Source organism: Nelumbo lutea, chromosome 6, assembly GCF_056320005.1.
Source record: "Nelumbo lutea isolate HS-2025 chromosome 6, American lotus-T2T, whole genome shotgun sequence".
Classification (NCBI taxonomy): domain Eukaryota; kingdom Viridiplantae; phylum Streptophyta; class Magnoliopsida; order Proteales; family Nelumbonaceae; genus Nelumbo; species Nelumbo lutea.
This window is the reverse complement of record NC_142689.1, coordinates 71,444,673-71,588,851: the sequence shown is the minus strand read 5'-3', so window position 1 is coordinate 71,588,851 and position 144,179 is coordinate 71,444,673. Positions and strand designations below refer to the sequence as shown.

General features: G+C 37.1%; 3 protein-coding genes and 2 pseudogenes across 5 annotated transcripts; 3 read left to right on the top strand and 2 right to left on the bottom strand.

Moving 5' to 3' along the window:
- Positions 1-6,381: 6,381 nt before the first annotated feature.
- LOC148849589 (3-hydroxy-3-methylglutaryl-coenzyme A reductase 1-like) lies at positions 6,382-10,449 on the bottom strand. Its single transcript, XM_088949835.1, has 4 exons — positions 9,149-10,449; positions 8,378-8,559; positions 7,903-8,249; positions 6,382-7,269 (listed from the first exon to the last, which is right to left on the bottom strand). The coding sequence occupies exons 1-4, from the start codon at positions 10,192-10,194 to the stop codon at positions 7,027-7,029; spliced, it is 1,818 nt and encodes a 605-aa protein (XP_088805961.1). The 5' UTR covers positions 10,195-10,449; the 3' UTR covers positions 6,382-7,026.
- Positions 10,450-64,785: 54,336 nt separating this feature from the next.
- Positions 64,786-78,415, top strand: LOC148849588 (ABC transporter A family member 7-like; annotated as a pseudogene). Its single transcript, XR_016101409.1, has 16 exons — positions 64,786-64,974; positions 65,300-65,581; positions 65,706-65,825; positions 65,944-66,068; positions 71,710-71,868; positions 72,657-72,819; positions 72,912-73,037; positions 73,126-73,209; positions 73,608-73,975; positions 74,440-74,643; positions 75,253-75,362; positions 75,470-75,554; positions 76,128-76,256; positions 76,540-76,645; positions 77,390-77,478; positions 78,116-78,415. The product of XR_016101409.1 is annotated as an ABC transporter A family member 7-like (transcript).
- A 15,471-nt stretch (positions 78,416-93,886) lies between these two features.
- On the top strand, positions 93,887-94,500 carry LOC148849587 (OVARIAN TUMOR DOMAIN-containing deubiquitinating enzyme 3 pseudogene; annotated as a pseudogene). The gene has a single exon (XR_016100631.1). The product of XR_016100631.1 is annotated as an OVARIAN TUMOR DOMAIN-containing deubiquitinating enzyme 3 pseudogene (transcript).
- A 259-nt stretch (positions 94,501-94,759) lies between these two features.
- LOC148849586 (uncharacterized) lies at positions 94,760-103,768 on the top strand. The gene is made up of 8 exons (XM_088949199.1): positions 94,760-96,089; positions 96,283-96,406; positions 100,121-100,250; positions 101,353-101,389; positions 101,522-101,756; positions 102,420-102,547; positions 102,629-102,727; positions 103,307-103,768. The coding sequence occupies exons 1-6, from the start codon at positions 95,853-95,855 to the stop codon at positions 102,515-102,517; spliced, it is 861 nt and encodes a 286-aa protein (XP_088805325.1). The 5' UTR covers positions 94,760-95,852; the 3' UTR covers positions 102,518-102,547; positions 102,629-102,727; positions 103,307-103,768.
- A 2,055-nt stretch (positions 103,769-105,823) lies between these two features.
- On the bottom strand, positions 105,824-141,621 carry ERS (glutamate tRNA synthetase). Its single transcript, XM_088949198.1, has 13 exons — positions 141,249-141,621; positions 140,712-140,830; positions 140,047-140,168; positions 139,699-139,881; positions 139,302-139,420; positions 139,155-139,203; positions 138,951-139,052; positions 138,740-138,842; positions 138,558-138,621; positions 116,597-116,711; positions 115,120-115,220; positions 106,347-106,503; positions 105,824-106,233 (listed from the first exon to the last, which is right to left on the bottom strand). The coding sequence occupies exons 1-13, from the start codon at positions 141,515-141,517 to the stop codon at positions 106,006-106,008; spliced, it is 1,731 nt and encodes a 576-aa protein (XP_088805324.1). The 5' UTR covers positions 141,518-141,621; the 3' UTR covers positions 105,824-106,005.
- Positions 141,622-144,179: the final 2,558 nt, after the last annotated feature.

Genomic DNA, 144,179 nt, shown 5'->3' with positions numbered 1-144,179 from the left:
AAATGCATCATAAAAATATTTAAAAAAATCTCTTATACAAACTGTCATTTCTCAGTCTTCCTCAAATATAATATCATTAGGCATTTTTGCATTATAAAAATCAGTAGGAATTTGTTTATGAGAAATAAAACTTTCTAACATAGCATAGGTAGAATTCCACCTATGTTTTACATCTAATATAAAATGTTTATATTTTAAACCATAATTTTGACATAAATATTTAAAATTTTGTTTTCTTGCCTCTAAACTTTTAATATATATATATATATATATAAATACAATTTCTAATTTTAGAAATATGAGTAAAAATAATATTCAAGGCATCTTGAATATATAAATTTAAGATGAGACATGTACATATGGTATGAATCAATTTACCATTTAAACATGGTTTTAATTGAGATTTTAAAATATTTATTGCAAAATCATTATTGCTGGCATTATCAAAATGAATAGAAAATAATAATAATAATTTATTTTCTTTTCCATAAGCATGCAAAGCATTTAAAATGCTTGCAGCAATAGTTGGGCAAGTATGAGGCCATTCAACCTAGTAAAACTTAAAATTCTTTTGTTTAAAAGCCAATTTTGACCAATAAAATGGCCGGTAACACAAATATAACTTATTTTAAATTTAGATGTCTAAACATCAGAAGTATTTGCAACTTAAGAATTAAGATTTGATAACAAATAAATTAAATTTTGTTTATATGAATAAAAAAAAATTAAAGCATCCGATCTAATAGTATTCCTAGAAATTTTTTTATATTGTGGATTTACAGAATTACGCAACCATATTTCAAGCTTAGTCAACTAACATAAATGGTTGTTCTGCATGTACAATGTATTTCGCTAATTCTTGTCTCATTTTTTCTTGTGAATATTTAAATGTACCAAAACTCCCCCTCCCAATTTGTGTTTGTGCTGTTTTTCTCCCTTCTTCTTCCTTCTCATGTGTGAGCAAATGTCTACTCAAATGGCTAGTACCACCCTTGCTATAATAGCTAAAGTCTTTCTACATTTTTGGCAAATTGCTCTTTTTCCCTTTCCCTCAATATCCTCTACTTTAAATAGTTTCCAAACCAAGCTACTCAACTTAGTGGACCTCTATTTTTTTACCTTAGTATCAATACCAGGGGCGAAAGTTATAGTTCTATCAATATCAATAGCATCAATGTTAACACTATCATGATGCGATTAAATATCGTCAACAGTGAACATGTTAGGGAATCGGTTTTGGGAAGAGCCAGACATTTTCTTTTTAAATTCTAAAAAGATAAATATTAATTTAATTGGACTTACCTGGATTGCTAGTTTAGAATCCCAACTTGATTTCAACGATTAAATCCTTTCAATGTCCAAGCCTCCTAAATTGCTAACTTGATATACTTGAGCTGGTTGAGCAAACCTTCTTCTTGTTGAAACTTCAATAAAGTTAAGACTTGAGAATTGGAGAATCTGACAATCAACCAATTGTTGAATTAGTGTTCTAAGATTGGTAGAGGATAGGGCTATTTATAGGAATTAAACATAATTCAATTACCCAAAATACCCTAAAACTAGTTATTTTTTTATTGTTGAGAGGGGTATTTTGGTCATTATAAAGTTATTTATAACTTTACCCAAAAAACCCTCCTAAACTAATTGTTATATAGCTGATGGGGGCATTTTTGTCATTTTTCTCTCCTTCATAAGCAAAATACATAAATACCCCCTATATAGTTGTTAGGGGGTATTTATGTAAACCCCCCCCCCCAAGTTGAAACTAGCCATTAGGTGGGGGGGGGGGGGGGGAGGGGGGGAGATGGCTAGTTTCAGACTGGCCGAGCGTGGTTTGCTATAGGCCTTGTGGGTCGTGCCATGTCATGCCAGCCCATGGACTACAAACCCCCCAACCTAGCATGGCACGGACCATCGTGCCGAGCCTGGCATGGCCCGCGGGCTGTTGTGCCATGCTGGTCCAATTTTGTGCTAGGCTGTAGGCGGAACAACCTGATTTACACCTCTACTCAAGGTCATAGGTTTGTATTCTTTACATCTTTATCGGGAACTATGCTTGTTCTACATACTCCATACATTTACAAAATGCCCTATCATTTTTTTTCCTATAAATTACATGCAATTGTCTGCACTGAATAAGATTAGCAGTACTTTTGTTTTTTCGTTGTTCTTAGAGGCAAGGAAGGAGCCTGGAGCTGTTAAACAGTGTTTTCCCTCAACTCCAATCAGATTGATGTACATTAAACATTTATTGTAAATGAATAAAAGTACATAATTGATTCATGGTATACTTGGTGTGTTTCTGTGTAATTACCCTTAAACTAGACACTTATGAGACTTGTGTTAGTTTAGAATGCTCTTAGTTGATGGATAGACCTGGGGAGATTTATCCTACCAATGTTGATACTAATGTGTTGCCAAGTCAGTTGGGGTAGATTGTCTCAGCTGCCAGGGTTAGATCCGAAGCACATGTAGTGTGTTTGTTTGAAACACTGAACCTGGACCATTTTCCAGTTATACCCTAAACCTGAAACTAGTGGGCAAAACTGGAAAGTTACACCTAACCCCCAGACTCGACTATGATACTGCATTAAGTGTTGGATATGCCAATCAGTGAGATTCTTTAGGGGTCAAAACCTAGGTATGTTGGGGCAATCTGAGAATTCACTTGAGTGTGTGATCACAGTAGCAAGATCAGTCCTTTTGCTAGACAAAGTGAATGATTGGGGACTGCACTCTCTTTGATGGAAACCAAAACTGGCGAAAGTCGATTTCAAACTTGTTTGACTATATATATTATGTGTTATGAAAAATGTTTGCAAAATGTTTTAATTCCCGGGATCCATTCGAGCAGAGAGTGCAACACTATACATTGTAGCTGAGGGAGATGCCTTTTCTTATCGGGCAGTGTTCGATCATTAAGGGCTGAGATGTTAAGTATAAGACCATTTAGGGTTGTTACACCTGATGGGCTAATCTCACTAAAGACCATTGTCCTTGGGCCTTCATAGGATTGCTGGAATCAAGGACCATCTAGTGTAAATGTTGGGCCCATTGAGAGCCCATACTGATGAACTCAGGGATTCACTATGCTTAATAGTGAATTCGACCAGGCTTTGTTACAGAAGCTAGGCTGAACCCATATGGGCTTATGTGAGGTCATTGTTAGGGTCCCACGCCATGCAAAGAGAGCCAAATTGGCCAGCAACTAAAAGGGGACGGGAGCCACTTGTTAAATGGGCTAAGGCCCATGATTAATTGCATTAATCATGCTGTCACATGACAGCTTAAAGCAATCATGTGACATGGACGGATATGCGTATGGATATGGACTTGGATCAACAATAGAATAAGAGGATAACACTTATCCAATTACAGAGTCCAGATCCAAATAAAGATTTGGATTAGGAAGCTCCTAATTGGATTAGGAGAGCTGATCTTTAAGGCTTATAAATAGAGGATGGCGAACTACTCTAGCCTTCACCTTTTTTGCTCTCAGTTTTCTCACTTTGCTCTTGCTACCCAAACCCAGTTCGTTCTCCACTTCTTAGACTGATAGAGATTAGTTCCCACTTCTAAATTTGCAAGAAAAATCAGATTAATTTCGTACTCATCTCCATTGCTCAATCCAAGCTGTTGAATTGCAGTTCTTGTTGAAGAACTGCGTTGCTGAATCAATTTCAATTCAAGCTACACCATTTCCAGTGGAAGTTGGTTTTGGTATCCCCTTTGGGTGTGAATATCCACTTTGGGAACTGCACGTGTGGAATCCGTATCAAGTATTCTTTTCATTTTCTTTTGGTTTCATATCTGATCAAGTTCAGTGCAAAAATGATCATTGAAAAATGTAGTTTTTCTAAAATTGGGAATGCGATTCCTGAAAGGGTAAAAACAAATTTAAATTTGCCCTACCATTCAGTATGGTTCGACCATTCATATGATGGATTACCCCTTCCTTCAGGAGCTCTATTGCTTGCATCAAGCATAGTTGCATACACAACAACAAAGCGGGTGTTTGGTTCCATTTACGTTTATTGGGTAAACGTTTTGTACTTGTGTGGTTTCAAAACTGAAAAAAGTAATTAACGAGGGCGTTTATGACACATAGGCACCATTAAGCACCACATTAGCAAAGTGCCAATAAACACATATTCGTTCCAGGAAACTCCAAAATGTAGCATCTTGAAATGGAAGAGGCGCATAGAAATCGATGTTTGCAAAAGCAAAACAAACATCGATTACGTATGGATGCAATTAATGAGGCCTTTATTGACGTGGCACATGTGGCAGCGTTTACTCAATAAATATAAACGGAACCAAACACATACAAAGTAACATATGGCAAAGATGATGAGAGTGAAATTCATTCCTAGAGGAGATAATGAAGAGTATGAGTAATTTGATACGGGTTTTGATTGATTTTTATTTTTTATTTCTTGCAATGCTAAAACGTAATGACTATCTACAAGAACCTACCCGTGTCTCACCACAATTGTATACCGGGAATATTTCTCATATTTATATGTTGTCATTCATGAGGAAATATTTTCAATGTAATGTCATATGGGTAGAATATCTGATTTTTATTTCTTATTTATTGTAATGTTAAAACCTACGACTATCCAAAAAAACACCTACCCATCTCTATAGGGGGAATATTTCTCATATTTGCATATTATTATTCATGAGGAGATATTTTCAATGTAATTAATGTCGGTGGTAGAAGAAAACGCATCACGGCATCTTCGGTCTTATCTTCCCACTCCAACTCGAACCAATGCATCTTATTAACCTCGGATACGGTCAAATAGCGATGATCAGGCAGAAGGTTCCATGTGGGTCATACTGGAGAAAAATGGGAAATTCATTGTGTCGATCAGAACGATGGCAACTCATTAATGGACACGTGATAAATCAGGTGTATAATTTTGTAGGTCCTAGGGAACACACATTTGTGTTTCAATAATGACACTATTTATGGTAAAAACAGCAGCCATTGTAAAATTTTACTTGAAAACGAACCGATGCGTACACTTACAATAAGGGCAAGTGTTTTTTTTTGAGAATAAAAAGCATTTACCCAAAATCCAAATAGTTGCATTTACATAGATATATAATTTATAATTATAATAACAGTGCTCAAGTTTCTAAATATTGATACATCCGATATGCTGCAGTATTGATATATATTTTTTTTATTTTTTTTAATTTTGTTTTTTAAATTTGATTCAGGCGGCAGTTTAAGGTTCTTTTACGCTTCTGTAGGGGCATATTTGGGATACTTCTGACAAGGTTTAAAATATTGATATGTCCGGTAGATGCATATCGGTCATTTTGATACTCATTTTTTTACCATTTTTTATTTTTTTTTCAAAACTGGTTCAGGGGAGTCTGTCTAGGACCCCCCTCCATCCCTTAAACCAGTCAGACCCCAATACACTCACTGTAGGGGTGTATTGGAAGGATTCCGAATGATACATATCAATTGATACGTAACGATACTTTGAACATTCGCTCCCGATATAATACATATCGGCCTGTCCCAATACGCGTCGATTTTTTGAACCTTTGACAGCGCAAGTGACCAAGTAAATGGAGAATACGACCATCATTTCAGGTGAGGAACCCAGGCTGAGCAAGATACATTACTCCCATGAGCGAGGCTCCTTTATAAATTTGTGTCCATTAGATGACACATCTGAATGCACAAAAAAGACACCAAGTGGTTGTTGGTCATTCGTGACATACTGTTGTTGCGAGCTCAGGAGGCGCAAACCATTCCGGTTATCTCCGGTCTCCTGTGCAATCCAAACTTCGTGGTTAGAATGGTTGTTAACAGGGATCAAATCAGCTGTAAGTGCAGACCATTCTAAACACGAAGAAGTTTGGGTTGCATAGTGGAGGCAATGTCTTTCTTCCCTAGGATCATATTTGCTGTTGAGACTTTAATCCGATTAGTATTGAAGGCGATGCTTTACAAGTAACAAATCTTCTGTTAACTCCACTCCACCGTGGATTGCAAGTTGCAGGAGTCTTTTGACAAGCCTTCCGTTCAACTCGATCAAGTTACAGATCCGAACAGCCATGTAACCAACCCTACACCTCCTTAGGTTACATTATATTACACTGTACACAACACGATATCTGGATAAACGATGTAATCAAGGCCTCTAGTAGCTTTGTCACCTCTCACCACAATACACCCCAGCAGGAATGCATACAGAAATTAGATCACTTTCAAGTAAATGGAAATCTATATTGGGTCGAGGTTGTTGAATGATGTGTAGTCAAGATTGAAGTGAGTAGAGTAAAATTTTAACTAATGATTTTCGTAAAAGATCCAACGCAAACGGCAAAGAAAGAAAAAACGGAGAAGAAAAATACAAGCACATCTGATGAGAGGGTGCTATAAATAAACGAAAATAATACAAACTAACAAGTACTATGACTATGGCTTCACCAAACAATTATAGATCAAATTTGAGATGTTGATCTCCTTCTCCTACACTACATAAAAAAACAGGGGGCAAAAACTAAATTGCAGTAACAACACAAAGAAAGAACAGAGATGGGGGAAAAGGCCCACAACCGCGAGAAAAATATAACCATATCAAACTAAGCCAAACCAAACCTTTGCAGGCTCTTTAATACCGACAAATGGCGGAGTCTGAGAAAAACCGAACCAAATATGCATGTTAGGCCCCACCTCCCCTTCAAACAACCCTTTTCTACATAATTGCAGTCCTTCCAGCTATGAAACTCTGCAATTTCACAAGGCTTGAATTTTTTAAAGAAGAAAATTAATATGTATACTGAATACAACCAGGCTTGCTGTCTCTACTGGATTTTCTTTCTCAAGCTTCCTTTTTCTCCCTCCCCACCTTCCCCCAAACAACCTGTCATTCTTTTCACTCTCTCCCCACCTCACTAAAATTTTATTATTGAACTTTTTTTTTTTTTGTTTTGAGAAGTTTGTTGCTTTGTGCTTCTGTTCTTTCATGGTAGGCCCCTATCTTTTTGCCTGGCTTAAGAGGCAGCTTTAGAGACATCCTTGCTTGATCTATTGTATTTCATGTGACTCCTCACAAGCTGCCCGGCTGCAAGCGCGGACATGAGAGAAAGCTCCCCTGCCAATACAGAGCCAGCTACGATGGTGGCCAACAGCCTTGAATTTGCTCCTGGAGATTCTTTGCTAGCACCCTTCACGCCAAGCAGATTCAGACAAGCTGACTGAGATGCGAGTTGGGTTCCCCCACCAACTGTGCCCACCTGCAACAAACCCATCAAATTAGTTTTATAGATGAGAATATGAGTTCTGAATAATAATTAGGCCTGTATTCCGTAGATTAAAAAATAAACAATATGCTCCATGACAGGGTTGATTCATATTTTTTTTCTCGTTTAATTTTCTTACCCAAAATATTGTTTTTTAAGTCTGGATTATTTAAGGGGAAGCAATACAATACCTTGTTTAATTAACTAACTTATTATCTGGCAATGCAAAAGTTTAAATGGGAACTGATGCTGAAAGCCATTTCCCAGGAACCTCCCCCGCTCCCCCCTAGGGGATAGGATCTAGAAATAGTCTTAATTCAAACAAGCAGGAGCACTGACTCTTTCCCGGCCAAGTCGAAATTAAACAATTCTGATCGTGATGAGAACTTTGAAAAACTTCCTTTTTTTATTCTTCTTTTTCTTCCATGAGATGAGAGTGAAGGGTAGTCACAAATAAAAAGATGATGATGCACTTCTTATGGTTATGGAGGAGGCTGTAAAACCGTAAAGAGCTAGCTAACCGAATCCAACTTGATACAGTGAGAAGAAATAAAGAATATTAAAATAATGGAGAAGAATGGAGACAAGGGGTTAGTTTAGCCTTTTAGGGGAGGATAGGTCAGCTACCTCGATGGAGGGCATGGTCACAGAGATGTGCAGGTCCTTTCCATCATTAACAGCTTCCATCATGGTGATGCAGTGAGAGCTCTCCACATTCTGTGCGGGATCTTGGCCAGTCGCTATGAAAATTGCAGACACGATGTTGCTTGCATGAGCATTAAAACCGCCGAGTGCTCCAGCCATTGCCGACCCAACAAGGTTCTTGAGCATGTTGAGCTCCACCAGGGCGGAAACGCTGGTCTTCAGAACCTTCCTAACCACCTCTTCTTTAATGATGGCCTCACATACAACAGACTTCCCACGCCCTTCAATCCAATTTACAGCAGCTGGCTTCTTGTCTGAACAGAAATTACCTGGCCAATTCCCAAAATGAAACAAACGAGATCATCGAACCAGCAATTGGGAACTGGAAAATATTTTCTGAAAATCACCTCTCAATCATAAACTTCGTATCGAGAAGCAAAAGTTTCGGGGATCTAACCAGAGATGCCAATAATGTCCATATCGGGGAAATCGTTCTGAAGGAAATCCAAGACGTTCTGTACGCCTTTGGATACCATGTTCATCCCCATTGCATCGCCAGTGCTGCAGCTAAATCTCACGTAGAGATTCTTTCCCGCAATTGCGCATTGGATGCTTTGTAGCCTGGCAAATCGGCTAGATCTGCAACCAGTAGCAAACGGGATATCCATGGTAAGCATAATAATCTCTTTACGATAATACCCAATTCTCTAACATGGGGGAAGAAACTACAACTAAGAACTGATCATCAATCGAATTCTTTTTAATGGGATTAAAAGCATTAAAAAGAGGTGGTGGAAATCGCAGCCACATAAAGATCAAGCTAGGTAGCAGTGTTCCTCAGTCACGACAACACATCAACATCCAAATAATCTCAATTTTGACAATAAGTTAGGAGAAAAGAAACCATTTCTTCATTAAGCCAGGCAAATCAAAGTCTTCAAAAGGAAACAAACTAAGAAATTAAAAAAAAAAAAAACAGCAAAATTGACCAAATCTCCAAGACTCCAAGTATGAAATCTATGACTAAATTTCAGAAAAGAAGAATAAAGAACACGTTACAGGTCGATAAGTCCAGAAAGACAACGCACCAAGAAAAGTTAAAAGACAACCCGGAAAAAAATAAATATTAGTGTGTAAATAAAATCAAAACAACCCATGAAACCAGTAATCTATCAAATGAGAAAAAACATGGAAAGTAAGTGGTATTTACAGAAGGCATGGAACTTACTTGTTGAAGACAACTGTCAATGTCTCGAAATTGGCTGGATCCTCCATGAAAAACTTCAATTCCGCAGCTCTCTTGGCAGTGGAAAACCTCACGACAGGCGCCCTAGTCATCCCGTCTCTCATCAACACACTAGTGGCCCCGCCGGAGGCATAAATTGCCTTACAACCCCTGTTGGTGCTCGCCACCAAGCATCCCTCCGTGGTGGCCATTGGCACTGTGAACTCCCTTCCGTCAAGCAACAACGGACCAGCGATTCCCACCGGAATCTGGACATACCCGACTGGCATCTCGCAGCATTGCCCCAAAATGGACTCGTAGTCGAAACCCTCCAATGGCAACCCCGCAAGGGACCTTCCCGTCATTCTCTGCAGGGATTCACGGCGGATTGCCGCGGCACGCTTGCAATCTCCAAGCTTGGATTCGAGCGAGTAAGAGGGAATGGTACCGGCGACAACCGATTTGATGATTTCCTCATCTTCCTCTGATGAAGGGGTGATGAGGGGGGCAGGGTCCACAATCTTGGGAGGAAGAACAGCAGCAGGCGGAAGAGGAGGGAGGGATGCCTTGTGAGGAGGGATGGGGGGGCACTCAACCGCGGCGGCGCATGGACCGCGTCGACGGTCCTCCTCGAGGAGGAACTGTTCGTGTTCGTTCTCGTCGTCGACGTCCCAGGCATCGTGGGAGGCACGGGTAATGAAGGACTGCACAAAATCGATGCCAAAGAAGCCGAGGAGGTAAATGAAGGAGGCGATAAGAGAAACGATCGCGGCGATCTCGGAGAGGGTTACGACGTGGAGAGGGGTAGATGTACGGATCTTGTCACGCCAGCGGTGGAGAAGGTAGTAGGCGACGGAGAAGAAGAGGGTGAAGAAGATGCCGTTGGTGAGGTAGAGAGGGAGAGGGAGGGCATCAGAGGCTTGTGGAGTCGGGGGACCGGTATGATCAACAGCCTTGGATGATTTGTGAAGCTGATGCTGTTGATGAGGTCCGCCGGGTGCAGCCATGGCCGGACGTGGAGGTTTGGTGGGTCTCCGGCGGACGTCCATTTGAGGAGGAAAAAGAGGGAGGGGCAAAACTTATGACGAGAGAGAGAGAGAGGTGAGGGGAGGAGTCCTCTACCTCCTGTCTCCTGACTCCTGTAGTGCCTTTGCTTTGCTTTGCTCTGCCTCGCAGTTGTGCTGCTCTATAAAATGACGATTGGCAACTATGGCGAGGAGGCATTTCTCATTTTATAGAAGAGAGGCCACACGTACGGTGTGCAGAAACACTTCTATGGACTATGGAATTCACGTTCTCACCGCGTTCTTCTCACGTGCGAAACCCAACGCAAATATGCAATTGACTACTCTCTCATTTTCGGGCATTTCCTAGCGGGAACTGTGCGATGTACGAGATTTTTATCAATGAAAAAAAAAAAAAAGAAACGTAATATTGACATATTGTTTAAAATCTTTATTTGAATAATTTGTTATAAAAATAATTTATTAATTTAATAATTTGGATTATTTATATTAATTTTTTTAAAAAATAATAAATTATTACTATTACTTAATAAAATAGTTATTTTTTCCATATTATTTGTTAGTGTTTTATTTTATTAATGATTAAATGTTATATTTTTTTATAAATATCACTTAAATATTTAAAATACTTAAATATTAGTAAATATATAAAATTAAGTATAGTCATAATTAAATTAATTTAAGCTCGGACAATGTTTAAAACTTTGGATTAGGCTTGGATTGATCATCATCCTAACATAGTCCACGCAAGTTGCACACACTATGGCAGTCATAATTGGACTAAACCAATCTAAGGGTTTTTTCATTTAGTGCAATAATTATATCTAGAGGTATATTGGTATTAATGATTTTTTCTTTCTTTTGAGTTTTGAATGCTGAGAATGTTGTTTTAAATTCTGTGGCTTAAGAGTTGTAAGATTCCTCTTAAGAGAAAAGAGTTAAGAGAAAATGAACAAGACCTGAGTGCAACCTATGCATGCATTCCTTTTTTGGGGGTTTCTTTTTTAACTATTTCTAGATAATATTGAAGTTGAAAGATCTATGGGGGATGTGATACCCCATTGTGTAGCCCAATGAACCAAAAAAATAAAAAAATCTCGGGCTAAATTTTGATAGTGTATTAACAACTTTTAAGATTTCTTATCTGGCCTGATCCACACCTCAAGTAATAATATTTGTTTAGGCCTAGGACACGGACATGCTTCCTCGTGCTAATCATAAAACTATAATTTTTTTTACAAATTAAAATTTTTATTTAATTTTAGTTTATTTAAAAGAATATATATATATATATATATATATATATATATATATATATATATATATATATATATATATATATATAAAACATTTATCAATATAAAATTTGTTTTTTTAAATATTATAGAATAATATTTATTATATGTCCATATAACTTCCAGGTTGAGCTCGGGGGTTGCTTAGCTTGGGCCCTATCCGCTGGGAATGTTATTGGACTCCAAAAGATCAATACCGATTAGACTTCAAGTTCAACTATCTCAGAGTTGGACGTTAGAACTTGCATTTGATTAATAATTCAATTGGATGTGGATTTAACCCCATCAAATTTGATTAAAATCATCATCTAATAAAAATATTATTTTATATGTATGTAATGTAATTATGTATACATACAAATATTATAATATTATGTGTAAGTATTATACAATGTGAATCAAGAAATTTCATAATCAGATGCTAATGTGGATGTAGCTGGATGTGATTCGAGTCTTATCAATTTACAATCTTGTTGCCCACATTATGTGTGCCTTGGTGCAGACTTGAACTAGACCTAACTCACAAGAAAATAGTTACTTAAGTCTGAAAATTTATAGGTCTAGACAAGTTGGGCTAACTTATAAATGACTTGTTACTTTTTACTATTAATTTTAATTATCCCTACTACTCACATGATATGAGATAGACCTAACTTAAAAGAAAATATTTGCTTGAGCTTAGAAATTTGTAGGCTTAAGTGTGTTGGGCTAAGTTTTAAAGAATCATCCCTAAGAAGAAGTCTTGTGACATTTATAATTTGCTCATTATTAGTTTTATTATTTTAATTAATTTCTATAATTTTTAGATGGAACACAAATGGTTTATTTTACCATTTTCAGATTTTTTACTTTTTATTATCAATTTTAATTATCCTATTAACATTAATTATCTCTAAATAGAACTAAATTGTATTTTAGTTTTTTAACTTATGAACTACTATTTTTTATTAATTTCTTAACTTTTAATAGTTGCTAGAAAAAGATCACTATTAATTATAATTATTATTAGGGAAAATTCCCGATTAGTACCTTGTACTTTGGGCCTAGTGCCTCTTTAGTCTTCGAACTTTAAATCACAACAATTTAATACCCGAACTTTCAAAATGTGCCAAAGTGACATTTGAAAGATACAAAATCACAAATACCCTTCGAGTGTCATCTAATAGTTTTTATTAACTATCCAAATGTTGACAAAAAATGAATAGTCCCAAATCCTTTTCTCTTCTATTCAAGAAAGTTGGGGTTACGTCTCAATGGCCATTTGGTGAACCTAACTTTCTTGAATAGAAGAAACAAAGATTTGAGACTGTTTACTTTTTGTTAATGTTTAGATAGCTGATAAAGAAAATTAGATGACACTTGAAGGGCATTTGTGTCTTTCCAAATGCCACTTAATGGCTAGTTAGTGGTTGGTTAATAGTAGGTACTAAGTTGGCACATTTTGAAAGTTCGAGTACTGAATTTCTGCAATTTAAAGTCTATGCATTTGTTGTTGTATGTGTTAAAATATATTGTATCATGTATCACATGTTTTAGGTTTCAGCCATGACTCAAACGCCACTTCCCCAATTCTGAAGTCAAGGCATAAAGTGTTCGGCCAAGGTGTAGCATGGTAGGATGCTTTAATCTTCGGTTGAGAAACTCCAAGTTGAAGTCTGGTTGAGCATCCGATTCACTTGATGTTCCTCAGTGTTTGCCAAAATATGAGGTTCGCGCAATGTGGGTTGTGGTTGGGTAGTCCTTTAATTGTCGGCTACAAAACTCGAAGAATTCTAACTTTGGAATCCAAACACCACTCCCCCAATTCTGGAGCCAAGGAGGGGGGATGCTTGACCGAAGTGTTGCATAGACGTGTAGCTCACCGAGGTGTCGAGCTGAGCTTCGGTGTTCATCTCCCTGGTGGACCGAGGAAGGGCTCTTCGTTTCTTGGCTGAAACATTGTGTGGTTGCTTAGCTCGGCCAGCTATCGAGGAGGGGCTTTTCCAATTCCTGGTGGAGGCCAAGCTTCGGTGTTGAGGCCATTGTGATGCTCAACCATGGTGTGCCGATAAGCGATTCAGTTTATTGGTCTTTTAAAATGCATTTAGGGGCTATTTTTTCACACTGAAAGACCATAAAGCTTCATTTGAAGCTTTTTAAAATTCAGCATTTTTGTTCTTTTTGAGTAGTTCACACACATCTTTTGGTATTTCCAGCTATTGGTTATCAAACAGAAAAAAATATCATTTTTGGTCTTTTGAACTAGCTGAAGCCCAAAAGGCCATTCATAAAAACTTGCCAAACACGCCATAATTTTGAACATCCATGAATATTTACAGTTTTGTCAAATTCTTTTAGTGAAGAATCCTTAATAGTGTTTTTTTACTCATGCTACAGTATTCCTCGGAAGTCATGCGAAAATAGGTTCATGTAACTAATCTCATATAATTGGGATAAGAATGATGATGGATATTTGAGTAGTTGTAATAATAATAATAATAATAATAATAATAATAATAATAATAATAATAATAATAATGTAGGCCATGGTGAACCATCTTTAGCAGTCAGCAAAAAGAATAGGATGACCTAGAAGAGAGTAAAGAAGGGGTCATATGTTATGTTTCTGTTTGGAAGGAACACATGTATGCATAAGGGTCTGTTGTACAGTTTTTTCAGAAAATGGCTCTTTTTTTTTTTTTTTGTTTAACATCGATGCTATCACATAGGCTGTTTTTTAGAAAAATAATGCTGATTTTTTTTGTATCAATGTTGTATAACTGTTTTCAACATTGATCTATATTATTCAATGCCCAAGATGATGTTACATTGATATCATGTCATTGCACCTTTGGCAGTAACGGATTGTTTTCTAAGAAAACATTAAATTTGGCATTTCTTCGGACTACGCTTTTCCTATTTCTAAAACGTGGTTAGAGTAACATTTTTTCTAAAAATCTATGTCAAATAAAAGATCATTTTCTGAAACACCGCTTTTTCTGACATGATGCTGTTTTCTTAGAAAAATAAGAAACACCGCCCAAGTCAACAAAAAAGAGTAGCTAATTCGAAATGTGCTGTGGGGTGGAGATGTGAATTCAAAATATAATACAATTTTTTTTAGGGAAATAGTAGCTTTCGTTCATTCAGAAAGAGATTCAGCATTTAAAGTGGCTGATAAGAATTCTGCACAAATCGACGTGGCCTTTAAAGATTTACAAGTAGACCTGTTTATAGGCCGCGCTTCGGTCCCAATTTTACACTATCTCTAGCTCGGGCTTCAGGCCGGATTCATTAGAATTTTGATAAAAACCAAGTCCGAGCCTGACCCATAAACAGATCTACTCACAAGTGAAAGCAATTTCATGTGCACACTGTTTGCTTGCATATAAAGTTGCCTTGATTTGTGGCGTTTTGGTTCACATTATTAATTATCAATTTATGATGTGGTATTTAAAATGTATACATTAATTAGCAATATACACCATTCAATAGTGGTTTGCGCAATAAATGGCAAATTGTTATGTCCATGCATATTCAATCCATCGAAGGTCGGTTCTCTGGTATCATCCGGCTTGATTAACTGTATTTTTTGGTTCAGTTATATATATATATATATATATATATATATATATATATATATATATATATATATATATATATATATATATATATTATATATATATTTGTGTGTGTGTATGCATGTATGTATCTATTTAAAATAATAGGATCATGTGTATTTTGAATACAAATTTAAGATTCAGTTGGTTCATATATAGTTAACTTCGTAGTTAATTAAGCTGTAAAATTTTTTATTATAAATTTATTTGTAAGATTTATGTGGGTTTTCCTATCCGATCCATGCGTATTCTGATTACTTAATTGTTCTCAATTATTTAAACTCTTTTATGATAATACTTTAAACATGTTTGCATCTTGAGCTAGACATTATATCACAAATCAGCTTAATCCAAGGATTAAAATATCAATATATCCGATACCCTCAAGTGGCAAAAGAGACTTAAGTGATAAACAAGATGATTCAATGCATGCATTGAAAAAAAAATTAAAGAAGTTATAATGGTATAGCCCATCAGAAAAAAAAAAAAAGAAAAACACTGTAATAGAGTATTTTGACATATGACATAGTAGCCATAAGGATACGAAACCTTTTAATTATACAGAGGAACCATCTCCAACCACCCCTTATGAAAATGATAACCGACATATCGTAGTGGTACAAGCAAGGATTTTTCGACCTGTCCAAGTTCATAACAGTTTGAGAAGATCCTCACAAATCTTCTACTTCCATTAAAACAATCTCTTAACAAGTTGGGATGCACAAAGAATTTGAGATGTCAATATGTCATAATATATTATATTAATCATCAATGATTTAAAAAAAGGAAAATATTAATTAATTATTTTGATAACTTAATAAGTGTATTTACTAATAACAAAAAAAATTGGCTCCAAAAATACTGTATTTCACCATTATTTGCATCATCAAGACTTAGCTTCTAAACTACTGTTCAAACCTTGTGTTCCCTTCAACACAATTAATGGGAATGAATGATTAACAATGGTGGTGTCATTGGAAACATGATTCAAAATCCAACTATAAAAAATATCATCACCATCATCATCTTCTAAGCCTCTTGACCTATCTATATACAATTATAAAAATACATACTTCTCTTTTTCAAATTTTGAAAAAAAAAAAAACCCAGTAGGAAGCTGATCGAATTATTACTTTTAAATTAATTTTTTCAATTGTAGATTAATTATTTTTTTAACCCATAAAACAAAACTAGGAGGTGAGGCTCCATACAAAAGAAGAAAACAAACAAAAGAACAAGAGTAATTTACGAATAAAGTGGGGAGAGGGGGGGGGCAATTGTAACTTAATTCAAGATGATGTCTTTTGGGAGTTTTTATTCAAGGAAGCAACTATATATCAAAATTGGCAACTAAGATTCTGTTTGACTGTTTGACCAATTCATCATCAAGATACAGCTAGTCCAAGAGACCATTTCTATGAGAATACTGTAATATAATTGGTACTAAGTTTGGAGGAGATTGGCACAGCCACAAACCCAGTAGGCAACCTTACTTTTCTTTTCCCTTTCCAATAATAATGAGTGGAGTAGTTGGTGATCAGAGACTTCAAAGAAAGACTGTAACCAAAATCAAAGTATGAATGAATAGCCTGATTCTAAAGCGTTACCATTATATACTAATATACCATCTTCTTCTTTTATCTCCTTAATTATTTATACACATTTGTATTGACAATGGAAGTCTATATTACACCCTAACTAATGGACAAAGTTGAAAATGCATCTCAACTTGTAAAGCAAAGAATTCAAGGTTGTTTACTAGCGCTCTCTCTCTCTCTCTGAACTTTGAAAGAAGAAAATACAATGAAGCTTACTCTTTGAAATAAAAAAGGATTTGAGTGTTGAAACTTTTGTTCCTGCGCTTGTTGCTTATTTAATTTGATGTCTACTTATCCTTATAAGGTATTTTCTTTTTTGTTTTTGTTTTTCGTTTCTTTTGTTCAGGCACGCAAGCCCGGTTGAAATTTAATTGTATGTATTCAATTTTTCAAGGTTATTATATTTATATTGAGTAAACATGGAAGAAGCAGTCCTTGCCCGTCCGCCGGCCGGCCAGCACTCTGCACTCCCCATCACCATCGTTCTCCCTTTTCTTCACCATGACAATGACTTAATTCAAATTCAGTTCTGTTTCGTCAGCCGGAATAGGGGTCTAGAATCGGAATTGGAATGTTCAGTTGTTTGATTGGTGGAATAGGAATTCTATTTCTGTGCTGAAATGGCATTCTTTCTTGGAAATGAAATCTCACTCCTGCTAATTTTAATTCTCATTCTCATTTTTATCTAAACCAAACAGACTATGAAAATAGACCATTCCGATTCCAGCTGGCAGCTGCAGACCAAATGGGACCCTCAATTAATTATCAACATGATATATAATCTTTCAATCTTAATTGGCCTACTTCAAGGGTTGGACCAATTATCAGATCTGGTTATAGAAATCAGATTTGGTTCTCAAAGAACTGTCCTCATAGCCCTTTTTCAGTCGTGCATTGGGAATATCTTCTGATTATACTATGAAAATGGTTGCAAAAAACTATAAAAACAGTTCCATGAAGAACAAATCTGCTCTCCTGGTTATATTATTTTCCAGTGACATACTAATGGTCATCAGACCCCGCCAGTTCTCATTACAAGAAACCCTCATGTTTTTTCTTTAAACTAATTGTCTCCCAAACAAGGAATCCATTAACAATTACAATGCTAATTGATTTAGTTTGATAGCATTGAATCAAATGATAGTTCATATATGCTTCCTAATAAACGTGAGATAGGATTAATTGAAAGCAATAACTGCTTGGTAGGCTGTGGGATCAATTATAACATTCTACATCAGTCATAAAATACATGGGGGCCTCTAACTATTCAACCTCTTGCTGTGGGTCTCATGTATTTTGTCACTGAGTAGCATATTATCATTGGTTCCACAGCCTATTTCTTAATATTGTCTAATCAAACTATCAAAGTATTTAATAAAAGGGAAAATCTATAATGCAGAAAAGATATGGTATGGAAAGAGTTTTGACTAATCAAAACCCACCCATGAATTTTGATAACTACCATGTTTATGATTCCAATTGATTGACCACAAGATTTTCAGTCAATACTGATCAAGTATGTCAAGTCAATGGCAAGTCAAGTTGAGTCAATACTGATCAAGTATGTCAAATATCTTTTTAGTCACCTTTTAGTGGGAAAAACAAAATTCAATCTAGTTCAAATCGAATTTTAAGCAAAATTAAGATTAAATAGTATAGTGTATCAACTTGGCTCGCTCAATTGCACCCCTAACAGCAATACAACTCTTTTGATGGGAGAGATTCGTGCTCCAAATCATCACGCTGAGCTAGATTTGGTTTTGGGAAACTATGACCATATTTGGAACCAATAACATTCCCCGAGAGGTGTTTTTGAGAGTCCGGATGCAGTAGGCACGTTAGATAAGCACACTAAGTAAGCACCTAATAGCTGTGTGACAACTGTCCCAGCTATTTTGTTTTTCATCTTAACATTTTTATTCGGTTAGGAGTTCTCTATTGTTTTATTATTTGTGTCAAAATAATTAAAAAAAAAATTATGAAAAAGGAAAACCTGTCCCATTTAATGCACCTTTCTCTCCACCCTTCTGTCGTTAGGGTTCTCCCACCTTTGGACCTTCAGCCGCTGCAACTGTTTGGTTGGGGCAGGCACTCAACTTGGTTAGGTGGAGTGGATTCAATTATTTGCATCGTGTTTTTTTAAGGACCCTAAAAATTAATATCGCATTTAATTCTATTAATTACAGTCTTTTTTCATCCTCTTCAGAAATTCCAAAACTAATTTTTACTCTACTGTTATTTTGTTTATAATAGATAGCTTTGGTTTAGTGTATAAATTATAAAATTAAAAAAAAATAATAAAGAATATTCCTGCACATGGAGAGCTTTAGTAGTAATACATATAAACTAGCGGAGGGGCCTTGCTTCGTAGGGGCTGGAATGGAACCATTGACCCGTTGACCCAATCTTTGGCCAAAAACCATTGAATCGATCAACGACTCATTGACCACGAGTGGTCAAACTGTTGACCCATTAACCCGTTCAATGGTTTTTGGTCATTTTTTATTTTTTTAACCGGGAATTGTCTGGGCAACTGGTTCCATTTTATCCTAATCTCGGTCCCTAGCCAAAAACTGTTGAATCGGTCAATGGCTTATTGACCCGAGCGGTTGAACCATTGACTCGTTCAATGGTTTTTGGTTCTTTTTTTATTTTTTTAATTTTTGTTGTCAGAACCGGCCATCCGTTCGAACCGTCAACCCGAAAATTGGTGGCCAGAACAGTTCCATTTTTAGGTCATATGTGTTACACGCTCGAATGACATAACACGTATGATACTGCTTAATGGAACTCACACACACAATGTTTTGCCTATAATTTTTGTTGTTAAAACAGGTCATCTGCTTTTTTTATTTTTTAATTGGGAACCGTCTGGGCAACCAGTTCCATTTTACCCCAATCTCGGTCTCTGGCCAAAAACCTTTGAATCGGTCAATGACCCATTGACCCGAGTGGTTGAATCGTCGACCCATTCAATTGTTTTTGGCCGTTTTTTATATTTTTTTAATTTTTTTGTCAGAACGGGCCGTCCATTCGAACCAAATCGTTGAACCGTCGATCCGAAAATCGGTGGCAAGAACAGTTCCATTTCTAGGTCATATGAGTCACATGATCGAATGACATAACATCATGGTTTTTAAAACCAACTCGAAGACCGAACCGGTCAGGGGTCTGGTTATTGGGTCGAACGGGTCGACCCGTTTTGACAAAAAAATTAAAAAATTAAAAAAGGTCAAAATGGCACAATTTTTTTTTTAATTGAAACCCTCTTTATAATTGAAACTTAAACGGCAAAAGGTTGGAGATCGAGAATCCAATGAGTTCCAATTACTTCCAACTCCAAACACATTTAGGTTTTTCTTTTTCATGATTTTTTTTATTTTTCATTATTTTGACACAAATAATAAAACAATAGAGAACTCCTAACGGAACAAAAACGTTAAGATGAAAGGCGAATTAACTGGGACAGTTGTCACATAACTATTAGGTGCTTACTTAGTGTGCTTACCTAATGCGTCTACTACATCCGGTTGCGTTTTTTGAGTAGTTCAAATCAGGTAAGCACAACGCTATAAACATATGTTTAATGAGCAGTTAAAATTTTTTTGACACCTATCCCTTAAAATACCCTCATCCCACCATTGAAAAAGATTAAAACCCACTTTTTATAGTTGTCAAAAGTTCTCATTTAGCGTGATTAATTATGTCTTGCCTCCTTTTTTGAGAAAATAACATTGCATTGAGACCATTACTGCCACAGAGACATTTTTCCATGCCACATCAATATACTATTGCTAGGGTGTTTTAAAACGGATTTCATACGTGACACCCGATGGTTCCCAACTTTGGCTATTTATTTTGTTTTTTTTTTTTTATGAAATAAAATAAGAAATAGAACCCAATATGTATAGACTCAACTCTGCAATGTTTTTTTTCTGGCTAAACAAAATCAACTTACTAGTTATAAAAGGTGAATCAATTTGAAGACGACTGTACAAGATGTAGTTCGGTTCTCTAGCACTCAGCTTTAATTAGATTTTATAATGTGCATAATAACAGCCACAAGTCTTCCACTTAGAATATGGTGATGGGTCTTCTAATTAATATAAGAATATGGTAATAATCAAAGTCTTCTGAGACTTCAATCGAGTATCGCATTTTAAATACCAGTTAAGTCATTATTTGGAGTATCTTTTTGTGTGGTCTTTCGGTTCTTTATAAGTTCAGCATACTGTAATTCGGTCTTTTATTCGTTTGGTTTGTGGTAGATTTATTTGTCAAAATTCGATGCACAGAAAAGATGTGAAAAGTTTAAATTAGGTAATTTTTGGGAAGTTTCAAATAAATTTTTTGCATTTTTTTTATTCATCTTTGTATGGAAAGATATGCAGAAAAATATGCCTTAACCAAACAGATTTCAGGCTGCTTAGATCTTAATGCAAAAAACTTAATGCATCTTTTAATTGTCAGAGCTACCAAAACATCTTTCCAGAAAAAGATGCCAAATAATTTCTAAATGGATATATATATATATAGTACTTGACCAAATTATCCAAAAAGTAGATATTTCATTCTGTGGGCGTGGCGTATGAGATGGAATGGGATAACTAATATTCACCAGAAAGAAACAAAAATATTTTAAGAATCCGTAGGAGATATGACGCGTTACAAGTGGGCAAATGAACTAATTAAGAGCCTGACCTGATCGATTTATACCTGATAGAAGCCATTTCTATCATCTTCCAACTTATGATAGGCCCCAGATTTGAGAGGCTTCAATTCCAGTCACCTCGATCGCCCCTAGATTAGCCGGTGGGCATCGATCAATTACTTTCTATAAACAAACTGATTCTCTTGGCTGCCAATCCCTTCTTTTTCTATACATTAAGTGATAATAATTAAAATTTATGCTTTAACATATAATTTTATATCAAATTAATCGGGACCCATGCGATTCATGGACCTTATTACACAAAATTGAAGTACAAAGAGCCTTATGACATTTTTAATTGAGCCAAATCAATTCAAGCTAATTCAAGTATTATATTTTTGAGTAATGCATGTTTAATTGTTTTGATCATAATCCAAATTGAAACTCTACTGAGAGTAGCTAATCTCGTATAATGATGTCAATAAATCAAATTAAATGGTAAATTTAAGATTATTAAGGAATAAGATTAGATTAGATTTTTGATTATTTAACCCAAATCAAATGAAGATATTCTTATTTCAAATCAAATATATATGAATCATTTCTCGACTATAAAATTAATCAAATTGAGGCCCATCTATTGATAACTCAACAACTGGAGTTAACTTGACTCAGGCTGAGGTCAACTCTAGCTCAACAACCCAATATGCTGAAACCTTATTCATGAACCAAAATTAAAAGACACGTGCATAAATATAGGCTATCATTATTATATGTGCAACTGATATAACATCATACAGACATCATATCATGCTATAGTAATATATTTTGCAATAGAACATTAACATCATATTATTGTCTCTCCTTCTCTCCTTCCCTTCTCATAAATCAACATAAATTATGCCCTACATAATTTTAAATAATTTTAAAGAATATACAGTTGCAAGCATTGTTTTCAACCCGTTCTTAACTAGAACTGTCGAATCATTTGAATAGTACATCAGTTCCCCACCATTTTTGGTTCGATTTTTTTTAAAACCTGCTATTTAGCCCAAACCGTTGATTTGGTTCAATTTTTTAATGCTGCTTTTTTTTAACACTGTAAGAATTTTGAGTTATAAAATACAAATTCTAGGAAAACTTTTTAAGCCATAACTTCGCATTCAGCTGTTGAATTGGGCTGGTTTTTTTCTTTTTTTATTTCGAATAACTTTTTGTAGTTTATATGTTCCAATGGTCCATTATTGTTGCCAAGGATGGGGCCGAGGGCAATAGGGTAATTTTGCTGTTGTTCGAAGCTGACGAGTCTAACCTATGAGTAGGAGAAGGGCACACATTAGAGGCCTTGGGGGTTATTCCATGGGCGGAGATTCCGATAGTTAAGTTAGTCAAGTGCTTAAAGAGGGGTCGGGTTAGGCTTGAGACGAGGGCTCAGAGCTTAGTCCTTAAGACCTCAGACGAGGTCTCTCAAGTGTAAGAATTCAAGAGAGCAATAGTGAGCAAGATGGATTTACCTTGAGCTGGGCACTCCCTTTTATAGCTGACCTTGCCATGGAGTGGTTAGAGGTAGTTAGAGATGGACGGCCAGAATCCCATCCAGTCGATGCCACATGGCGCATTCCAGGGCCTGCCACATGAGCCTACATTACTTGCCCCCAAATTACTTCGCGGAGGCGTTGGATTGGTGTGCTAGGCAGAGTCCTCAGCTTCGGTCGAAGAAAGTGTCATATAGTGGCATGGAGGCATCGACCTCAGCTGCTGAGAGCTCTTCTTGGTGACCGTGTGGCGGTTGCTTCCATTGTTACTTCTCGCCTCTTTGGAGGACCATGGTGGGCTGAGAATGCGGGACCATGCCTGGAACAGGTGTGAGGTGTTCATGTTCATTAGTCGTGCTCTGTAGAGTTGTCATCATGAATTTGTGCACGGGATGGGTGTCAGTGTTGACCAGCTGTGGCTATGCATGAGACGGTACAACGGGAGCTCCAATGATATCCAAATGTATGATTGATTATGTAAAAGGGTATAGTGGAATTTTTGTGAATAAAGTGTGCAACCTCCTCTCACCTTGGTTGGTCCCCCCTGACTAATCTAATACCATGCTCGGTGGGGAACTTCATGACGAGGTGATATGATGAGATGGCCGCTTTGAGTGCATGAAGGGTCAGCCTCCTTATGGTTGCATTGTATGGGGAGCCTTTCTTCACGGTCAGGAGCTTGATCATCCTGGTGCCAATATCTTATAGGGGTAAGTTGGTCAATCAGGTAATTCACCATGAACCTAACATTCATATAATACTATACTAGGTTCCATGATAAGCAATATTTCCATAGAGCAACAGCTACTTCGGTAATCGATACCCTCTTGGAGTGTGGGTAAATTGTTTTCCCCTATACCGATAACACTCTCTCCCCACCTCTCTCTTCTCAGATAAACTCACTACAAACCAGTAAGTGAGAATGAATGAGACCTTAAGGATAAAAAAAGATATAACCATGGAAAGTGTAAACAATAAGCCAAGACCCATGGGGACAATGTAGGTATGGGAAATGGAAGTGGGTTTATAATATTCATCAGAACTTGTTTAATAATAATGTTACTTTATCAACTTACATTAATTGGTAATAAATGGTCAATTAAGTACTATTAATATTCCAAACCACGACATATTACACAGATAAAACGTCAAATTAAACACCCTAATCATGCCTGACTTTAAGAAGCCAAATGGATTTTGGAATGAAGCAATAACTTTTGGCAATATCCAGACTTTTGAGGCTGATGATTTTATCTGAGCTTACCTACTTTAACAAGGAAACAACAATGGTTAGTCGGTATTATATTCCTAACAGAAGCAATTGCTTGAGAAAAGAAAATTAAAAGATATGTTTGGGAAGATGGAGAAAGGATGAGACAAGCCTGCCGGTGTCACTCTGTTACAATAATCCATCGTTCATCATCTTTTCCTGCCCTACAAGCTAAGTCGAACGACTGGGGATGGGTTCGCTGTTTTTGGCTGTTCCTTAGCTTGTTAGTGGTCCGGTCCTAAAATAATTCTGATCGGACCAGTCCGATCACATCGGAAGTTCTTTTATTTCACAGATTTGGCCATGAAAATGTTGACCATGGCAGAAATAGACAATTGGATCGTAGTAGTTATAGAAACTCGATCAGCTAGCTAGTTTGATAGCTTTGGACCACACTCATCAATCCATGGATTATCCGTTGGTTGAGAGGTCTGTATCAATGACTATATACCACACGTGTAATTAATTCTACATGCAAACTCCCACAATAAACGATGTATATTTCCTTTTCTAAAGCCCCATGATGAATTATTCGTTGCATCATATCTTTCAAACATTACAGGCCATAAAAAGATGGGGGTGGAAGATTTTAACCTTTTCAATAGGTGGATAAGCAATTTATCTATCCTCTTGTAGAGTATTAGTTACATGAGGAACCAATATTTTTTGAAAAATGATCATCCATTATATGGATGGGCGCTCGAACGTAGGAAAATGATCAATTATCTATGGTCAATTACCCGATTAACCAATTTACTCCTATGAGATTCTATTAAGGAGAGAGTTTTTTTTTCAAATTTTAATGGGATTTTATTTTCCATTGACCAAGAACCTCATATTCTTTTTTCAGATTTATGTGGGGATCATGAAAAGTTTATTTTCCTAGGTATCACTTACCTATGTAAGTGATGCCCATCTCCTAGGTGGGTAAATAACTTTCCCACCTAGGGAGAAAGTTGTTAAATGGGATAAAAAATACCCCTTTTAATAATGGATTTTTATGGCTAAAATAATCATTGCTTTATTTACACGAAAAGTAAAAAAACATTAGTAAATAAAATTACCCGGATAAATATTTCATAAGAAAAACTTATCTAGATAACTGCATTTACCTGGATGAATAACTTACCAAAAAGTAAACGGATCTCCTTCTCTCTTTCCTTTTCTTTGAAAAACCCTAATAATATTATAAGATTATTGGATGAAAATCTAAAAGGAGAACATTTTAATTAGAGTCATGCATGGTCTAATGTTAATTTGGTAGTGATGGAGGAGGGTGATATCCATGAATACATGAAAACAAAGTAAAATTGTATTTGGTTGTCAACAATGTAAAAGGCCATACTTTGACATTAGGCATTGTCATCATCAATTAATGGAAAATTGGAGTCGTCTTCTTCTTTCTCTTCAACGAGATGAGTGTTGGGCCCAGCCCATTATGGGATATTGACCCATATTATAGCCCACTCTCCTTCAGCCAACTGTTTTTTTTTTCAAAAAAAAAAAGAAAAGAAAAACAAAAACTAGGGTTAGATTTTCTTTTGCGCGCGGCGTGTTGAAGAGAGAGAGGAAAAGAGAGAAATCGAAATACTGTGCAGATTTCTCAGTGCGCAGAGTTCATCAAACGGCCGAAACTTTCCAATCCACCGTCCGATCGAGCAGAAATTTGGAAAGTAAGTGGATAACTCATTTTTTTTCATTCTGAACGGTCGGATCTTTGATCGGAACTCTGAATCGCCAATTATTTGAAGTCGAACAGAAGCAACTCGTAGTTGTTCGGGAAAAGAAAACATTTCGCGGCAGTCTTCATCAATTATTCTGATCAAGGGTCATTTGTAGTTCGATTTGACTGAAATTTGGTGGGATTGTTCGAAACTCACTGATCTACGATCGGAACGGTGGAGATCTGATTTGGAGTAGTGAAGGTCTCCATGTTGTGGCCTGAACAGTAGGTGCGTTTGTTAGTTTTTCTGATTGTTATTTTCACCGCTTTTGGTATTCTCGTTTGTTTGTTTGAGAATCTGTATTTGCTCTATGTTTGTGAGCATATTGTGGTGTTTGAGTTGCTGTAATTGTTATCTCAAATTATTAGTGGAGATTTTTGTTCGGGTCTCATTGGCCACGTGGTTTTTACCCTTCACATTGGAAGAGTTTTCCACGTTATGTGTCTCTCTTTGCTTGGCTTATGATTGTTTTTGTTGATATCTTGTTTGGAATTGTGATAGCTGAATATCTACAAGTTTTTATTTTTGGGAGAGAAATAGTTTGTGGATAAACTTAGTTTCTTCCCAACAAAGTGGTATCAAAGCCAAGTTATTTGTTTGTGGATTTGTTTGATTGCATGATGGAGCCTAATTATAGTAGATTGATTAGTTTGAATGGCACCAATTACCACAAGTGGAGAGGAAAAATGAAGGATCTACTATTTGTGAAAAAGTTACATTTACCAGTTTTTTCTACTCAAAAACCTGAAAATAAATCTGATGAAGAATGGGCTTTTGAGCATGAGATGGTTTGTGGCTTTATTCGACAATGGGTAGATGATAATGTTTTGAATCATATTGCAAATGATTCGCATGCCAGAACCTTGTGGGATAAGCTTGAGACTTTGTATGCCTCTAAATCTGGGAACAATAAATTATTTCTGTTGAAACAGGCTATGAATTTGAGGTACAAGGAAGGTACTCCTATTTTTGATCACATTAGTGAATTTCAGGGGTGCTTTGGTCAATTGTTCGACATGGGTATAAAATTTAAAGGTGAAATTTTGGGACTTTGGTTGCTTAATACTCTACTTGACTCTTGGGAAAATTTGCGCGTGACTTTGTCTGGTTCTGCTCTTGGTGGTGTAGTGACCTTTGAATATGTAAAAGCTGTTGTTTTGAAGGAAGAAGTCAAACGACGAACTCAGTAAGCATCATCTTCTCAATCAGATGTTTTGATTATTGAAAACAGGGGGAGAAGTAATGATAGAGACCGAGGACAAGGTAACAGAGGAAAAAGTAAGGCTAGAAGCAAATCAAGGTCTAAGTACAAAAACCTTGAATGCAACTATTGTGGTAAAAAGGGACATATCAAAAGATTTTGTTTTCAGTTGAAGAAAGACAATAAAGGTAACAAAGGTAAGCAACAAAATAAAGATAATGGCAATGATGATCGTGTTGCCACCACCACTATATGTGATCTTGTGATTGTCTGTGATGAGAATTTGATTAATATTGCTTGTGATGAGACAAGTTGGGTTGTTGACAGTGGTGCCTGTTTTCATGTTACATCGAGAAAGGATTTTTTCAAATCTTATACTCTAGGTGATTATGGGGTTTTAAAGATGGGTAATAATAGTTTGTCAAAGGTGATTGGCATTGGCACTATTTGTCTAAAAACAAGTAATGGGACTGAATTGATTTTGAAAAATGTTAAACATGCACCAGACATTCATTTGCATCTGATTTCTACCAGTGTTCTTGATGATGATGGTTATGTTAGTACCTTTGGTAATGGACAATGGAAACTCTCGAAAGGTTCTTTGGTTGTGGCACGTGGAAAGAAGTGTTCTGGTCTGTATTGGACCAAGACTTCAGTTTCCATTGATGGTGTGAATGCAATTGAGTGTGATAACTCATCAGTGTTATGGCACAAAAGACTAAGCCACATCAGTGAGAAGGGACTTGATTGTTTGGCGAGGAAGAATCTACTTTCAGGTTTGAAAGGTGCAAGGTTAGAAAAGTGTGCTCATTGCTTGGCTGGGAAACAAAATAGAGTCTCTTTCAAGAGCCATCCTCCCTCTAGGAAATCAGAGTTGCTTGAGTTGGTGCATTCAGATCTCTGTGGTCCGATGAAGACAAAAACATTTGGTGGTGCATTTTATTTTGTTACTTTTATTGATGATCATTCAAGGAAACTTTGGGTTTATGTCTTGAAGAGTAAACACCATGTATTTGGTGTTTTTAAGTAGTTTCAGGTTTCTGTTAAGAGGAAACCAGGGAAGAAACTGAAATGTATTCGCACTGATAATGGTGGTGAATATTGTGGACCATTTGATGAGTACTGTAGGCAGCAGGGCATTAGACACCAGAAGATGCCCCCTAAGACTCATTAGCTTAATGGCCTGGTAGAGAGGATGAACAGGACGTTGATGGAGAGAGTTAGATGTTTGCTTTCAGAAGCAAAGTTGCTTGGATCTTTTTGGGGTGAGGCTTTATATACTGCTGCACATGTTATTAATTTATCTCCTGTTGTTGCTTTGCAAGCTGATGTTCCTGACAGGTCCAAGTTAGATGTATCGTATGACCACTTACGTGTCTTTGGCTGTAAAGCATTTGTGCATGTGCCAAAAGATGAAAGGTCCAAGTTAGATGTCAAGACAAGACAATGTATCTTCATTGGCTATGGTCACGATGAATTTGGCTATAGATTGTACAATCCAGTTGAAAAGAAGCTTGTAAGAAGTCGTGATGTTATTTTTATGGAGAATCAGACCATTGAGGATATTGATAAGGCGGAGAAATCAGAGTCTTCAAATACTGATGGATTGGTTGATCTTAATCCAGTTCTTGAGACACATACACCCAGTGTAGCTGAGTTTGGTAATCATGATGATGGCCAGAATCATATTCATGATGATTTGGTTGAAGATAATGATGATGATGTTGTTGATGATATTGATGCTTCTACCAGTGGTGCTATTGGTGAACCTGTTGCCCCACTTAGAAGGTCTTCTAGACAGCATATTCCCTCTACTCGCTATTCGTTTAATGAATATGTGCTTCTCACTGATGGGGGAGAACCTGATTGCTACAAAGAGGCTATGGAGTCTGAGCACAAGAAAGAATGGGTTGCCGCTATGAATGATGAGATGAAATCTTTGGTTGACAACCATACTTTTGAGCTAGTCAAGTTGCCTAAGGACAGGAAAGCTTTGCAAAATCGGTGGGTTTACAGGTTAAAGACTGAGGAGAATACTTCTAATCCACGATACAAAGCTAGATTAGTTGTCAAAGGCTATCGTCAGAAAAAGGGAATTGACTTTGAAGAGATTTTCTCGCCTGTTGCCAAAATGTCTTCTATCCGAGTTGTTCTTGGTTTGGCAGTCAGTCTTAATTTATAGGTTGAGCAGATGGATGTAAAAACCGCTTTCTTTCACGGTGATTTGGAGGAGAAAATTTACATGGAGCAAGTAGAAGGTTTTGTGGTGAAGGGTAAAGAAGACTATGTCTGCAGATTGAAGAAAAGTCTATATGGGTTGAAACAAGCCCCGAGACAATGGTACAAGAAGTTTGAGTTTGTTATGATCAAGCAGGGATTCAAGAAGACAACCTCAGACCATTGTGTTTTTGTGCAGAAGTTTTCTGATATTGACTTCATCATTTTATTGCTCTATGTCGATGACATGTTGATTGTTGGTCATAACTGTTTTAGAATTGACAGGTTGAAAAATGAGCTTAGTAAGTCTTTTGCAATGAAAGACTTGGGACCAGCAAGACATATACTTGGCATGCAGGTTACTCGTGACAGAGAGGCCAAGAAGTTGTGGTTATTTCAAGAGAAGTATATTGAGAAAATACTTCAGCGGTTTCATATGAATAAGGCTAAAGTGGTAAGTACACCTCTTGCTTTACACTTTAAGCTTAGTACTAGACAAGCTCCTTCTAGTGATAAAGAAAAAGGAGAAATGCAACGTATTCCTTATGCATCTGCAGTAGGAAGTTTAATGTATGCAATGGTTTGAACAAGGCCTGATATAGCTCATGCAGTTAGGGTTGTTAGTCGTTTTCTATCCAATCCAAGTAGAGAACATTGGATTGCTATGAAGTTGATATTGAGATATCTCCGGAGTATTTCTAGTTTAAAACTCTGTTTTGGAATTGGGAAACCTATTCTTTGTAGTTTTACAGATTCAGACATGGCTGGGGATGTTGATTCTAGAAAGTCTACTTCTAGTTATTTGATTACCTTTGCAGGGGGAGTTGTGGCCTGACAGTCTAGGTTGCAGAAGTGTGTTGCATTGTCTACAACTGAGGCTGAGTTCATCGCTATTACTAAAGCATGTAAGGAGTTGCTGTGGATGAAAAAGTTTGTGCATGAACTTGGTTTCACTCAAAAGAGGTATGTCTTATATTGTGATAGTCAGAGTGCTATTCATCTTGGTAAGAATCCAACATTTCATAATAGATCGAAGCATATTGATTTAAGATATCATTGGATTTGAAATGTTTTGAACTCCAAAAATGCTGACAAAAATGTTGCTGACATGATGACAAAAGTAGTGCCTCGAGAGAAGCTTGAACTGTGTGTCGGAGCAGCCGACCTTAAATTTGCATAGTTGCCTTTTTTGAAGTGTCTCCCTTCTTGCTGGAGGAGGAGAATTGTTGGGCCCAACCCATTATGGGATATTGACCCATATTATAGCCCACTCTCCTTCAGCCAACTGTTTTTTTTTCAAAAAAAAAAAAAAGAAAAGAAAAACAAAAACTAGGGTTAGATTTTCTTTTGTGTGCGACGTGTTGAAGAGAGAGAGGAAAAGAGAGAAATCGAAATACTGTGCAGATTTCTCAGTGCGCAGAGTTCATCAAACGGCCGGAACTTTCCGATCCACCGTCCGATCGAGTAGAAATTTGGAAAGTAAGTGGATAACTCATTTTTCTTCATTCTGAACGGTCGGATCTTTGATCAGAGCTCTGAATCGCAGGTTATTTGAGGTCAAACAGAAGCAATTCGTAGTTGTTCGGGAAAAGAAAACATTTCGCGGCAGTCTTCATCAATTATTCTGATCAATGGTGATTTGTTGTTCGATTTGGCTGAAATTTGGTGGGATTGTTCGAAACTCACTGATCTACGATCGGAACGGTGGAGATCTGATTTGGAGTAGTGAAGGTCTCCATGTTGTGGCCTGAACAGTAGTTGCGTTTGTGAGTTTTTCTGACTGTTATTTTCACCGCTTTTGGTATTCTCGTTTGTATGTTTGAGAATATGTATTTGCTCTAAGTTTGTGAGCATATTGTGGTGTTTGAGTTGCTGTAATTGTTATCTCAAGTTATTAGTGGAGATTTTTGGTTGGGTCTCCTTGGCCCCATGGTTTTTACCCTTCACATTGGAGGAGTTTTCCACGTTAAATATCGTGTGTGTCTCTCTTTGCTTGGCTTATGATTGTTTTTGTTGATATCTTATTTGGAATTGTGATAGCTTAATATCTACAAATTTTTACTTTTATGAGAGAAATAGTTGGTGGATAAACTTAATTTATTCCCAACAATGAAATGATGAACATTGAACAAAATACCATTAAAGATAGAAATTAGACCGGAGAACAGTCAAATTGTCTATGAAGGTAATGATGACGAGTCGTGTAAAAAGTTGACAAGGAGTTGAAGACTGTTCCTAATCAATCCTGTGATCATACATAAACGTGAATCACGGAGTTTTCTGGTTTGTGACGTAGAGTTAAGAATGGTTAATACCAGAAGGGCGAGAAAAGAGGGAGAGACGACGACGTTCAAAGTTTGAAAATTAATCACCTTTTAATAAAGGCTTGTATGGAGATGACATAGGGAATTTTTGTTGGAAAGAGCGCAGTTGGCGCTAGATGGATCATTGGATGCATGTTAACGTCTCATAGCTATTAAATTAAATTAAGTATTAACTAAAGGATTCGATTGTAATTGTAATATTGCTATTTGATAAATAAAAAAAAAAGATAATGGTTTGTTAATAACAAACTTATAATTATATGTACTCAAATTTTGAAACTCATATAAGGATTTAAAAGAAATCATCATATCCTCGTTTTTTAAATATTGCTTCAGTAAAGCATCTCATTTAAAAAAATATGATTATATAGCCGATTCCATTTTATTCCAAACCCAGTTCTTAGCCAAAAATTGTTGAATCAGTCAACGATCCATTGACTCGGGCAGTCGAACTGTCAACCCGTTCAACGGTTTTTGGCCATTTTTATTTTTAATTATTTTTTATTTTTTAATTTTTGTTGTCAGAACGGGCCATCCGTTTAAACTGCCGACTTGGTAACCGGTGGCCAGAATGGTTTCGTTTCCGGGTCATTTTTTCTAGATGTTAATAATTAGACAAAATAATTTTGTAGTCATAGTCATGGGAAATGAGGACATTGCAAGGGATTCCAAAACCTTGAAAAATAAATCCAAAATGACCTTAAACATAGAAAAAAAATGGCGGTAAATCCACCAAATTGGAAAAACCATGAAAAAAATTAGAAAATCGAGTCCAAAGTTTTGCTTTGAGATGGAGCTAAACATACATGCAATCAAAAAAAGAGACAAAGCAGATCGTCTTATAAGAAAATTAAAAAAAAAAACTTTGCACAAGAAAACCCAAAGAAAAAATTGAAGGGAAGAAATAAAATGGTGGTAAACCCTAAACCGATTTGGAGGATCTTGAAAAGAAAACCAAACACCAAAAAAAAAGCAAAAAATGAAAAGCACATGCTTGAATAAAGCCAATAGTAGAAGAAATCTTTGAATAGTGAAAATCCAAAAGAATAAAAAGCCATGGTTTTCGGACCGCGGTTGACCCGGATGTATAGACATTTCGGCCCGATAACCCTCTAGGCAACCAGTTCCGTTTTATCCCAATCCCAGTCCCTGGCCAAAAACCATTGAATCGGTCAAACGACCCATTGACCCAGGCAATCAAACTATCAACACATTTAATGGTTTTTGGCCATTTTTTAATTTTCTTAATTGGGAACCATCTAGACAGCCAATTCCGTTTTATCCCAATCTCGATCCTTGGCCAAAAACTATTGAATCGGTCGATGACCCATTGACCTGGGTAGTCGAATCGTTGGCCCGTTGACCCATTTAATGGTTTGGGCCTTTTTTATTTTTTTATTTTTGTTGTCAAAACGGGTCGTCTGTTTGAACTAGATGGTCGAACCGTCAACTCGAAAACCGGTGGCCAGAACGGTTCCGTTTTCAGTTTGTATGAGTCAAACACTTGAATGACATAACACGTATGATTTTGCTTAATGGACATCGCATACAATATTTTGCCTATAATTTTTGTTGTTAGAATGGGTTGTTTGTTTGAATCAGACAGTCAAACTGCCATTTTTTTTTTACTCTTTTAATTAGGAACCATTTGGGCAACTGGTTCCATTTTACCCCAATCCTAGTCCTTGGCCAAAAATTGTTGAATCGGTCAACGACCCATTGACCTGAGCGGTTGAACCGTCGGCCCGTTCAATGGTTTTTGGTTGTTTTTTATTTTTATTTTTATTTTTGTTGTTAGAATGGGCCATCCGTTGGAACTAGATGGTTGAACTATCAGCCCGAAAAATGGTGACCAAAACAGTTCCATAATTTTTTTCCTGTAATTTTTGTTGTCAGAATGAGCTATCCATTCGAACCAGACGGTCAAACCGTCGACCTGAAAACCAGTGGCAGATAAGATATATAAGATTCCTTATTTTTGGTTTTTGTAATTTGAGAATTTTCAATGAATAATCTTATATATATTAAAGGGAAATCTACTGCCATTTGGTGAAAGGGGAGACGCCTTTCCCTTTAATATATATACTAGCGAAGGGGCCCTGTGAATGGAATCATCGACCTGTTGACCTAGTCCTTGGCAAAAAATCGTTGAATCGGTCAATGACCCATTGACCTAATGGTTAAACTATTGACCCGTTGACTCGTTCAATGGTTTTTGGTCATTTTTTTTAATTGGATACCATCCAAGCAATCGGTTTTGTTTTATCCTAATCATGGTCCCTTCCCAAAAATCGTTGAATCGATCAATGACCCATTGACCCAGACAGTCGAACCGTTGACCCGTTCAATGATTTTTTGTCATTTTTTTTTATTTTTCAATTTTTGTTGTCAGAACAGGCCATCCATTCGAACCGTCAACCTGAAAACCGGTGGCCAGAACGGTTCCATTTTCGGATCGTATGAGTCACACGCTCGAATGACATAAGACGTATAATACTATAGACATAACACACTCAATTTTTTGCTTGTAATTTTTGTTGTCAGAATGGGTAGTTTGTTTGAATTACACGATCGAACCATTGACCCGAAAGTCGATGGCCAAAATGGTTCCATAATTTTTTTCTTGTAATTTTTTGTTGTCAAAATGGGCCGTCCATTCGAATTGAATGGTTGAACCTTCGACCAAAAAACTGGTGGCCATAATGGTTCCATTTTCGGATCATATGAGTCACACGCTTGAATGACATAACACGTATGATACTATGGACATCACACTCAATTTTTTGCCTGTAATTTTTGTTATCAAAATAGGTCATCAATTCGAATCAGACGATCGAACCATTGACCCGCAAACCGATGGCCATAACGGTTTTGTAATTTTTTGTTGTCAGAATGGGTTGCCCGTTCGAACCGAATGGTTGAACCTTCGACCCAAAAACTGGAGGCCAGAACGGTTCCGTTTTTGAGTCGTATGAGTCACATGCTCGAACGACATAACACGTACGATACTACTTAATCAACCTCACAAACTCAATTTTTTGCCTATAATTTTTATTGTCAGAATGGATCATCCGTTTAAACTGGATGATCGAACCATTGACCCAAAACCGGTGGCCAGAACGATTCTATAATTTTTTTCTTGTAATTTTTGTTGTCAAAACGGGCCATCCATTCGAACCAGACGGTCGAGCCGTTGGTTGTCAAAACGTTATTAACAACAATTATCAATAATAGTAAGTAATTATACTATTTAATTAAATAATCATTAATGATAGCATAATTATTGTTACCTTTACTAATATTATTTAGTTATTTTTAATATAACAGTAAATATTAAATTTGTGAATAGGATTTATTAATAATATTCATTAAATTAATAATTACCAAAATTAAATTAAATTAACAATATTTATCAGTAATAGTCAGTAATTATAATATTTTATTAAATAATCAATAACAATACTTTTAATAACATTTTTAATTAATTTTAAAATAATAATAATTACTAAATTTATTAACAGTATTTATTAATAACAATATTTATAATTTTAATTTAAAGTAAAATTAAAGTAAATATCTATTTATTAATAATATTTATAATAACAGTAATTATTAATTATAATATGTAATTGGGGTAAGGTTGAATCAAGTTATTTGAGCTTGACCAATAAAAAGTTTGTCTCAAAAGCTCACAAGCTTGGCTCGATTAACACATGCATACATACATATATACGCACGTATATATTATAGAATATAAAAATATATTTTATATTCTGTATAATATAAGAATACACTTTATATTAATGTTTTTGAACCGTCGTTGACCTTGACGATCAGGTTGTTCAGCTCGAGAACCATCCAGGCAACCAGTTCCATTTTACCCAAAACCTAGAATTTGGTAAAAAATCGTTAAAAAGTCAACCAATTGTTGACCTATGCGATCGAATCGTCGGCCCATTCAACGGTTTTTGGTCATTTTTTTATTTTTTAAATTATATTTTAATTTTTTTAATTTTTCTATCACCGGACGGTCGAACCGTTGACCCAAAAACCGGTGGCCATAATGGTTTCATTTCCAAGTCATTTTTTAAAACGTTGATGTATACTATAAAAATATCATATATACCAATATATATAATACAAATATATTTATTTTTGAGCTTTCAATTTGAACTTGATCTCGAACTTGAACCTAGTGGTATTTTAAAGTAATGATTTTAGGCCAAAGCCCCCTACAGTCAGACATGTGACTCATTTACATTGAAACGCCTACCATTCCAAAGATTTAAACAAAATGGACACATGTCAAATTTTGATTAATGGTACTTCAATAACAGAGCCCACTAGACATGTGTCAAATTCTGATTAATGGTAGTTCAAGAAAAAAGCCAACATGGAGAGTGGAGCCTACCACCATGTAGAGTTGTGAGAAGTGGGAAGCTCCCACTTCCAATCCTTTGCTAAGAAAAGGAAACTGTGTTATTAATTAATGTTAACTACTAAACTAATTAATTAATTCAAGTTATTGATTACTAATAATAATTATTGTTAACTTACTTCTAATTATTAATTACAACTATTAATCTATAATAATAATTATTGTTAATTATTAATTAATTACGGTTAACTATTTCTAATTAATTAATTCCAGCTATTAATTACATATAATAATTACTCACTGATAATAATTAATTACTGAAAATTATTTCTTATAATAATTATTGCTAATGCTTAATTAATGATAATTTATTACTCACAATTCGAAATGATGATTAATTAATGATAAGTAATAAATATTTTCATAATGGTAATTAATAATTTGGAAATAATAATTTCGTATTTATATTAACTCATATTAATTATTTTGAAATAAATATTTAATGTTAAATATTTATATTATAATTATTATCAGAAATTAAAATGTATACATTTATTTGAAATAATTAATTATATTATTATAATAAATTATAATTATTAATATTATATTAGTTAATATAATTATAATATTATTAGTAGTAGTATTATCAATTATTATAATTAATTATTACTAATACTAATGATGATAATTATTACTTCAGAATGTTAATTAATTAATGATAATTAATAAGTATTTTAACAATGTTAATTATCAATTGGGATATAATCATTTTATATTAATATTAATTCATATTAATTATTTTATAAATATATAATTAGTGTTACTAATTTACATTATTATTATTATTACAAATAATTCTAATTAATACTATTATTAATTATGTGTGTGTGTGTGTGTGTGTGTGTGGCTGAAGTGGCATGTTCTGACCCGTTCAACCTGGATAGCCAAATTGGTGACTCACAACCTGGAAGCAAAAACGGTTCAGCCTCTGGGCTGGTTTTTAAAACATTGGTTGGGACTAGATCTAGACTTGGTTAAACCACTAGCCCTGTTTAGTTTAGCTAGAGAAGCAATGAACCATTTTTTGTTTTATTAAACCACCATAGTTACTAAATGAATGGAATTTTCAAATGTTAGTGATAGACTTAATCCCTAACTTTTTTTCATTTATGTGTAACAATTTGTTACCATTAATCTCTCGGTGCCTTATTTGTGTTCGTTCATGCTTCTTTAATTTATATATTGCATTATTTTAAAGAAAATGAGTGTTGGAGTGGCTTGAACCCTAGTCATTTGTTTTAAAAATTAGTAATTAATTATCTATCCACAATCAAATGAGGTTGAACCACTATCCTTGGTCACCACATCATTATTCAACCCGTTTTGACCAAGGTTGAACCATTAACTCATGAACCTCTCCCTTTTCAGTTCTATTCCCCACCTAGTTCTGAGTATTGAGCATTATTCATCTCTTTTGCAGGATTTGATTGGTGTGAGACATTGTCATTATTGCTGATTTTTGTCTCCCATCCTCTATTACAAGTTGTTCTCACGCTCATATCCACATAACACCACTATTGTCTATTAGGATCCTCATCATAGAGAGGTATTCTCAATATACAGCTATAAAGCTTGTGGATAGCAGATCTGAAACCGCCCTTATCTATATTATATCTATTAAAATGAGCGGGTTTTTATAGTTCAGCCCACCCCTAGGATGGAAGTAAGATTTCTAGGGGGGTGGACTGAATCCTGCCCGTGGATTGACGTTAAATTCACAGGTAAGATACGGTTTTTATAGGGGGGTTTCTAATAGATTAGAAGGGGGTTATAATTCAGATTTCTGAGGTAGATTGCAGTCCATTTATCCCTAAAATGTGAAATAGCGTATGGTCATGAGCATGCAAGAAATGAAATCCATTGTAAAGATGGAAAAAGTGGGTTTGGACGCAGTTTGCATTCATGAACTTGCACGAGAAATATATGTATTGTTTTATCAAGTTCACATAAGTCAAACGAGTGGACAAAAGATTGGTTAAGATTCGTGGTGGATGATGATGATGATGATGCGGTTGTTGGCCATGACTTTTTTTTCCATTTTTAGAAGTCTTAAATCTTAATGGGCTGTTCTAAGCCAAAGCCAGGGGTATTCATTTCTGCATCTCTAATGGGAGTGCACCTTAAAGCATATAACTATAGTCTAATGCATGCATAAAAGGAATTAAGATCTGCTCCTCACAAAACATATCTCACACGAACCTTATTATTCACAGAAGTGCTGTATTATTATTCACACAAGTGCTTCTCACAGTGCATTTTGTGAGAAGCATATCTGGACTCGCATAAAAAATACAAGGATATATACTTGTGTGAATAGAAACAATATGATTAATCATATTCAAAAGCCACCCAACCATTTTCTCATTCCCACTGGAATAAAAAAAAAAAAATGTAGAATTGACCAACTTTTATGGTCAATGACAACAACTACGCAAACTTATTCCGGCCCTTATTTTTTCTAATCCGCATGTGTTTCAGTAAGGTTATAAGAATTCTGTATATATCACAGTATTTAATTTCAAGCATCAAAGTCAAGATAATGGAAAAAAGAAGAAAAATACAGATTTTAAACGACCTCTCTTCATTGTGACGTAAAATAACTTTGAATAAATCTAATCAGCGTACACCTTTAAAGTTGCATGGCAAGCGTAGAGTTTTATTTATTTATTTTGGAAGGATAAGAATAACGTTGAATTCTGTACCATTTATAAAAATGAGATGGTAACAACTTTTAGTCAAAAGGCCTGATTTTAATTTTCCTTTTTACCCTTTATAATTTTTGTTTTTCCAGTTTTTAATTTAATTATCATGATTAATGAGGCTGTCCATCAAACTTTTTTCAACTATAAAAAATGAGAATGCAATTCATTAAATACAGGTTGATTTACTTTCCAACTTTACCCTTAACTTTCTATATTTTTCCCATTGTATATATTGTCATTGCAAAATAATTATGGAAAACATAAAATGGAAAAAATAATATAAATTGCAAAAGAATAAAGAAATACATAGAAAATTTACAAAAAAAATATAGAGATTCATAGAAATTTCTATATACCATACTAAAAAATGAGAATGTTGCAATTGGTTTGCTCAAAACATGCTTATATTACTTTCTAACTTTACCCTAAACTTTCTATTTTTTTCTGATTGTATATATTGTCATTGCAAAATAATTGTGAAAAAACACACAAAAAATGAAGAAATTAATATAAATTACAGAAAAAAAAAAACAAAGAAACATATAGAAAGTTTACAAAAAATATATATAGAAAATCCTAAAAATTGAAGAAAAAACCATAAATTACAAAAAAAAAATAACAAAAATTATAGAATAAAATAATGCCATATATAAAAAATGAGATGATTCAGTTAGTGTAGTCAAAAGACCCTGATTTTTCACACCAATTCTACCCCTTAGTATTTTGGTTTTTCCAACATATCCCAATTCTATATGAGGGTGCATGGTAGTTGGTGGCAAAAAATAAAAACATTGTCTTTTCTAAAATGCCATTGGGGGCGCCTAACCCATCAACCTGCTTATGACCCATTTCGAGGGTTCAACCCAAACCCTCCATAACCTAAGCCACTAATTTTTAACATAATACATAAATTCTCAAAAAATATAACTATAAAAAATACATAATATACAAATAAAGATAGAAAGTGCAGAAAATAACATAAATTAAATAAAAAATAAAAATTGCAAAATAATTATGAAAAAATATAGAAAATGAAGAAAATAATATAAATTACAAAAAAAAACAAAGAAATACACAGAAAATTTACAAAAATTGATGGAAAATAACAAAAATTACAACAAACAAAAAAAACCATAAATTACAAAAAAAAAATGAACGGGAATTGTAGAATAAAACAAGAATTTATAGAAAAATATAGAAACATGAAAAAAATATAACAAAAATTGTACAAAAAAAATAGAAATTTCATTCCATGGGCCCTACACATGTTTGTTAGTTGGGCCCATGTCTTATAAGGGCATTTGGCCATTGGGACTGTATTTTATCATGTGTGCAGTTGTTAAGTAGGGCCTACAACTCATGTCTTTAGTCATATGCAACATTGTGGTACATTATGAATCGTTCGATTGTTTTATTCTTGTATAGATGTGCAGAGATGCTCAACATGCCTAGAAGGTATTTGTATACATGCTACTCTAGTGGTTGGTTGATAAATTTTGCTTCCAACTAATTTCTTTATCTCCTCTTGGTTAAAAAGTATGAAGAAAATGTTTTTAGGCTTAAATGTAAGTTTTTAATAGTCATCTTAGATAATGACTTCTGTTATTCAGTAGTTAATTGAGTAAATTAACATAATAGCTTATTTTGCTTGTAACTATTAATAGTAATTATTTTCATAAGTTTTAGGTTATCACAAAATAAGAGATCAATTAAGAGTAGCATCTCTAATTCTTCATAAATTTTGTGTTTCATTAGGATGAACTATATGTATATAATGTCATTGAATATAATTTTATCTTTGATTTGGTACACTAATTTTGTGAATTTTCATGTATTATATAATTTTGTGTTTTATTGATTTTGTAAGAATAGTCTTTTTTTATGGAACTTAAATGATATATAAACTTTCTCATCTATGCCTAACATATAAAATCATAATCAAACATCACTATCAATATCAAATACCCCATGTCGGCATGGGCATTCAAAAAAGTAAAAAGCCACAAACAGTGTGACGGTCTTACACCGCTGCCGAGGAGGGTTGTTTGGGTTCGACTTGACGAATCATTAGAGCTATTAATAGATCTAGAATGGAATTGATTGGTTTTGTGACTGACAATCGAGAATCTGACCGGATAAATCCTATTATAATAAACCTGCTGAAAATATGAATTATATATAGCTGAGGTCCGGTCATGTCTAAATTGATTTGGCACTGAATATAACTAGCTCTGAACCAATAATATATAATCTGGAAAATAGATCAGAAACTGAAATCGACACCTATCGATACCAGATCTTGAAACCTGCAGAACCGGCCTGCTTGATTCGGGTCCATCGTGTCCGTCTAATGGGACCCGACCCATTGACAGTCCTATCAATGGCCATTCAATTCAAATCAGTTATCAGTACTTTGTATTGGATAGGTGCATGGAATTAGGAAGTCATCAGTACACCGTAATAACAGTCTATGGGCGTCATAAGTATTACGGAGGCGTGTGAGATGCGACTCCCTAGACCCTAGTCCAAGTCATGACGCAAGTTAGGTTAAGATAACTGCTTTTGCTGACTGGCCAGTGTCTGATGTTTTTAATTTCTTTCTTTCCCAGAGCCTTTCATAATTAACATTTCCATTCTCATTCTCATGGTTCGGATGACTAAAAACAAACTCATTCTCATGGATCGAATGACTAAAAACAAAAAGAGAAGGTGTTCGGTGCTTACACTTAGGCAGAAAAAACCTGTACGAATTTGAAATTGATTTACATTGACAGTAAGCAGAAAAATATATTTGAAACTTGGGACGCAACGATCGACTTACGAGCTTATTGCATCTAGAATTCCAATTGAAAGAATTTAGAAAAAAGGAAAAAGTGCATTGAATTTAGAGGATCACAAGACCAATCGGGAATTCCCTTTCCCTTCCAACTCGTTCAAACATGGTCCTGTCTTTCTTCGCTCTTTCCCTTCTATTGTTTTGTGTTTTGGACCGTCAACAGCCACCACTGGGGGATTCTGGGATTCTGGGAATGGGATCGCCCCTCCTCTCTCTCTCTCTCTCACGAGGCCAGTTGCTCACACATTGCCCATATGCATGGACATTCTTTTTTATCATATTATTTGGGTTTTTCCATCAAATCGATGATGCCAATACAATTCAACCTACTAATTTCTAATAATTTCGATTGGATTCAGTTCAATCATTATGTTAATCCGAGAGGTCAGATTAATTTTTATTTGACCATTTTAAGAATCTTGATGAAGGAAAATTTGGCCTGACCTTACAGTTATGCAACACGTGGTAAAGGCAACTGCTCGGCATAAAAGCACGTCAAAGGCGCGAGCACCAAGGGGAGAAATCAGCGGTCCGAACTCCCTACTAGGGGCCCAAACTCACCCTTGGCCCCAAACCAGACAGTAATCCGAACTGGCCTGCATGTAACAGTTCGGGACAAACCTCGCCGAATTGGCCTGCCTTGTAACAGTTCGGGATACATCTCGCCGAACTGGCCTGCCTATAACAGTTCGGGATACACCTCGTCGAACTGGCCTGCCTATAACAGTTCGGGATACACCTTGCCGAACTGGCCTGCCTTGTAACAGTTCGGGATACACCTCGCCGAACTGGCCTGCCTTATAACAGTTCAGGATACACCTCGTCGAACTGACCTGCCCTATAGCAATATAGGACATACCTCCGAACTCAAGACTTCGCCTCACTCACCACTCCACCACATCGCCCTCAGGACACCAAAACCAAACAAACCGTACTATGCCTGACACCGAGGAAGTCCGTACCCAAGGGCAGCGCACCCGACTGACTTGGGGTCTGACGCTTGATGGCCGCACTCCAAACGGCCACCTGCCACCGCCTCCTAACACCGCCATCTCCAGTTAGAGAGACGGTTCCGACAAAAGGCATCGACGGTTCTGTCCTAGCAGAAAGGACGGCACCCGAACTGACAGATGCAAGGGTAATCATACCCGATCTGACAAGGGCTTCGGAGCGAGTGCGTGAAGTGATTATAAAAGGCCCCCTACCCCCAACAACAAGGTATGTGAACTTTGCGCCATCTGGTCTATACTTTGCCTTTGAGAGATTACTAACTTGAGCTTCGGAGTTATCTCACCGGGTTCCCCATGGAGTTCCCTCATCTTTCCCGTTTCAGGCTCCCCATCGCTCCAGCTCAAAGGCAAAATCGTTGATAGCTAAGACCGGCCGGATCGCGCTCCATCAATTGGCGTCGTCTGTGGAAACGCTTCTAAAAGCCTCCCTCTAAATCTTTCTTACCTACCCTTCTTTCAAAAACTCCAATACCCATGGCCTCCTCCAACAACGCCGGACGTGGAACAGAAACAACCACTACTGGAGAGCAACTCCATGTTCCAGCGGTGTGCATTGGGCAATTCACCATCCCCCTTTCAGTGGATGGGATCCCCAGTTTGAATGTGCCACAGGTAGTGGCGCCTCTGAACACTCCTTCGTTGAGCATCCCTCTTCCACTCCCCATTGAAACGAACTCCACGGAACCAACTGCTGTCCCACTAGCAACCCGCTAGAACCAGCTGGATGATCTAATGCAATGCAGGCCCAAATGCTGCAATTCCAGCAATACCAAATCCAGCAACACTAGGTATTGCACCACCTCTCTCAACACCATTATCAGCAACAGTTCCCTCAGCTACCCTTAAACCAGCCACTGCTCCCCCCCGGCACCTTGTTTCAAAGCCGGTCAAGGCCTCCCCTCAAGGTGGACAACCTCACCAAGGAGAAACTTCCCGACCACAGAACCCCCCTAATAGATAGGCCTCATCCCCGGGCGAAAAACAAAGAAAGGTCACACCTGCCTCGCAGCTCACGGGTGGGTCAAGAACCTCACCCACAAAGTCACCTCGACGCTCCAAGCCCGAGTTCCCACTCACGGAAAACCGGTTCAGCGCCCTAGCAGCAGGCCAGCATTCCGAGCCCATCAAGCTCGGAAACACGGAAGCCAGCAGCGCCAGCACCAGGCCCACTCGAAGAAGGCGCCGGCGAAGTCGCCGAACTGCTACCCGTGTGCTACTCGAGCTCAGAGGCAAGGAAGAAACGAGCACGGGCGAGGTAAAAACCGTTCCCATTCTCTCAGTTCCTTCCCCACTTTCAGTAGAACTTCTGGCAATTCCCTTGCCTAGAGATTTCAAACTCCCTTCTCTGGACAAGTATGATGGGTCCTTTGACCCCAACGACCACGTCGACGCGTTCTAGTCGCAAATGCACCTCGCTAGGCCAGCGAGTCATGCATGTGCGTGGCCTTCACCACCACCTTCAGAGGGGTGGTCTGCACCTGGTACCGGAACCTAGCTTCCAGGTCAATAAGAAGCTGGGCCCAGTTCGTGCAGATCTTCACCACACACTTTGTTACCAGCAAGAGGTGCCCCAGAACCGAGGAAAGTATCTTCGGGGTAATCCAAAGAGAGGGAGAACCCATCCGGAGCTACATTAAGCGGTTCAATGAAGCATGCTTGTAGATCCCTCGGTTAGACCCCGTAGTACAGCTCGCCACGGCCAAAAGAGGGGTGATGCACAAAGAATTCAAATGGCACATGGTGGCCAGCCAGCCAGCAACCGTAGCCGACTTCCTCAAGCTCGCGGACAAGTTTATGAGAACAGAGGAAGAGATCAACCAGAGAGCCGAAGGCGGGGTTGAAAAAAGAAAAAGAGAAGGTGATCCCTCCAAGCCTGGCAACAGAAGAAGCCAAAACCGAGAGGCAAAGCCAAGCCAGCCGTCCCAAGCTCCCTTAGCAGTTCGGATGGATTACACGCCGTTGAACAGAACCGAGATCTTGATGAAGATCAAGGGCGCCCCTACATAAAGTGGCCACCTCGCCTGAACAGCAACCCAAACGAAAGGAACAAAAATCTATACTGTAGTTTTCATAAAGATCACAGTCATAGCACCGAGCAATGTAATAATCTCCGCGACGAGCAGCAGACTGGCCGAAGCCTTGCAGCGACCACCCCCATAAGAGAGGCCAATCCGGGGAACCATCCACGTGATAGTGGGTGGTTCGGTGGTGGCAGGATGCACTTCGGCAGTAGCACGGACGTTAGTTCGCGAAGCAGCCAGAGAGGAGCACCCTCCCAAGAGGCCGAAGACAGAAGAACCGATCTTTTTTACAGAAGACGATGCACGAGGTGTTCACTACCCCTACGACGATGCGCTCATCATAAAGCTAAGGATCCGCGTCTTCGAAGTCCAGCGCGTACTGGTGGACTCAGGCAGTTCGGCGGACATCCTATTCAAATCGGCGTTCGACCAATTACAGTTGTAGAAAAGCGAGTTGAAACCCGTGCACACTCCTCTGGTGGGCTTCAGCGAAGAGGAAGTCAGGCCCCTGGGGAAGACTCAACCACGATTTTCTGGTGGTCGTGACCCCCTCCCCATACAACGCCATAATAGGGCGACCAATTACGCATATTCTGCGTGCAGTGGTCTCCACCTATTATCTGGCAATGAAGTTCCCAACGGACTTCGGTGTGGGGGTAGCGCGGGGCGACCAACTTGAGTCCCACAAATGCTATGTTGCCGCCCTAAAGGGAAAAACCAAGGCAGCCGACGACCTCGAACTGGAGCGGCATTGAAGAAACAGTCGCAGTCCCGACCTCGGCTACAGATCCGGCACGAACACTACAGATCGGTGCTTCCATCTAGGAGCCTTTGCGAACTGAACTGGTGAGTTTCTTACTCCAAAATTTAGATATTTTTGCATGGACCACGGCGGATATGCCCGGTATTGACCCTAGCCTTATAACTCACAAGCTTAACATTGACCCTGTAGTCAGACCCATTAGACAGAAGAAACGCAACTTAGCCCCGAAGCGCTGGAGGGCGGTCGACGAAGAAGTCGAAAAGCTTCTCGCAGCGGACTTCATAAGGGAAGTTCATTACCCGAGCTGGGTAGCCAACCTAGTGCTGGTGAAAAAAGCTAATGGCAAGTGGCGCATGTGCGTCGACTACACCAACATGAACCGAGCTTGCCCAAAAGACTGCTTCCCCCTACCCCGAATTGATCGCGTAGTGGACGCGACCTCGGGACATGAGCTGCTAAGCTTCCTGGACGCATACTTAGGCTACAACCAAATCAAGATGGACCAGTCCGACGAAGAAAAAACCAGCTTCATTACCGAGTTCGGGCTGTACTGTTACAAGGTCATGCCCTTCGGGCTAAAGAATGCTGGGGCGACCTTCCAAAGACTTGTAAATAAGCTTTTTCGGCCCTTAATCAGCATGAAAATAGAATCTTATGTAGACGACATGGTCGTCAAAACACAGTTCTCGCAAGAATTAATAAAAGACTTGGATTCCGTCTTCCAAATTCTGCGTCAGTATAAAATGAGACTAAACCCAAACAAGTGTGTCTTCGGTGTCACCTCGGGTAAGTTTATAGGGTACATTGTCAACTGGCACGGTATTGAGGCCAACCCGGACAAAATAAAAGCCATCCTTGATATGAGACCACCCCGAAAAGTAAAAGAAGTTCAAAGGCTAAACGGCCGCATAGCCGCTCTGAGCCACTTCATGTCAAAATCGGCAAACCGCTGCCTGCCTTTCTTTAAGGCAATCAAAGGCAAAGGGTTCGAATAGACCCGAGATTGCCAGCTCGTGTTCGATGAGCTAAAAACCTACCTCGCCACTATGCCAACCTTAGCCAGACCCGAGGAGGGCGAGGTCTTAGAACTGTACCTCTCTGCGAGCAACAAGGTGGTCAGTTCGGTACTAGTAAAGGAAGTAGATTAGGTCCAGCGGCCCGTCTATTACGTTAGTAAAATTCTGTAGGGAGCAGAGACAAGATACCCGTAGATAGAAAAAATAGCGTATGCATTGGTGATTTCAGCTCAAAAACTCCGCCCGTACTTCCAAGCTCACGCCGTCATCGTCTTAACCGACAAACCCCTAAGACAAGTCTTGCTGAAGCCCGAGGTCTCCGGTCGGCTGACGAAGTGGGCCATCAAACTCAACGAGTATGATCTCCAGTACAAACCACGGACCACAATTAAAGCCCAAGCATTGGCAGATTTTATCGCCGAGTGCACTTTCAGCCTCGAAGCCCCTCAACAGGTTTAGCCCAAGATCCCCAGTTCGGGCAAACCCGGATCTCCCAAGCCAATAGAGTCTGAACCCCGTGATGTAGAAGCCAGTGTGGCATCTCTCCTGGTCAGGCGAAACGCAAACTGGGATGAGGAGCCCTGGATCCTTCACGTAGATGGTTCCTCGAACCAGCAAAGCAACGGGGCTGGAATAGTGTTATGTGGCCCGGGCGACACAAAATTGGAATATGCACTACGCTTTGAGTTCGCGGCATCTAACGACAAGGCAGAATACAAAGCACTGATAGCCGGGCTGAACTTAGCGCAAAAGGTAAGAGCAAAGCACTTGGTCATCTGCAACGATTCCCAGCTTGTGGTCAACCAAGTTACGGGCGAGTACGAAGCACGCGAACTCTCCATGATCGCATACTTGGCGAAAGTAAAAGAGGCCCTACTCAACTTCCATTCACACTTCATCAGGCAAATCCGAGGTCAGAAAACACTGAGGCCGATGGCACCCGAACTGACAGATGCAAGGGTAATCATACCCGACCTGACATGGGCTTCGGAGCGAGTGTGCAAAGTGATTATAAAAGGCCCCCTACCCCCAACAACAAGGTATGTGAACTTTGCGTCATCTAGTCTATACTTTGTCTTTGAGAGATTACTAACTTGAGCTTCGAAGTTATCTCATCGGGTTCCCCCCGGAGTTCCCTCATCTTTCCCGTTTCAGGCTCCCCGTCGCTCTAGCTCAGAGGCGAAATCGTTGACAACTAAGACCTTTCGGATTGCGCTCCATCAACTTTGATTGAACTAAGCTCTAATCAAATAGTTGGGGCTTAAATTTGATTAGGCCTGATTCGAGTTCAAACTTTGGGGTAAGCTCGATTAATTATTCAAGTTCGAGTTCGACCAATATATATATATATATATTGTGTGTGTGTGTGTGTGTGTGTTGCATAAACATGTATTTTATCAATAAATAATATGTAATTATGATTATATGTAATATCTGTATTATTTTATATTTAATTTATATTTTTAATTCTATTTTCAATTTTTTATTTATAAAAAATAAAATTGCAATTTGAAGCCAAAAAATGAAATTTTTGGCAACAATAGAAAGGCAAGGTCGGGATGCATAGATCTTGAAAAATTACCCAAAATAAAAGAAAAATCATCTCAATTGAACATTGGAATACAAATTAATGGCATCCCAAAGTTTACATGACCCGATCACCACATTGAATGAGTCAATGGTCCAACCATCCATATCGGATGATTTTTGACCATCTTCCAGATTTTAAAACTGAACCAGAATCTTAACCAAATGACACTTAAATCAATTCAACCAGCTATATCAACAGCATATTGAAAACATTGGTCCCAACTAAATAATTCCAACAATGACAATCTCTCTCTTTCTCTTAGTTCAGTCCTATGTTTCCTTATCTCCCTCAGTCACCAAATGTTCTAGCTACTTCATTAATGACACCACCTAAATTAGAACAGAGGAGGCCATTCACCACCTAATAGTTGGATCATTGACCACTACACTTCCTCAAACCGAACCCAACGGCCTGGATATTGTCTCACTCATCTTTCCTGTAACTAACCACTACTCTCTCTCTCTCTCTCTCTCGTCGTCCAAAGATGACCTCTACCATTTACCAATATTTTTTCTCCACCATCTCTCTCAATCTTCTTACCTTTCACAACGCACCTTGCTAGTTGCTACTGCCATCAACCAAACCAGACCGATACTTCCTAAAGCCACTTACCTCACCGTACCACTTTCAAAACCACCTCCAGTACTCTTGTTTAAAATTCCTAGATAGATGTATAATGGTTCCGGCACAACCCACTTTTGTGGGTCGCCCACATTGTAGTGGCCCATGCCGGGTCAGCACACGGGCTTGGGCGGACCCTGCCTGCCTGGCCCAAAACCCCCTCAAAAGGAAAGTTTGGAACAAGCCCAAGCGAGTCTGTGCTGTATCGAGCCATGGGCCGCAAATTTTTTAAGAAAATTTGAAAAATAAATCATAAAAAATAAAAAAGTAAATTATATAAATACAAAATTTGTGTATAGACTCATATCTTATCAGTAAATAATATATGTATTATTTTATATTTTTAAATTTGGTTTTTATTTTTTTATTTATAAAAATGCTAGAAATTGCGATTTGCGGCAAAAAAAGTTTTATTTCAAAAATAGTGGGACAAAGTGCCTTTGGACACATAATTTCCAAAAATGTATACGAAATTAAAAATAAATAAATAATCCGACATTCAAGTAAAAAGTTAAGGCCTTTGAAGTTTTGCACATACATTGAGTGTGCAACCCATGACCCAGTAACCAGAACAAACAGATTAACAATCCAACTATCCAAGTCGAATGGTTTTTGACCAAAAAACGGTTTTTATGAGAACCAAACCTAGAAGCACGGTCTAGTGACAATTCGAATGATTCAATAATACGCACCGTTAATGGCACACTGAAAACACTAATTAATTAGCCTGTAGTCATAGCCCCAGTGCATAGTTATTATCTCTATATAGACATATTAAATGTTTTCTTCAATATATAAACATGGGTTTTATGAGAACGAAATCCGGAATCATGGTCTACTAACATTTCGAAGTATTCAATAACAGGTAGGGTTAATGGTAAGTTGAAAACACTGAGTAATTAGTCTGTAGCCATAGCCCCTATGCATAATTATTATATCTATATAGCCCCTATACATAGTTATTATATCTATATAGACATATTAAATGTTTTCTTTAATATATAAAGATGACTTTTATGAGAACCAAACTTGGAATCATGGTCCAATGACAATTTGAATGATTCAATAATAGGCAAGGTTAATGAGAAGTTGAAAACACTAAGTAATTAGCATGTAACCATAGCCCATATGCATAATTATTATCTCTATATATTAAACGTTCTCTTTAATATATAAAGACGGGTTTTATAAGAACCAAACTTGGAATCATGGTCCAATGACAATTTGAACGATTCAATAATAGGCAAGGTTAATGAGAAGTTGAAAACACTGTAATTAGCATGTAACCATAGCCCATATGCATAATTATTATCTCTATATATTAAATGTTCTCTTTAATATATAAAGACGGGTTTTATAAGACCCAAACTTGCAATCATGATCTAGTGACAATCCGATTTATTCAATAATAGCTGGTAATGTAACCATTTCTAGTCAAATACCAATTTTTTTGTGATGTACCAATTTTTGGTCTAAGTACCTCATCGTTTGACATGCTCCCAGGTGGCCTATGACTCAGAGGATGATGGAGCTCCCTAGTGGCGAACTGTCTGGTGACGAGCTCCCTGGTGGAGAGCTACCTGGTGACGAGCTCCCTGGTGGAGAGCTACCTAGCTTCCCTCTGCATGAGGTGATCTCCTCTCCTTTGTCAGCGGCGGGAGCTGAGGGACTGCGAGAATTGAATCAAAGGACCTGGAAGTATTTTCTCGACGGAGACTCTCCGATGCCTAAGTTAGCATTCTGATTGTAGGGAGCTTGGAGAGAAATGAGAGAGCTAGAGAGCAAGGATTACCTCCATTTCTTCATTCTCTCCCCCTTGTCTTTGGGGTCGGAGTCCTTATATAGTGGTGTCCTGTCAAATCAGGCATAACAGCCTCTGTCAAGTTAGGTGTAACCGTCTCTGTCTCTCTGCCGCAGCCGTTACTATCAGAGCTGAGGTGGCGGGTGTAGGCATCTGCAAGCGGCTACTGCAGAGTACGGCTCTTCCAATCAAGGGACAGCTCTCAAGACTAGTAGGCAAGGCGCCGCCTAGCGAGAGATGTGGGTGCAGGTCTCCGGATCTGTCAGGTACGGTTGTCAGGCAGGAGATCTTCCTGCGATACGCTGAGCTGCCCCTAAGTGCCGAGCTACCTGTGCCGAGCTGCCCCTAAGTGGCGGGCTCTTCGTAAGACGCCAGGCTGGCTGCTTGTGGCGAGCTGCCTATGCCAAGCTACCTGTAAGTGTCGAGCTGCCCCTAAGTGGCGAGCTCTTCGTAAGACGCCAGGCTGACTGCGAAGTGGCCAGCTGCCTATGCCGAGCTGCCCGAGCTGGCCAGTCGTCAAGAGGTTGCACTTGGTTTGCATGAGGTGCCAGGTGTCACAATTTCACTAGAGGGCCAAATCCGCCCTCATCATTTGCCCCCCACTCCCAAGCTGAGAGTAACTCAGCGATGGGAGTAGATTTCTTCTTTTGGCCCATAAGTTGACAAGCTAGTAAGTGCTGAAGCTGAGAGTAACTCAAGAGGCTGCCTGCCAATGGCGAGCTGCCTATAAGGTGAGGAGGTCTCCTCCAATTCAATAGTGTAGCCCTTAGACTCTTGGGGCAACTTATAGTTCACTTTTGCTGATTTTACTCATGCTGAGGAAGTGACTAGGTATTTAGCAATAGTGTGGCCCGTAGGCTTTGGGAGCGACTCATAGTCCACTCTTCTTGACTCTGCCCATGCCGAAGAGGCAACTGGGTCTTAAGAAGTAATGTGGCCCATAAGATTTGGGAGAGACTTGTAGTCCACTCTTCTTTGACTTTGCCCATGCCGAAGAGGCGACTAGGTCTTAAGTAGTAATGTGGCCCGTAGGCTTTGCCTGTGAGGTGCCGAGCTGACCAGGTGTCGAGCTGACCAGGTGTCGAGCTACCTGCGAGATGCTGAGCTGACTAGGTGCCAAGCTACCAGTGAGTTGTCGAGGTGACCAGGTGCCGAACCGACCAGGTGGGTGCCTTAGAGCTATGATTGTGCTGCATCGGCTTTGTAATGTCGACCACCCACTTCTATAAGAAGCTACTAGGAGCTCGACCTTCGGGGGCAGCACTACTAACTTTAGGTCGCTAGCTCACACGGGAGCCTTGGAAGGCTCGATCGGTAAGGGCACTTATGTAGTCCGTTGGCCGCCAACCACCGCGGAAGCCACGAAGAGCTCATCTTTGTAGGGGGGACCTTACGGGAGAGGACTGATGAGGCTTTATCCGGATTGAAAGTAAAGTTACTTAGTCTATTAGCTCCATGCATAGTCTTTGAGTTTATAAAAAATGTAAACTATAGAGCGAGAGCTTTAATTTCTAAAAAGTGAGGACTTATCATTCTAGGAGAAGAGGACTTAGCTTTTGTAAGATGAGAACTTAGCTTTTTTAGGATGAGAACTTTGCTTTTTGTAGTGTGTTCCCACAGACGGCGCCAATTGATGTAACCATTTCTGGTCACATACCAATTTTTTTTGTGATGTACCAATTTTTGGGCTAAGTACCTCGTTATTTGACCTACTCCCAAGTGGCTTGTGACTCAGAGGATGATGGAGCTCCCTGGTGGTGAACTGCCTAGTGACGAGCTCCCTGGTGAAGAGCTACTTGGTGACGAGCTCCTTGGTGGAATGCTACTTGGTGACGAGCTCCCTGGTGGAGTGCTACTTGGTGATGAGCTCCCTAGTAGAGAGCTACCTGGTGACGAGCTCCCTGGTGGAGAGCTACCTGGTGACGAGCTCCCTGGTGACGAGCTCCCTAGTGGAGAGCTACCTGGCTTCCCTCTACATGAAGTGATCTCCTCTCCTTTGCCGGTGGTGGAAGCTGAGGGACCTGCAATAACTGAATCAGAGGGCCCGGGGGTATTTTCCTAGCGGGGACTCTCCGATGCCTAAGTTAGCACTCTGCTGTAGGGAGCTTGGAGAGAAATGAGAGAGCTAGAGAGCAAGGATTACCTCCATTTTTTCATTCTCTCCCCGTTGTCTTTGGGGGTCGGAGTTCTTATATAAGGGTGTCATGTCAAATCAGGCATAACAACCTCTGTCAAGTCAGGCGTAACTGCCTCTGTATCTCTGCCACAACCATTACTGTCAGAGTTGAGGTGGCAGGTGCAGGCGTCTGCAGGTGGTTGCTACAAAGTACGGCTCTGCCAATCAAGGGATAGCTCTCAGGACTGGCAGGCACGGTGCCACCAAGCGAGAGACGTGGGCGCAGGTCTCCAGATCTATCAGGTACGGTTGTCAGGCGAGAGATCTTCCTACAATACGCCGCCTATGCCGAACTACCTGTAAGTGTCGAGCTGCCTTAAGTGGCAAGCTCTTCATAAGACCAGGCTGCCTGCGGAGTGGCCAACTGCCTATGGCGAGCTACCTATGCCGAACTACCTATAAGTGCCGAGCTGCCCCTAAGTGGCAAGCTCTTCGTAAGACGCCAAGCTAACTACGGAGTGGCCAGCTGCCTGTGGCAAGCTCCCCTAGCTATACCGAGCTGCCTATGCCGAGCTGCCTGAGCTGGCTTGTCATCAAGAGGCTACACTTGGTTTGCATGAGGTGCCAGGTGTCACAATTTCACTGGAGGGCCAAATCCGCCCTAATCAATTGGTTAATGGCAAGTTGAAAACATTAAGTAATTAGTCTGTAGCCATAGCCCCTACGCATAGTTATTATCTCTATATAGACATATTAAATGCTCTCTTTATATATAAATACAGGTTTTATAATAACCAAAATTGGAATCATTGTCTAGTGACAATTCGAATGAATCAATAACAGGCAGGGTTAATGGCAAGTTGAAAACATTGAGTAATTAGTTTGTAGCTATAGCCCCTATGTATAGTTATTATCTCTATATACACATATTAAATGTTCCCTTTAATATATAAAGATGAGTTTTATATGAACCAAATATGGAATCGTGGTCTAGTGACAATTCGAATGATTCAATAATAGGTTGGGGTAATGGCAAGTTGAAAACACTAACTAATTAGTCTATAGCCATAACCCCTATGCATAGTTATTATCTCTATATAGACATATTAAATGTTCTCTTTAATATATAAATACTGACTTTTTGAAAACCAAACTTTGAATCATGGTCTAGTGACAATTCGGATGATTCAATAATAGGCAGTGTTAATGGCAAGTTGAAAACACTGAATAATTAGTCTGTAGCCAAAGCCCCTATGCATAATTATTATCTCTATATTAACATATTAAAATGTTCTCTTTAATATATAAAGATGGGTTTTACGATAACCAAGCCTGGAATCATGGACCAATGACAATTTGAATGATTCAATAATAGGTAGGGTTAATGGAAAATTCAAAACACTAAGTAATTAGTCTGTAGCCATAGCCCCTATGCATAGTTATTATCTCTATATTGACATATTAAATGTTCTCTTTAATATATAAATACACGTTTTATGATAGCCAAACCTGGAATCATTGTCTATTAACAATTCGAATAATTCAATAATAGGCAGGGTTAATGGCAAGTTGAAAGCACCGAGTAATTAGTATGTATCCAAATCCCCTATACATAGTTATTATCTCTATATAGACATATTAAATGTTCCTTTTAATATATAAGGAAGGGCTTTAGGATTACCAAACCTGGAATCATTGTCCACTGATAGTTCAAATTATTCAATAATAGGTAGGGTTAATGGTAAATTGAAAACACAGAATAATTAGTCTGTAGCCAAAGCTCCTATGCATAGTTATTATCTCTATATAAACATATTAAATGTTCTCTTTAATATATAAATACAGATTTTATGAGAATTAAACTTAGAACTATGGTCCATTGACAATTTGAATGATTCAATAATGGGCAGGGTTAATGGCAAGTTGAAAATACTAAGCAATTAGTTTGTAGCTATAGCCCCTATGCATAGTTATTATCTTTATATAGGCATATTAAATGTTCTCTTTAATATATAAAGATGGGTTTTAGGATAACTAAACCGAAAATCATTGTCTATTGATAGTTCGAATGATTCAATAATAGGCAGGGTTATTGGTAAATTGAAAACACTGAGTAATTAGTCTATAGCCATAGCCCCTATGCATCGTTATTATATTTATATAGACATATTAAATGTTCTCTTTAATATATAAAGACGATTTTTATGAGAACCAAACTTGGAATCATGGTCAAGTGACAATACGAATGATTCAATAATAGACAGGGTTAATGGCAAGTTGAAAACATTAAGTAATTGGTCTGTAGCCATAGCCCCTATGCATTGTTATTATCTCTATATAAACATATTAAATGTTCTCTTTAATATATAAAAATGGATTTTATGAGAATCAAATATGCAATCATGGTACAATTACAATCCGAATGATTCAATAATAGACAAGGTTAATGGCAAGTTGAAAAAAACTAAGTAACTAGTCTATAGTCATAATCCATATATATATATATATATATATTATCTCTATTCAGACATTAAATGCTATATTTAATATATAAAAACAAGTTTTATGAAAACAAAACCTGGAATCATGGTGCAGTAAGAATTTGAATGATTTAATAATAGGAAGGGTTAATGGTAAGTTGAAAACACTAAGTAATTAGTTTGTAGTCATAGCCCTTATGCATAGTTATTATCTATATATAGACATATTAAATGGTCTCTTTAATATATCAAAATGGGTTTTATGATAACCAAACCTAGAATTATGGTCTAGTGACAATTCGGATGTTTCAATAATAGGCAGGGTTAATGACAAGTTGAAAACACTAAGTAATTATTCTGTAACCATGGCCCCTATGCATAGATATTATCTCTATATAGACATATTAAATGTTTTCTTTAATATATAAATTTATGAGAACCAAACCTGGAATCATGGTCCAGTGACAATTCAAATGATTCAGTAATAGGCGGTGTTAATGGCAAATTGAAAACACTGAGTAATTAATATGTAGTCATAGCCCCTATGAATAGCTATTACCTCTATATAGACATATTAAATGTTCTCTTTAATATATAAAAATGGGTTTTATGAGAACCAAACCTAGAATCATGGTCTAGTGACAATTCAAATGATTCAATAATAGGCAGAGTTAATGGCAAGTTGAAAACATTGAGTAATTAGTCTGTAGCCATAGCCCCTATCATAGTTATTATCTCTATATAGAAATGTTAAATGTTGTCTTTAATATATAAAGACAAGTTTTATGGGAACTAAATCTGAAATGTTTCAATAATAGGCAAGGTTAATGGAAAGTTGAGAACACTGAGTAATTAGTCTATAGGCATAGTTATTATTTCTATATAGACATTAAATGTTCTCTTTAATATATATTGTTCGTTTAATAATAATAATAATAATAATAATAATAATAATAATAATAACTAGCGGGAACCAGTACAATGCACGAGATTTGTTAAGCGAAAGCTAAACAATAGAAACACATAAGAGTATACAATTTTATGATATTTTTAAAATTTTTAAATAACTAAATATTATTTATATTTTATATGTACTATTTTTATTAATTTTTTACAATACAAAAATAACAATAACTAATTTTAGCTAGCTAGGGTTGTTCATAAAACTGATGATACAGACCAACCCAACCAACTCGACCCGAGTTAGTCAGTTTTCTAGTATTTCCAAGCAGCTTTGATTCAATAATTTCCCAACCCGACCAGGTTGGATTAAATTCGCTTTGCCCATTTCTAAATCGACAAAAATCGAATAGCCTAACCATAGATATAATAATATTTTATATTTTTAATATAAGTTATTTAATACAAAAAAGTGGGGAAAATCTCATATTTCTTAGTCTGAAATATTTTAATTAGAAACTTAATTATAAAATTTATTTTTTAATTATTCCATTATATATTTTTTAATTTAAATTTAATTTTTAAGTTTAAATCTTTTGAACCAACTGACCAAACCAAAAAATGACCCAAATCCAAAAATAACCCAAGTTGGTTGGTTTTCAATAATGGTCATTCAGTTTTAGGTGACCAACTCCCCAACCTGACAAGATTGATTTGGTTGGCCAAACATCCTACAACTGAGCTGAACTAACCCATGAACACTCCTATAATTTCAGCTAAATTAATAGTCTAATATATAATAAATAACAATAGCTTAATCTCCCATAATTATTGAGAATTTCTAGCAAAAGTACACAATTATTGAAAATATATTGATAATGAAAATACAACAAATACTAAAAAATATGTTAAATTAGTCAACAAATAGTTTATTCTCAAATAAAAGTTCAATCTCAAATAAATAGTAATCAGTAAATTATAACAAATTTACAATAAATTAAATTTAAAAAAATTAAATAGTAGTAGTTTAATCTTCAATAATTATTGAAAATGATCTATTAAACATAAAAGCAAAAATAAATTTGTACATATCTATTGAAAATATATTGATCAGAAAAAACAATAAATAATTATTGAAATTACAAAAAATATATTAATTTTAGTATAGATAAATATATAATAAATATATATTAATATTTTAAATTTATTATTAATAAATATTAATTTTTGAAAGTTTCTTTCTAGAATTATTAATTGATATCAGTGAAATGTGTTATTTATAACATCATTTATTTATTTAAATAATATCATTATTTATATTTAAAATATTAATTATTTATTGAATTTAATAATCTGTAAAATTGTAATTTATACTATTATTACATAAATTAGTTATTATTTTTTAAAATATTTAATTATTACTAATTTGAATATTATGTTATAGTTATTTTTCTAGTTTTAAAAAATTTTTTAAATTTATTACATAATTTCTTTATTTTTTACTATTGAAAATCTAGTTATCTTAAATATTTTATTAGTTAAAATATTTAGTTATTAAAATATTTAAATAATATATAAAATATTTAAAATTTTTTTGTTGTTTGAATTTTATTTATTTTAAAGTTATTACATAATATTAAATATTTTGTTATATAATATTTAGCTGTTTTTAATGTTATTTAAGATATTTATTTATTGAAATATTTAAATAATATTTTATTGTTAGATGGTAAATTTTTATTATTTAAATAACATTTGAATTGAATAATCCAGAAAACCATTAATTTATATTGTTAGTACATAATTTTATGATGAATTTTGTAAAAATATAAAATTATTAATGATATGAATATTATTAGACCAATTATAATTATTTTTTTGTATTTTTAATAAATATTTTAAAGTTGTTATATAATTTTATTAGAATATTTAAATTATTTTTTAATTTTTAATTCAAACTTTAAATAGATATGGATAAAAAGTGGTGGAGAGGATAAATAGGAAATAGAGATAATTTAGGAGAAAGTGGGATAGTTTAGGAGAAATTTTAAGAGATGATATTATTTAAGTTATTGGGAACATATGGAAGAGAGAGAGAGAGAGAGGTTTTAGGTTATTTTTTATGGAAAGGAGAAACATTTCATTTGTTGCTTAAAAAATTATATGGAATAAAAAAATCAAAAAATCTAAAAAAGGAAAAATAATATTGTTTTTACTTTTCAGAGAGAACTAATATTTGAACGGATCAATCTGGGAGCTTTGGCGTTTGTTCTGTTTCAATCAGTTTTGGTCGCCATAACATAGATTGAACGGATCAATCTATGGGGTTAACATTGGCTGTTGGGGCTGTTGAGACCGTTTCTGGGCTGGGCACGTTCTGGGCAGTTCACCCATTCACGCCCACACTTTGGTTTTTAGTAAAATGAATTAATATGTAATTACTAATTTACCCATTCTCATGGTATTGTGACATTCCCAGAAATTCTCTCAACAACATAGGCTGTTGGCCCCCAACAACTAAAGTTTTTCCCAATCTATGTGCAACCCTATATAGCTTGTCCAGCCTTGGGCCTTGCTGGCTTGGATACCACTGACACAAATAATTTACAATGTTGGATCCCGCTACCAAAGCGTCAATCAATCCTAAACAGACCTACTGAGTAACGAGGCCTGGTCTAAATTTAGAATCCGTATGGTTCACAGTCAAAGTCGGATTTGAAATCATAAGAAATTATCATTCCACCAGAAATGAAAAATAGGATTCTGATTCCGTCCAACTGAACAGTTAAAATTTTAGAATTGAAATGCCCTATTCTAATTCCGTTTCCAGACCCCTATTCCTACCAATCAAACGGGACCTTAAATCTAATCTTATAACAGTCAAGATCTGGAAAGTACAGGCTGAGTTCGGCCTTGGGCCAAGTTACATCATTGCCCAGATACATGTTCAGAAAGCATATATTTTCTCTGAGAAGGACTGATGCCTACGAAGACACAGGCCTTTTGGAGTGTACATGGATCGGGGGTTAAGCTGACTATCTGCTAAATTTTCTGGAGGTCTGTTGTGTTGGTGGTTCAGTCCCAAATTGTTTATTGGAGGCCCAACACACACATCCCCCTTGCTAATATAGGCCAATAGAACATCCAGGTATAATGTGCTCGGAAGCTTCATTCTTTGTAAATAGGAAAAATCTATGATGCTGAAAAGATATGATATTAGGAAAACTTTGACTAATCACAAGCTCCCATGAATTTTGATGAAAATCTACCTAATTGGTTACTATTTTTATGATCCTGGTTGATTGATTGATTTATTCATGTATTTTGTTAAATTTTATTTGACACCCATTTTTTATGTTATAAATTTAGGTTATTATTTTATTTGATATTTTTTGAGAGATTAAGTCAAGTTTTATTTGTAAGTGAGAAAATCTATGATCCTGAAAAGACGTGATACTAAAAAGACTTTGACCAATCACAACCTCTCATGAATTTTGATGAAAATCCACCTAATTGGTTACCACCTTTATGATCCCGGTTGATTGGTTGTAAGTTTGTTCAGCATCATAGTCAATACAAGTATATAGCCCACTTTATGGATCCTACATTATTTGAAATTAATTTTTGTTTTTTTTTTCTTTTTAACAATAGTAACTATTATTAATTTTTATCTAAATTCTTTGAATTTTTTTATTGGTATAGCTTCCATTTATTTGATAAATGGTGTCATGTCATTGTCAAATCAGCATTTATCCCATCATGTCGATTCGTATGCATAGGTATTAATAAAAGTTGGTCATGATTTATGTGCATGCCAACCGTTGAGGAATGTTTCATTTTAACACTTTCTCCAACGATTAAGCATTTATTCACTGTTCCACTGATGTGGTGCCTAATGACGCTTAGTGCCATATCGTTGCAAACAAATCCCAGGTAAATATTTACCAATCACTTTGTATCAGTTTTGAAGAAAAATCAAATACAACTAAGTATTACTTACAGATCATTATTTCCTGTGATGAGAAGAAAATGAAGACATTGTTTTAAATCTCATTATAGTGCTTGGAATTCTCTCTTCAGCTTGCATCTTGAACTTGTACATCCTCTCTCGTTACCATTGCCACTTCAATGTCTATTTTCTTCCTCATTCAATCTTTAAGTATTTCCTCCTTTGCTTTTCAACAAATTATTCGTAGAGATTTTAAGTTCTAATGGCATATTTCTGTATGATAACTAAATAGCAGTAGTCAGTTTTGGATTTTCAAGGGTGATTCATTTGCATCAATCTCAATTAACTACAGTAACATAAATAGCATTGGATATTTCTGGCCCAACCCACATAATCCACCATCTACTTGGTGGGCTGTATAAAGGTTGACATCCCATTTGGGGTTTGAGTTTAGGTGGGTAAGCTGAAGTAAGATGATAGATACCCCATTATTAGTAAATTTACGAATAGTATACATATTTATGCATGTATTAATTTTGGGTCATGCATTTTTTTTAAAAGACAGAAAATCATTGAGAAAAAACATATAATAAATGAATAATTTTGATTTTCAAAAGTAAAGGAATTGTACTTTAAAAAAATCAAAATGTATTTATGTTTTACATATGCATATACTTAAAATTATTATACACATATGTACAAATAAAATGTGCTTATTACTTTTAACTTTTTTTAGAACGAATTAAGCATAAATGCATCAGGCCAAACTTTATGATATTACTTTTATTTGATTTGAAGACTTTGGCATATTCTTTATTCTTAGATCAACTTTTCATGTATCATATTGATGTCATGTACAAGATAGATAGTTACCTACCATGGACATGGAGCACCTATTGGGTTACCCTCTCATCATTTGTCAAGGTGTAAATCAGGTGCCCTTAGAATTTATAGAACATATTTTTAAGAAATGAAAATCTTAACCCCAGTTCACCCATAATTCTCTCTCTCTCTCTCTCTCTCTCTCTCTCCCCGTCCAATTGCCACCCCTTGTACGACCTAGAAGTTTTTGCAAACAAGAACTACTTGATTTGAAGCCTTAGATTGAACCCCTTTCACTATTTTATGTTTCTATAGGCATTTATTGAAAAATCACTACACCAGCACCACAGGTGTTGGCGCTTATTGCATATGAAACTACTGTTTGACTTTATTATTTATCAAATAAACACTAAAAAACTGAAACGCTTTAATTTATGTGCATGGGACATTTGGGAAAATGTTAAATTCTTGTTTATTCTCATTTTGCCTAATGCTCCAACGTTTCTTGAAACGAAATACTTATACAACACACTTTTATGAGTGTTAATATGAGATGGAAAATAAAAAACATTTAAACTAATGCCCAACTAAACAACAAAAGAAAAAAAAAACACTTAAAGTAAAAAAAAAAAAAAAAACATTTAAAATAAGATTGTACAAATAAATGTTTAAAGCAATAAATGGGCCATCTATAACACCAAACATATACTTGATGTCTCAAATTGAAACAATAAACCAGTAGTTACCCCTTGTTAACAAAAAGAGAAAAAGCTAACACTAAATAATCAGGACTTAACAGTTAACGCTCTCTCTTTTACTTAGCAGTTGGGCCATGAATGGGCCTGTGTTCCTTAATCGGCTTGAAACTACTGGCATTTCTGAGCACACACAGTTATGCCCAAGCTTATTATGAAAGTCGTGCTTTTTCTTCTTCTTCACCAGAGTTTCTCCATATTGAAAACAAAATTTTCTCCAATTTTGACCTCTCGGACCGGGATTCTTGTCTTAAGGCTTTTAGGAGGCTGGCAGAGCTATTTTAATATCAAGAGATCAATCTCCGCCCCACAAGGGGCCTCCCCACAGAATATTCCCGCCGTGTATTGGGCATATCTCCTGATGATGATATCATCAATTCTGGTACTATCATCGGGAGATGTTCCCAATACACTGTGGGAATGTGCTATGGGGCATTGTGGAGCGGAGATGTGAACTCTAATTTCAAAGGCCCTATCGTCTGTAAATACTGAAATCAAGAAATATAGCTTAACTATATGGTGGTCTCCTACAAGTGTCAAAATCCGAATGTACAAGATTTATATTGGGTTTCAATTGGACTGGATTTGGTCCAATCCGGTCCAATCAAATATTAATCAGATGGATCAGATCCAATGCAATCTGATGAATGCTTTGGACCATTTTGAACCGGTTCAGTTCAATGTTTGGACCGTCCAATTTGTTCAAATTGTTTTTAACTCTTAATTTAGATTGGCTTCAACCAAACTTGATCCATTGATACCTGTATTTTTATCTTTTATTAATGGACTAGATATTGATTCAATCCGACCCAATCCCAATATAAATTCATTACAATTTAGAGATGAATGGGGTCCAATCCAATCTAACAAATATTTTGGATGGACTGATCTAAAACCTGTCCATTGACACCTCTATATACGGATGGGCTTTGAATTTGTGCGTGTATGGCTAAATTGCTTTGGTCAATGCAAAACTTCGAGGTTCGAGCCTTGAGGAGGGATGCTGATGCATGAAACTTTCATTAGGAGGATGTTTGAGCTCTCAAATGCTTCTTTAAATATAAACATTGCCCCCAGGTTTTGTACTTAGTGTCTGTGGGCTTGGATTACAACAGTTTCCTGACCGGCGACCATTGCCAGTTTAAATTACTTTAATTTTAAATTTTCTTGATTTGATAATTAGTTATTGTTATCCTTTCTTAAGACATAAGGAAGGATTATTTAATGTTGTAATTAAACAATGTTTTCCAGCTGCCGTTAATTCGGACAGTTTTACTGGTCAATTCAGGAACCGTTCAGGAAATAGATTCTGTTTTATCCTAAAATTAGTGTCTGACCAAAAACTATTGAATTGGTCAATAATTCGTCAATCGGTTTTAGTCAATTTTAATTTTTATCAGAATATGCTATTCATTCAAATCGAACAGTCGAACCATCAATCCAAAAACGGGTGCTTAGAACAGTTTCTGTTCTGAATAAATTTTTTAAACTTTGTGATTAAATATACAGGTCAATGTTGAAGGTTAACCAGTCGGACCCATTGGATTGATCCAATGACCCCTTTCCATAATATTCGGAGTTCGATGGTCATACATGACTGAGGTCCGTTTGATCCTTTCGAATCAAAGGTGCGTTGATTCAGCTATGGTGGTTTAGCACTGGTGTTGAGAGAAGCTCCCTGAAGTAGCTTCTTATTTCAATATATTTCTGATACGCTTGGAATACAGTAATTGATTTTTCAGATTTTTACTAAATACATCTTCTGGCATTCCTGTGGACTTCATGATCTTGAAACGCCATAAGCCGTGTCCCGAAAACCCTCCCAAACATACAGAGGATTAATTATCCTTGTATCGCTATCAAGAATTCAAAAGCAAAACTCAGAAAGGTGTGCACAACCGCCATTGTTCTTTTAAAATAAGTAAAAGAATAAAGTTAATTCGTCATGAAAGTAACATATATAGGCTAATTAATTAATCATTTTCTTTGGATCATTTTTCTATTTTAAACCTTGTTTTTAATTTAATTCCAGCCTGAAACATCTCTTATTTATTCTTTCACATTGCTAATTAATACGTGGTTTTGGATTATCTCTTTTAATTAAAAAAAAAAAAAACTCGTCATTGACGTTGATGTGTATTAATTCATAAACCGTTTGAATAAAACGTTCCGAATTATTAATTCCCAACTAGTTCTAATCAACTGGAAACTCCAATCTTCAAATTATATATACCCTTTGATTAGGCTGTGTTTGGTTTAAAGAAAAAAGTAAAAAAAGGAAAGAAATGGTAGAAAAACCTCTATATGGATTTTCCTACTTTTTCCTTCATTTCCCTATTTTTTACTTCAAACCAAACATAACCTAAAGATTAAGGAATACTAGAAGTAGAAAATATCGTACATAGTGTTTGATTTGAAAGTTGAATCATAGCTAAAGCTGTAATCAATCACTCTCAGCTTCTCCTTCAGGAGGGTATGCGGTATGCCTTGTGTATTAGGCTCTGCTCCTATGTATATGAAATATAAAGGCTCCTGCTCAAAATAGAAGCTCAATTTGTAGCTTCCCCTGACTTACCATAAGATTGTTGGGCCATCAAACGGGTAATTGATTGATTGCTCCATATTAAATGTTCTTATAATGGGTCTCATGGAAAGATTATTTTTTAAAGAGTATTGGTTTTTTCGGATGGAAAAATTGTAAGGTTTTTGAAATCAGACCAAATAGGGAACCGTTATAGGACCAATTTCTGAGTCAAATGGTTTGATCGTCCGGTTCGAATGGATAGTCTATTCTGATTAAAAAATTAAAAAGTGGCCAAAAATCATTGTCCGAATTACCAGTTTGATGGTTCAACTATCCAAATCAGTGGTTTATTGACTAAATCATTAGTTTTCGGCCACAAAGCATTTTTAGGGTGAAACGGATTATTAATTCCTGATTTTTTCAGTCTGGTCCAGTTTTAAAAACCATGATAAATTGTCTACCCGCCAAAAACATTAAAATCTCTCGCCAATGATAAATTGCACTGCAATTTGCTAAGATAAACTAGGGGTGAGCAAAAAAAACTTAAAACTGAACCGAAAATTCATCTAATCAAATCAGTCGATTCGGTTTCGGTTAACCAAAATAAAAAATCGACAGTCAATTGAATCAATCGATATATCACCCCAGGATTAGAATTCTTAGGCCCGAAGTATGTGCCGGCTCGGAATTAATGCCAATTCACGGGGGACAGTGGTGTATAGAATTGGGTTTTTTTGCATTTTTCCTCTTCCTCGATACCTCATCCACATTGCTCTCCAGCATGTAATGACTAAAATAGCCTTCTTTTCTTTAATTCAACGTATTCTTTTTCTCGTCGGGGAATATTGTTAATGTTAAGGGCTGTAAAGCAACAAATTGAACACGTACACTAAAACACTCGCAGAGGGAGAATTGCCAGCATTTTACTTCTCTCTCTCTCTCTCACTCACATACACAGAGGTTATCGATGGCGGATTCATCTCATGGACCTGCGAGTTTCACGGCGCAAGCTAATGCTTTACTTAGGAAGAACCTCACTTTCCAGGTCCACATTCAGTCTCCAGACTCTCCACTGGCCTCTTTGCTTCCTGATTTAGAAATAGAGTTTTGGTTTCTTGTTAGTTGTTACTTTGGACTCTATTTTTGCTTTTGTTTTCATTTGGTCTCTTGAATCTTTTGAGTGATATTAACGAGTTCTTGCATCCTGGTAGAAAATTGATGGGTCGATGTTCGCTGATTTGACTGGTTTCATTTGATTGTTTGATTTAGTAGAAAAATATTATTAATTGAGGATTAATACAGGATTAGTCCTCAGCTGCTCTCACATAAACAATTATATTATTATAATTTCTCTGCAAATGCTTTTGCAGAAAAGAAATCTGAGGACAAATATCATACTCATAGCATTCCCGCTTATCGTGTGTTTGATATTGGTTCTCATCAAAACCCTGGTGAATATTGAGCTGGATAAGCCTAAGTGGAAGTGCGGCTGCATCTCTGTTGACACTAATGGTGATGGTCAAAACGAGACAACCTGTGGGGTTGAGTACTCGACCGTGAATCAAGTGCCCAGTTGTCCCATACCTCATCCTATGGTTTGGCCACCTTTTCTGCAGATACCAGCTCCCTAGAATCTAAGACAAAGCAGCAAGGTACAGATATTTTCTTGAGCTCAGACCCCTTCTCTTTCTCTCTGGTTTTGGGTAATTTTTTATTCATGAATCTTCTTTCTTTTCTTGCATGAACCTTTTCTTTTTTTCTTTACTTTTGATTTAGAGGTGAGATGCGTGCAAGGGTTACATTTATGGAGAAACCGTTCCTCAGAGATAAATGATGAACTATTTAAGGGCTACCTACAAGGGAATTCAGAAAGAAAGATTAATGAGATTGTTGCAGGTTGGTCGGGTTGATATTGTTGTCTCTCTCTCTCTCTCACATGTTTCTTCATCAAAGTTGATTAAATTTTGTTTAGACTGGGTGATTAACATGTATATAAAACAAAACTTCTCTGCAGGTTATGATTTCTTAAACTCAAATGAGAAGAATTTCAATGTGAGCTTATGGTACAACTCAACCTACAAGAATGAAACAGAAATAAATCCTACAGGATTGGTGCGGGCTCCGCGCTTGGTCAATCTGGTATTTCTCCTTAATTTCCAAGTCTCACTGTTTGTCTGGTTAAGAATTACTTTTGGGTACTCATATGGGTATATCCCATTCTGATAGGGCTGCAAACAGTATCCAATTGTCCGAATTCGAATTCGATCTGATTAAACGTGATAAAAAATCGATCGGTTTATAATTGGATTGAACGTGGATCCACCCCTATTGGATCATATAAAATCCAATTTGATTCGATCTAAATATATATACTAGTGGAGGGGGGCCTACGTTGCAGGGGCTCGCTCATAAACTATTAGGCTCGAGCTCAATTCGAGTTAGAGACTTGAGCTTGAGCTCGAGTCAAAAGCTCGAAAGTTCGAGTTCAGCTATCTTTGATTGCAGGTCTCTCAAGCAGCCGAGGTCTCCCTCAATTGCCGAGGTGCCAAATCAATATCTCCCTCAGTTGCTGAAGTGTCGAGTTGAGGTTTTCTTAACAGACGAGGTGTCGAGTTAAGGTCTCCCTTAGTTGACAAGGTGCCGAGCTGAGGTCTCCCTCAATTGTCGAGGTGTTGAGCCGATATCTCCCTCAGTAACTGAGGTACCGGGTCGAGGTGTCATCTATCTTGACCTTGGTTTGAATTAGAGACTTGAGCTTGAGCTTAGAAGTTCGAGCTCAACTTGGCGCTGAGCTTGAACTCGACTACCTTTGATTGCAGGTCCCCTAGTAGTCGAGATGTCGAGCTAAACTCTCCCTCAGTTGGAGAGAGAGTGGTATTCTTGTAATTTATAAGGAGAGAGAGAGAGTTGGTAGGAGAGAGTGTGGCATTTTTGTAATTTAAAAGAAAAAAAAAAGCAAGAGAGAGAGAGTTGGTATGAGAGAGTGGCATTCTTGTAATTTGAAAGAAAAAGAAAAGCAAAAGAGAGAGAGTTGTTAGAGAATGGCATTCTTCTAATTTCTATGAAAAAAGGCAAAAAATATTGTTAGATTCCATTTCCTTCGTCCTTAGGCCTCCTTATGTACACATTTCAGTTTAATATATTTACTAGCGGAGGAGGCCCTGCGTTACAGGGGCTCGCTCATAAACTATTAAGCTCGAGTCAAAAGCTCAGGAGTTCGAGCTCGACTACCTTTGATTGCAGGTCTCTTAAGCAGCTGAGGTGTCGAGCCAAAGTTTTGAGCCGATGTGCCAAATTGATGTCTCCCCCAGTTGCTGAAGTGTCGAGCTGAGGTTTCCCTAGCAGGCGAGGTGTCGAGCTAAGGTCTCCCTTAGTTGACAAGGTGTCAATCTGATGTCTCCCTCAGTTGTCGAGCTGTCGAGCCGAGATCTCCCTCATTGACCGAGGTGTTGGGTTGATTTTGGTTCTTAATATATTGTTCTGATTATTATCGGTTTGAAACTAGTTATACCTGTCCATTGGGTCAAACCCACTTGTGTTGAAAACTAATCAGTTTGGTTTTGAGTCTAAATGACTCAGTGACCCAAGTGTCGAGCTGAGGTCTCCCTCAGTAGTCAAGGTGTTGTTTAGCTCGAGCTCATTCGAATTAGAGACTTGAGCTTGAGTTCAAAAGTTCGAACTCGGTTTGACTCTAACTTGACTACCTTTGATTGCAAGTCCCTTAGTAGTCGAGATGCCAAGCTGAGGTCTCCCTCAATTGGAGAGAAAGTGGCATTCTTATAATTTATAGGGAGAGAGAGAGAGAGAGAGAGAGAGAGATGGCATTCTTGTAATTTGAAAGAAAAAGAAAGAGAGAGAATGGCATTCTTGTAATTGAAAGAAAGAGAGAGAGAGAGAATGGCATTCTTGTAATTTAAAAAAAAAAAAAAGCAAAAGAGAGTTGGTAGAGAATGACGTTCGTATAATTTTTATGAAAAAAAGCAAAAAATACTGTTATATTCCATTTACCTCATCCTCAGGCCTTCTTAGGTACACATTTCAGCTTAATATATATATATATAACAGTATTAGAGACTTGAGCTTGAGTTCAAAAGTTCGAACTCGGTTTGACTCTAACTTGACTACCTCTGATTGCAAGTCCCTTAGTAGTCGAGATGCCAAGCTGAGGTCTCCCTCAATTGGAGAGAAAGTGGCATTCTTATAATTTATAAGGAGAGAGAGAGAGAGAGAGAAGAGATGGCATTCTTATAATTTGAAAGAAAAAAAAAAAATATATATATATATATATATATATATATAATTTATTTTCTTCATGAAATACAATATCTGAGTCAATATGAAATTTTAATCATTTTTTGTTTTATATATTTGTATTTTTAATATCTAATTACAATCGGAATTCAATTTGAGCCCAAACATAAATCCAATGAATAACTTTTTATTCAAATTCAAATATAAACAAATCAAATTTGGATTTACCTGTATCTCATAAACCAGAAACATCTCCAGAGTGTTTTTGTCTTTTAATGTTTTGTGTTTTGGCTAATAATTAGTGTGCCCCTTTATATAAAGAAAAATATAGAAAAACCCTTAAACCTCCCCCAAACAATTTCTCATATTAATAATAAAACATCCCCTCTCCTTCACTAACTTCTGTTGTTGGCTGACAAATTATCCACCCTTTATACAACCGTTTAGTTACTGTCAACACTTCTGATTTTATTTGACATCAAATTCTGTTAAATCAAAATGACTATTGTGAGTTACTTTTAATATATATAAATCTTGACTAGAAATTCTCAAGTCAGAAGAAAATCTGAAAATGAAAGTGTCTTGTAGGTATATCACTTTTTTTTTAGCTTGGAACAGTCACCAAATATCCCCTCCAAAAAAAAAAAAAAAAAAAGATTCATGTTACCCACATATCAACTAATTAAGTGTTTGTAAAAGAAGACATTAACTTTGGACATGAGCCAACCCCATATTGGGCCAAATTTCATAGTAGCATATTTAGAAGATCATCAGCTTTAATTTAATTAATATAAATGGTGTTGATCTATCATAAAACCATTAATTTGACTATATTTTGAGCATTTGACCCGCCCAGAAGTAGGGCATCCACCTTTGGTATTAGATTCAAATATTCAACACCCTACAAGAGTATTATTGATATTTCTCTCATTCAATAAGGGATATTTAAAGATTAGAATAAAACTGAGGGGAGGTATTAGCATTTGTTAAGAACCTCAGGAGAGATTTAAAGATTTTCCCAAGACAAAGAACGATGCCCTCAAATTACTCCCATTACTTGTTATACTTCTGTCTTTCATGCTCAAAATTTTATATTGATTTTTGTTGTATTTGGTTTTAATTTGTTAGTTTGTGATATCTAGATGTGTTTAAGAAGAAATTAAACTTAACTTGAATTTTGGCTTCCGATTTGTGTTGTCTCTAGAAGTTAATCACATAGGATTTAAGCTGCCATCACTCGATGTAGGCTTATATGCTCTATGATAAAATTCTTGTGTCATTGTGTAAAATGTTGGTAGAAACCGTTTCTGCAATAATGTTTCAGAGAAAAGACATCATACATGAACCGCATTCTCATGCTTTTACATTGTCTACAATCTCTGCTGCTTTATATAATGTATCTCTTTACATATTAACTTGACTGCAGGAAGGACTACTACTCCACTAACATCATGTTAATGGTCTATTTTTTATTTTTTATTTTTATTTCTTATAATGGGTTATACAATGGGGGTAGTCCATCCTTCAACCCGGGTGCAAGTGGGATTCAATCTCAAGTCTCCACTACAATTAGCAGAAAACCTTACCAATCAGCTGGTCGACAACTTAACCTTGACACCTTGCTAAGTTGCTAATGGGGGTTATTCAATCAATCGATAAATTGACTATAATACTTGCATTCATTTGCTAATTGCTATTATATTGGATCCCATGGTAATTCAAGATATCTGACGGTAACTGAAACCCTCCTGCAATATGGGGTAAACAGCTTATCTGCTCCTTGTTGAAGCTGATAAGCTCTCTCTCCCTCTCACCTTTCTCTTTACACGAATAACTGATAACTGGAAACACATGAGGATACTTACCAGATAAGTAAAAATGAACAGGACCCAGGTACCATAGCCCGGCCTTTAAAAGATTTGAAAGCACCTTTTATCTACCTTTTTCTGTAGTGGACGTTGGTGTTAATAACCTGGTCCCGAGGTTGAATCAGTTTCCCCTCGGAGTCAATGGGTTAGTAGTTCAATTGTTCACATCAACGGGCCAATCCATGATGTTATTATCATTATAAAAATTTCAAAATACAAAAAAGCTGATAGCCCGTTGAAGGGGTCTTACAGGTCAATGGATTATTGATTGAGTGAATGGTCTTTGCAATATAGCATATTAGAGAGGTTCACCTAAATCAAGATTGTAACCGTGTCATTGGTCCAACCAGCGAGGTCAATAATGGGTTTGAAAACACCAGTGACAATTGACCCTTCCATGGGGTGCTTACGGTTCGATTAACCGAACCGTGGGCCTTATTTTGTAATTGAATCGGTAATACCGGTTTTTGGAAAATTGGTAAATGAAATTGAACCAAAGCCAATTGATTAACCTGTTGACCAATTCGATTAATCGTCGTTTTAGTTCACCGGTTTTTTTGTTTTTCTTTATAATATATTGTAAAAATATATAATAAAAAATTATAAATATATATAATATCATATTTTAAATAATAAATAATATATCATATATTATAAATATATATTTATATATAATACATATTTATTAATTTATAATATATATATATACATAAATATATATAATATATAAAAATATATGTATACCGATAGATTTAGTTAACCACCCATTTTCTATATTAGTTAATGAAACTAAACCAGTACCTTCAGTTTTTTAAAACACCAAATCAGTTCAGTTTCAGCCGGTTTTTTCGACCGATTCAGTTTTTCAATTTTTTTTGCTCACCCCTGCTTCCATGGAGCATGGACACGCCATGGATATAAATATATTCAAAACATCATGTGAACCACTTTCTTATATATCATGAACAAGGCATAATGTAAATAAATTTTATAAAAATTTTAAGCCAACACACTATGTAGTAGGGGTGGATTCGAGCTGAGCCAAGTCAAACAGTATGAGGTTCGAGCTCAGCTCGCCAATGTATTACAAGGGTCAAGCTCGAGCTCGGTTTGAGCTAGAATCTTTAGGTCGAGCTCGGCTCGGCTCGACTCGAGTTCGATTTGAGAAAAAAGTTATATAAAAAAACTATTTAATTATTTTAAAAATAAGAATTATAATATTTTTATTATATATATTATTTTCTATAATTATATATATATTCGAGCTTTGCTCATGAGCCGAGCTCTATTAGGCTCAAGCTCGGCTCATTTATTAATTGATCCTCTGAATTGGGTCAAGCTCAGCTCAAGACTCAATTGAAATCAAGCCGAGCCGAGCTCGAATAGCTCGTGAAGAGTTCGGCTCATAGCCACCCCTATTCTTTAGTATAAGCATAATATTCAACCCAATTTTACTAATAAAGATTTTAAATATATATTAGAATTGAATCGAATGGAACCGATCGAATTTGGATCACCAACAAAATCAGGTGTCGATTCGGATAAACGGATTAGTGGATACCATTTGCAGCACTGCCAGCACTATTGTATCTTCTTTGCTATTTTAAATTAATGACAAAATATGAAGAACAAGATTATATGTTTATTCTACCTTCATACAGGTATCCAATGCCTACCTTCAGTTCTTGCGGGATGCTGGCACAAGGATTTTATTTGAATTTGTTAAAGAAATGCCCAAACCTAAAACAAAACTCAGACTGGATTTCTCTACTCTTCTTGGCCCACTCTTCTTTACATGGATCATTTTGCTACTTTTCCCTGTAAGTATATATGCATCATGATGGCTATCTACGTTGAGCAGATTGTTCTTTATGATTGGAAAACTGGTTTTCCAGACATTCTTTATATGCACATCAAATGCTTCTATTACTAGAGATTCTTATTTTGGAAAATAAAAAATAGAGAGAGCTGCTGCTTATTTTCATCCACCATTGATATCAGTGTTGCATGGAATCTTCCAAGAGAAGAAGTGTCCCTATTGGACACATGATTCTCGAAACATGGTTTTCAAAACTGGATCAGACTGGACTGTTGGATCGGAAAAACTAGGAACCGGTTACCTGACCCGGGTGGTTGAACCGTTTAAACCGTTCAGTGGTTTTTGTTCTTTTTTATTTTTTTGTTAGAATGGACCATCCATTTGATTCGAATGATTTGACCATTCAACCCAGAAACCGAACCCCTGAATAGTTCGTTGTCTGGTTTGATTTTAAAAACCTTGTCTCCAAATATCCATTGCTTTGGTGATCAGATTTTGCAATTGAACCACATTAGGCCAAATGCACCTAGTATTTACATACAAAGATTGTAATCCAAAAGCCTAAACTACTGGTTTATGGGCCAGCTTATATAAAATCTCTTTCACCTCTCATTCCTTTCTAATGTGGGATTCTCTTCATACACTACCCATATACCCATATGTGAATTCCAACACTTTAAAACTCTATGGTGTATTTCATTCTAAATTAGTTAGCATCATTTCAGTTTATTTTTAACCTCTTAGGTTTTTTTAAAGTTATTTTCTTCTCAAAAATTCATTTTGGTGTAGGTAATATTGACATCTCTTGTTTACGAGAAGGAACTGAATCTAAGAATCATGATGAAAATGCATGGACTTGGGGATGGTCCCTATTGGATGATTTCTTATGCTTATTTTCTTTTCATATCATCAGCTTACATGTTATGTTTGGTGATCTTTGGTTCATTGATAGGTAAAGTGCAACCAGATGGGGTTTTCCTTTTTCCTTCTTAATTTTTCAACTTGGGTTTCTTTTCAGGTTCTACTAATTTCTTTAATTCGCAGGGTTAAAGTTCTTTACGCTCAATGACTACAGCATACAGTTTGTCTTCTTCTTCATTTTCATAAATTTGCAAATATCCTTGGCTTTTCTAGTGTCAACGGCTTTTTCAAAAGTTAAGACTGCTGCAGGTCTGACTACGCTTGGCCCGTTTTATCTTACGGTAAAGAGTACTTAAAGCCTACTATCTCATATGAATTGACATGTTCATGATTGCAGTAATAGGGTATATATGCACATTCGGATCAGGGCTTTTGGGTGGCTTTCTTTTCCATTTTTTTGTTCAGGATCCATCCTTCCCAAGTGAGTGCAACTGCAATAATCTGCTTAACTGGTTCTGTTGTTGTTTGAAAATTTAGGACCTATCTGGTTTGCGGGAGTAAGGGTTTGGAATCAGAATCGGAATGAATCATTTCAATTCCAACTGTGAAACTGTTTGATTGGGTAGAATTGGAGTTTTATATTTATTTATAGTGGAATGGTATTCCCCTATTTGAGGGAATGGTCATTCTTTCCCTTTCCCTTAGCAATAAAATCACATTCCACTTGATTCTAATTCTTGTCTGAATTAAATAAACTATAAGAATAGACCACTCTGATTCCAATTTCAAAGAATTTTAATTCTAATTGCGAACAAAACGGACCCTTATAGTTCTCTTCACCACTAAATACAACGATGCTCTGCATTTCTATTTATGCAGGTGGTTGGATCGTAGTTATGGAGGTCTACCCCGGTTTTTCTCTATATCGTGGGTTATATGACTTCGGACAGTATGCCTTTGGGGCAAATTATATGGGAACTGATGGGATGCGGTGGAAAGATTTAAGTGATGATATAAACGGAATGAGAGAGGTTTTGCTTATCATGCTTGTAGAATGGTTGGTTGTTCTTGCTGTTGCATATTATTTAGATCAAGTTTTATCATTAGGAAGTGGTGTTGGAAAGCATCCTCTGTTTCTCTTGAAAAACTTGGCGGAGAAACGATCCCCACCTTTCCCAAGGCCTGGTTTGCAAAAACAGGAATCTTCTGTTCTTGTTCAAATGGACAAAGCCGATATTTCGCAGGAGGTAACTCTGCGTAGATTATTTTATTTATTTACCTTTCTCATATTTATATTTTCTCTTTTCCGTAGGAATTTAGGAATAGTTTCAATAGGTGATAAAATGAAGGAGAGTAGACCAAGATAATTAAGGTATGTTCATAGAAGATTACTAATTGTGCCAATTAAAATAAATGATTTGTTATACATTAAAGGGGCTATAAGAGCTCGGGGTAAACCAAAGTAAAAAATGATTTAAGCATAACAATATAACAATGGGTATTGGCTTTAAATTGAATAGACTGATGAAACAGGATTTATGTATCCAACCCCATGTAGTTGGGAAGAGGCATGGATGATGATCCTTATATTGCTCTTTTTGAATCAGAGCTTTGAGTTCCCTTTGCAATGCGGCTGTTATAAAGCTATTCCAGGCATTCTCTGTTTGGATGTTAATTCCACCATTAATATTCTTACTTGTCTTTGTTTCAGAGGGAGAAAGTTGAACAGTTACTACGTGATGAGCCACACACAAGTCATGCTATCATCTGCCATAACATCAAAAAGGTTTATCCGGGGAAGGATGGGAACCCGGAGAAGGTTGCAGTCAGAGATTTGTCTCTTGCTTTGCCTCGAGGGGAATGTTTTGGTATGCTCGGTCCTAATGGCGCTGGCAAAACTTCTTTTATTAATATGGTAATTGGACACAATGCACATTTAGTTTTTAAAACTTAGTTTGGAAGGAATACAAATACAAATATATAGAATGTAAAATCTTGTATTTTGCATTATTTTATATGTATTTATACTATACATATTTGTATTTGTATTCTTTCCAAACTAAACCTCAGTCATTTCTCAAATGCTAAATCTGTTCTTCATATTTAATGTCAGCAGGGTCAGTATAGCCAATAGGGAAAACCACTAATTAAATGATCCCACTAGCAAACTCACTCACTATATCACTATATATCTTAAAGAACTGCTCAACTAAAAGTCTAAGCCGTTAGGTGAAGTACCTGTATAGGTTTTTTTTTTTTATTCTCTAACACAGTTCTTCATGCGAAAGCCCATTGGACTTGGAAGATGGACAAGCACAAGAATACAGTAGAGACGACAAGAAACTGTTTAACCTAAAAGCTTAAACTGTTAGAATGCTTTTATTCACTACTAATCAAAGTTTATCCAGAAGTCCGTTTTCATGCTTTCTGATAAGTCTTCATGCTGTTATTCTCTTGCAGAATATAGAACATTAATAAGTCTTCTCTCTACTACATTTGAGAGTTTTTTTTGGTTGGTTTACAGATGATTGGACTTATCACTCCAACCTCTGGCACAGCTTTGGTTGAGGGCTTGGACATACGAACTAATATGGACAAAATATATACCAGCATGGGTGTATGCCCACAGCATAAGTAATAAAGCAATTAATTAATATTGTTTTTGAGTCCCATCTGGTTATGCAAGTTTCCATGTTCTTTGTATTATTTCTCTTTTTTTATGTTTTTGAACAATGTTATAGCCTGCTCTGGGAAACACTGACGGGAAGGGAACATTTACTATTTTATGGAAGACTGAAGAACCTCAAGGGTGCTGCCTTAACACAAGTGAGTCTAGTATTAATAATGCTTCACCTTTTATGTTGTTTCATTAATCCTAGTTTGTTCTTTAGATCAAGGTTCAAAGTATCAATATAGTTCAATACACTGAATTGAGGTTTTGGAATTTAAAAAAAACACACTTTTATTATTTCTTTTAGTTTTTTTTCTTTCGAACATGTTCAGGGGTCGGTAAAAAGCCTGGCTACCCCCTGAAACTCCCTCTATTTCAGGTATCGGTGATCCACCGATATGATATATATCAGCCCACATGATGAAATCTTAAACCTTGCTTTGAACTAATGACTTGTGCATTTGAAAATTTTTCTTATCCGAAAGATAAAACGCCTCATCTTTGCACTATTTCATATCAAGAAAATGAAGGAGATGGATTTGGAAATTTTAATTAAATCCATATTAGTTTTGATAACCTGATAAAATTATAAAAGAGTTGTTCTAGTGTAGTAGAAGCTAGTCTGCTGTATTTAGCGATTATAAAACCAATAGCAGGATTGTATGAACTGTATGATGAAATGACAGTTTTCATGGGAACAAGTCTGTGATTCTGGTCTGTTTCTGCAGGCAGTGGAAAAATCTCTTAAAAGCGTGAACCTGTTTCATGGTGGTGTCAGTAATCAACAAGCTGGGAAATACAGTGGGGGTATGAAGAGGAGGCTTAGTGTTGCCATTTCACTGATTGGAAATCCTAAAGTATGAAATGTCTCATTTTTGCATATTTAAGGGCCTGTTTGGTTTGGAGAATAAGGATTTAGCATAAGAATCGGAATGCCTCATTTCGATTCAACTGTTTGGTTGGATAAAATTAGAATTTCATTTTCATTTCTGATAGAATGACATTTTCTCATTTAAAGAATGACCATTACCTCCCCCTCCCTTGAGAATGAAACCCTAAGTTTGAATTAAATAGACCCTAAGTTTCCTCATTATGCTACCTAATAGCTACTTATGGTGTATCTCTTGGGAATCTTGCAAGGTTGTCTATATGGATGAGCCTGGTACTGGATTGGATCCAGCCTCGAGAAAGAATTTGTGGGATGTTGTAAAGCGTGCAAAGCAACACAGAGCCATCGTTCTCACCAGTAATATGCACCCATTTACATTCTTTATTTTAAACTTCGTACTGGCATCATTCGAGTTCTCTCTGCCAATTATCTTATCGATGTGCGACTTAAATTTTTTAAAATATGAAAATTATATAATTTAATATTTTTAAGATCATTTTTTCTTTAATGTCTTCTCCGACGTCAGCAAGAATTACTTGTCTTCTCCAGCAACAGCAGTGGTCTAAACCCCCTTTGTTGTTGATTGAATAAATAAATAAAGTATTACACAACAGCTGTCTGAATCTCTCCTCTTTGGCAATAAGGCCATATTCTGCGATGACGTTTGTCAATGTAGTTTCTCCAACGGGAAGCATTGATTCTTCAGTAGAAAAAGTTGGGGCATAAAGTGAACGGTAGTGCCTAATTGCAGTGAAAAGGGATTTAAACAATGGCTATTTTGGTCATTTTAAAATGAATCTTCTCTTGTCTATTCAAAATTTGAGGGATATTTGTGTCCTTTTACATGTCATTTAACATCGGTTAATGATTTTTAAAAAAAATTAAACACTATAGTATCACATTTTGAAGTTCAGGATACATGTCATTTTGAAGTTCAGGATATAGTAGCACATTTTGTTCTTGAATTTTTTAGATGAGAATAATATTGGTAGTACTCACACTAAGGGCAAATGATGATGAGGATGATGATGATGATGATGATGATGAAAGAATGGAAGAAAGAAAGCCAACTAACTCACTAAATGAACTCTATGGTTTCAGCCCATTCCATGGAAGAGGCAGAATTTCTTTGTGACCGGCTGGGGATCTTTGTAGATGGAAGCTTACAGTGTTTAGGAAATCCAAAAGAGGTAAATTTAATTGATACCATACCATCTACAGTATTCCTGCTATAGCAGTATTAACACCTAAATATCACAAAAGCAGCTTAGAAGGTCCATTTGATAATGGGCCAAATTGTAGAGGTGAGCACTGCAAGCCCAGCCCAGCCCATAAGAATCACATATACAATGAACCCGGGCCTGTATTTCAGTCTTGGAGTGTGGAACCAGGCTTCCACCAGGTGCCAGGCCTGACTAGGCTCAGCCCTGCCCATGATCACCCTTACTAAAATGACTGAACTGAATCACTTATTGCTTTGTTTCTGAGACCTTTATGGCTGAATGGCATGTTGGGGTGACTACAATTACATTTAGGCCTAACTTGGAATATGGACTGTAGGAGTAGATTAATGTTTTGAATTTCATTCCACCTTGATTCCTCACACTCGGAAACGAAATGGCATCACCCTGGGTGGGTGATATGGTGGTGTCTATATATAATTAAGCTGTTAGTAAATAGTTTGTCTTGCCCCAAAACCCAACAAAAGAGTACACTTCCTTACATTTTCAGCCCAGCCCACAAGCATTCAGCTTGACATCTATGTGATTACATATGGATATATAAGCACTTAACTCCATGTATATATATGAATATATGTGATTACAGCTGAAGGCTAGATATGGAGGGTCTTATGTATTTACGATGACAACATGTTCGAGTGAAGAGGAGGAAGTGGAGAAGTTGGTAGGTCATCTGTGCCCAAGTGCAAACAAGATATATCACATATCTGGAACCCAGAAGTTTGAACTTCCAAAGCAAGAAATCAAGATTGCAGATGTTTTCCGGGCAGTTGAGGATGCAAAGACCAGGTTCACAATACATGCTTGGGGTCTAGCTGACACCACCCTGGAGGATGTCTTTATCAAGGTTGCCGGAGAGGCGCAGGCCTTCAACTAGCTCTCATGACTGTTTGATTGATGTGGCACTTGCTTGCTTTTATTTTATGTTAATTAGAAAACAAAATCATTCAACAAGCAACTAGGAGAGACAGTTTGGCTTATTTCTCATGTCTAGACTCTTTTTAGAAATGCATCAATTAGGGTCTGCTTGGTGTGGAATCTAAATCGAAATCCTTTGAAATCAGAATCTGAACGGTCTATTTTCATAAGGGTCCATTTGGTTTGTGGTCGGTATTGGAATCGGAATGGTGTATTCTTATAACCTGTTTAGTTCATATGAGTTTAGAATTGGAATTAAATCAGTTCGAATGGAATCTCATTCCCAAAGGAGAGAAAGGGAATAGCCATTCTCTCAAATAGAAGAGTGTTATTCCATCATAAATGGAAATGAGATTCTAATTCCACCAACCAAACAGTTGGATTTAGAATGAATTGTTTTCATAAGGATGCAAATTTATCAGATCAGGTTAAGTAAATAATATATCTAATCCAACTTCGATATATAATATAAATAATTCAAATCAAGTGTATGATTTGAATTCGAATATCTTATTAGAATTATAATAAAAAATTATAATATAATATAAATAATATATATACACACACTTGTGTACACTGTTCATTTATATCTTATCGTCCATATCACACTGGGCTCCACGCACTCACCCGTGTAAGTTGTTGAGTTGTGAATTGTGAATTGTGAGTGATGTTTTTTCAAACTTTTTTTTTCTTTCTGACACCATCGATATACATTAACATTACTCGACAAAACAACATTTTGAAACCATCTCCCACCGAAGCGTGGAAGTTGCTAATTTGGGCGTTTTAGCTTTCAGGTTTGCCGATTTGGCATGCGTTAGGGCGGGCCTTGTGCTCTGCTTTGCCTACACAACTACACATGCACCCCATGTTCACTCACTTGAAAAAAATCACACACAAAGGACCATGTTGCCCAAGTCAAGACAAGTAGTAGGCATTGCATCTCTTTGTACTAATTAGGGTCCGTTTGGTTCACTTCCAGAATTGGAATCAGAATCCCTTAAAATCGGAGTTGGAATGGTCTATTCCAGTCTTCTTTTTGGTTCAGATGGGAACTGGAATGGAATCAGAAGGGGGAGGGAATGTGTTATGTTTGCCTTGAATTCTTTGTTGCAATCCGCTTTATGTCAGCTCATGGGTCCAAGTCAAATTCAAAGAGTAATGTATTTTGGGGGTTTTCTCTCTTGTATACTTGGTCTTTTGTCTTGTGAGAAAAAGTATGAGACTTTGGGTTGGGGTTTAGGTTTTGTGAGTGAGGTTGTGAGTGTACAGTTCTGTATTCCTCTCCATTGCAAATTACATAGTAGATTTTTGCTCTTCCTTCTCTTATGGACTTAAGTTATAAGCCAAACCATGTAAATCTATGTGTCCTCTTTACTTGCTTTTTTTATTTCCGTTTTTCTTTTGTTTTTGAGATGTCATTCGAATATGCATTTAGGGTTTTTTTTTTTTTTTTTTTGCAACAAAATGGCCATTCCCTCAAATGAGGGAATATAATTCCACAAAAAATAAAAGTGGGATTCTGATCCTGTCCAATCAAACAATTGAAATCAAAATAAGCCATTCCAAATCCTATTTCAAACCCCTATTTCCACAAACCAAACAGGCCCTTATTCTTGTCATAAGTTGCTTAACATTCTTGCGAGCTATATATAATATTCAGCTGGAAGCCACCATCACCATCATCATCATCATTTTCATTTTAAATCTGTACTCAGTAAAGTCTAAACAATCACTTCGACAACTGCTCCCTCCATCGTTGGCTGTTGGCAGCAGCTTTCTTGCAATCACCATATCACATGGCTTTTAATTGGGTAGAACAATTTCGTTGTTGGGCGTGATGATATCCATTAATTGTCGATGATGGTCAGTTGGTCACTTGGGGGGTGTTTGTTTCACTTTCACACCTGCTTTGTTGACTGTTTATTAATTAGGAAAGAGAGGAGGTTTTGCAGAAAATGCCATGAGATGGGGCTTCCAGAGTAACTAGTGAGAAGCTTCGTCCTAAGCTCTGTGAGTGTGAGGGACAGAAAGAATGAGGGAAACCGTGGATACAGGAATGTCACTCCAAATGTCCAAAATAAGGAGACTCAGTCTCTGCAGTTTCAAGCAAATCAATCGGGTAAGCACCAAGCAAAGAGCCAGAGGTGTCTTGTGGAGATGGGTTAATTGGGCTCAGTTTCGGAAAAGTACAAAGACAAGTGTGTACAGTATAAATACATATAAAATAATATAAAATAGAAGGTTTTATACTCTGCATATTTATATTTGTATTTGTATTTCTTTTAAATTGAACCTTAGACGGTATTTGATTGTATTGCGAATTTATTTACACTGATGCAAAATCATGATAGTGCAAATTATGATTTATTTATATAATAAAATTTATCTTATTTTATTTTATTACAGTAAAAATGAAATAAAATAAGACCTAAAACAGAATAAAGCAAAATTAAGCCAAAATTTATATTCTTTTCATTTGTACTCCCATGCATTTGTATTAGTGCAAATAAAATTACACTGCAATCAAACATAGTCTTAATAATTTGGCAGTGATGCATTCTTTCTTTTAAGAGTGGTTTATGTTGACTGGTAGTGCAGGTAGTGGCAACCGGAAAGGTGGTCTTGGTAATGGTCGGTGCCAGCCCAAGCAATAAGTTCGGCCCCGTTGCCATCTGCAACCTTGAAAAAGTGAAAGAAATAGGATCATTTCTTTCTTTCTTTTTTTCCTTTCTTTTCTTTTCATCTTTTTCATTGACTTGACTGGCTGTTCTAATTAAAATTTTTGAGGGTTAACTTCAATGGATCAACTGATGGTGGTATGTTCTCTGGGTGTTTGTAGTGGAGACTTGGGGTCAAGTCCCACTTCTCAAAAAGTAATTTATTACCCATCGCTATTATAAGTAATATTTTAAAAACCGATTTAGAACCGAAATTGTTTTGACCATCAATTTCTGATTAGTGATTTAGTGGTTCAATTATTCAGTTAAAATAAATAATTCGTTGCAATTTAAAAAATAATAATAATTAAAACAAAAAAAGGCCGGAAACCATTATCCAGACCGAATGAATCAATGATTCAATCGCCTGAGTCAATGAATTGTTACCCAAATCAACAATTTTTTGACAAAAAAGCAATTAAGGGATGTAAAAGAATCGATTGCCTGACAAATTTTTTCAGGCCAAATGATCTGACCTTCAAACCAACAACAGTTGGAAAACCATAACTATGAATGAATTTATTTTAATTAGCTTGATTTATCTGTCATAAAGTATAACTACTTTCTGGATGGAAAACCAAACATTTTTTACTGTTGAACCGATGTCCGGACCGTCCGGTAAATGTTAATGAGAAATTAATTACTTATACGTAACAAACCAAACACCCCGTGAAGGACCCGAGTGACTAACAAACCTCTTTAAGGAAATGAATTGTAAAAACTACACGACAGAAACGACGTTATAGACTTTTAGCGATTTTGTGGATCGATGGGCCCAATAGGCTAGTTTTGGCCTGTCAATGAAGCGAAATATGTCCTTGGCTCTGCTGTCAATTGTCCAGCGGTCCGAATCATTTGACCCAAGTACTGGTCAATTGTCTGGTTTTCTTTTATGTTTAGTCCGGAATTTTCGAAAAAGAAATCATTTACTTAAATCAGCGAACCGTTGATCTAAACGGTTGAATAGCTAAACCATTCAACCCGATTAATAATTTTCAGGTCATTTATCATTTTAATTATATTATATTTTATTTTTCAAAATATCATGAACTTATCTGTTTGAACCGAACAGTCAAACTATTGATTCAAAAACCGGTGGCCGTAATAGTTCTATTTCTGAGTATGTTTTTAAAGCATTGCTCTTAAAGATTGATTCTGGGCTTAAATTTTTTAAGGAGAATGACGATTCTGCCCAAGGTCAGAATTTATAGGTTCAAAGTACATTTTGGAGAGGTGCCAACTCGAAATTGATGCTGATTCACCGTAGGTATGAATGCATAAAATGTAAGTTTTTGACCTTTTGAATGCTTATATATCTTTGTAGTGGAAATTAGAAATCTGTGTACTTCAATTTTTTATATCGGTGTCCCAAGTCCCAAGCTCTAAACAGATTGTTCCCAGATCTACCCACTTTAGTCCGTCCAAGCCTGAAATGAATGCTAACTAATTTATAAGCCTTGTGTAAATGCCTGTTTGGGAGGGGAGGGCCCTAACGCACAGCTTCTAGCTTTGTCAAGTGGGTCTCACATGAAAAGCTTAAAAACTATGGGCCTGTTTGGCAAGTCTTTTTGAAAAGATCTTCTTGCAACTCTAATAGTCAAAAGACACATTGAGCTTTTGGCATAAGATCTAGGCAGTCCAAAGACCGTTTGACAGATGCGCATCTTTCCATGTGACGTTTCGGGTCTTTTCGCACGAGATTAAAATGTGAAAGACGCAAGAAGCTTCATTTAGAGCTTCCCAAAATGGGCTTCTCGCGTCCTTTCGATGCCCCATCTTTTGGTGGATAGATCTTCCGTGTGCCAAACAAGAATAGATTTTCGGTCTTCCTAACTTGTAAACAGCCAAAAAAACCGTGCGAAAAGACATGCCAAACAGACCCTATATTTTTTATGAAAAGATCCAGAAAGTTCAAATACATTTTCATTGACATACGAAATCAACCTTGCAGCCAATAGCTTCTTCAAAGAAATTTGGATTTGATCCTCAGACCGTCCTCACACCCTTTTGGAGTTGTGCATAGGGAACATTATGAGGAGATATTTCCAATACACGAATGCAAGTGATCGTGAAAAACGATTATGTGAGGATCAAATCTAATTTCTCTTCAAAAATCTCTGTAAATACAGCTCAATCAAAGCCAGAACCCTCCCAAATCCTGTTCTAAAGCTTACTATGCCTTTTCTACATTTCTTTTTTAGAAGTTGTCCATGTAAGCCTCTTAAATATTTTATATGTCCAAACTACCCCTAAATAAACGGTCAATCTTGGTTGTGTTTGGCTCTGTGGACATTTATTAAAAAAACACTACTACATCAGTAATACATAGGCGTTTGCGTTTATTGCAGATGAAGCAAAGTGAAACAACTGTTTGATTTCACGGTTTATCAAATAAATGGTAGAAAACTGAAATGCTTTGATTTTTGTGCATAAGGCATTTGGGGAAATGTCAAATTATTGTTTCTCCCCACTCCCCAACGTATCTTGAAATCAAATGCTGATGCGACGCACTTTAATGGGTATTAACTTAAGGTGGAGAATAAAAAACATTTAAAATGAAGCCCAACCAAACACTTATCTTGCCTCCACGTGTCTCCAATAGAGAATAGTCATCACTATTAGCAATCACCATAAGTTATTCCCACATACCTATCCATAGAACACCAGTACTTTGTATTGTGAACATCTCCACATGAATGATAAGGGAGATATTTCCAATGTGTAGTTGTAATGTCTCATGGATAAAAATGTGGGAACAACTCGTGGGTAACAAATCCAAACCCTATTTGCATATTTAATGGTGGATCACTATAATGGCATTGTAGAGAATTCTTCTTATACCTCAAAGTGACCGCTATAATCGCTATAATGGCTTAGTATTTTTTGAAAATTAAATTTATATAAAATAAAGGTAAATTTTAAAACATAAATAACATTATATATATATATATATATATATATATATATATATATATGATATCATATATTTTTATGGGGTTTTGGTAATTGGCATTAGAGATTTGGCAATAACCAAGAAGATAGATAATTAGCAGATCTAGATTGTTACAAGATAACATGGTAGACGGAATTCAAGTTTAAAGAATGTTTTTATTAATAGGAAGAGAAAGAGAATGAATAAGAAAAAACGAAAAATAAATAATAGGGGTGCAACTTGAATGAGTCCAACTGAGCTCAGACCGGTCCAGCCCGAAAAAGAAAAATAGTAAAAAAGTCATGGAATAATTTTTAGAAAAAGAGTTTAATTAGGAATAGCTTTTGCTCATGACCTCTCTAGCATACATCATGTATTATTTGGCTTGGTTCAATGGAAGATTGATTTTACCAAAAAGGAAAAAGGAAGATTTAATAATGCATCAGGAAATCATATGAAATGCCAATGAAATATACTGATCCAAACGGAGCCTAAAAAATTCCTGCACAACTTTTCTTTTTGTTTTTTTAACAAACATATTCTTTTGAGCAGGTGTTTTTGGCAACATAATTCTTGAAAAAACAAGATCAGATCTGCTCCTCATAGAGCACGTCTCACACCGACCTTATAGTACATTTCAGGCATACATTGGAAACATCTCCCTTCTCATCGGAATTTGGTTTTTATCAAGGCAAGTCGGTGCTCACACCCTTCAAACAGTCACTTGCAATTTCGCATTGGGAATATCTCCCATGAAATAAATCACATAACTACGGAGATATTCCCAACGTAAGGCTGTAAAGGCTGTTGAAACGGACTTTGCCCTGAGTAAAGTCGGACTCATAAAAATAAATATTTACAATTATAGAGATGCTCCATATGTACGGCTGAAACATGCTGAGGTTGGTGTGAGGAGACCAGATCTGCTCCTCACAAAAGGCACCTCACAAGTATATCTTACCATACATTGGGAACATCTCCCGTACTTTTAAGTTATTATTCACGGGAGATGTTCCAAATGCACGGTGGATGTGCATGTGAGGCGCCCGAGTGTGAGGAGCAAATCCCGTCCCTGGCGTGAGGCGCATGCACTCTGTGGGGAATAGATATCCCAACTCTGCAAAAACGTGGTAATTGGTATTTGGTAACATCAATAGTACCTTGCAACAATAACTGCTTTATTTTGGGGAAAATAACTAAAACTTCCCCTGTGTTTTTTGGAAAATACTTAAAGCCTCCCTTACACTTAGACTTCTAACAAAAAAATCCATTCACATTCCAAATAAATGTACAAATTAATACACCCCTTCCATTTGTAATCCTGTAAGGAGGTATTACAATTATGATGATACCCTTCTCATGAATGTGCATGAATTGAACAATCAAACCTACTTAAATAAAGTAAATTACGGTTTTGTTTGGTTTGCAGTTGGAATTGGAATCGGGATTAGAATGGTCTATTCTTATAGTCTGTTTAGTTCAGACAGGAATAGGAATGGGAATTAAAATCAGCAGGAATGGGATTTCATTCCCAAGGGAGGGGGAGGAAATGATCATTCTGGCAGGAATGGGAATGGAATTTCAATTCTGCCCAACCAAACAGTTGGAATTGGAATAACGTATTCTGATTCCAATTCCAGACCTCTATTATTGTGAACCAAACAGAGCCTACATTTTTTGGAGTAATTTGATAAAGCTTCATCCCAAAGATCAAAGTATCTATACTCTCAATATCAAAAAAAGAAAAAAAAAGTTCAGGAGTTTCATTTGAACAAAAACTCTTATCTTATCTTGTTTGTTTAGTACAGTGATAGGGCTGCAAGTCAGGCCGGGTTAGGTCAGGTTAAGGCCAACCCTAGCCCAACCCTAAGTTCTAAATCCCAACCCGATCTTCAACCCGACTAACCCAACCCTAACCCTAACCCTAACCCTAACTAAATTCCTTCAACCCACACCCAACCCAAAGTCAATTTCAGGTTGGGTTGGGCCCAACCCTTAAAACCTCATAGAATTTCTTGATTTTAGATCTTAACTCAGCTTTTACCACATATATTTATCCTATGTTTCATTAGTATATGTTTGTTGACGTTTTTTTTTTTATTCTTTTGGTACAAAATTCATAAAAAACAAGTGTTAGAAATGACTATAGTTTATTATGAGTTATGGCTTATGATAGATCCTTCTTGGGCAACAAACAACATAGAGGAGATGAATACAATTTTCAAAAAACATAAAATAATGTTTTTAAGGTTTTAGTCTTTCTGATTAGGATTAAGTGAAGTGATTATCTTAAAAGAAATACATGATACTATGTGGTGGGGGTATTCAAATATTATGCATCTAAACAAATCAATGTATGTTATATATTACATATAATATATATTTATATATGACATGTATTATAGAGTCAGGTTCGGATTGGCTAAGGAGTTAACCCTAACCCAACCCGAAGTAAAGTTGGGTTCATGAAATTCAACCCTAACCCAACCCAAATTAAAATCGGGTTCATGAATTTTGACCCTAATCCTAACCCGAACTTCAACCCAACCCAACTTTTTCGGGTTGGGTTCGAGCCAACCCGGCCCAAGTTTCAGCCTTATGCATTGATGTATCAAGGCATATATCATATCACCTTTTATCATACAATACAATTGAAAATGTTAAACTCTTTGAATTTAACATTTTGATGATCCTAAAAGCCTATTCATATTGTAGTTCAAACTTAATTAATGTATTGATGACCGTAAAAACTAATATGTATTGTATGAAACAATAAGACATGTATCAATTCTTTGAACCGCGCTTCATCCATTAAAATTTTTATGGACAAAAAATTGATTTAAAAATATTAAAGCAATGTTTTTGAACCGTCGTTGACCCAGACAATCGGACCGTTCGGCTGAGAAACTATCCAAACAACCAGTTCTATTTCACCCCTAACCCACTCTTGGATCAAAAAACTATTGACTTCGTCAAAAAATCGTTGATTCAGACGATCGAACAGTCGATTAGTTTGACCCAGACAGCAGTTTGCAGTATAAAGCTGTAGGAGAGAAACACAAACTCAGATCTAAGGAAGAAGAAGAAGACGAAGAAGACGAAGATGATCTGAGAACTCGGATCTCAGATCTGAGAACTCAGATCTGTGTCTATTGTTGTTGCCTTGCCATCACCGTCGCCGTTGCCATTATCGTCGCCGGTGAGCGTCGAACCACCTTCCTCTTCCTTCTTCTTCCCTCATTCCTTTCCTTTCTCTTCTTTTCCTTTTTCCTTTTTCCTTTTTCCTTTCTCCTTTCTTTTCTTTTTTTCTTTTTTTCTTTCTCAACCGACAACATCTGGACGATCGAACTGCTGACTCGAAAACTGGTAGCTAATATGATTCCATTTCAAGGTTGGTTTTTAAAACCTTGCTTTAAAGCATTACCTTTGTGTTTTTTCTTTTTTTTTTTATTTTTTGTCAAGACAATTAATAGAAAGGGTATGTTTGCATATTTATTTGAAACACGAATGGTGTTTTTTGGTGAATGTCAAACTATAAGGGAGTTTTAAGTGTTTGTAAAAAAAAATACAAGGGAGGTTTAAATGCTTGGGTTTTGTTAAGCAAAACTGATGCAGGTGAGCCTTATAAAATTTTCAATTACACCAAAACAACTCAATTCATGCAACCCCAAGCATTATTTTTGATGTGTGTATTATTAGATAAATTTGTATTAATTTTTATAATTAATTTTAAACAAAATTTAAATAGATCTTAAATTAATAAATTTTTTTTTTGACATGAAACTTAAATCATTGTCATGATCTAAGCCTTGTCCCAACTATATGGAGGCAGCTGCATGAATCCTCTTTCACCATCCTGTGCTATCCAATGTCATATTCATGGTTAAATAAAGGGCACTTAAATCATTTTTTATCTTTACCAAAAAAGTTCATTTCTTATCACTTCCACCCTAGTCGTTTTCGGCCTTGTCCTGTCTCTTCTAGGCCTTTGGATTTGTCACAAATCACTTTTCATAGCAAGTGCTATAGATGGTCTTTTATGCACATGATCAAACTTTCTTGATCTACTTTCTCTCATTTTATCACCTATTGGAGCTTCCTAGGTTCCTTTATATGACTTAATTTCTAACCCTATCCTTTCTAATTTTACCACTTATCCATCTAAGCATATGTATTTCTACCACTCATATTTTAGACATTAAATTGTTACTTAACTTCCCAACACTTTGCTCCATGTATAATTTCTAGAATTTTCCATTTAGTCAAGGTGATATTTACTTATCACATAAGACTTTGAATGCATCCTCCATTTTGCCTATTCTACTCTAATACAAGCAATGTTTTAAAAATCGACCAGGAACCGAAAATATTTTGGCCATCAGTTTTTGGGTCAATGGTTCACTGTCCAGTTCGAACATACAGCCCATCCAACTGAAAAATAAATAAATAATGACCAAAAACTGTTGAATGAGTCAAACGGATCAACAGTTCAATTGCTCGAGTCAGCAAATCACTAACCAAATCAATAGTTTTTGGCCAAGGACTGGATTGAGGGTAAAACGGAACTAGTTGCCTGTATGTTTCCCATGCCAAACAATCCGACCGTCTAGGTCAACGGAGGTTCAAAAAAACACTACTCTAATATATAAAATTAAATTAATTTTAAAATAAAAAATCTTTTTATTAATTTTTGTTATTGTTGGATTTTATTACTAAAACTATTTTTCATAACACAAATTCAAAAAGAGGAGTCATCAAAAAATTAAAAAGGGCCCAAGTAAGGCTGGAGATGGGCCGCCAAGTAAGACAACTTTTTCACTCAAGTGAATGTTTTGCAAGGTTTTAAAAACTGACCCGGAAATAGAACCATTTTGGCCACCGGTTTTTGGATCAACAGTTCGAACGGTTTAAATATTTTAATAGATAATATGTCATCTTACCCATTAGATTAGAATATTAGGGTAAGATGCATATAAATATAAGAAAAATAAGGTTTGATGGTTTGAGAATGAGAGAAATTTGAGAAGTTGTCGGCAGATGAGAGAGTTTAGAAGAAGAAGAAGAAGAAGAAGAAGAAGAGGAGGAGGAGGAGGTCACTTGCAAGCTGCAACGGCAGTGATGGCAAATTGGCAATGAAAGTAATAAACCATGAGGTCTCTCTCTCTCTCTCTCTCTCTCTCTCTCTCTCTCTCTCTCTCTCTCTCTCTCAGATGTGTCACCTAGACTGTTCTCCCAAATCTCTAAACATGAGATCTCTCTCACTATCTTAGACATCTCTCAACTGATCTCTCTCCAGTAGATCTCAGATCTAAAAGATCTTTTCTCTTTTCACTCTTGTTCTAACTTGTCAGAAATAATAAACCATGAACTGCTCTTCAGGTCAAACGGTTCAGCTGTCAAACCATTTAGCCAACGATTTATTGACTAATTCAATAGTTTTTACCAAAGACCAGGTTTGGGGTAAAGCGGAACCAGTCACCTGAACAGTTTTGGGTCTAACTGTCTGGATCAATGATGGTTCGAAAATATTGGTGTTTTGATACTTCGATAGTAAATAGGCAGAAAGGCTAGTTTAGGCCTGTCAATTAGTCATGACTACTAGGGTGAATCAGGCTAGGCCCAAACAATTAAGAAAAAAAATGAATTGCATAGATGTGGTACCAACCCAAACCCTATATTCAATTTGAAAGATGCCTTTGCTTGTACATATAAAACAATAGACTTCTTTCTGCCACAGAACAATAAAATGGAAAGAAAAACTTATCACTGGTCCAACTATGTTATTGGTTGTTAAATTTAGAGGGACAACCATAGCAATTATAGTGTAAATAACTTGTTTGTCGAACACATTTCTCTCTCTCTCTATCTGAGAGGCCAAACTTCTGAAAATTAAACATCATTTCCCTAATTAAGAACCAAGATGGTTGGGTATTGGAAAGGGAACCCTACTATTATCACATCTCCGAAAGAACACCAATAAAATGAAATTCACTTGATGTCCTCAACTCTCAAGCTGTCAAACAACTAGCTAAGTTGACGGTTCTTTTTTATCACCCAACTAATTACTTAACACTTTACAATGTGTAATCTTCTTCTTGAGAGGCTTGAATATAATAGAGCGACGTAGATGATTTTGCATTGTTCCAGGTGGCTGCTTAAGCACTGGTGTAGAAGGCTAGAGGCCAGAATAGCTCTCTAGCTTTTAGACAAGTAATTTTCAGCCTAATAGTCCCTATCATGAACCCCCCAGCGCCAGGCCCCAGTTACAAGAAAAAAATGAAAAGTAAAACAAAGGATTATTATGATCATATCTTTTCATATACCAAAAGCCACATCAATAATAAAGATACATAGATCGCTTGGGAATGATCATGCTCATCTCACCTAGTTTGTCACTTATTGACTAAAAAATTGTCTAATTGAGGCACTTAAATATAATTTCAGATCCCATTTTGGCCTGTTTATAATTTTAGTTATGTGTTGAAAACGAGGTTGCTGAAATACTAAATTGCACATTTTGACATAAAATATTCCCTTCAGCTCTTATTTAAGCAATCAATCGAGGGTTGGCTCGTTGGTGTGTTAACTAGTTTGTTCCAGTATTGACGTGGAATCAAATCAAGGGAAAGGTATTATTGATGGATAGCACCGAATATCAATTTCATAGGTTTTCAGCTGTGCATTGAAAACGTTTTCTATATTTAATGTTGTCATTCACGCGAGATGTTCTCAATTCACAGCTGCAATGTGTTGTGAGTTTGATGTAAGGCATACTCTCTAATGAGTAAATCTGATTTCTATTTAAGCAATTATCATTTGTGAAAAGGCACCTCAGCATGATTAACCCAGTCAGAGAATTTCTCATTTGGGAAAGTGACTTATCACAACCATCTCCTAAAAATCCTCTTCTTATCGTTATTATCATCACGTAAGCCTTATCCCAAGCGGGTGTGCTTAGATTATAGTAATCTTGTTTCTCCATCTAGTTCTATTTAATGTCATATCCATTATTAAATTATAGGTATTTAAAACCTCTTTTTTATTTTTTAAACTAAAAAATATATGCGTTTTTATTTTAATTACCAAAATTTATTAAGAAGAAAAAAATATCAGTGCTGTTAGACTTGGAGCAGACCAAAAACCTAATTACACAATGGATCGTGATGTCCACTTAGGGGGACTTGGCTTTCCAATAAATGGAGGCACATAAATTGATGGATGGATTTGGGTAAATAACTTCTATATTAGCGTGGAAAATTGCTAAAGCCTAAATGGGACAACATTGCCCCTTCAATGAAAATTAATATCCACTTTCGGGAACCCCCCTCCCCTTTTTGTTTAATGAAAATATGGTTAAAAATAGGCCCAAAACCAAATTTTGAAAAATAAAAAACTAAAAAAACATAAGAATGTGTCATTTTAAGTATCGATATGCCCCTATCAATACATAGGGATAGGGGCGTATCAATATTTTGAACATATAAGTGTTACCTCGAAAACATTTATCCGAATAAATGCATTTACCCAAATAAATGATTTATCAAAAAAAAATGAACAAAGCCTTAGCACATTCAAACCATGAAAATTGTCATTTACCATGCAAGAACCTAAAAAAAAGTGATGGGTTACCGGGTCATTGGTTCAACCTTCGGTTGGTCCAAATATAACAAGTAGATACTTTGGAAAAAGAAAAAACTTAATTTTTAGTTCTGTGACTTCTGTCATGATGGCTGTAAAGAAACACGACGAACCACTTCTGACTACGCAAAGGGCCAGTACCACACAATAGGGTCGAGACCACTTGACAACCGAAAGTTGGCCTGACACATTTCTCCTCTACAGTAGGGACCATTTTCCACATCAACTTCTTACGTACAGAGCCACAACACAATGGCCAGTCCCCCTTCCTGTTTTATAATTTGGAACAAAGGGTTGAAAATGGACCAGGGCACTAAACGTTGTTGCTTGCAGTTGCAGCTCATACTCCAGACTCCAGAGACTCCAGGGAACCTGCTCTTCTAGGCAAAAGGATTAATTTAGAGCAATCCATTTGTAGAAATAACATATAATAAAATAAAAGACTCAGTTTTCCCTTTATCTGAAGCTGCTATACACATGTTTTGTCTTTGTTAATGAACATTTAGCCTAATTGAAGGGGAAAAGGGGCTGAGGACCTTCTTGTAAAAGAAAACTCAGAGGAACAGAGAAGAGTGTGGTCCATCATCCCCCCCCCCCCCCCTCCTCCTCCTTGTGCAGTAGTGCAAGCAGGAAGAGGCTTTGGACCCCAGTGCCAGGTAGGGTTGGACCCCATCACCATCAGCAGACTGAAACCCTAGCCACTGGCTGGAAAATGGCTAAACAGTACTATTCACAACAAAGGTACTGAGGCAGTGAGGCTGACTCTTTTGTATCTTTTCCCCATTAAAAAATCAGACTACTAAAATACATACATACCTTGTTGAAGGAAGAAAACATCAATTCCCTATATCATATAAGTCACAACCTCAATCAATTCATCCTGGCTTGCTCTAGGGTCGCTTTCTGGAGAAAGTGAGCAAATCCAACTTATCTATGCTATCTTGGCACCTTCTTGGGCTTTATCCATTTCTCCATGAAAATCAATCTTGCATTCTGTGATAAAGATGCTTCCTCCTTGCCTTTGTTGAGAGCATCCACTATTTCTACATTCTTACCTGGAAGGGTATGACTTGTCAAAACCTAATGGTAATTACTTTTCTAGAAAATAATAAGTTAAAAAATATATCACCACTACTTGTGAAAAATGATAACAAAAATGTATAATAAGTAGAGAGAATAAAAAAAAAAAAAAAGTCTTTATCTATGTTCCATACACATTAAGCCCACATCATATATGTGGATGCATGTATACGAAACACCGGCATGTTCACTCGTGATGTAGGTAGTAGGAGAGAATTTTGTAAAATTTTTATTTAAAATAGAAAAACAAGAGGCTTCAATGATTGAATTTCTTTGCTATTACATTGTCCTGTTTTAAATGGTTTTTTTATAAGTATACTATTTTAAATGATTGTTTATAATCTCTCCATATATATATGGAGAAGAAAATGCAGAAGGAAAATATTCAGCAAAGCTTTCTCTTAATTAATTTTGTTACGATGTATATAAACATGAAGAATTCATATTTTTTCTAGGGTAAAATACAAACATTTTCCCTGAAGTTTCTGATAATCTTAAAATCATCCCTATAGTCTTATTTTAACAAAAACTTCTCCTGAACTTCTAAAAAAATTTGACAAAAACCTCTCTTCCGTTGGGTTTTGACCCAGACGGAAAACGTTTAACCTATGCATGAAACTCTTCAAATACCCATTTTACCCTTCTATAAAACGGATACTGAAATAACTAACTGGTGAACGTCACTAGCTATGATGAACCTCTGCTCTCTCATCTCCTCTTGTCTCGGAGGGAAGGTTAGGAGTAAAAAGTAGAGGAATCGGCAATGGCTCCCATCTCACACAGTGATGTGATTCCAGACCGCATTCTTGGTTACTTTGGGGAACCGATCCTTATCAAGTTATCATACAACTCTACTTATTTATTTAATTTGGTTGAATACGGAAGATATTGATACCAGTCTTTTTGCCTTCTATGGTTGGATTAATGACGGATTTACGTGAGTTCCAAATTCTATAGCGAGGGCCTCTACAGATTTCTTCAATGAAACAATCTCACGGTCTCCATCAATCCTGGCCTGTTCAATCTGCTCCCTCTCCTTCACCATTCGCCGGTTACTCCGATTTCTAGTATGACATGTCCTAGATATCCGTCGTCGTTTCTCAATGGTGGTGGTCACCAGTTCTTTGCTAGAATATGATCGTCTCTGGGTGGAATTTCACCAACATTGAAGAAGGTGGAGCATTTCTCTATTCAGAGCTGTTTGTTTTGAACACTGGTGAAAGGAATGACTATCAGAAAGGCATTATTCTTACTCCTCGGGAAAAGAGAGATGATGTAGATGAATTGTGGATGGCTATGAAAGAGGTCATATGTTATGATGTTAAAGAACAGAGTCGGTATGAAGAGGCATTGGTTGCAATTACTGTAGATGAATCTCTGAAACGATATTGCAAATGCATTGAAAACTCTAATTTCTGGGGAGGAGAGTCTGAATTATTGGTGTTATCAAAGTTATGCCTGCAGCCAATCATTGTTTACATACCAGAGCATGAGCACAGGGTGGGAGGATGGGACACTGGTTTTATTCCTATCACAGAGTATGGAGCTGAGTTCAGCAAGACATCAAAGGGAAAACCAAGGAAGGTAGTAAGGCTTTTGTACAGTGGTAGGAACCATTATGATCTTCTCTCTGCTGTCGTGTCAACTGCATCTCCACAACTCTCTGTCTCTCCTCATTTCTGACATTTCTCTTCCATCTTAGCTTTGAAGGCAACACCCTCGACGCTCACTCGTTCATTCACTCTCCAAATTTGGTTCTTAAGCCGCTCTGCTTGGTGGAGTTGAGAAGAGACGAAAACCAGAGTAAGGCATTGCTCGATCTCAATAGCTATCATCTCATCTTCAAAGAGTTTCTTCTCGGCCATCAATGTTTGGTTATAGGCTGCCGAGCAAGAGATCTCTGACTCAAGGGTCTCCTTGGACTGAAGAAGAGAGTGGACCTATTGATTGGTGTAATCCATTCTTCACCAGTAGTTATTTCAGTACCCATTTTACAAAAGGGTAAAATGGGTATTTGAAAAAGTTTTATGCATAAGTTAAACATTTTCCGTTGGGTCAATGACGGAAGGTAGTTTTTATCAAATTTTTTGAAAATTTTAAAGGAGCTTATAGGGGAGATTTTTATGATTGTCAAAAGCTTGTTTATGATTATTTTATCTTTTTTATTGTCATCAAAAATAATAAAAAAAAATTGTTTATTGTGAAATCTAAATCTAAACTATACACAGCCCAATTGCTAAAATAATCACAGAATAGGCAGAGCAGGTCACCCCACCAACCATGGGAAGGATAAAAAACTAGAAAAAGCAGAAAATTTTAGCCTTTTAGGGTTTAATTGAAAATTAGGGGTTTTTTAGGTCAAGAATTAGAAATTAGGGTTTAGACTTAAGAGTTTAGAGAGAGGGGAAAAGGGCCCACACTCCCGTCCGTTCGGACCCTGTGTGCGGTATTGCCTCGCTGCCTGCTTGTATGAGAATCCCTCGACTTTTATTTTTAATTTTCTCTTTTATTCTTCCTTTCTCTCTCCTCTGAAAATCATGACTCTCTTCCATTTCAAGGAGAAAAGATATCCCTCCTTTTCTGTTGTTAAATTTCCCCAAGTTCTTATATACAGCTCTCCATGATCAGCTTTTGAGCTTTTTCTCGAAGCCCATGTCAGGTTCCAGCCAACTGAAGCGCACCCATCTCCCTTTTCACCCAATTATTCTCCATTCCTTCTCAAATTTAGGGGTTTTATGGGGTTTATGAGCCCTAGTGCTTACCAGGTCGACCACAGTGTCACCTGATCTCACCTTCGACTTCTATCGAGCTTTCGTAAATTCTATTTTCTGGGTTTTCGTAATTTGACCTCCTTTATTTAAATTCAATTGCCTTTCAGCTGTTTATTTCGACATCTAGTTCTTTCTAGGGCATCTTGGTCTTAGCTGAGGTTCAGTGTTAATTGAGTCCACTTAATCAATCTCCTTGAATTGGATCAAATTTAGCAGAATCTGCTTTCTGGGTTCATCGAACAAGGTTATCTTTGCTGGACTTCCATGGCTTTTATAGCGATCCCGGGTTCTGGTTCGGGATCAGGATCGAGTTTGAATTCCGGGTTTCAATTCTTGAATTCCCCTTTTGGAGATACCACATACACCAAGGTCTTTGTTGGCGGATTGGCATGGGAGACGCAAAGCGAGACTATGCGTCGTTATTTCGAGCAGTTTGGAGAGATTCTCGAGGCAGTCGTGATCACCGACAAGAATACAGGGAGATCGAAAGGCTATGGTTTTGTGAGTATTTCTTGTCTTGGGTTAAGTTTTCTGAAACTGCAGAAACAGTAATTTTCCTTATTCTTTTTCCTCTGTGATTTCGGGCATTGAAGAAGAGATGAATGATATTATATTTTAGTGCTTCTCTTTTTTTTATACTGACGAGAGAGATGACTTGGTTTGTCCTTGCGGTTGATTTGCATGGAGGGTTTAGGTGACTTTCCGTGATCCAGAATCTGCAAGGAGGGCCTGTGCTGATCCAACCCCGGTTATAGATGGTAGAAGGGCGAATTGTAATTTGGCTTCTCTTGGGCGGCCTAGGCCATTTATACCTTACGGTATCTTGACTATCTTATTTTTTCCTACTTACTGAACATACCATTAATATGTAAGGACTATTCGAACTTCTAATTTATCCACTTTGATGCGCCTCTATAAAATTTCCTTTCTTCCATGAACTGAAAACATGTTATCTGAGATGCTCTATGGAACCTTGGCAAATCTGGTCTAGTTGGTAAACTGTGCCTAATGTGTACTAATATTGCCGCTCTTACAAAGGCAGAAGAGTCTTGATTGAAATGTATGCCCTGGGATTAAACTCTCTTTGTTTTTGTGTTGGATATCCGAGCTCTTGTCGCTGGACCTTAAAGTTCAAGCATGCAATCCTGATTTCTATTACCTTTATTTTCTTTTCTTGCTTTTTTTGCATGTGATATTTTGTTTCTCTTTAGAGAGGTGCCAGGGTTGAACAATGGCTTATGTGATTTTTCTTCAGCAGTATTGGAATTAGAAGTTCCAATAGAGTTGCACTTTCTGTATATAATTGAATATAAGTACACCTAGAGATTATTTCATGCAGGAAATTGGCTACTCCACCCTCTTTGCCTCTCGAAATTACTTCCCCCCAGATTCTTCTCCCATCTTAGTAGCCAAACATAATCTTCATATTCGGTTTACACGATTAAGTTGTTCACTTTTTTCATAATACAGCAGGGTTTGCCAATGGGACAGTAGGAGATCAGTGTCTCAAGATTAAGTTGTTCACTTTTCTCATAATACACCAGGGTCTGCCAATGGGACAGTAGGAGATCAATGCCTCTAGTGCAAATGTAGGAGCAACAAGAGCTCCCACCAATCCTTTTTTTTTTGTATAAATAATGGTATTATATTTCAAAAAGTGGGGGAGAATCCCTCAACCCTTATATACATCAAGGATTTCTAGAAAGCATATATTAAAAGAGATTCCAACCCAAAAACACCATTTTAAACTTGGAAATTAACATAAAAAACAATCTGCTCCAAATTGTTACAAAAGTGTTGATATTTCAGTCCTCTAAACTCCTTGGATCAGCTGGACCAATGAATAACAGATCTCATTCTTCCCTAGTATATTTTCCAAGGCCCTAGCCTCACCTTTGGATATTCGTTTATTTCATTCACTTCATATCAACCAGCAAATAGAATGAGGCACTAGTTTTCATAGAATTCCCTGAGGGTTGAAACCTTACCTAGGCCACAAGGATAGTAAGCAACTTTTATCAGCAGCTGTAAGCCGCTGTTAAACAGCTTTAAACAATGGGTCCCCACACTATAACAATAAGAGCATTGAATCAGCAGGTGGGAGACTGACTCAGGTTCCAAACCATACAACACTGATTGTTTTCCAATTTCATTCCTTTTGATAAAAGATGGTCAATGGTGGGAATCTTGACAATCACTGCCATTCACAAGAAAAGGAAAGGAAATTAAGATCATTTCATGTGTCAATTGTTTTCTGCCCCCTTTCAAAAAGAAAAAAAAAAGGAAAGAAAAAGAAATAAAAAGAGAAGAAAGACCTCTTGGTAATCTTAGTCTTCTTTGTAATTTGTCTCTTATACAACTCCTAATAGTTGAGTTAAGGCTGAGATGTGTGTGTGTGTGTGTGTGTGTGTGTGTACCAGTGTTTTAAAACATAAAGGCGTGACGCAAGGCATTCCACTACCTAGAAGCATGAGGCGTAGTTCAAAACATAAGAGGCGTAAGGCCCCTTAAGAGGAGGGGAGGGGGATGAGGAGGAAGAAGGAGGGGGAAAAAGAGGAAGGGGAATTTTGGGGGGTAGGAGGATCTAGGGGCAAAGCCCCCCAGCCTAAACTATTTTTCAGATCAGTAACCATCCTAAATATTCCTTACTCCTCTTCCCTTCCCTTCCCTTTTATTTTCTTTCTTTTCTCTTTTTTCCTTTTTCTTTTTCTTTTCTTTTTTCTTTCTTTTTTCTGTCTATGTGAGGCATGTGTGAGACACATGAGATGAGGCATACAACTCTAGCACACCTCAAGGTATATGAGGCATATACCTCTTGCACCTGAGGCATATATCTCAAAGGCATCAATACTTCTGGGCGTTTTGGGGGAACCTCGCCCAGACGCACCTCCAAGCATACACCTCCTATGCCTTTTAAAATACTGGTGTGTACCTTAGGTAGGGCTCCAAGTTGGGTTGCCCAATTTGAAGAATTTCAACTACACTGGGCTTGGGTTAGGGTCCAGGCCCATTGAAAATTTAACAACTTCCCAACCCAAGTTATTCCAAGTTGCAGCCCTAACCTTAGGTACTACCACAAATTTCTACTCAACAAAAATGTATTATCTATCCCATCTATATAGGTTGGCCATACAAACCCCTTTCCACCAATGCACTATATCAATAGTCATGGCCATTGTTAAGTTGTGAGCCCTCAAATCATTTCTCAATATCTCAATGTTTTATCATTTTCTCAAGATTTCAATCCAAATCATTTTTGTCCTGCCCCTGGCTCTTCTAGACCCTTCAACTTGTATCAAATCACTTCTTACTGATTCTATTCACATGCCCAAACCATCAAAGTCTGCATTTCCTCATTTTATATCCTATTCTAGAGTTATTCCTAGATTTCCTCATTTGTAATCTATTCAAAGCATCTGCTTCTCCAAAGCATTTTTGGACATGTTGCTTTTTTGACTACCCAACATTTTGATCCATGCAACATTACTAACCTTATACATCCTATAAAATTTTTCTTTAAACCTGATCGGCATTCTTCTATCACACAGCACTCCAAATGCACCTCTCCATTTCTTCCACAGTGGTTTAGAGACTTGGTCGGCTCCAAATTATGTATCTCATCTCTACTTCTTATCTCGTTGGTACTTGGTACCATTGTGTGTTTCTTAATTTTAAATATTTTATAGGAAAAAATTCATGTAAATGGTTGTTCATTTAACAATAGCATGGTACCTGAAGTTGTAAGCCACCATCTGTACAGAATATTGACCTGTAGGAGAGGTAACCACCTAATAAATACCCCAAGCCAAATAAAACAAACTTATTTTTTGATGAACAAAAAAATACTTATTGGATGACCCCAGCATGACTTATCTACTTTTTCTTTAATCCACCACTTTCCTTGGTGTGGCTACCCGACCCACCTTCCCACACTGTACCTTGGTCCCTGGACCCTAAGAATCTCATCCCCTTTGGGCAACGAGTCACTAAGAAAACAAAAAATGTTTTTCTTGAAAATTCCTGGGTTTTCCTAAATTCCTGAATTCCCAAACATTTAGGTGGCGACTCCAATTTCTCCATACTCCATTCCATCCCTCCCTCCAGGTCGGGTAGCCACACCTGGCATCTGAAGTGGTGCAATAAATTTGATGTTTCAGATGATCTGATGCATTCAAGTTGGGCAGTGATGAGATCCCCAAGTAGTGCTACTATGCTAATGGTGGAATGTGAACCTATGAGCATCTTGGATTTTGATGCTTTCTGTATTCCTATCACAAGTTATTAAGGATGCAAAGCTATGTTTTCTATTTCTATAAGCAATTATTTAAATGATCTTCCAGTATCAGTTTTGATTTTGTAAATCAAATATTTGTTATCTTGCAAAAGTTGGGCAATCAAGAGATCACTTTCATTCTCATTTTGTTTCTATTGCGATCTCCATCCTTTGTGTTGGCTCAAGTTACAATAGCACCTTAGCAGTTTGCACTCCATGGTACTAATGTACTGTGCTCCTTGTTTCTCATTTCACATAGGACGTCCGAGATCAGCGACTCCCTACTTTGGAAGTGTGCAGACACCCCGAGGGGCTTATGTTGGAAGCCCCAGTTATCGACAACCACTTTCTTTCAGCTACCAACAAGGATTTGCATATCCTCCATATGGGTGAGTTTTTTCTTCCGCTGATGGTCTTATGCAATGGTCCTAAATCTGCCATCTGACTTTGAGATTGTCTGAATCAGCTCTATATGGTATGGTCCTGAATAATAAGTATCCAGTTCGAAATCCAAATTCATGAACTGTCTGATTAGTGTTGATACTGGACGCAACTGTCTTGATACTGTACCTGAGTTGTGTGTTAATGTTGTTTCCCGGCGTGTGGTTGCCATATGGAGGGTACAATACATGGATGACATACTTGAAATCCTAAGACTAGTTATAGAATAATCCTTTCTTTTAAGACCAGCTTTGTAAATTTTACATCTTTTTACTTTGGCATCTATAGATGCACTTTTTAGTATATTTTGTTTCATGTGGTAGTTCCTATTATATATCCTGAAAGGGAATAATACAACTCATATAGATCTTTTCATTATGTGGCCTTTCTCCATGTCAGCACTGTCTAACATGGATGCATCCCCTGTTTTCAAAGTTTCATGGGCCTTGGGAGCTTGCAAGACACATGGCGATACCCTTTTTGTGGTCTGTAGCATCATTACAGACTTCTTTATGCATGTTTTGACTGATATATAAAGGAAGTTATAGTCCTAGAATCATTATGCTTTCGTGAGAGTTTCTTTTGCTTACATCATATCCATACTTTTAATCAGTGAACTGACTCATGGATTGATTAGTTGGTCATTGGACCACCTGGTCAAACATATCTTCCAGCCATATATGGTACAAGAGATGGCATATTGGTTGAATGAGCTTGATAGGTCAAGCACATTTGATAAATGTGCAGTTGGTAAACCTCGGTCATTAATGCATAATCATTTCAGGACTGTTACATGTATCCTTTATCTTGTAACATTATCTAAGTTCCACAAGCTCCTCATCCAAATGGGTTAATATTTGTGCCCAAGAAACTAATAGAAAAATTCATAAACAAAATACTCAGGTAATGAAATTTTTATTTTTTTTTTTTTCGAGAGGTACCAGCTTGTGCCTCTCCTCGGGTGGGCAGTCTGTTTTTGTATCATCATCTTATTATGTCTGAATAAATTACCATTCATTTATCAAAAAAATGTTTTTTCTTTTTGTGCAGGTACACAACTTATGGTCCTGAATACATCTACCCACAGGTTGAAGAATTATAGATTCACAATCATCTTCAAAAGTCACTTTTTGTAGGGAAAGAAATTTTACAAGATTGTTTGGTCAGTCCTACAAAGCTGAATTTCAACTTTTGCATGTTTTCATCTTCTGTTTTGCAGGGAGCATATAGTCCTTATATTGGTCAGCAATACCTTCAGATATATGGGGTACCAGGGACAGTTAATGCAGCTGTCTACCCTGTTGGGCCATTGGGGCAGCCCCTTCCTGGCAGTCACGGGTACACCTCAGTTCAAGGCTATGCAATGCCAGGCCCTCATGTCGTGCAACTTAGTGGGCCCAATGTCAATGGAGTGACACCACCTGTTCCCACAATTCAAGCAACATATCCTACAGGCAAAACTTTTTTCTTGGTTGATGAATTTTCTTTTCAGACCAGGCAATACCGATGTACAGTCCACCCAAAGCTAATCTGTTCTAAATACAGATAAATAGTGTTACTTTTCCTTTTAAGGAATGTTCTTTTGGTGGTTTGGCTGTGTTACGTCTGGTTTTGGAATATAAAACCACAATTTGGCATTCTTTGGCATGAGTTTATGATTCTGGAACCACAAATACCTTGGGTTCAAGATCAGAAAAAGAAATATAGGGGATTTTGAACACTAAGATTTTTAGCGTTCTCAACCAGGAAATAGTTTTACTGATTCAAGCATGATGTCATGGTGATCCAGTGTGTATCTCACACACCAGATGGTTGGGTATCTCCATGTGAAGATGTTCATTTGATCAAAGATCAATGGTGATGATTGAGATTTGTATCAATGTGTGACTTAAACATAATCATTAGAGTTTTTTAAAGTGAAACCCTGTATAGAATTTTTTAGTTAATGATGATGATGATGATGAAGTCTCAGAGAATAGAAATTTGGATGATGTTTTGTAGGCAAGCTATTGATTTATATAATAGTGATAAAAGTAGAAGGGGTAAAAAGATTCCCCCTATTTGCATTCACCTTGTTACATGACTCACTAACCAGGCATGCTCCTTGTATTTATCAGGTGTAGCAGCACAAGTTCCAGCACAACCACAGTTCATGGTTCCTGCTCATTCTCCTCAGTTTACACAAGGAAGTGGTTCAGATCAAACGGCAGGTTGAGGGATAGATCAAGATGAGTTACATCTTGAGGTATAAAGCTTTGTCCATTTATTTCTTCCAATATTCCAGCAGTATTATATTTTCATTGGAGCTCGTCATTGTTATTTACAGGTATCCTTAGATTGCAGCAGGACTAAGAGCACCAGTACTGCTACTTGAGTGGCAGGCTTTGAATCTAGCCTTGCAAATTATCATCTTTGCATTCTAGAGGTAAAATCTGATTCATTCATTAAGTACAGGATATATTATTGACTGGAACTTAATTGATCGAGTTCTGTATACTCGGGAAGTTACAAAAAGAAAGGAAATTGGATGGGGCATTGGATTGGTCTGCCAGTAGGATAGTAAGTTGTTTCATATTTGGACCCATCATTTACCAACATATGGATGTTGAATCTGTGTAGGAAAAATTGGCCAAGGATTAATTGCCTGATATTTTTAGCTTTGTTTAGGTGGAGACTGGAAACATGAAAAGGATGTTAGATGGACTGGTTAATTTGGATGATTGGATCATTCAATTGGGTCAATTTTTCACCTTTACTTATTTTTGTTTCGTTTATGCTTTTAACTAGTCGGTAAGCCATGTTTAAAATCTGATGGACCTGGGGTTTATGCCTCCCATGTGCATTTCTTGTAAGATGATAAATTCAGTCCAAACCATTAGCAAGTTTTACTTGTTTAAACCACATTGTTAGTGAACTAATATTACCTATTCCTATCGTGGTTTGATCCTTAATTCTCAAGTTTCATCAATGGAATTTCTGACTAAGTAGCTTTGTGTTGTGGCAGGTCATCCATAGTCATGGTCACTGGAGATACCAGAGTCAGATGTCAAGTCGCTCCAAGCACTGGAGCAATGAACAGGAGAGAATTTGGATTGCTCTTCTGTCGCAGTAGTGTCTAAAATCCTCATGTCCTGCCGGAGCTTGAGGTCACTGGAAGAGTGGATTGATGGATGCTGGAATCGGTTTCTGGCAACCATGTAGGGACAGACTGTAAATTCAGCATGTAGAATAATGAACATATGATTATTTTATCGTCTAGACCCAAGATTGGGTGTATAGCGAGTCCCTAGTGATTGTGTAGGATGTTTGTGCATTGTATTTAACATCAGGAGTCTGTGGAAGTGTGCATATCAATAGCTATTTATCTGAGGAACATTTTCAGTAATTGGTTATTTGTAAGACTCTAGAGAGGGCTTCAAAGACTGGCAGCAGGGAGTAATAATTTAACAAGGGGAACTTCTGTATATATTCTCTTCCAACACTTAGAACTCTGAACTTAAGGCTACCTTAGTTCCGTTTGCTTACAAAACAACAACCGGAACAGGGCGAGGGATTATGTAGAAAAAATTAAATTTGCTTAAATGTTTGAAATGTTGGTACTTGATCGTATGTTCTTTAAAATGTAGGTCAGATGAGAACACTCATATGAAGTGTGAACAGTGACGACACATGAGAATGAAAGGGCCCTTGTTATATCATCTTTCATCTATGGAAGTATGGATGATGATAGACCAAATGATAGTCGCTCGGTTGGTAACTCATCTCTCTGGTTATTGCGGAGAGTAGGGATATCAAATCCCGGCGGGCATCACCAGGGTTGGGGACCCGCTACCACCTACAAATATTATAGAATCTATTGGTGAACTACAAGAGTGCTTGGACTTGTTAGTATAGGAGAGAAACTACGCTCCAGAAAAGATTGATGACTATTCTGTTGATGGATGTGCACTCTCTGGAAATGGCTGGATGCCTGATCCTTCAGTCCAGCTCTCATGACCTTGTACCTCACCTGTTTGGGTTTCATCAGCGGCTCAGCCATTCAATTCTTGGTTTATATTTTCTGATAAAAAACCGAAAAAGGGTTTCCAAAACGTCAGCCTTTTGGCCAAATTTGTTTCAAACATTCGTACTAATGCTCTGAAATTGTGGGGCCCATGAACCCGCTATAGTTAATTCTATTCAATTATGCTCGGTTTGGAAAAACTACAAATACAAATATGTATAGTACAAATACATACAAAATACATACAAAACTAGCAGAGTAGGCCCTATGTTGCAAGGGCTCGTTCATAAACTATTAGGCTTGAGCTCGATTCGAATTAAAGGCTTGAGTTCAAGTTTGAGAGCTCGTCTCGAGTCAAAAGGTTGGAAATTCGAGTTCGGTTACCTTTGATTGTAGGTCTCTCAAGCAGTCGAGATGTCGAGCCGAGGTCTCCTTCAATTGTTAATGTGTCAAACTGATGCTCTTAGTTGAAGTGTCGAGCCGAGGTTTTCCTACCAGGCAAGGTGTCAAGCTAAGGTCTCCCTTAGTTGACAAGGTGTCAAGCTGAGGTCTCCCTCAATTGTCAAAGTTTTGAGCCGAGATCTCCCTCGGTGATTGAGGTGCCAGTGATTGAGGTGCCGAGCTAAGGTCTCCCTCGGTAGTCGAGGTATTGTCTAGCTGAAGCTCGAACTTGAGCTCAGAAGTTTAAGCTCGGTTTAGCTCAAACTCAACTACCTTTGATTGTAAGTCCCGTAACAATTGAGATGCCGAGTTGAAGTCTTCCTTAGTTGATAGAGTGGCATTCTTAAGGGGAGAGAGAGAGAGAGTTGGTAGGAGAGAGTGGCATTCTTGTAATTTAAAAGAAAAACAAATAAAGAGAGTTGGTAGGAGAGACTAGAGAGTGGCATTCTTGTAATTTAAAAGAAAAAAAAAACAAAAGAGAGAATTAGTAGAGTGGTTTTCTTGTAATTTTTATAAAAAGAAAGAAAAGTATTGGATTCAATTTCCCTCATCCACAAGTCTTATTATGTATACATTTCAGCTTAATATATTTATATAAATATAGAAATAAGGTTTTGTATTCTACAAATTTGTATTTATACTCCTTCCAAACTGAGCCTAAAATGCATGTTTTTTTAATACTAAGTCAAGTTTGCCAGCTGAAGGGTTTCGCTTCAGGGAAAATTTTGCCACCGCTGTTTTGCATCCAAAACCTGAAGGTAGAAGAAAGATGAACAGTGAAAAAAGAATTATTTTCATAATTTTACCCCTCACCATAACGTTTGTTTAACAGAATTGGACTATAAATATATATATAGGAACCCATCCCCATCAAGAATCGGAGATGGGAACGGGGAATATGATCACCCCGAACCCACCCCATTGCCATTCCTAGGCCTATAGTGGTCAGACAATCCCCAACCTAGGGCCCAAGTCCAAACACATTGCATTTCCCTGGGAACAACTCGTACTTGCTCTTAACATGGAAGAATAATACCGAAAAAAACATGGAAGAATAACTCAAACGGAAGTAGACAGTAGAGCAAAATGCAAATCAAATAAAGCAAAATGGAATGGGTAACGTACAAATTTAGTCTCTTGATTGGCACCCTTCATGTACCCAAACTAAAATATCATCATTTAATGAGACAATTCATTAAAAAAAACACAATGCTACCAAAATTATTAAAAAGAAAAAGAACGATCAAAATTGTGAAACTTCATTGAGAAGTAAGAACAGTGGATAAATGACATTGATCCTTGTTAAATTTTTCCCAGTCAACTTCCTTTAGCATTTTGAACCTTTCATCTAATGTCAAAAAGCCAGCTTGAGAAGAAATCAAATTGCATTTCCCTGCTTTATGAAGCAAAAGCACACTAGCCCCCATGTCCGGGCCATGAAGCTTCCCTGTCAGCAACACTCGGAGAGGCATGAAGAGAAACTTTCCCTGTCAGTCATAGAATAGAAAGAGATTTTCAGCTTAATTCCTAGAAAGAAGAGAGAAGCCCAAAGTAACTTTTGGTCAAGGACATTCTTGTTATTCATCCAGCTAGAACCAACCTTGCGTTTCAATGATTTACCAAAGCTTTTAACCCACTTCTGCAAACCGGCATGGCCTTCTTCAATTGCACAAAGGAATTCTCCATTATCATAGGCAGCTAACAAGCTGGCTGCAACTTCAGAAAGCTTGTCTTCCAAGACAGATTTACCTTCCTCACTGGCCAAAAGAAAGAAAGTAATCCTGTTATATGACTTCTTAAAGCAAAATGGGTAGTTTCAAGTGATCAGTTTTTTCCTCTTTGTATCTTTAAAACAAATTAGAATGAACCATTAACGGTTGGCCATTTATGTCTATTCCGGGCAGAAATGTTATGATTGAGCTTATATGTGAAGATAATAAGTTGTAACAGGTTCTGTTTTGGGGCTGACGAGGGAGTAATAGTTGGCTGTTAGATTCCATGGAGATAATGAGAAGATATTGGTTTGGCTGTAAGTTTTCATGGTGATGCTGTTTGTGCTGGATTCATAGAGGGTTTTAATGAACAGGGGAGGATGTACTGGTTTTCTTTTTTTTTTGGTGATACCTCGATCACCGGCTCTTGTAACTCATCATTTTCCCTTGACAATTTTTTATTTACTATATCAAAAAAAGAAAAGGAAGGTCCTTGGTCTTTCAGGATTCTTATTAGAGAAATAAGAGCATTATCTTCCAACTGAACAGCTTGTTCAGGTAGATCCCCCAGATCAGTTAATGCCTTAGATGACTCAATTACTCTCTGCTAATAGAATAATCTGAATATTAGGGGCCCTCTTGCATTATACCATCACTATCAAGGTCCTCTTTTGATCATCATCATTTATAGGAAAAGGCAAGCAATAAAGAAATAAAGATAGGAGTGTATCCTAGTACGTCCCTAATTTATACAGATTAGAGAGATGAAATGATGTCGAAGAATCAAAGGAGAATCACGTGACATCATCCTTATCTATGGCCCTTGTTAGAAGGGTCAACGATTGCCATCAGGTTCAGCTCAGACTCGAAGCCTTGTGTAGATGGTTTTTCTTGACAAAAGCCTTGAATAACGTAGGCATTCCAACAGGTTTGCTATGCACAGAAGAGGTGGGGAGATTTATCAACATGTCCTATTGCTCATTTGGTAGTAGAGGGCTCTCTAATGAAATATGGCCTCACAATCTTCTGGGGTGCGGGGATGGAGAGGAATTAGAGGATTTTGGGAGGAAAAAGAATTGACCTTATATTCATATTGGCATAACCTTATAGATGTTTCTGGCTTTTTTCATTGATTGGGCTTTGGTTTGAAATAGTTCAACACTCTAAAAGCATGAAACTTTATGTTCAAACAAATTACTGCTTTGGGTGCAAGGGGTTTGTACATTGTAAAGTTCTTTTTTGAGGTTTTCTTGCACTTGTGTATATCTTTATACATGTGCCACTAATAGAAGTTATCTTTCACATGGTTTGCAATATTGATGATATTTGGCAAAATATCCCCAATATATCCCCATTTGCTAAACGGCAATATGAAAACTTCCTGCCCCGATATATTGCCAATATGTCGGCGATATTTGAGATTTCATTGATATACTCTATATTTTTTAAGTTTAAAATTCTAGTATATTATTAAAAACTTTTAAATATTCATTTAAATCATCATAATTTTTTTAAAATATTTTCTTATAAGAACCAGCAGGGTATTAGGGTATTAGTGATACTTCTTGGCTTACTACTTTGATGTGATTCACTTACCAAGTTACTATAATTCAAAAAAAAAAAAGAAATGCATAGAACTACAAAAGAGTATTCTAGATCTAACCAAAATATATGGCAACACTAAAGATAAAAGTTGAAATGGCAAGCAAATGACATGTATAAAAAACAAATGATGACTAAAGACCAAAAGGGAGACAAAGAGAAACATACCTATCACAATTTGCTTAATATTTCCCCATTTGATTTATACAATTCTTTGTTATGATGTTTTGAGCCTTAAATGTGCAATTTTATTTCTTCTAATGATCACTTGAAGGCTTATTAACTAATTTAATATTTCTAGAAAACTTTTTTTTTTTTTATTTTCCAAATATCTTAGTGAAATATCTCCAAAATTTCTCCAACCCTAACATGGAGAAATGTTCATCAATATCAATATTGCGAACCATGATCTTTCATTAATTCTGAAAAGGGGGTGTAAAATATTATAGATCATTACAAGATTTGGAAGTTAAAAGTCCAGATTCTAAATCAGGTTTGGAAGCATCCAAGAAAACCTGTTCCAAAGAATGAGTGATGGCAACAGCCTGATCCTATTCAAAATCCCTCAGCCCCCATCAACCAATATCCCAAGACAAACCAGAAACAAAGAAAGAAACCAAACTAGATGTGGGCTTGAGTTTGTGTTTAGATAAGGAATAGACAAGAGGGACTGGTCTTTTAATGGTCTATCACCCCACCAAATATACTTCCAATATTTTATTTTATTGCCCGTTAAAACATAGTGACAAATATGCTGAAAATAAGGGCAATAAATAACAAATGGCTTCCCAAAGAGAGGCAAGAGTCGCTCTATTAGAAAACCCACATCACATCCATTAACAGTTCGACAATAAATGCAAGCAACGACCTTATGCCAGAGATTGTCCATTTCCAAAGGGAATCTCCACAACCATTTGCCTAAAAGAGATTAATTTCCATGTACCAATTTCCCCACCCCAAGGATTATTTCAGGATTAAATCACCCCCCATATAATAAGGCTTTAGTTGAGTTTACAAGATTACTCAATGCTTGTCTCCTGTAATTAAAATGGACTTTCTTAATTTCTAGAAGCTCTTAAATAACCTGATGTAGCTTCAAATAGAAACTAAATGAACAAGTCAAACAAATCTCCCAATGTTTCTAACAGACCCAACTACAGTATGATAAACTTAGCTTAGCAGTTGCTTAAAATCACAGCTTCTGCACTTGGGCTAATTGGGCTGTACACATGCTAAGTTAGGCCTGCAGTATACAATCAACCACTCATATGCATCACCAATGAGATCAAAATCCTTCAAAATCTACAATAAAGGGAAGGTAAGAGGGAAAACCAGGCTTTTTCAAATTTCAATTTTAATTGTAGAAGGGATCCTAACAAATAGGTTGAGATTGGTAAAGATCCATATCCATTTTAAACAAGATTTGCACTAGTCCAATTCCTTTGACATTAAATTCAAGACTTCTTTTGGTAAATAGATATTAAATACCAGTAACTTGGATGCAAGGTCAATTGCACTGGTACTAAATTGATGCAGGAATAACTGCTCTAATACCAAACTTATGCAAGAAAGGTCAGAAAAATAAGAATAAGAAAACAAAATATCAGCAACTAGGCTTCTCTAAGAATCAACACTAAATAGCTTAATTAGGGAATTAAAACCATCAAAAGATCAGCTAACAGTATGGCAGAGGATTTGACCAAACAAGGGGCAAACAAGGACCAATTATACTGGGAGGTTATTCCTAGAAAATCTGAAGCCCAAATGTAAACAAAAGGACGAGGAACCAGTTGGCAAGGTAGCAAGGGCTAGTCTCTTTTTCAAAGGGTGCTTGGCACATTCAAAGTTGAAATTTCAAAATATTGCAATGTATCAAGGTGTCTCAGGCTCAGGCATATCATATCGTTTAGGCTAACCCCAATACACTAACTACCAGTGTTTTCTTTTATGAATAATAATAAATTTATTAATTCAGAAGCTGATTTAGAGTTGTGAATTCATACAACACCCCAGGGAGAGGCACAAGCTGCAGCCCCTCCTTGAATCTCACAAGCAAACTAGGAAAGAAATACAGGAATCACAGCTGAGCCCAAAACAATTCTTCCCTATTTACCCCTTGCTTGGCTAACACATCTGACAAAGTATTTGCTGATCCCCCCCACCCACTGTACCGTGACCAACATATTCCTTGTCAACCAACTGAATTTCTTCATTTCATTCTTGTAGCGCCATATAGCATCTTCAGGATTTTTCAACCAACCTACCACCACTTTGAAATCCCCATCAATTATCAGGTGTTGTACCACCAGCTGGTTTGCAAATTGCACCCCTTGTATAGCAGCTAATAGCTCTGCCCTGTTAGAGTCCCCAACTCCTAAGGGACCTGAGTAGAGCAACAAAATCTCTCCCTTCTCATTTCTCAAAACACCCCCCATTCCAGATAATACTGGATTACCCATGCTACTTCCATCAAAGTTCAACTTCAGTGAGCCTTCAGATATAGGAGACCAGCTTGTAATTGATTTGTCCTTTAGAGGTGAACACCTCGCTACTACTGACAAATTTCTCCAAAAGTCGTTAAAACAGAATTGATGAAAGATTTCCAAAGTCTTCAGTCAAGGTATTGCCCTATTCAGCACACAGTCTTTCAATTCCTGACTGCTCCTTTCCTTTTCTTGAAAAATTCTAGCATTCCTTTCTTCCCAAAGAGTCCAAATCAGGGCAGCGCGAGCACATCTCCACACAAGTCTCCCTCTTTTTGTAGGCCAAAAGAAAGTAGAATGGTTCAAGAGCATGTGAACTTCTGTTGGTAGACTCCAACTACTCCCAAACAACGAAAGTAGCCAAGCCCAAAGATCTGCAAAAAAGGGACAAAATATTAGTAGGTGGTAACCATCCTCACCATGAGCTCTACAAAGGATACACCAATTGGGAGAAATACAGAGGAAAGGTCTTCTCTTTTGTAGGTTATCTAGAGTGTTTACTTTCCCATGGAATACTTCCCAACAAAACGCCATAATCTTTGGGGGGACTGGCCTACACCAAATTTCCTTTGACGGAAAGGGTTGTTGAGTAGAATGTTGAGAGATGGACTTGAAGAAAGAAGAACAAGTAAAGGTTCCATTGGGTCTAGGAGTCCACACCCATTTATCTGGTTTGGAGGGATCCAAGCAAACTTGATTAATACAACATAACAAGACAAAGAGAGATTCAATTTCATCATCCCTTAGTCCTCTATGAAACCCAAAATCCCAATTAGGAGCGAAGGGTGTTCCCAATGGTGAGACAAATTTTGAAACCACCTCTTTTTTATACAAAGAAACACAAAATAGCAAAGGGAAAAGGTCCTTTAAGGGGGTGTCTCCTACCCAGATATCCTCCCAAAATCAAACAGCGTTGCTAGAACAAACTTCAGATAAAATTGACGAATTGAGGAAGGGTGTTGTGAATGGCCTTCCAAGGTGCTGAGCTTACACTAAATACCAGTGTTCAGAAAACCAAAACAGACTAGCTTGGGACCTTGGTCGGTTTGGTCCGTATCCTAATAACCATTTTTGCTAAAAAAATAGTGAAAACTGGCTGACCGGCTGGTTTAACTGGAAAACCGATGAACTGGTCCCAGTTTCATAAAACCACTCGGGTCCTTAAACAATTGAAATTTTAAAATGCGATTAACAAGACATGAACCCATGACCTCTTGTTTTTTATATTGCTTAATTACCACTAATCCACCATTTATGTTAATTAATGACTTTTTATTGTACATATTACTTTATTACGCACATATTTTAAAGAAAATGTAAATTACGAGACTTGAACCCTAGTCATTTGCATTAAAAATTAAACATGTAATCCATCCACCATATTTAAAGATATTAAAACTTGTAAAATATATTATATATAGTATTTATATGACCCATAGTATACATGTATATATCTATGCCACATCATCACGATTCAGCCCCAATTGAACCTCGCCTTTCTCTGGTTCTATGCCCAGTCCAGTTTTCTGAACATTACTAAATACCTAGTGTTTTGAGTAAGATTGACCCAAGGTTTAAAATTTCGATACGATACGCCCGATACGGGGCATAACGTATCGTATCTTTGAAAAATAGATACATGATACACATGGAAATCGAACGTCTCGTCTTTTTTTCATGCGTATTGGACCGTATCAGGGCATATCTGAGGCATATCAGGGGTGTATCGAGGCGTATCGGTTGCGTATCAACAAAAAAGATACGGCTAAAAATTGGGAAAAAAAATAAAGGGGAAAAGCAAGCTTCTTTTCCTTGAAACAATCCTTCTTTCACCCCCAAATGATTCTAAAACTCCAAACCTCATTCCTAGAGTACTAGATTTGCAAAAAATTGCAAGAAACAAATGTGAATTGTTTTTTTTTTTTTTATTTTACAAATTTTGAAAAATTATGGCAAAAGAGGTAAATTTTTTCCATTTTTTATAATATCTTGTGATTTCTTTTTTTCTTGAATGTTTAAATTTATGTTGATAAACATTTCTTACATTCAAAATCATAATTTTTTTGTGTTATTAATAAATTTATGGAAATTTCATGAAGATTGGGGAAAATATAAATTAAAAAAAATTGAAATTGTAATTTTCCCTGCCTATAAAGACTAAATATGTTTTAGATCTATGGATTTATCTATCATATCTATAGATCAATTGAAATTTCTTCTTTAGTATTGTTTTGATTTTTTATATTTTTAGAATTAAAAAATAATAATTAATTATATTTTATCATTTGATCACAACAATTGAATATATTTGTTATGGGCCCGAGCGTAAGATCGCATCACGGATCGTTCCATGGTAGGAACCCCAGATCTTCCCTTGCCTTTGGCCTTGCGCACAGACCCTATTTTGACTATCTAGTGGGTGATTTGTCCAAGAGACCACCCAAACTCTCCTCACTCTTTTCTTGACTGGAAAACTGAATGCCTTTATTTCGATTCGTGGCTCCTTAAATAGGAGATTACAAGAGGAGACATTCGACTAAGCTAGGACAATTCAACTTTAAATCAAACTCCTACTTCTAACAGACTTCTAACAGCACTTAGTTCTTATCTCTAATAGATAAGAACAGAACTAGATAATTAAGAACAGAACTCCTACTAAGAAGATAAGATAAGATGATATGAGGAGGATAAGGGATGAGGAATGGACTATCTGGCGGCGAGTTGGCAAGCAGAGCTGACGTGGTTAGATAAGTGCAGCCCCACCCTGATGAGTTGTCATGTGGGCCCCGCCCTGGGCGGCGTGCACACCTAGCGGTGCTGCTGTCGTGCAGTGCATGCTGCTGCCGTGTGGTGTGCCGCTGCCGTGCGGTGCTGCTACATGCTGCCAGGCGGTGCGTGCAGCACATCGGGCGGTACATGCTGCGCGCTGCCAGGTGGTGCGTGCTACGTGCTGCCAGGTGGTGCGTGCTGCGCGCTGCCAGGCTGCTATGCGGCGCTACCGGGCGATGCGTGCTGCTGGGTGACCCGCTGTGTGCTACTACCTACGACTGCGCCGCAGTGCGCTGCCGGGTGGTGTGTCCATAACAATATTATAATTCTATGGGTGATATTTAATATCTACAGACCAATTGAAATATTTTATTTAATAATTATTTTTTATTTTTGTATTTTTAGAATTAAAAATTAATTAATTAATTAATTATATTTTATCATTTGATCACAATGATTGAATATATTATAATTCTATGGATGATCTATCATATCCAAAAAGCAATTGAAGTTTCTTCTTTAATAACTATATTTTGAATATATTATATAATGTTTATTTATTTTTTATAATTTTTGAAAATAAATAATAAATAATTATTGATTATATTTTCACTTAGAAGTTGTGCCAATGCATGCTTTATGGTTGGATAGGAGAATTAAGTTTTTCCCATCCCATAAAACATTAAAACTTAAGAATTATAATTTATAAATTATAGTTAAACATAGGATTTTTAATGAAATTATAATTACCTACAATATATTTCTTCATAAAACCATTAAAATATATTAACTTAATGTATATACACCTCATTGAGGTCTTATATTTAGTGTTATTGATGTATTTTTATGATTTATTAAAGTATTTATAGTGTTTCCAAGCGTATCTGTGTATCTTAGTTTTTCTCCGATACGCATGCGTATCCCGATACGTCTCTTAAAATTGCCTTTCCGATACACATTAAAATGTAAATTATTCTCAATCTTCTATTACAGATTAATAAAAATGGAAATTAAGAATAAAAAATAGCACCACCAAGAAAATTAGAATTACTCCAACATTAGAAGTAGAGAACGAGCATTCTATTATTTGATGTCAAAAAGAGAAGGCCTTAAATATATCTAAGCAAAGAGGAAGAGATTGTCCAGCTCTTTTTCCTTGTTTTCCTACTCTGAAACCAACTAAGAAACATCACTAAAAAACTAGGGACAAGACAAATTCTAGTTGACTAAAGACTAGGACTTTGAAACAAGATAAATCCTACTTTGTAAAAACTCACCTATAACATCATTTTAACTTGTTAACATAACTCCTAATCCAATTAGGAAAAACAACTCCTACACACCCAATGTAAAAAAAAACTAATGACTATTTAGGCTACTACTCACTAAAAATTTAATAGAACGTTCCTTCCATCCATAAATGCACAAAATTTCAGAAGATCTCATATTAGGCTCCTGAACTAAATTCCTTTCCACTACAAAAGATTCAAAACTATGCAATTTTGAAGATATTAAGTTCATCATCCTCAGAGAATCAGAGGGAAGCAAATCATTCAACCGATCATTTAGGACAAGAAGACGCATAGATGTTGCATGTATTTTGGAGACTTAATATTCTCCACCAGTAATGTGCTGATACTATTTTGTGCATTCACAGTTGAATAATTTAGTAACAGGAATCCATAGCAAAAAGTGTGGAAGTGTCAATTCACTCATGCACCTGATCATGAAAAAACTTCCAAATCTGCAAAAGATATTGATGAAAATAATAAAACTAAATGTTAAACATGAAGGTCAAATATCATACCTTGCCAAGGTAGCATGCAGTGGATAAGAAAGCAAGTTTGAGAGAGCTTTATCTGAATCAGTTATTAAGTCAATCCCATCCTTGAGCAGTTCAACAGCATCCTATTTTTTTATGGATTCAATATGCAAAGATTAGCAAATAATTGAATGAAAAAAAAAATAGAAAAAGAAAACATTACCGATAATGGAATGCCCCTAGATAACCAGAAGCTAAACCTATAGTGTTAAATTACTAGTGAAGTAGTAATCAGTAACATCTTACAATCACTACATTCATATACCATAGAATAAGTACCAGTTTGGGAGGGCTTTCCAGCAGTTGCTTTTCATCTTTCATGAATTTCAAAGCATAGAAAGCTGAACAAAAACATTTGATGAAAACTTGGAAAGTTGGACCAGCTTCCTAAACACTGATTTTTCAGCATTAACAAAAAGCATCTATATGATGCTTGTCCAGAATGCTGAGAAGACAGTAAGTGCCCATTTGTGAAGGCTTTCATGCAGCCGCTTCTGGTTTTGCAAAGTGGGCCACACCTGGATAGCATATAAGTGATTTTTGATAAAAACACCTGGTAAGACGTAAGCCCAAAATAGCTACCTTACAGCAAAAAAAAAGGCTTTCCACTGAAGCTTCTTTTAGTGGCTTCTCCAAGGCAGCTCAACTAAAGCTTCAGTCCTCCCAAACGGACCTTACATCATTCCTGCTCAGCTGCTCAAGTTGAGCCCTTCCAAATAGGCCCTAAGCAGAAATATACCAAGTTTAAAGACTCAGTAAGCCATTATCTAAGTCGGGTAAAAAATGAAAATGGATTTCCAAATTCCACACAACAAGTGATAGGTTTCAAATAACTACTGCCAGAGGTTTGAAATTATTCAGAACTAGTGGGTTTTGTTCTCTTAAAATCCCTTAAGCTTTGTTGGGATTAGGGTGTATTGACGAGGAAACAGAAAAACAGGATAAAAAGGATTACGAAACCAACCACTTTCCATGTTCCACTGTTCAGCTCCAAAACTTGAGCAATGTGGAATATCTACCATATCTTGGTTTCCATCCCACATTTGCACTTCTGTCCCCTCAATCCAAACGGCCTTAATGTTGATGGGGAAAAGAAAATAAATGAAATTCTACCCTCCAAAATCCTTCCAATCGCATAGATCCACTATTAAAGCTTGGTTCTCCCTAATTTCCAACCCTTGTGGTGGAAAAAAAAAATTGTGAGAAGGCAAATATTATCTCTGTGATAATGAAAATAGGGATCATTTTTTGAGGGAAAGAAGGTATTTCAAAGCAATAACCTATGTCACTTCAGTATTTGTAATCTTGTCACTAGTCTCCCTTCCTGCACCTTCCATTTAACAAAATTAGGGGCAGGACAAATCACTCGCTAATTGACTTGTCATGTAAAAGTCATATGAATTTGTTTGGAATTCTAGATTTTAAAGTACAACTCAACAAAAAGCTGCAATTTCATTCTTACATTTATGAATAGCCCTTCTGACTCTGTGAGGATGCCAGCACTCTTCCAGCGTTCACCTAAAAGCTTTGTCAAGTCCTCTGATGGAAGAGACCTTAAATGCTGACCATTCATCCACCTTTAAATTGTAGGAAGACATTAGTGGAAAATAGATGTCCTATAAAACAACTAAATGCAACAGTTTCTTTTTTGCCAATGGTAAAGCAAGGATACAATATCTATACACTGTATGGGAGTAATCTCATTCACACAATTAACAAGCCAAACACCAAAAGGTTACAAAAAAAGGGTAACACTCGGACCCTATTTCCCGTCAGACTGGCACATTCAACATGCAATTAATATTTTCAGATATGTAAGCCTCAAGGAAAGGTGTATCTTAAGCACAAGCTAACTAACCAAATCATGGAATGGGTGTAAAAGCCAACAGCACCAAACTGAAAACACTTGGAATTTGAGAGTGGCTCATACATATGCACATAAAATTGTAAACACACATATATATACATATAATGGTTACATTGCATATATATATGCATGTATTACTTGTCAACTATACTGACTTTAGCAATGAAGTTATTTTAACATTTAATTATAATCTACAATTCTATATATATTTAGCCACATGGGGGCTCAGGCAAGGGGCTCGACGTGGATGGTCTCCTGATTTGGAAAATGGAATCCTACGGTAACTTTGGGAGTTATTGACGACTTTGCTTGTGGCTTTTCGAGTTTTTTACAATTGTGCCACTGTTCTATCCAATCCAATCTTTCTCCCATCTAATAGGAGTGGGCCCATCACTCTATTCCCGAAGGGGTGCTTTGACTCTCATTCTCTCTTGATTTTATATTTTTTAGATTTTGTTATTATCCCCTTTGACGTTCAAATGACCGCTCTCAACTGCACCATAAGTTTTTGTACATTTTTTTACAATTTTCTTGCAAGTTGTGTTTATGTTTTTGCAGAGGTTTCTCCTTTACTGGTGCCCCAGCCAATACCTACTGTTTTTGCAAAGGTTTTTCCCTGTCTCTATTTCTCTTTCCCATTTATTCGTGCTTTGAGTTGTTTTCAGTTTACCAATGTTTGCTCAGGAACTAACAATAAGGTGTATTTATTTTCTTGCAGGTTGTGCTTAGGGTTATCGGTGGCACATTAGCCTCTGCTTTAAAGTAATGTGCTCAATAAGGCAATAACTTTCTCTTTGGATTTTCTTATGAATATTGGAATTCCCATTTAGGGGGAAATTATGCTTAATACGAAAATACGATACATTGGTTTCAGTTTGATTTGCTTAGTATTCAATTTCAAAACATATTTAAACATTCTTTACATATTTGGCAAATAAAAATATTAAACTTCAGTGATATTAAAATCAAATTCCCTTTTTTTTCGCTTTCTCATTCAAAGACCTAATCCTGATTTTGTTTTCAAAACATACTTAAACATTCTTTACATTTTTGGAAAATAAAAATATTAAATTTCATTAATATTAAAGTCAAATTCTTTTTTTTTTTTCCTTTCTTATTCAAAGGTCTAATCCTGATTTGGTTTTGAATGGAAATGCCCAGGTCATTATAGTAATTTTGACATAGCTCAAATTTCAGGTCCCACTTGGTCAGCCAGGGGAGGAAAGGGTAGGAGTGATCTTGAAACAGGTGTACAACAAAAAATAGAGTTGGGAGAGAGTAGCTCTTCAGAAAAACAAGCAACAGAAGATGAATAGCAAGATCTCTTCTATCATTTTTTTGAGTACATATAAACAATTACAATCTTGAACTTCTCAACTATAGCCCCATCTCTAATCTCCATACTTCATCAAACTTGTCTTTGTACTGTGGATTCAACAGGATTAGAGGTGCAAATGGATTGGATCATGATCCAATATCCGATCCTATTTGGTCAAATTCAGATCACCCCTGGGAGGATCTTCGGATCGGATTTGGATCCCCCCATCCGATCCTATATATATATATATATATATATATATATATATATATATATATATATATATATATATATATATATATATATTTGTCTTTTGGTTCTTTCTTCTTAACCTATGTGTACTATAAAGCATAAACTATAAGACACAAACCAAGGGATGAATTCCTTTAAGCATACTGCCCCTGCATTGCAAGGGCACCTCTTTTTTTTATCAGCAAAATGAGTTATTTATTAATGCTTGAAAAAAGTTTACAGATCTTTGCTACATAGTAGCCCAAATACAGCAGAAACCAGATTGGCCACCCTGATTACCATGCCCCCTTTTTACTATTACAGATTACAACATTGCCCAAAATAGAGTGGATCTGTCCACTCCCTGTTTTGCAAGAACATCTGCCAGGCCATTTGCTGTTCTTTTTACTCCAAAGCATTACAACTTTTTGCAAGGTAGTCAATTTCCCTGAAGGCAAATTTATATTTCCAAGGAGCTGAAATAATTTGTTTTCCCCAAGAAATAACCAATAAGGAATCTCCTCCCACTTCAAGCTCTCTAAGACCCATCTGTATTGCCAGTTCAGTCCTTGTAAGAGAGGCATTGTCTCAGCCTTAACCGAGTTGCTAAATCCAATTGGCCCAGAGAAAAAGGCCACAACTGCACCTTGATGGTTTCTGAAAACTCCCCCTATACCCACCCTCACCGGATTACCATAGGTGCTCCCATCAAAATCTAATTTCAGTTTGTTTGGCCTTGGAGGTTTCCATTCCGTTATCACTAATTGCAAGGGTACCTCTTTGCTAGTTATATATAATATAGTAGAAAGCTTGCTGAATTAAAAAATATGAAATAAAAGGAGTTTCTTGAAGAAAGAAGGAAGAGAGGAGGAGAAGAGAAGAAGAGAAGTTGAAAAGAAAGGAGAGCCAATGATGTGGCCGCCCCCTTCACTTATTATTTATATTAAAAATAATATAGCAGTACAAAGACAACTATGCCCTTATAGGGCAGCAAGACATAAAACAGCATATATAAGACACAAAAACATAATAAAATTTGGACTCACATAACTACTGTGGTCCCCACCTCCTATCTAACAACTAACATAAAACATCTACTCATAAAAAACATCATAAAACTGATTAAATCTTCAACAAACATAATTTAAGGCATAATCATAGGCAAAGATTTATAAAACAGTTTTATTTGTTAAAGGGTAAAAACAGCCATGCCAGTCCCAGCTATTTGACATCTTGGGGGGTAGGCTTGATACAGACCTAACCTTCGGCTTTTTTTAATAGGTAAAATCTCATTAAAATTTCGTTAGAAGCAATAGGATAAATGACTGTTACAAGCATCCCAAAGGGAGGCACGAGGTGTGGCCTCATTCTTTATAGAGAAAACAGCACAAAAATTACAAATGGGCCCAATACAACTGATCCTTAGTTATCCCTTGCTTAGCTAAAGAGTCAATGAATACATTAAACTCCCTTCCCACCTATTGTATAATCAAATTCATGTGTTGTGTTACCCATTTGAATTTCTTCATTGCATTTCTATAACACCATATCACTGAGTCTGGATCTCTAAGCCAGCTCACCACCACCTTGGAGTCCCCTTCTATCACCAAATTCTCCAAACATATCTTCCTTTCAATCTGGGCACCTTGTAGGACTGCATACAGTTCAGCCTTTAAGGAGTCTGCATTCCCCATCAGTCCTGACTGAGTACTCTTAAATTTCCATCCTTGTCCCTTATGGCCCCTCCAATTCCAGGAGGGCCTGGGTTGCCTTGACTGCTCCCATCAAAGTTTAGTGGCAGCACTTAGACTCAAACCTGCATTCTCACACTTTTTTTTCCTGCATTCTCAGACTTGTAAGCTCAGGATTTTACCATTACACAAAGCAATGGCCCCTTTAAACCAACCAATTTGTTAAAGTGTAGGTAGTGCATATAAAAACAAGGATGAGAGAGAGAGACATATAAAGCATAGGGACCCATTGAAATGACTTGAACTCAAGAAGGCATAGTAGCCGTGCCCAGTTTTACAACCCTGGATGGGAGAATGAGTGACGGAAAGAGTTACAGTGTGGGCCCACATGCATGTTATCTTTGAGGCAGTGAACGACAAACATGTCAATAACATATTTTCTCATTTATTCAGAGCATGTTTTAACATGGATTCTGTTGAATATGTTAGTTTTTCTTTATTTTAGTGTCGTAGGGGCACATATGTAATTTTCTCCTCTTTTATTATTAGAGTGGGTCACCCTAATATAAATACCAAAAGGCTGGTGCTGCCAACTTCAGTTTTTGACTCCATAAGGCTGGTGCCACCAGCGACAGATCTGTGATTAGGAGCAGTGTGACCAGTCCTTTTTCCTTCTCCAGAAATTTTCGTTTTTTTTTTTGTCTACTGTGGATCAAATCCAAAGAAAAGGTGCATCTGGTTGACGTGAGGAGACTTTCTGTGTAATTCTTCCCTTTCCCTCTTGATCACGTGCCAAGAAAACACCAAGGGAAGGGAAGCCAAATGCTGTGAAGGGTGTTCCCGATTCTTTCCTCTCAACTTTGTGGATCAATTGTTCCTTCTGTATCCAGTAGTGTGGTAATCTGAGAACAAGTGTTGTTGTGTGATCAGATATAACTCTGCTGTGTGAGAACAAGAACTAAATTGTGCCTAAAACTGTGACTGGACTAAGAATAAATATCTGGACTGAACTGAGAACAAGTACCTTGACTGAATTGTGATTGAACTGAGAGCAAGTACCATGTCTTCTGAGGATTCTAGTATGTCTGGTGTGACCTCTAGTCAGAGTGTGTTAGAGTCGGCTGTACAAGGTAGTACAGTCCTTTTATGTTTAGTTATATATGTACTGCTCAGCTGATGTAGCTCTCACTTAAGTGAGGGCACAATGGTAATCCTTGTATATCTTAGAAGAGTATGAATAAAAGAAGGGCCGACTAGAGGGATTTGATTTTTTTCTCTCTAGTTCGGCTGTGACCTTTTCTCCTTCTTTTCCTTCTCTTTCTTCTTCTCCTTCTCTCTCTCTCTTTTCCTTATCTTTCTTCTGATCTGAACATATACAAACATCTAATCTGAGTTTTATCATGGTATCAGAGCTACAATAATCAATTCAGATCAGTCTCATTTCCTCTCAGTTCTGTGCATTCCTCTCTAGGGTTTTGCAGAATTCTCATTGATATTTAGAGAGTTTTCCAAAAAGAAAGAAAATGACTGTTTTTTTCTCCTTTAGGGGGTTTCCATGCCTCCAATGAGTGCAGTCGTGATTTTGTATGGTTGGTAGAAAACCCTCTACTTGCAATTCGAAGAGGGCTGGTTTTGTGATGGTGACAATGCAGACTTGGTACCCTCTACTCGACAGGTACATGATCTTCGAACTAAATTGTGGTATGTAGCAAGTTTCTTTTATATGTTGCAGACCTGAAAATATTATTTGTGAGGTGTGTTGTGAGGGTTTCTAGTGCTGACAGTAAACGGCAACAGTAGTGCCGTTTCTAAAAGTGGTGAACAGTTGTGAATATTGTTGCTGAAACAGTGGTGAATAGTTGTGAGTGTTGCTGCTGAAACCTGGTACCAGCAACCCTAATGGTGTTCAGTCATTCGTGTGGAGTGTGGTGATTTATTAGGGCAGTAGAGTAACAATTTAGTGGTACAGCTTTCCACTGTTTTTTTGTGCAGTTATGGGAGACAGCAGTGAATACAAATCAAGTGTGATGGTGCCTTCTGATTATCTGAATGTGCAGATGACCTCTATAAAACTGAATGGTGAGAATTATGTTCCATGGGCTAAGTTTGTTGAAGTTTTCCTGAAAGCCAAAAAGATAGTGAAACATGTGAGGGAAGATAAATCCCCAATTTATTCTCCGGGATATGATGAATGGGAGTAGGAGGATGCTCAAATTATGACTTGGTTATGGAACAACATGGAGTCCAAAATTAGTGTGAACTTCATGTTTTTAGATACAGTCAAGGAAGTCTGGGATCATGCAAGGAAACCATATTTTGGACAAGATAACACTACCAGGGTTTACCAACTGTACCAAGAGAGTACTTCAACCTGCAACAAGGGAATCAGAGTCTTGAGGACTATTATGCCAGTATGAGAAATTTACGAAATGAGTTGAATGTTTATCATCCTCTTACACCTGATGTCAAAATTCAGCAACAACAGAGAGAGCAGTTGGATGTGACCAGATTTTTAGTAGGGCTGAAATCTGAGTATGAACCCGTAAGGGCACAGATATTAGGTGGATCTGCTCTTCCCTCTCTTGAGTAAGTGTTTGCTCGTTTTCGAAGGATTTCAGTTGGACCCATAGAGAGTTCCACTATGTCAGATAGGTCTGCACTTGCAGTTACGAGAGGGGGAGGTCGTGGTGGTAGAGGTCAGCATGGTCGTGGTAGTGGTGGTGGACCCATGTATGGTTGTGGTGGTGGTGGAATGTATAATCGTGGTGGTAGTCGTGTTGGAGGACAAGACTCAGGGGGAGCCCGTGGTAGGGGATGTGGTAATACTCGGAGAAAGTGTACTCATTGTGGTATGGAGGGACATACTATCAACTTTTGCTATGATTTCCATGGCCCACCTTCAACCTGGGCGAATCATGCAGCTATAAATGGTGGAAGCTCAAGACAAGAATCTCAAGTCACTAATCAGATCCCTACTACATCTACAAATGCTTCTAGAAAGGAGATGGTGAGTGTTTCATGAGATGAGTATGAGCGGTTCATTCAAGGTACATCTCAACAGAAAACAGCTACCCTTGCACACAAAGGTACGGCCTGTCTGGCATCCACATTTTCCCGTTGGATTATAGATTATGGAGCTTCCGATCATATGACTGGAACTCCAGGTGTGTTTTCATACATTTCTCCGTCCTCCACTTCCCAATTTGTTACTCTTGCCAATGGCTCTACATCAGCCATATGCGGTGTTGGTAATGTTGACACTGACTCATTATCCCTCTCAATTTTATATGTTCCCAAGTTTCCCTTTAACCTAATGTTTGTTAGTAAATTGACTCAGTCTCTTAATTGCTCAATAACTTTTTACACTTCCTCTTGTGTGTTTCAGGATCTCAAGACGGGGATGAAGATTGGTGGAGGGCATGAAACTGGTGATTGTATTACCTTGATTGAGGTGGTTCGGCAACAGCTCTTCAGTCATCTCTCTCCCCTCATCAGTGGCACTGCAGACTTGGTCATCCGTCTCTTATAGCTCTTAAGTTACTTGTTTCGTTGTTGCGTCATCTTTCTAATTTAAATTGTGAGTCGTGTCAGTTTGGGAAACATCATCGTGTCTCCTTTAGTCCTAAAGTTGATAGTCGTACATTGAATCCTTTTTCTTTAGTCCATTCAGACATCTGGGGTCCAAACAAAGTAATGTCTTATAATGGTTACAAGTACTTTGTAATTTTTGTTGATGATTATTCAATGATGACATGGCTTTACCTTATGAAAGAAAAGAGTAAATTGTTTTCAACTTCCAGAAATTTTATGCTGAAATTCGCAATCAATTTGGTGTACATATTAAAATTCTTCGTTCTGATAATGGCCGCGAGTATTTTTCCACACACTTTCAAGAATATTTGGAACAACATGGCATTATCCATCAAACCTCATGTACCTGCACCCCTCAACAAAATGGGGTGGCTGAAAGAAAGAACCATCACCTTTTGGAAACTACTCAGTCCCTCTTACATCAGATGAATGTCCCCAAACCCTTTTGGAGTGATGTTGTACTTGCATCTTGCTTTCTTATTAACCGCATGCCCATGTCTATCCTTGAAGGTCAGTCCCCTTTCTCTGTTCTGTTTCCCACGTTGTCTCCTTTTCCCCTTACTCCCAGAGTTTTTGGATGCGTGTGTTTCATTCATAATCTTGGGCCTAGAACGGACAAGTTGAAAGAATGGTAGGATCCATCTAATGGACGCCATAAAGGTTGCGGAATGGGTGGGCGAATTTCAAAAATTTTCCTACCTTCTCTCAACTGGGAATCATATTCCCTAAATTTAGAATACAATATTCAAGGATCCTACTTGAACCATAATCAAACAAGATCTGTACCAAAAGACAAATGGGAGGAATATACCTTATCCGGAGAAGCAGTATCTCCCAAAGTTGGTGTTCACGCCCAAAGAATGCTCCAAGATCCGTTCCTGCTGAAGATGACACAACTGTGGATGGAACAGAACCAGCAGAGTGCGTCCTACACACTGGATCCTTCACAAGAATCCTATTGAAGTACTAAACACTGAATCTTTTTCAGTCTTTCTTGCAAGACTGATGTCAATAACAGATTTCTTGACTTTCTTTTTCTGCAAAGATCTAATCTTGCAAAATCAGATGGCGGCGGCAGGAGGAGAACTCCAAAAGAGAAAGCTGAACTGCTTCTTTCTTTTTCTGGAGTATGAGATCTGATCTCAATTCGCAGGAAATATCCTATATATCTTCAAGGTGGATCAAAATCTGATATTTCTCTTCCTTGGTTAGGGTTTCTCCTCCTTTCTTCTTGATTAAGAAACCTCCTAATTAGGAGTTATCCCAATCCAAATCAGTATTTGGATAGGGGATAATCTTAATCCTATCTGCAGATAAAGTTAGCTTACTCCTGATCTTATCAGGAGGTTACCAGATTCAAATCTAATTTGAATTTGGTCTCCAAGAGTGGATAAGGCTAAAGGCCCAATCCTTTTACTAACATTAATCTCAGATTCGCCCCAAGGATGGGTGATCATATCAGCCTACCTCGAAATGGACTTCTGGCCCATTAAGTGTTCAGTGTCTAATTACTTTCCAATCTGCTGCCCAGCTGGGCTTCTTTGTATGGCGTGGGACCCAAGCATTGATCTACACACCAGCCACATGGGTTCGGCCCAGCCTTTAATACAAGGCCCGGCCGAATTCACTGAAAAACTCAATGAACCCCTTGAGTCCATCATATGGACCCTATGGGCCCAACACTTACATTAAGTGGTCCCTGGGCCAAGCCATCTTATAAAAACCCAGGGACTGTGGGCAGGTGCAAGATTAGCCCATCAGGTATTATCCTCAATGGTCTTACACTTAACCTCTCAGCCCTTAATGATCAAGCACTGCCCGACAAGAGAGGACCTCTCCCTCGGCTGCAAAGAACAGTGCCGCACTCTCCTCTCACATGGATCCCGGGAATTAAAACCATTTGCAAACAATTTGAAACCGTACATATATATATAAATATATTAATTTTGCAAAACAAAATTCCAACGATTGAAATCAACTGCCGGCAGTTTGGTTTCCATCAGAGAGAGTGCATTCCCGATCATTACCCTTTGTCCGACAAAGTGGCTGATTCTGTCACTATGATCACCCACTCAGATGAATTCTCAAACTGCCCCAACATACCCAGGTTTTGATCCCCGCTAAGGATCTCACTGATTGACATATCAAAGGCAACCTGGTCCAACACCTAGTGAAATGTCATAATCGAGTCTAGGGGTCAGGTGTAACTTTCCAGTTTTGCCCATCTATCTCCAAGGTCCAGGGCAATACTGGAAATCTGGTCCGGTTCAAGGATTCAAGTAATCCCATACTGCATGTGCCTCGGGTCTTATCCTGATGGCTGAGACAGGCCATCCCAACACTTGGTGGCACACCAGCATCAGCCTTGGCAGGATAAATCTCCCCAGACTTATCCAACGGCTGTGAACATTTAAAACTAACATGAATCTCTATAAATGTCCAGTTTTAGGGTTTTACACAGAATTAAACCAAACAACATGAATCAAACATGCACTTTATTTATTTCCACTAAATAACAAAAGTACATCAAATCAGATTGAAGCTAAGGGCATACAAAAATTGTCTAACACAAGTTAGATGCTAGATCCACTAAGTGTGTCTTTCTTGGCTATTCCAGGACTCAAAAAGGGTTCAAGTGTTATAACCCTCATTCTCAACGTTCTTTTGTGTGTTCTGATGTTACATTTAGTAGTCGATCAAGACTACAATCAGTCTTGAATCCCAACTGATTTCGGATTGAGAAAATAAAAGGAAGAGGAAGAAGAAAGGAGAAGAAGCAGAAGTGCACAAGGGTTTTGAAAGGAGGGACAGATTGAATAAGTCTGCCGCCGCCACTCTCTTAATATTAATAGGTTATGTTCACTACATGTAAAGGACAAAACCGCCCTCAATACTCACATGGCAAATAAAACAAATAAAAGACTGAAATAAATAACAAACTGAAATAACAAGTTGTAACTACCAACCAACACTGACATGACTAACAAAGGTTACACATGTTGTCATACGAACACAGTGGGGACCACAGCCATGGGGCCCACATCAGTGTTCTCTACACTCCCCCTCAAGTTGGGAATAGATATTTGTCATTCCCAACTTGAATAGGTCTGCCTCTAACTTCTTCCTTGGTACAGCCTTGGTGAGAAGATCTGCGAGCTGCATGTTGGAGGTGATATACGGGAGACACTTCCTGTGATGAGACCCTCTCTCTAACAAAATGTTGATCAACTTTGATATGTTTAGTTCTATCATGTTGCACCGGATTGTGAGCTATATTAATAGCCGCCTGATTATCACAATACAGCATCAACGGCTTCTTATAATCAATACCCAACTCTTCAAGTAGTGATTTCAGTCATAGGATTTCAGCAACTCAGTTAGCCATTGACTTGTATTCAGCTTCGGCACTAGAGCGGGAAACAACACTTTGTTTCTTACTCCTCCAAGAGACAAAGTTACTTCCCACAAGGGCACAATATCCAGAGATAGACCTCCTGTCATCAGCACTCCCAACCCAATCAGCACCTATATAGACCTCCACCTTCATGTGATTATTGTCCTTGAACAATATACCTCTACCTGGGCATCTCTTCAAGTATGCTAATATTCTCTCTGCTGCAAGAAGATGAGTAGTTCTAGGGGAATGCATGTACTGGCTGACAACTGACTGCATAACTGATATCTGGCTGAGTGAGGCAAAGATATAGGAGCTTTCCAACCAACCGTTGGAACATAACTTTGTCTTCAAGAGGCTCCCCACCCTCTGCATTGATCTTGTGATTCTGTTCAATGGGTGTATCGGCAGGCTTGACACCTAACTTTTCGTTTTCTGCCAACAGATTTAGAACATATTTCCTTTGGGAGATAAAGATCCCCTATTTTGATCTAGCAACCTCAATACCCAAAAAATATCGCAATGCACCAAGATCTTTCACCTCAAACTCTTGATGAAGAAGATGTTTGAGGGACTCAATCTCACTACTATTATTCCCTATCACTACAATATCATCCACATATACAGCAAGCAGGATCAAAGAAGAGTCCACCCTTTTAATGAACAGTGTATGATCTGACTAGGCCTGTACATAAACGAATTTTCCAAGGGCTAGTCTGAATCTATCAAACCAAGCTCTAAGGGACTGCTTTAACCCATACAATGCGTTATTTAGTCGACAAACCTTCTTACATGTCTCTGTATCATAGAATCCATAGGGCAACTGCATGTAGACCTCTTCCTGTAAATCTCCATTCAGAAAAGCATTTTTAACATCCATCTGAAACAAGGGCCAAGAATAACTTGCTACAAGGGCTAATAGAACTCGAATAGTGGTCATCTTGGCTACTGGAGCAAAGGTCTCTAAGTAGTCTATACCATAAGTCTGAGTGAACTCTTTTGCAACCAACCAGGCTTTGTACCTTTCAATGGAGTCACCAGCATTATGTTTCACAGTGAATACCCATCTACATCCAACTGGTTTCTTTCCTTTGGGTAGGTCAACTAGCTCCCAAGTATTATTTTTCAAAAGGGCATCAATTTCAACTTTCATTGCATCTTTCCACTTTGGAACTGATAAGGCTTCTTGCACTGTTTTGGGGATAGGGACATCAGCAATGGAAGTGAGATAGGACCTGTAAGAGGGAGACAAGCGATCATAGAATAGAAACTGGGAAATGCAGTGAGTTGTGAATGTGGTGCAGCGCTGTTTCCCTTTACGGACCACAATAGGGAGGTCAAGGTCATCTGAAAAAGGAGGGGAAGTAGCAACAGTGGAAGGTATCTCAATGGGCCCTGTGACTGTAGTACCTGGATCTGGATCCGCAGAAGGAGCTAGGGCTGGCTTGGACTGTTGATGACCGAGATCAACCTGCCTGCATCGCCTGTGATAGACTTTCAACTCCTGATCCCTCTGACAACCCTCACCAGTACAGCCTTCATCACTCAATGGAATGGGTAAAGGAACAACCTCAGATGAGTTAACCCCACTCTCACTGCACTCCCCCTGAGGAAAAAGACCCAAATTCTCATTCTCACTACTCTCCCCCTGAGGAGGAACCCTAGGACAATAGGGTGCCTCCTCAAAGAATGTGACATCCATCGAGACAAATCTCCTCCCTGAAACAGGATTATAGCAGCGATAACCCTTTTGAGTTTGTGCATAACCGAGAAAAATGCATTTGGAGGCCTTAGGGTCAAATTTTGAACGATGAGGTCCAACAAGCTGAACAAAACAGGTGCACCCAAAGGTTTTAAGAGAAACAGTAAACAACTCCTCGTTTGGGTATAGAAGGGTAAACAGAGACTTCATATCAAGAACCTGTGAAGGAACCCAATTAATGAGATACACTGTCGTGAGGATAGCATCACCCCAGAAACGGATAGGCACGTAAACATAATGCTTCTAGCCACCTCCAGAATGTGCCTATTCTTCCTCTCGGCAACCCCATTCTGTTGTGGTGTATGAGGACAAGTGCTCTGGTGAATAACCCCATGATCAAGCAAATAAGAGGCCAGTGACTTAGCAAAGTATTCTTTTGCATTATTAAATCTGAGGACTTTTATTTTGACCCCAAACTAGATTAAAATCATCTGATAAAAGTTTTGGGTCAGAGCGGAAACCTCATCTCGAGAACGCATAAGGTAGACCCAAGAAAAACGGATATGGTCATCAACAAACAACAGAAAATACCTGTACCCACCCATAGAAGGGATGTGATATGGCCCCCAAACATCGGTATGCACAATATCAAAACAATTATTACTTCTTTTATTACTCAAGGAATAAGATGTTCTACAATGTTTGGCAAGCTCACAACTCTCACATCTCAAATTTGACATCTAAACAGACTCAAATAAAGTAGGAAACAGACTCTTCAAAAATCGAAAAGACAAATGACCTAATCGATTATGCCAAAGCATAACCGAATTCACACACTAAGAAACAAAAGACTTCTTATCCACTGGCTCTTTCCAATGAGGACTCTCTCCAAGTAGGTAGATCCCATTCGTCTCACGGCCAGTCCCAATCACCTTCCCAAGTCCTGAAAAACACATCGGTCAAGGAAAAAGGTTACAGAATAGTTTCGATGTTTGGTAATACTACTGACTGAAAGCAAATTAGTGTCAAGTTTAGGAACATGCAAGACAGAGGATAAAGAAATAGTATCAGATAACTTGATGTCACCCTTGCCAGAAATGGGAACAAGAGAGCCATCAGCAATGGATACTTTATCTCTACCAGAAGACAAGTGATAAGTAGTGAACAATGATGGCAAGCTAGTCATATGGTCAGATGCTCCTAAGTCTATTACCCAATAGTGTTCAGTATTACCTGGAGCTGAAGCATGGTAGGTTGAGGCCCGGGTACCTGAATGAGCAAATGCAGATGTGGCAAAGGCTGATGGTGACTGAGATGACTGAGCCGAATTCCCAACCTCCTTTTCCAACTATATCAGGGCAGCCCGAACAGTAGCTAAGGTATCTAGGGGTGTGCCTTTTGTGCCTGACGAGGATGCAGAATCAGTATTCACAGTCATATGAGCATTACCCCTTTTATTCCTCAGTTTTGCTGGGACTAAATGAGGATGGAACTTCCAACATGTATCTTTCGTATGCTTGGGTTTCTTGCAATGTTCACATACCAGATCCCGTTTGTCTTCCTTCTTCATGTCTCTTTCTGTATCACCCCCAGACTTAGGTTTAACTGCTGCCAGGGCTGGGGGAAAGGGTTGATGTTGCATCATAACCTTCCTCCTGGTCTCTTCACTATGCACCAAGGAGTATGCTTGAGAAAAGGTCACACTGTCTCTTGTCAGTATCTGTTGTCTCACAATGTCATAATCTGAATTCAGGCCAGCCAGAAATTCAAACACCCTATCGGTCTCAACTTGCTTTCAATGGGTCTGAGCATCTTTCGGACTTTCCCACTCAAGAGTCTCCAGATGGTCAATTTCATGCCACAGTGATTTCAATGTAGAGAAAAACACAGAGATTGGTTTCTCTCCTTGTTTAAGGTTATTCACTTCACACTTTAGTTCATAGGCCCTAGCAACATTAAGGAGTTGGGAGTAGGTCTCCTTCATGACATCCCATATCTCCTTGGTTGTCTTTGCCCACAAGTAATTTCAGCTGATATGTGGCTGCATCGAGTTGCACAGTCATGTCATAACCAAGTAGTTCTCCTGAATCCGTTTGGTATACATTGGGTCCTCCTTGGAAGGCTCTTTCACATCTCCCAATAGATAGCTAAGTTTCCCCCTTCCCCCAATAGCCATCATGGCTGATTGGGCCCATTCCAAGTATTTGGATCCATCAAATCTCATAGTTGTGATCTGAAACGCAGTCTCAGACTACCAGAACTGTTGTTCCCAAACACACCTCCCTGATTTTTGAACTCCATTATTGGTCAAGAATCAGTAGTTAAGAACTATTAGGGTTTCCAAACTAGAAAATAGCACTGAAGCAATCGATCACAATCAGAAAACTGTATGAAATCAGTTCAGATCTTATCTGAAACCAATCGGCAATCAAAATATATGCAGTCTGATAACAGTTCTCACTCACAAAACAGGCTTGGAAGCCAAAACCAGGTATGAAACTCACTTAGAATGTACTCTGTAGAGCTGAGGCAGAATTAGGGTTTCAATCGTAGGGTTAGGAAGACCCTTGTGAGAACATAAACAGTGCTCAACCGCACTTTCCAAGAGAATTCACAGTCTAGTCGTAGGGTTAATGACAAACCCTAAAAAAAAAACGATCACCTCTGAGAGAAAATAGGAGGGTTCGGTCGCTCTCCTCCTAGATAGGTCCAACCTATCTCAACTGACAGCAATCTCAAGGGAAAAATAAGGACTTACCCAGAGAATTTTGATCGCTACCTTCAATTGTGGCCTGAACCCTAACTTCCTCTTATTCTTTCTGATTACCAAAACACTCTGCAAGCCGCGACAAGTCTTCGAACAGCTGCTAAACCTTTTCTGGTAATCTCCAAGAATCAACCAACAAACAGCCCTTTGTAAGCTTCCAACCCTAGATAGTCCTCATGTGGTCGGCTGGACTAGACTCACATGAGAAACCCTAGATAGGCTCTGATACCAAGTAGTCAATCAAGACTACAATCAGTCTTGAATCCCAACTGATTTCGGATTGAGAAAATAGAAGGAAGAGGAAGAAGAAAGGAGAAGAAGCAGAAGTGCACAAGGGTTTTGAAATGAGGGACAGATTGAATGGTATTAATTTGTGCCAGAGGAAATATGTTCTTGATTTGCTAGAAGAAACAAGGTTGTTGGGTGCCAAACCAGCTGAAACACCTATGGAACTGAATGTTAGATTGGGTAGTGATACAGGTGAGGAGTTTGAGGATCCGGGAAGGTACAAAAGGTTGGTGGGTAAGCTTAATTACCTAACCATCACTCGACCTGATATCTCATTTGCGGTCAGTGTAGTGAGTCAATTTATGCAAAATCCTAGAATCCCACACTGGGAGGCAGTCCTAAGGATTGTGAGGCATTTGAAGGGTGCTCTAGGTCGTGTTTTGTTGTATAAGAGTGGAGGAAATCTTGAGATAGAGGGATACACGGATGCTGATTAGGTCGGGTCCATATCTGACAAAAGGTCCACTACAGGGTATTGCACTTTTCTTGTTGGAAACTTAGTGACATGAAAGAGTAAGAAGCAGACAGTGATAGCAAGAAGCAGTGCAGAGGCTGAATATAGGGCTATGGCTCACACGACATGCGAACTGGTGTAGTTGAAGCATCTACTAGAGGAGATGGGATACTCGATTGACACTCCTATGAAGCTATAATGTGATAATCAAGTTGCAGTTCATATCTCCTCTAATCCAATGTTTCATGAAAGGACGAAAAACATAGAAGTGGATTGCCACTTTGTACGTGAGAAGGTGCTTAGTGGAGTGATAAATACAGCATATGCGAACATAGGAAATCAATGGGCAGATCTGTTTACCAAAGGGTTGAATCGGGGAAGAGTGGACTACATATGTAATAAGCTAGGACTATATGACATACTCACCAGCTTGAGGGGGAGCGTTAGAGTCGGTTGTACAAGGTAGTACAGTCCTTTTATGTTTAGTTATATGTGTACTGCTCAGCTGATGTGGCTCTCACTTAAGTGAGGGCACAGTGGTAATCCTTGTATATCTTAGAAGAGTATAAATAAAAGAAGGGCCGACTAGAGGGATTTGATTTTTTTTCTCCCTAGTTCGGTTGTGACCTTTTCTCCTTCTTTTCCTTCTCTTTCTTCTTCTCCTTCTCTCTCTCTTTTCCTTCTCTTTCTTCTGATCTAAACATATACAAACATCTAATCTGAGTTTTATTAGAGTGGAATGAGTGGAGGGTCTGACATGAGTTTTCCCATGGCTATGATCCCCTTTGATGAACTCAATTACCTAGAATGGTTAAGCGTAAGGGGAATCAAGCTTTACATAACTGCAAGGGGGAAAGTGGGGTAATATTAATGGTTGAGTTAAAGAACCGCAGTCTGGAGGTGTAGAACATGATAGAGGGAACCAAGAAAACAACATGGTGGTGTCATGGCTGTTATTATCCATGCTGCCACAAGTGAGAAAGACCTTCATGTGGGCAGAAACAACTCATAAGATTTGGGAGCAGGCTAAATCTACATATTCAAACAATGGCATTATGCCAAAATATATTAGTTGCAAGCTGCCTCCTCAACTTGAAAGCATGGGGAGAGGAGTCTCTCTGTCTACTATTCAAATTTGACCTCTATTTGGAAAGAACTAGATCATTATCAGAATATAGACTGGAAATGTGATACAGATGCTAAAGCCTACAAGTCTCTGGTTTCCCAGCAACAGGTTTTTGCCTTCCTCTTGGGGCTGAATTCTACATATGAGTCTATCAGGGTTCAGATATTGGGGAGTGAAGATCTCTCATTAGTGCAAGAAGTGTATGCCCTAGCACAATCAAAAGAGAGTAGACGAAATCTAATGAATAATTCTGAGGGAGAGCATATTGCATTAGTAGCTAAAGGGAGTATAGTTACAAGAGGTGGTAATTCCTTTAAGAAGAGTGACTTCCAAAAGAACATTGATGACAAGGATAAACTATGGTGCACTCATTGTCAAAAGTCTAGACACACTCGAGATACATGTTGGAAACTTCATGGGAAGCCAAAGTGGGCCCATGATCTGAGTAAAAAATCAGACCAAAATAAGAAGTCAGGACAGCAAGGTCAAAAGAAATTTAATGTAACAAACTTGGCCTCTAAGGAGTCTCATTTATCTACCACTACCTTCAGCCCTTCCGTGACTGATCCCAGGGAAGATATCATTAATTCTTTCCGTGACCATTTGGAACTGTATGGGAGGGCAATCCGCCAGATGGATTCTACTTCTCCTCCCTCGACTTCCTTTGCGTCTACATCAGGTAATGGTAATTCTACCACAGCTTTCCATGTGTCCTCTCATCCCTCGAACTCCCATTGGATAACAAATTCTAGAGCCTCGAACCATATGATTGGTAAGTCAAATTGTTTTCAATCTTATCATCTTGTATCTGGTAGGGACTAAGTGAGACTAGCTTATGATTCTTTCTCCACCATAGCTAGTCAAAGAACCACCTCCCCTCCTCTTGGACTCACCCTTTCTAATGTTCTATATGTTCCAAAACTACCTATAAATTTGTTCTTTGTTAGTAGTATAACAAATTCTTTAAACTGTACAGTAACCTTTTTCCCTTCTTGTGTGATATAGGATTTGGCCTCGAGAAAGATGATTGGTAGAGGTCGTATAGTGGATGGTCTCTACATGCTAAAGAATAAAGCTAGTCCTACAATTATTGAGTCTAAGAGTTTGTCTAGTATGAGTCAAGTGACTCAAGTCTATTTATGGCATAGTTGCTTAGGTCATTTATCTTTTGAATCGTTAAAAGTTTTGTTTCCATATTTATTTAAGTCGGTGTTAGTGTCTGAACTCACATGTCAAACTTGTCAGTTGAGCAAACATTGTAGAAATCATTTTGCTTCAAGGAATAATAAATTTGATTTTCCTTTCCGTATTGTTTATTCTAATGTTTGGGGCCCTATAAATATTTACCATCTGAGACTAGCTATAAATATTTCATTACACTTATTGATGACTACTCCAGATATACATGGGTGTATCCCATGCGGTCTAGAGATGAAGTACCCAAAATTATTAAAGATTTCCAACGCTTGATATTTACTCAACTTCAAACGGAGATCCAAATTTTCCAATCGGACAATGCCAAAGAGTACTTTCATAAAGATCTCACGAAGTTTTTTAATTCATGTGGATCCATCCATCATAACTCATGTGCTAGAAACCCCCAATAAAATGGTGTTGCCAAAAGAAAAAACCGCCACCTCCTTAAAGTTGCTTGTGGATTACTCATACACATGAATGTTCCTAAACGTTTTTGGTTGGATGTCGGGTTATGTGCTGCCTACCGTATGCCATTTTGCTTGTTGGGGTACAAGGCCCTTCATCAGCTCCTATTTCCCAAAGCTCCCCTCTTCTCCATTCCTATCTGTGTGTTTGGTTGTCATTGTTTTGTTCAAGACTTGTTTCCTACTCGTGGTAAACTTGATCCCAGTACTATTCCCTATGTATTCTTGGGTTACCCTTCTTCTCAAAAGGGTTACCAGTGTTTTGACCCCATTTCCAAAAAATACCATGTATCCAATGTCTTTCTTTGAGAGTGATCCATTTTTCGATGATTCTCCTAGGGGGAGAGTAAGGTGGAGGAGAAATGAGTTCAGGTTCTTCCTCCTCTGCCTATGACCCTCCTCCTTTCCATGTTTTTTCTTCGTCGTCGTTGAAGTTGTACCACCAACATCATCAGATTCACCAGGAACAGATCCTATCCAACTAAGTACTCTTGTTCCTATTGATGTTCCCGATCCTCTTGCTATCAATACTTCATCTGCTAATGATCTAGACATCCCTATTGCAAAAAGGGAGTTAGGTCTTGTACCACCAAGCATCCTATTTCACATTTTGTTTCCTATGAGAACATCTTATCCTCTTTTCGTGTTTTCCTTTCTTCCATTGACAATGTCCATATCCCTAAAAATGTGGCAGAAGTTCTCTTAATACCTAAATGGACAAATGCAATGAAAGAAGAGATAAATGTCTTACATAAAAATGGTACATGGGAGTTAGTGGATCTTCCTAAGGGTAAGGAATCGATAGGGTGTAAGTGGGTGCTAAAAGTGAAGCACAAGGCTGATGGCATGGTAGAAAGGTACAAGGCCAAGTTGGTGGCAAAAGGGTTTATTCAAGTGTATGAAGTAGATTATGCAGAGACTTTTGCTGCAGTAGCTAAGATGAAACCCATCAAAGTTCTTTTCTCTCTTGTTGCAAATCTTGATTGAGATCTTCATCAACTAGATATTAAAAACGCCTTCCTGAATGGTGACCTTGAAGAAGAGGTGTACATGGTACAACCCCTTGGCTTTAGTGCCCAAGGCAAAGAACAGAAAGTGTGCAGGTTAAAAAAGTCCTTGTATGGTCTAAAACAATCACCAAGAGCTTGGTTCAACAAGTTTTATCTGGCTATGCAATAGATTGGCTACAAATAGCGTCAGACTGACCATACATTATTTTTGAAGAAAAGGGGAAGGAAAGATTGCAACCTTGGTAAATGTATGTTGATGACATAGTAATCACAAGTGACTAGAAAGTTGAAATTTAGAGGCTAAAGGACCTCTTAGCCACTCAATTTGAGGTGAATGATCTAGGTCTCTTATGGTATTTCCTTGGAATTGAAGTGGCCCGCTCACAAAAGGGGATCTTCACTTCTCAAAGGAAATACATCCTAGATCTGTTATAGGATTCAGGAAAACTAGGGGTTAAGCCAACTGACTCTCCCATTGATCCAAATCACAGACTGGGTGACTATTGTGGTGAGATACTGAGATTATCATGTAAAGCAATTCCAGAGACTTGTGGGAAGGCTCTTGTATTTGTCCATGACTCGGGTAGACATTGCTTATGTCATGGGTGTTCTTAGTCAGTTCATGCATGCTCCTATGACCACACACTTAGAGGCAACTAAGAGAATCCTCATGTATCTAAAGAAGTTTCCAAGAGCTAGTTTACTATTCCAGAAGAATGGACATTTAAAGGTTGAAGTATATACAGATGCTAACTGGGTCGGATCAGTTGACGACAGAAAGTCCACTAGTGGGTATTGTTCTTTTGTGGGCCGGAAACCTAATCACATGGAGAAGCAAGAAACAAAGTGTTGTGGCTAGGTCTGGTGTTGAAGCTGAGTATAGAGCAATGTCCCGCTGAAGCTAGTTGGATAAAGAATTTGTTGAGCGAACTGGGTTTTCTGGTTGATAGCCCCATGTCCTTGTATTGTGATAACAAGATTGTCATCAACATTGTAGCCAACCCAGTTCTTCGTGATAGAACTTAACATATTGAAGTTGACAAACACTTTATTAGAGAGAAATTTGTTAATGGGGGTGTATACTCTATATGTTAGTTCTAAGGAGCAACTTGCAGACATATTTACAAAGGGCTTACATCACTTGCGGCAATGACTTATGTGACAAGTTGGGCATGATTGATATCTATGTCCCGGCTTGAGGGGGAGTGTTGAATATGTTAGTTTTTCTTTATTTTAGTGTCATAGGGGCACATATGTAATCTTCTCCTCTTTTATTATTAGAGTGGATCACCCTAACATAAATACCAAAAGGTTGGCACCGCCAACTTCAGTTTTTGACTCCAAAACTCTTCTTCTCTTCTCTCACTGTTATGATATTTTACTATGCTTATACCAAGAAAACATATTCCACTCTAAATCTAATCCATACATTAAAGCCAGGGTGGTAGCTCATATGCACAGCACAAACAAGGTAACAAAAATAAAAATACAAAAAGTATTTATCTTTGATTTCTTTAATTGTAATTAAATAATATGAAGACGAGCATATAAGGCATTAATGAGGTAGAGATAAACAGCATACGAAGTAGAAGCCTTGTTACGGTCACAATTAGAGTAGTGGGATGCATGAACACGTTAAATGGCATTAAGAAAAAACAAGAAATCATGTTCTTTTTCCTAAAGTCTCAAGTCCAACAATGACTTGAAAACTATCCCTAGTTAGCCTTATAAAACACAAATAAGGCCCATAAAAACACAAAAATGCATGTTCTTTTCATGAAATCAATAAAGTTTTAGTTATTGATCAAAAAACACAAAATATATACAGTTAGAACATCACAAATGCAAGGCATATTCCTCATGCTGTAGGCAAGTGAAATGCCGCAAACTCATACCTCACACTTAAGCACTTTAACTTCAGAAACATTGCCTCAGATACATCATGGATAACAAGGTTTTGGAACAAACTTAATTTTTTATTGGATCAGCAACAAACCTAATTATTTCAAAAGCTTAAAAATGCTATGGCACTAATTTTGTGCAAGTATTCTATTGTGATAATAGAACATGTAGATCATTTTCTGCTGCTCTCTTACCCCTATCTTAAGGAAAAAGAGACAAGCATGTTAGTCTTGGTGTTGCTGTCTAAAAAAAAAAATCCCAATTTTAGTCGCCAAAGTATTCATCACATCATTCTAGTCATTAAATGGCATACTGTATAAACATAACTAGAACAATATAATTTGATAGAGAGTGTTGGATGCCTGGTGGCTCCTTATATAAGCAAGTTCTTCAGAATATAGCAACTGGAAGGCATGGTCACCTTAACTTTGCTGAATCAAAGACAGCTCCACTCTTGTTGACACGACTAATAGAAAATTTTTCAACTGTAAAATGTGACAAATAATGAGTTTTGAGAAATGATTTAAATGGAAGTGTATTTCACAATCACAACCATAACAGTGCATAATTGTCTTAGGAAGGAAATGAAGATGAAAGACTAACCAAGCTGTTCAAGCGTGAAAAATTCATTTTCAGTGCCATCACCCCAACCCAGGAGCGCTAGGTAGTTTACCATAGCCTGAGGCAAGTAACCCATCTCCCTGAACTGTCAAAATGGTATACATATTTATTGAGGGTCAAAAGCCTTAGTGCAATTAAGAAGTGAATAAGTTGTTAAAACTAAATTATGGCCATAAGTATAACCATCAACTACCTGACCCACTGAAGTTGCACCATGACGTTTTGACAGTTTGCTCCTATCAGGAGCAAGAATTAGAGAAACATGTGCAAAGTGGGGCATTGGAAATCCTAGAGCCTGTACAAATGATAAAAACACTTTAAAATCAATTTCCCTGCATTAAAGGAAAAAAGCCACTAGTAGTAGGGAGAAGAAGGCAGAAAATTTAAGAACAACTACTTTGTATATTAATGCTTGTCTTAGAGTGTTGGGTAAATGCTCTTCTGCCCTGAAATGCAAAGAATGTAAAACGGTAAGTCATAATCCAGAAACAAGACAACAAGATGAACATGGTAGTAGGTATGTGCCATACTCCAACAACTTTACCTTATAACATGTGAGATAGCCATGGTAGCATCATCAACTGTGACACAGAAGTTGTATACTGGCTGTCCATTGCTTCTCATAATCACAAAATCGCCAAGTGTGTCTAAGCCCCAACTAACCTTCAACACACTATCAAACAGAGTTAACAGGATATACAAAATAAAGGATATGCTATCTGATAAATATGCCAAGATGATGAGTGAAAAATGTTCAACAAATACAACTACTTAGTAAGGAGCAAATATGAACACAAGGTATTAGACTAGCATGTAACATTATAACAATGATATAAAATCCACCATTATGCCATTACATGGATAGGAGACATAAATAGTGCATAATGAAAAATGTTATTATCAGTCTTGTTGCAATAAAATTAACCAGTAACAGAACATACTTCACCACGAATAAGATCATTAATTTTCAAAGTCCCTTCTTTTGGCACACGAAAACGATATGTATAAGGTGTTCCTATTGCTAGCTCTTCTTCTACTTCTTCATCTGTTGCCTTTGCCCACCTTCCTGTATACACTGGTGGCAATTGCTTTAACTTAGCTATCTCCTTCATTTTCTCAAGTTCCTGGTAAGAATCGCAACGAGCATTTTATATAAGGACACCATTTTGACAAACAAAAAGAATCAATGGATAGAATGCCTAAGGAAGATTAATTGAACAAATAAGCACCATCATGTTAATAAAGAACAAATACATGAAGACAGGAATCAGTGTTAGTAGATGATTTACCTCATTAGAACAAAAGCACCGATAAACATGACCAGACTTCAAAAGCTTTTCAGCATATTGCTTGTACAAAGCATTTCTTTCTGATTGCCGATATGGACCATACTCTCCACCGATATCTGGGCCTGTGGATTTACAAGACAAGTATCATCTTCTGCTGCTACAGAGATATTTCATGCTTCGTTACACAAACAAAGGGATTCACAAGACTCATTTATATAAGTAGCCAACTATTTTCCCACAGTGATGGAATGCAAAACAATCACTGTTAACTAAGCCAATACTTATCTGGAATATTTGGAACATAGGAATTCTCAAAGCACTTAAAAATCCACTTCAATAGTTACAGTTGACAAAACCTTGACACGTGAAGCCAAGTATGCCCTACTGGACCAGTTAACTCTTTTTGTACGAGTAATAGTATAATTTTATTTATTCAGAAACTGATTTAAAATCGTGATTTCATACACCAGTTAACTCATTCTTATACGTAATTCTTATCAGCCATTGGTTCGATATCAAATGATTGAAGAACCAAGAACCTAAAGCGTAACAAGTTTTTAAGGAAATATAAAAAATTAAATACAGGTTTTCTTAGTTAAAAAAGAAAAAACAAATATTATTTTCATTTTCCAAAGCTGGAGCTCCGTTGCTAGTAGGACAGTTACCTTCGTCCCATTGAAGACCAAGCCAGGATAGATCCTGCAGCATCGCTTCCTCAGATTCTTTTGTAGACCTCTCCAAGTCAGTATCCTCTATTCGAAGAACAAACTTGCCACCTTTGGACCTAAAAGTTACAATTTCTCCGATTCATATCAATGAGAAAATATTCATGTTTGTATGCAAAAATGATAAAATTATGATGCTCAAATAATTCTGGGACATGTATATGACCCTGATAAGAACAACAGGAGAAGGTATCAGCTGGATCATCTGGTGAAAGAGTATGTAGTTCCCACAGATTAAATCCCACATTCGCCATCACCTCCCCCCATCCCAAGTTTGCCAAGCAAAGGAAAGAAGAAAACAAAGGACAGCAGGTAAAAATATTGCAGAAATCAATAAGTAAACTTTCGATTACAACATGCAATTAAAAATATTCAATAAAGTGGAATGCTTTAAGAATCAATTTCGACTGACAAAACGTCAAGAAGAAACTATATATAAAAATAAATAAATAGATAAAAAGCTCAACCCAAACAAACCTGGTAAACAGGTAATTGAATAGAGCTGTTCTTGCACCTCCTACATGGAGATTTCCAGTCGGAGAGGGAGCAAAACGAACTCGAACTTCTCCTTCAGCCCTTTTTGGAGTATCGACGCCAGAACTAGGAATTGAAGATCCAGAAATAGAGGAAATCCTCCTAAGTGGGGATTGTCTGAGTGCAGAAAGAGATGAGTGACGAAAATATGGAGGTGAAACCTCGGGAAAAGCCCTTATTCTTATCCATTGCGATCCTACCAGAGTAGCCATTCTTTAGTCGAGAGCTCTGGCAGCTAGCAGATAACAAAAGGTCAATAGAGCGTTCGGGAAGATAACGGGGGTAGTAACAGTGTCAGATATCTCGAGTTCTCGACGTCTTATCGCCGTTTAAAAATGAATTGTTAAAAAAGGGCTAATTTCTTAAAAGCTACCCCTAAACAGTTAATTGACTAACCGTATCTATTCTAAATTTTTTAAAGGAAAATTTCCCTGTATTTTGTGCGTAGTGTAATTTTGATCTCCAAACTTTAAAATGCGAAAATTTAGAATCTAAACTTTTAAAACGTGATAATGCAGTACGTATCGTTAACCAATTCTTAACGAATGGTTAACTGGTATTTGAAAAATATATAAATGTACTTCGAGTATTATCTAATTGACAAAAAATTAACAATCCCAAATCTTTGCTTTTCCTTTGAAGAAAGTTGGGGTCATGTTTGAGTAGGCATTCTAGTGACCCTAACTTTCTTGGATAGAAGATGGAAGGATTCAAAACTAATAATTTTTTGTGAATGTTTGAATGATTGATAAAGAAAATTAGATGATACTTGAAGGATATTTATATTTTTTTCAAATGCCACTTAATGGGTGATTAACAGCTAGTTAACTAGTTAACAGCTGGATTATCATATTTTAAAAGTTTGGGTACTGAATTGTCGCATTTTCAAATTCAGAAACCAAAGTGACACTAGGCCTAAACTACAAGGTATTAATCGTAAAATTTTCCTTTTCTTAAATCAGTACAAGCCACGGTCCTTGCTAACAAGTAGACCTATTCATAGGCCAGGCTCGGGCTTGACTTTTGTCAAATTTTGAATGAGCCCAACCTGAAGCCCGAATCCAACACAATGTAAAATCAGGCCTGAAGCCCGGCTCGTGAACAGATCTACTGACAAGCCATGGTCCTTTTGAATGATATCTAAAACAACTGGACAAGAGTACCACGTAAGGCAATTAGTATACCAATAACACCCACACTGGGCCAAAATGTTTGCTGCCTCATTAGATTGATGGTAGGTATGAATGGCTTGTACATGGGTAAAATTCTGTAATAGTGTCCTGCAATTTGACATGATGGTGCGGATTAGAAGGAGACAGACCCGAATTAGAAGGAGTAAGGCCTCTTTAAAAGTAGAAGCTTCAATTGTTAGAATATCTTTCATTTGAGAACTAAGTACTCTTCTCAAAACAAACTTTCCAAAGTCATCTCTAATAATGATACCCAAGCCACTAGATGATTGGTGGAGAGCGTCATCCACATTTACCTTTACTAGACCCTAGGGTAATTTTTTCCATTATGCAGCTCAAAAAAGGGTTGTAAAGGTGGCAAACATGATCTATAAGTCGCATGTGCAAGCTGAATGACTGAAGTAAGAGAGAAAACTTTGTCTTCAAAACCTTGCACCTTGCTTTAATTTCTAAATGCACCAAAAAAGAATGTAACTAGCTCCCATGTCAAAAAGAAATTCATTATGGGAGTTAGATTTCATATCCATATAACAACAAATTGTCAGCCGTTCTTGCAAAGTACGAGAAGGAAACAATGCTTTAAGAGACATTGTACTCCCGAACCAAACTTCTTGAACAGGTGGACATAAGAAGAAGGCATGCTCGAGGGATTCCGAGGCTTCATTACAAAGAGGACAAATATATTTTATTATATGAGATCAAGAGGAAAGTTTCAAATTTATTGGTAAAACTCTCATTAATCACCTCCACTTATCTCTTAATGCTGAAGAGACAATGTGCACTTTAAGAGGCTTTTAGAGCGTTCGTTTGCTCAAAATTTTCAAACCTCTGAATATGCACTAATTTGTACTAACCTCCCATCAATCAATTGGCATTATAAATTTAATTTTAGTTATATTCCTCTCTTTATATTTGTATTCTATTTTCTACAACACACCCATCTTCCACACGAGTTACAAGGGTGCTCATTTCCAGTGACCTATGTGGAGTATGACTTTTAACAATAATAATAAATTTATTTAATTTAGTTTAATAATGGATTATTAAATAAATTAATTATTTTAATATGTAAAAACAATTTTATAATTTGAAATAGTTATTTTAATCATTACAATAGCCATTTCAATCATTATTTATTATTTAACTAATTAAACAAATTAATAATTATTAAAATATATTAATACTTAATCATAGAAATAATAATTACATAATTGTTTAAATAATATAATTAAAATTTCCTAGTAATTTTAATAATTAGCTATTAAAATAACTAAGTTAGTAAATATTATAAATTAAAATAAATATTTTTATATTTTATTATATATGAATGATTATTTTATTATAAATTAAAATAACTATTTCATGATAAATAGTTTTTAATTATTCTAATAATTTCATTAATTCCACTTTTATTAATTAGTTTATATTCATGTAATTAATTGTTAATTAATTTGTTAAATAGTTAAACAAAATTTTCATATCCAAGGTTAAAATGGTCATTTGTTACTTTTTATAATTCAACATTGAGATTTCAGGACAACATTCTTTGTATTCAAACTTCAGAATTAAGAAAAGTTCACCCACTCCGATACACCAGTTTTAGAGACATTCAAACTTCAAAATTTAGTGCAAATGATGAGCAGGCCTTAAATCGCAACAATATGAAGACTTATTCAGATTTTGT

Bases quoted from the DNA above. Each gene is read 5' to 3' on its own strand.
- LOC148849589 (XM_088949835.1), bottom strand. From the start codon at position 10,194: ATGGACGTCCGCCGGAGACCCACCAAACCTCCACGTCCGGCCATGGCT. The intron at 8,560-9,148 runs GTAAGTTCCATG...TACTGGTTGCAG, and splicing joins TTGACAGTTGTCTTCAACAA to ATCTAGCCGATTTGCCAGGC. The intron at 8,250-8,377 runs GTTAGATCCCCG...GGAATTGGCCAG, and splicing joins GGACATTATTGGCATCTCTG to GTAATTTCTGTTCAGACAAG.
- LOC148849586 (XM_088949199.1), top strand. From the start codon at position 95,853: ATGGCTTTTATAGCGATCCCGGGTTCTGGTTCGGGATCAGGATCGAGT. The intron at 96,090-96,282 runs GTGAGTATTTCT...TGGAGGGTTTAG, and splicing joins GATCGAAAGGCTATGGTTTT to GTGACTTTCCGTGATCCAGA. The intron at 101,390-101,521 runs GTTGAAGAATTA...TCTGTTTTGCAG, and splicing joins CTGAATACATCTACCCACAG to GGAGCATATAGTCCTTATAT.
- ERS (XM_088949198.1), bottom strand. From the start codon at position 141,517: ATGGCTACTCTGGTAGGATCGCAATGGATAAGAATAAGGGCTTTTCCC. The intron at 139,421-139,698 runs GTATGTTCTGTT...AGTGTGTTGAAG, and splicing joins ATGATCTTATTCGTGGTGAA to GTTAGTTGGGGCTTAGACAC. The intron at 106,504-115,119 runs GTATGATATTTG...TCTTTTGGCCAG, and splicing joins CTGCATGCTACCTTGGCAAG to TGAGGAAGGTAAATCTGTCT.